This window comes from Salvelinus namaycush, chromosome 27, assembly GCF_016432855.1.
Source record: "Salvelinus namaycush isolate Seneca chromosome 27, SaNama_1.0, whole genome shotgun sequence".
Classification (NCBI taxonomy): domain Eukaryota; kingdom Metazoa; phylum Chordata; class Actinopteri; order Salmoniformes; family Salmonidae; genus Salvelinus; species Salvelinus namaycush.
The window spans coordinates 18,080,732-18,200,564 of record NC_052333.1 but is presented as its reverse complement, the minus strand read 5'-3'; the positions used below and the strand labels follow the sequence as shown (position 1 = coordinate 18,200,564).

The 119,833-nt window shown below is 44.8% G+C and overlaps 1 protein-coding gene across 1 annotated transcript; it reads right to left on the bottom strand.

Moving 5' to 3' along the window:
* Positions 1-11,098: 11,098 nt before the first annotated feature.
* LOC120022280 (thrombospondin type-1 domain-containing protein 7A-like) lies at positions 11,099-106,485 on the bottom strand. Its single transcript, XM_038966184.1, has 29 exons — positions 106,431-106,485; positions 103,251-103,877; positions 102,821-103,157; positions 99,495-99,743; positions 94,047-94,225; positions 76,804-76,959; positions 73,673-73,876; positions 60,009-60,203; positions 55,174-55,432; positions 53,801-53,916; positions 52,179-52,311; positions 51,949-52,052; positions 50,430-50,624; positions 43,142-43,408; positions 40,639-40,817; positions 39,871-39,876; positions 39,309-39,442; positions 38,929-39,082; positions 36,052-36,193; positions 35,696-35,811; positions 35,377-35,494; positions 30,040-30,185; positions 27,972-28,146; positions 26,108-26,281; positions 25,656-25,751; positions 17,485-17,567; positions 15,366-15,579; positions 14,713-14,800; positions 11,099-11,189 (listed from the first exon to the last, which is right to left on the bottom strand). Exons 1-29 carry the CDS (start codon positions 106,483-106,485, stop codon positions 11,099-11,101), a joined length of 4,992 nt encoding a protein of 1,663 aa, XP_038822112.1.
* Positions 106,486-119,833: the final 13,348 nt, after the last annotated feature.

Here is a 119,833-nt window from a genome sequence, read left to right as displayed (position 1 = left end):
CCACAGGCGTCCTTCAGTCCAGAGGTGTCCCTCAGTCCCGTGGGCCCATTTATTAGGGTTCCCAGGCCAAGGTTGGTGGCGAGGGTCGCCGCTCAAAGGACGCTACTGAAGCGGACTAAGACAATGGTGGAGTGGGGTCCACGTCCAGCGCCGCCACCGCGGACAGATGCCCACCCAGACCCTCCCCTATAGGTTCAGGTTTTGCGGCCGGAGTCCGCACCTTGGGGGGGGGGGGGGGGGGGGGGGGGGGGTACTGTCACGTTCTGTCCATAGTACTTTTGTATTTTCTTTGTTTTAGTATGGTCAGGGCGTGAGTTGGGTGGGTTATCTATGTTTTGTGTTTCTATGTTGGGTTTGTCGTTTGGCCTGATATGGTTCTCAATCAGTGGCAGGTGTTTGTCATTGTCTCTGATTGGGAACCATATTTAGGTAGCCTGTTTTTGTATTGTGGGTGATTGTTCCTGTGTTCTGTGTTCACTATTTCGGGACTGTAGCGTCTTCAGTTATTTTTGTTCAGTTTATTGTTTTGTTCGTTCTTGAAAGTATTCGTAATAAATATGAATACTCACCACGCTGCATCTTGGTCCGACATTTCTTACTCCTCAGACGAGGAGAACGAAGACTACCGTTACAGATACTGAATATTTTCAATCTTCAACCAAGTGTTACATACTTATTTCATAATCAAAGACAGCTAATGGCCCTGTGTGAAAAAGTAACTACCCCCTTACAGTCATTAGCTGGTTGTGCCACCTTTAGCTGCAATGACTCCAACTTAACAATTCCTGGAGTTGTTGATCAGTCTCTCAAGTTGCTGTGGAGGAATTTTGGCCCACTCTTCCATGCAGAATTGCTGTAACCCAGCGACATTTGTGGGTTTTCAAGCATGAACTGCTCGTTTCAAGTCCTGCCACAACATCTCAATTGGGATTAGGTCTGGACTTTGGCTAGGCTATTTCAAATTTTCAAATGTGTTGCTTTTTAGCTATTTTCATGTAGCTATTTAGCTATTTTGTGTGTTTTAGATCATTGTGTTGTTGCATGACCCAGCTGTGCTTCAGCTCACAGGCAGATGGCCTGACATTCTTTTTAAATCTATACATTTTTATTTATTTAACCTTTCTTTAACTAGGCAAGTCAGTTAAGAACAAATTCTTATTTACAATGACAGCCTACACCAGCCAAACCCAGACAATGCTGGACCAATTGAGCGCTGCCCTATGGGGCACCCTATGGGGCTCCCACAGCCTGGATTTGAACCAGGGTCTGTAGTGACCCTTCTAGCACTGAGATGCAGTGCTTTAGACCACTGCGCCATTTGGGAGCACTCGGGATTCTCCTGTAGAATTCTCTGATACAGAGCAGAATTCATGGTTCCTTCTATTAAGCCAAGTCGTCCAGGTCCAGAGGCGGCAAAACATCCCCAAACCATCACACTACCACTACCATGCTGACCCCAAACCATCACACTACCACCACCATGCTTGACCTTTGATATGAGGTTCTTACTGTGGAATGCAAAGTTTGGTTTTCACCAGCCATAATGGGATGTAATGGGGCATCATTTCTTGGGGTTATTTGTAAACTCAGGTTCCCTTTATCTAATATTAGGTGTTGGTTGAAGATCTGATAACATTCAATATCAAAATATGCAAAAATTTAGAAAATCAGAAAGGGGAAAATACTTTTGCTGTTATTGTGCAGTATCAAACTATACATAAACACACTGTCAGAGCACAAGGTTAAAGGAGTATGCAGCACATGCTGAGTGTGTGTTTGTTGCAGGCAGTATAGACAGATAGCCCTCATCTTCTTCCTTTCAAACGCTGTCCTAGAGGAGGAAGAAAAAACAGGAGAAGAGAGAGGAAAAGAAAAGACAGGGAGGGTAGTTCTGGTTGAATAAATCTGCGGTTGTCTCAGTGCTACAACATTGCAGCAGTCTACTACTGTCACTATAACTCAGCCCTGGCCCTGATGGATTCCTGTTCTGAATGGCTCAGGTAGCATTCACATGAGAGAAACACAGAGAGAGAGAGAGCCTTCTCAACAACAGCACCAGACCCAGGGGGATAAATCACTAGAGGCCTGCCATGATGCTGAATCCCAGGCTGGGGCCTTCTGCTACCCTGATACCCCTCAATGTGGAAGTGCAGGACAGGTACCCACAAACCAGAGCCCCTATCACGCGTCCAAAGTGCTGATTTAGGATCAGTTTTGACCTTTTAGATCACAATGAATAAGACTATACATGTGACAGAGGGGACCTGATCCTAGATCAGCACTGTACTCTAAAATGCTTGATATATACAGCCCCAGGTTTGGGGTTTCAATACCAGCGATTCATCAGGAAGTGAAGTGGAATTCAAAAATGGGAAATTGGCCAATGTTTTCTTGGAGGATAATATGCAGCATATGCTCCCACTGTGATTTATTGAGACGCACAAATAGGCAACGCATAGGACCTTCGCCAGGTCCTTGGCAATGGTCGCTTTGTCATGTTTCAGAGGCTAAAACATTTTTTAAAGAGAATGTTCTCCGGGCTCAAGGATTCTCAAGGTCACAACAGCATTGCAGCATCCCTGGAGCATATTGAGGAGTTAAAACTGAACTAGTATTTGTTGCAGCATCAGAGAGAGAGAGAGCGAGCGAGAATCCATTGAAATGACTTATGTTAACTAAACACTGAGCAGCAACCTTATATTCCTCCTCATCAAGCAACCCCCCCTTTCTCTCTCGCTCCAACAAACACTCTAAATGTTAAAGGAATTATCTGGAGGTCGAGTGGTGCTAATTTTCCCCGGCACACCTTTGGTGCCCATTCACTAAAGGGGGAAGCAAAGAAGAGCAACGGGCAGAAAATGACAGAGTAGTCACTTCCCTAATAGTCCTACCCAGAATGGAGGGAGGGGACGGGGAGAGAAAGAGATCTAATGAAGGGGAGATAAATTACAAAAAGGAAGGGGAAATGGGTAAAGAAAAGAGAGAAATTAAGGGGGGTGGAGAGAGTAGAGAAAAGGGGCGAGAGTGACGTTGGCAGTACGTATAGGAGACAGAGCCTGGTCCGTCCAGTATCATGAATATGCCCAGCTGGCATGGCTCGTTGCCCGACTGTCAGGGCAGATGTTGGGAGCAGAGGAGAGGGGAGCAGGCCCCTTAGCTTCAGGCCTACCCATGATGCACCAGCTGGCATCTGAAGAGCCCACTCCACTCTCCTCTGACTACACACCCAGAGGGGGACAGAGGAGTCAAACAGGAGTTTTACCCCTGACCAGAAGGGGTAGGGGGTGGGTAGATGGAAGGTGCCTGGTGGGTGGTTATGGTGAGAGAGTGGGCACGTCGGTCTGCCATGTGTGGGTACAAAGAGTGGACTTCCTGGTGTCTGTGGATGTACGGTCAGGCGGGCGGAAGCATGCAGGCGGCAGTTGGGCGACGGGAGGAATCTTGGAGATGACAGAGACAAATGCGGGATCAGAATGACAGTCACAGGATGCAGCTGGCAGCCATCACCATGAAGTACTTCCTCCCCATCACAATTAGGCCCACTGTGTGTGTGTGTGTGTGTGTGTGTGTGTGTGTGTGTGTGTGTGTGTGTGTGTGTGTGTGTGTGTGTGTGTGTGTGTGTGTGTGTGTGTGTGTGTGTGTGTGTGTGTGTGTGTGTGTGTGTGTGTGTGTGACTGACTGCAGCCTGCAGGCTTTTGGAGCAAGAGGAGAAAGACAGGAGGAGGAAAGGATGAGAGGAAACAATGTTTGAATGCTTGTCATTGTGTGGATAAAAGGTTGCAGATGCACTCCAAGTTCTCGAAATGAATGGGCCAGTGTGACAATTAGGGAAATGTTTCTAGTTTAATTAAGCGGTCACAAAAAAAAGAACGTTTTCAGCTGCAGCTATGACAAACATCATGTTGAGGAGCTAAGTTGTGCTCCCCAAAGTTTGTAAGTCCAGGCTATCTTCCAGACATCGTCAACAGGAGCAGTAGTGGGCAGTGTCCTCGACTTGTTACATCACTGATGTCTTAAAAAACAGACACAGCCAATTCACTAATGGAGCCAGCTAGTACTTAGTTTTATCAGTTGGAGATGTAAGATGTCCAGGCCTCGGGAGACAGACAGAAAATTATTGTCCTCTATGAAGCAGAGAGCGAGAGAGAGAAAGAAAGAGAGAGAGAGAAAGAAAGAGAGAGAGAAAGAAAGAAAGAAAGAGAGAGAAAGATACCCAAATGCTCTTAGGTGCTTCCCATTTCCTCTCTTTCTCAATCAAATTTTCCATGGATCTTGATAACTCAGAGGTCGAGATAAAGTCAACATTAGAAGTGGAATCACAGCGGGAGTTAATTGATAGGAATGAGCACGCACTCACACACACACGTAATTGCTTTGGTCAGCTTGTAGGACTTCCCTGTTTCTTGGCAGGGGGAATTTATATGGATGACGGAGACGGAGACATGCTTATGAGAGGAGCTGATTGTCCGATAGTACCACGGCCACACAGACCGTTTGTGGTTCGTCTACCTGATCAATGATTACAATTATGCCAGTGTGATGACAATGGTTGATTAAGATTAATTCAGACCAAAACATGATTTTAATAAGCAGAGAGGGCAATCAACTGATTCAGTGGAGGAATGACAGCATATTCCCTATTTAGTGCAGGCCCTGATCAAAGGTACAGATCTGCCATCTTAATTCGATCACTCTGTTGTTGCAGAGAAATTTGCTGCATAGCAGGAAATGCTAATTGTGGTGTATTTAAGGTTTATACAGTGGGGCAAAAAAGTATTTAGTCAGCCACCAATTGTGCAAGTTCTCCCACTTAAAAAGATGAGAGAGGCCTGTAATTTTCATCATAGGTACACTTCAACCATGACAGACAAAATGAGAAAAAAAAATCCAGAAAATCACATTGTAGGATTTTTAATAAATGTATTTGCAAATTATGGTGGAAAATAAGTATTTGGTCACCTACAAACAAGCAAGATTTCTGGCTCTCACAGACCTGTAACTTCTTCTTTAAGAGGCTCCTCTGTCCTCCACGTGTTACCTGTATTAATGGCACCTGTTTGAACGTGTTATCAGTATAAAAGACACCTGTCCACAACCTCAAACAGTCACACTCCAAACTCCACTATGGCCAAGACCAAAGAGCTGTCAAAGGACACCAGAAACACAATTGTAGACCTGCACCAGGCTGGGAAGACTGAATCTGCAATAGGTAAGCAGCTTGGTTTGAAGAAATCAACTGTGGGAGCAATTATTAGGAAATGGAAGACATACAAGACCACTGATAATCTCCCTCGATCTGGGGCTCCACGCAAGATCTCACCCCGTGGGGTCAAAATGATCACAAGAACGGTGAGCAAAAATCCCAGAACCACACGGGGGGACCTAGTGAATGACCTGCAGAGAGCTGGGACCAAAGTAACAAAGCCTACCATCAGTAACACACTACGCCGCCAGGGACTCAAATCCTGCAGTGCCAGACGTGTCCCCCTGCTTAAGCCAGTACATGTCCAGGCCCGTCTGAAGTTTGCTAGAGAGCATTTGGATGATCCAGAAGAAGATTGGGAGAATGTCATATGGTCAGATGAAACCAAAATATAACTTTTTGGTAAAAACTAAACTCGTCGTGTTTGGAGGACAAAGAATGCTGAGTTGCATCCAAAGAACACCATACCTACTGTGAAGCATGGGGGTGGAAACATCATGCTTTGGGGCTGTTTTTCTGCAAAGGGACCAGGACGACTGATCCGTGTAAAGGACAGAATGAATGGGGCCATGTATCGTGAGATTTTGAGTGAAAACCTCCTTCCATCAGCAAGGGCATTGAAGATGAAACGTGGCTGGGTCTTTCAGCATGACAATGATCCCAAACACACCGCCCGGGCAACGAAGGAGTGGCTTCGTAAGAAGCATTTCAAGGTCCTGGAGTGGCCTAGCCAGTCTCCAGATCTCAACCCCATAGAAAATCTTTGGAGGGAGTTGAAAGCCCGTGTTGCCCAGCAACAGCCCCAAAACATCACTGCTCTAGAGGAGATCTGCATGGAGGAATGGGCCAAAATACCAGCAACAGTGTGTGAAAACCTTGTGAAGACTTACAGAAAATGTTTGACCTCTGTCATTGCCAACAAAGGGTATATAACAAAGTATTGAGATAAACTTTTGTTATTGACCAAATATTTATTTTCCACCATAATTTGCAAATAAATTCTTTAAAAATCCTACAATGTGATTTTCTGGATTTTTTTTTCTCATTTTGTCTGTCATAGTTGAAGTGTACCTATGATGAAAATTACAGGCCTCTCTCATCTTTTTAAGTGGGAGAACTTGCACAATTGGTGGCTGACTAAATACTTTTTTGCCCCACTGTATATTTAAATATACACTAAGTATATCAAACAACCTTAATTCGTCGGAGCATGGATTCTACAAGGTGTCGAAAGCATTTCATAGAGAGGCTGGTCCATGTTGACTCCAATGCTTCCCACAGTTGTGTCAAGTTGGCTGGATGTTCTTTGGGTGGTGGACCATTCTTGATACGCACAGGAAACCTTTAAGCGTGAAAAACCTAGCAGTGTTACAGTTCTTGAAACAAACCAGTGCGCCTGGCACCCCATTCAAAGTCACTTTAATCTTTTGTCTTGCCCATTCACCCTCTGAATGGCACACACATATAATCCATGTCTCAATAGTCTCACTGCTTAAAAGTCTGTCTTTAACCGGTCTCCTCCCCTTCATCTACACTGATTGAAGTGGATTTAACAAGTGACGTCAATAAGGGATCATAGCTTTCACCTGAATTCACCTGGTCAGTCTGTGTCCTGGAAGCAGCAGTTGTTCTTAATGTTTGGTTCTGTGTATAAGTATATATTGTTTTCAGACTTGATTTGTATCAAGCCCTACAAAGTATATCCATTAATTATAATCCACAGAATGATTCACATTTCCTGTTGCTGCAGGATTATTTCGCTGCTGTGAGAAGCAGGGTCCAGTTGTACAGTACATTAAATAAGGACTAGGGTACCATTTAGGACAGAACCAGTGTCTCCCATCTTAGTAACATTTTATTCTACACTTCCTAAATGATCTGGAATGTACTTAGAAACAACCTGGTAACAGCATACGTACAAAACTATTACCTAGGAAGTACCTGTCATGAAAAAGCCTGGAAAACCATACCCAAAAACACATCAAATCGGCTGCAATAGCATTCTCTCGTGGAAGCTTTATGTTCCAGCTAGGAACAAAGATGGTCAAGTGAGTAAATAAAGCACAATATTACGAAACACATTCACACCATTGCCCAGGCCCTACAGAGTGCGATTTAAGTACAGTTGGATAGCTCCAGTTCCTCAGACTTCAGCAAAGCCCCTTCTGTCCTCTGACCTGTGTGTGTCTGTACAGTATGTGTGCGCAAAGTTCCTTGTGACCTCTGTGTGTGTCATGGGTCTGAGTTTCTCACAGATTCTGCTTCTTCACCGGAATGTTTCTATTTCTTCTTCTGTCAAGGGTTCCGTTGCAGAGTCGGGGAGAAATAGATTTGTCAAAGAGCTAGCTGGAGGGAATGGGAAGAATATCTTAAATAGTGTTCTAGGGCCATCTAGTGGCGTAGACTGATGCAACAACACATGTGTTTTTTAATAAAGTGGATATAATGAGAGCATTTTCATTGAAGGTATTGACACAATTATTTAGTTTTTCTTATTTATTATAAGCAACTGGTCAGATACATATAAACAACCTGTAGGAAAAGGACAGAGCCCTGCGACTTTGTTTTAACAAGGTAATTATCCGTATCACTTTAGCAAAGATAATTTACATTATACATTACACACACATAGGCAGTAACACACATGTGCGTGCACACCACACACACACACACACACACACACACACACACACACACACACACACACACACACACACGCACACACGCACACACGCACACACGCACACACGCACACACGCACACACGCACACACGCACACACGCACACACGCACACACACACACAGTCTTGTACAGCTAACCTTGTGGGGACACACAATTCCGTCCCATTCAAAATCCTTTTTCCCTAACCCCTAACCCTAACCCTAACCCATACTCTAACCTTAACCCTAAACCCAACCCTAACCCTAACTTTAACCCAAAAACCTAACCTTAACCCTAACCCTAGCTCCTAACTGTAAAACAAACAATAGCTCCTAACCCTTAACGTAGTTCTAACCCTAACACTAATTCTAACCTTAACCCTAAACCCCCTAAAAATAGCATTTGACCTCGCTGGGACTAACAAAATGTCCCTTGTTGGTCAAATGTTTGTTTGTTTACGATTCTTGTGGGGATTTCTGGTCCCCACAAGAATAATTAAACACGTGCACACAGATGCACGCGCACGCACACACACAGACGCACACACGTGCACGCACGCACACACGCGCGCGCACACACACGCACACACACACACACACTTCAGTTTTTTTTTTTACTTTACTTTGCGCAGTAAAAAAGGAACATATTTATATATAATGCATAAATAATTATGAAATAAAAACATAATGCACCCATTTATTACAACTCATAATTTAAGAAAGTTAATTGAAAAAAAGTAAACATTCCTTTGACCATCTGTCAACAAACACATGTCCGTCTGTCTCTACCACCACAATTCAATCCCCTTGGAGAATAGTATGGCTGTGACTGATTCATTTACTTTACATGAGGTTTGTCCATCTACAACATTGAATAAACAGTCTGCACTATCAACTGCCAGTCTGCCATAGCCAATATTATGCATATAACCTGTTTTCAGGCAGAGGACTGACTCTTCGGATATGTCATTGCATCATTAGCATGAAAAGCTTGAACTACATCTAAGGCCTTGCTGCATCTGTTCCTTTGAATTACTTGGAGTGTTATTGTGGCTACCTAGGTTGCGTTCTATCTAGCTTCTGCAATACAGAACACATTATAGAATAGCACCAAGGCAGGGAGAAAGACTGAAGCATAAATGTGTGTGAGTGATTATTGTAGAGATTGTAGTCACACTCATCCCTCAACCGATGCAACAGCCACACTGAATAGGAGCAGTATTGAGAGATCACGTATGATATGTATATAGCAATACGCCTAAGCAGTTTGGATACAAGTAGGCTGTTCTGGTTAGGATTGAGGATGTTACACAGCAGTAGATATGAGACCAAGATATAAAGAGAACCCACTCTCTTCTGGTGGATCAGAAGGTAAAGAAGAATTTGTGAACCCAGTCACACCTTTCTGTCTTAACAACAAAGACCAGATTCTATTAAACTCGCAAAGGGGATATAAATCACATCGTCTTTGCTCTGTGACAATAAACCTTTTCAATAACATCATCAAATAGAATTGTTGCCGTATTTCTCTCAACAAACCTGAAACAGTTCTTTGAATTAGCTATTTTTTTTTTCGGTACGAGAGCCATGTGATTTTTCTGCCATGTGGAATCGGGATTCCCTGCTGTGCACGTTTGATGGAATTCAGGTCTTTGAGATGTTGAATAAAGTTACTAAAGGAAATGGAAAAACAATGACTAAACATAATAAGCCATCAAAGCAAGTCAGAGAAACCAACAGGAGACAAACATAAGATCAGGCAGTCAGAGAAACCAACAGGAGACAAACATAAGATCAGGCAGTCAGAGAAACCAACAGGAGACAAACATAAGATCAGGCAGCCAGAGAAACCAACAGGAGACAAACATAAGGTCAGGCAGTCAGAGAAACCAACAGGAGACAAACATAAGGTCAGGCAGTCAGAGAAACCAACAGGAGACAAACATAAGATCAGGCAGTCAGAGAAACCAACAGGAGACAAACATAAGATCAGGCAGTCAGAGAAACCAACAGGAGACAAACATAAGATCAGGCAGGCAGAGAAACCAACAGGAGACAAACATAAGGTCAGGCAGTCAGAGAAACCAACAGGAGACAAACATAAGGTCAGGCAGTCAGAGAAACCAACAGGGGACAAACATAAAGTCAGGCAGGTAGAGAATGAGACATGTTCAGACCTGGGTTCAAATAGTATTTGTATTCTTTATAATACTTTCTGCATTTAATTGAGCCTGGCCTGGAGTGGCAGATGGGCAGGGTTTGCACTTCTGGGACAATTCCAATGGTTCCATTGTGCCAGGCAAGCGCAATCAAGCGCAGTTGAAAACAGATCCAATTTGAACCAGTGTCGGTAAAATGCAGCTGTACATACTACGAAGGTAAATCAATTATATTTACATGGCATCGTCAGCCCTATTATCATATCACACACAAGGTAAGGTAAAAGAAGCAACATTTGTTTTTGAAAAAAGGTCTACTTTTTTTTTTTTACATTTCTAGCACAAGACTGTACATCATCTTGCATTGAGAGAGGCAGCTTCCTAGACATAATAACATATCATGCTGCACTAATATAGTGCAATATTGAGCCTGAAATGGAAGAGAAAGGGAGAGGCAGGCAGAGATTTCCTACAAAGGTTGACAGTGTTTCTGTAAGATTAGGACATTTTCACTTTGTTTTGTTTTCTAGGGAAAAGGATCCAGTCCAGAAGAAAAATAGAGGCAGCAATTTTCTCCAGGAATAATAAAAAAAGCATTGCGTATTTCTCATCTAATTTCAAACAGAGCAGCTGTAGCCAAGAAGGAAGAACTCTTTGTTTTTTCAGGGCCCTCTCCAACCTTCATCTTGAAAGATGTTTTTATTTGACAGAAAAAGTAGTAAATGGCAGATAAGCAAAGGCAGACTTCCTGAAGAAGAAGATAGAGTTTGTGAAGGCTCTTGTGAAACAAAAATGTAATAAATAAAAAATATTGAGGAAGGAAAATTCTAGGCTACTAATGAACGAACATGACTCGATTTCTGTTTGACTTCTTTGCTTTTTTTGTTGTTGTTGATAAATCCGTGACATAACCCAAGTCTTCCTAGAGCTCCAGATGTTTTAAGCCACGCCCACTGGTAGCCTGAGGAGAAAGGTCAAAGATGGGTCTCCTTGACAACCTGCCTGTCTGTTCCCACGATGACAGTCTCCATAACGTCAGTGTAAAATGATTCTGTCACCAAGTAGATTAGGAGGTTCACATGTCAGCGTCTCCGTCATAAGCCAGGGTCAGGGGCTTGAGCCGGTTGTTATACATCTGTCTTCTCTGGGGTTTCTTTGGCTTTTTACTAGGAAAGAAAAATGACAGAAAACATTGCTATTACATGTTTTATATTTCAATTATTGAAGAGGAAATGTAGATACCCATAGCCTTAATATGTAGGCCTATATACCATAATAACAATAAGGATTTATCCATATCATGTTACCCCCACCTGTCACCCCCACTTGATACATAGAGCTTGCTCTGCTATCTTTTGAAAACACCACAACTTTCAGTTGGGAAATTTGACTCATGTCAGAGTTACGTGCATCACTCTGCTGAAGGCCATGCTTTTAGTAGATGGTCAGTTCTTCCATCATGCAAAGGCAGTACTGAAAAAGCTAATAATTCTGTTCCTATACTGCCATTGTCCTTGAAGGAAAAAGGATAGATCTGTTGGTTAAAGCACTAGTTAGCGAGCCACATTTCAGAAGCACATTTGAGTGGCCCTTGTCCTAGCATTGAAGTGATGCTGTAGTGGATGATGCAACACTTCATGGACAATTTCAACAGCTGCTGTTATTTGTTTTTATATTGAGGCATGTGAGAGAGATTTTGGACTCTGAAGGAAGATGACGAGCGGACAAGCACAGTACAGAAAGCAGCTTTTTCTTCAGCCCAGAACAGTTCCCAGTTTCTTCAGTTCCCACTCACCTTAATGCAAACTAGGCTATGGCAAACAGAGACAGTGTAGACAGTTAGCTATAGGTACATAATGAGGACAACACTATAGCATGTCTGGGCAGGCTCTAATATATCACACATCACAACTTCACATACAAAACACAGGGACGGGAGACAATGATACATATATATCAAATGTAAATAAGATATCTTATGAAATGTGTCTTATGTCCATCATGAATGGATAGGGAATAATGGGTGGAATGAATAAGAGATTGAATGGCAAGGGATGAGAGATCATTGAATAGTGGTCATGAGTGGTTCTTCCATCTGGCCACAAGAGGGCAGTATGCTATTGAAAGTGAAAGCTCATCATCATTTTACTGTGATGTCAATGTTGTGTCCCTGAAATCTCTAAAATATGGCATCCATATTAGGAAGTCCTTCAACAAACAACCAATGACTTCCTAAAATGGATGCCGTACAAAAGTATGTTTAAGTATGGAGGTGCTCTAGACTACTAAACAAACTCCAAGATCAGAGGTCAAACAGAGGGACATGGGGGATGACTTCCTGCTCACCTCCATCAATAACTCCATGTGATTGGTCGGACAGGCACATGTGACAGCAGATGTGGAGAGGAGAGAAAGACGAAGGGGTATGGGAGTTTGTGTGAACACTGCAGCGAGGGCCGCCATTAGGTCAGGACCCCTAAGTTATGAGTGTTTCAATGCATTGTGGTTGTTGTTGGTGATTTTGTTCATTGTTATGTTTTTTTGTTGATGCTGTTGTGGTTGTAGTTGATATTGATGTTGTTCATTATATGGTTGTTGCTGATAGTGTTGATTTTGTTGTGGTAGTTGATATTGATTTTGTGGTAGTGGTTGTTGATGATTTTGCTGATGATTTTGATGCGGTTGTTGATGATATTGATGTAGTTGTTCTAGTTCGTGTGCTTCATGCTGGCAGTCAGGACACGTATAAGCCATGGTATGATTGTTTTGTTCCATCCAGACCACTGTATCAGTACACTGGTCAGGGTTCGAGTCAGGGTTCGAGTACCACCGACTGATGGTGCACGGAGGGGAGGGGAGGGGGGGTGGGGGGGGGGGGGGGGGGGTGAAAAGAGAGAGATGAACAGATAAGATGGGGAGAGGAATGAATGGATGAGGTGGGGAGAGAGATGGAAAGAAAAGCAAAATGGAGAGTACAGGTAATGTCATGACTTGAAATGAAAATGAATGGGTAAAAATGAAACTGATGTGATCATGAAGACATATACATACAGGTGATAACATACATACATACATACATACATACATACATACATACATACATACATACATACATACATACATTACATAATATCCTGAAAAAAATATAATCACAACATGTAAAGTGTTGGTCCCATGTTTCATGAGCTAAAATAAAAGATCCCTGAAATGGTCCATATGAACAAAAAGCATATTTCTCTAAAATGTTGTGCACACATTTGTTTACATCCCTGTTAGTGGGCATTTCTCATTTGCCAAGATAACCCATCCACCTGACAGGTGTGGCATATCAAGAAGCTAATTAAACAGCATGATCAATACAAAGGTGCACCTTTTGCTGGGGACAATAAACGGCCACTCTAAAATTACTAGTTTTGTCACACAACATAATGCCACAGATGTCTCAACTTTTGAGGGAGCGTGCAATTGACATGCTGGTTGCAGGTATTTCCACCCGAACTGTTGACAGAGAATTGAATGTACATTTTTCTACCATAAGCCGCCTCCAGCGTCGTTTTAGATCATTTGGCAGCACTTCCAACCGGCCTCACAACCTCAGACCACGTGTAACCACGCCAGCACTGGACCTCCACATCCGGCTTCTTCACCTGCGGGATCGTCTGAGACCAGCCACCCAGACAGCTGATGAAACTGTGGGTTTGCACAACCAAAGAATTTCTGCACAGACTGTTAGAAACCATCTCAGGGAAGCTCATCTGCATGCTCGTTGTCCTCACCAGGCTCTTGACCTGACTGTGGTTCAGCGTCGTAACCGACTTCAGTGGATAAATGCTCACCTTCGATGGCAACTGGCACGCTGGAGAAGTGTGCTCTTCATTGATGAACCCCAGTTTCAACTGTACGAAGCAGACGTCGTGTGGGCGAGCGGTTTGCTGATGTCAACATTATGAACAGAGTGCCCCATGGTGGCGGTGTGTTTGTGGTATGGGCACATAAGCTACGGACAACGAACACAATTGCATTTTATCAATGGCAATTTGAATGCACAGCGATACCTTGACGAGATCCTGAGGCCAATTGTTGTGCCAGTCATCTGCCGCTATCACCTCATGTTTCAGCGTGATAATTCACGGCCCCATGTTGCAAGCCTTCTGTACACAATTCCTGGAAGCTGAAAATGTCCCAGTTCTTCCATGACCTGCATACTCACCAAACACGTCAACCATTGAGCATGTTTGAGATGCTCTGGATTGACGTGTACAACAGCGTGTTCCAGTTCCCACCAATATCCATCAACTTCGCACAGCCATTGAAGAGGAGTGGGGCAACATTCCACAGGCCACAATCCACAGCCTGATCTACTCTACGTGAAGGAGATGTGTTGCGCTCCATGAGGCAAATGGTGGTCACACCAGATACTGACTGGTTTTCTGATCCACGCCCCTACCTTTTTTTAAGGTATCTGTGACCAACAGATGCATATCTGTTTTCCAAGTCAAGAGAAATCCATAGATTAGGTCCTAATTAATGTATTTCAATTGACTGATTTCCTTAAATGAACTGTAACTCAGTAAAACCTTTGAAATTGTTGCATGTTGCGTTTATATTTTTGTTCAGTGTAAATACATACATACAGGTGACATACAGATGAATGACATACTTAAAGAAGTATCAAACAGGTTAACCTACCAGGCTAGGAAGGTCATGGAGACTATAAATACGAGGAGAACAAAAGCTCCGGCTGCAACACCGTAGACCCATGTCTTCAGTTTACCATCTGTAGAGAACACATCACACACACTTAGTACACTAGCAAGTGACTAAGCAACTCCAGTGATAGCTCACACTATAATGTAAATGGCTTTGGTGCAGATCCAATCCTGTGCAGAAGAGGGCAGCAGTACACCAAATATTTTCCAGGTCATCTATTGTGTGTAAATAATTATTGGTGGATTGTACTTTAATTTTGCTGTAAATATTTAGATCCAGATCCACATCATACAGAGTAGAATTGCTATTTTGAGGATGAGAAATGCTGGGCCTAATCCTAAATGTGTGCGTAAATGGTGGTGTGAGACTTCTGTTCATAACATTTCTTGACGTCATTAGGGGATTTGTGCAAAAACTATTCGTGGCTACCGGGAATGACAATGCAGAATGGTTGGCTTTCTGTAGCAAATTGTGTTATAATTCCTGAATATATTCACATTTACTTCCTACAAAGTATAGGCCGATATTCTAACAAGATTCAAAATACAACATAATAACAACCAAGAACAAATGTCTTGGATGGTTCCTACTGTCCCGTAAATTGCTGGAGTAAATCTGTCTGGTTAGTGTACCTGGTCCAAAGGGCTGTAGGAACCAGGTGCGTCCAGCTCGGCCAGGCAGGCTGTTGGAGGGCTGTGTGGGGCTGACCGCCCTGATGGTCTTCACATCAGCCCTGTTGTCCCCTGCCGTGGGGATCTCTAACACAGGGATCACCGTACACTGGTCCAGCAGGCCGTCTGAAGTCATCACCTCCGTGTAGCGCTCCTCGCAGCCACACACACCTGCCTGGGAGAGGAAGGGACGTACACATCTATTAGTGAAATGCAGTGGCACATCAAGGGGTTGCTTTGCAGGTGTGTTGGAGATGTTTAGCAATTGGTGCACTTCATGAGTATCACACAATTCACACACACACACATACATACACTCACACACAGAAACACATTATAACATCAAAACATAGACACAAGGCATTTTTGTCAGTTTCGTCTCTTTTAGTACAGCAAATAATGCAGCCGCAGGTTGGTGACCTGGCTAAGCACCAAGTTGGATTAAAGTGAGGTTATTTCTTATCAAATATTCCCGGGTGTAATCGAATGAATCATCACTCAGATTTAGCTCAGGCTCATATCTTGGCATTATTAACATTAACCATCACACGTTTCAATCCCCTTTGTGATGCTAGTGCTGCATTGAGAGAGAGGTGGGGGGGGGGGGGATCAGACAGAAATTCATGCTCTGAGATTTATAGGGTGGTGTCTGTTGGGGTATACAGCCCGCCAGCCCAAAGGCTTCCCCTATTCTTTCTCTCTTTCCGCTCTCTCTGTTCGCTCATCACTCGAGCTCTCTCAGATCACTCCTCTGCCAGCCCAGGGGTTTTTCATTATCTTTCCTCCCCCTCTTTCCTTTTTTCTCTCATCACCCCGAGATTAAATACCAACAATGCAAACAGTGGCTGTACGGCTGCACACACACACACACACACACACACACACACACACACACACACACACACACACACACACACACACACACACACACACACACACACACACACACACACACACACACACACACACACACACACACACACACACACACGCACACACACACACACGCACACACACACACACACACACACACGAACACACACACATAAATTCATGAACACACAGACAGACATAAAATTAGGGAATGATGGACAGAACTAATTAGATTCACTCACGACCACACCTACAAGCACGGAAAAACACTGGCACAAGAGACACATTTACACACAGTCATAAATACAGAAATACAGCCAGGCCCTGGGAGATGACTAACAACACAAACATGAAAGAGAACAGTGACCTGATACACACCACACAAACAGAGACATTTGAGCCATATCCAGCTAGACATGTTGCTGTAGCTCTCTCACAGCCCCCTCAGCACTGACTAGAGGCCTGAGTCCTGGTTCAGGGTGTTAGTAATAGTGACTGGCTCTGATGTGTTCTGACATGGGTGTGTGTATAGATGGTGCCGATCCCCCATAGACGCACGCACGCACACACACCTCCACACAAACACTCCCAGTGTACCCATGTAACCGGTCCCCCGGTGTGTCCAGGAAATTGACTCCGTTTTTAGTGAACACAAATGCTGGGAGCACTCAGCCCGAGGAGGGACAAACTCCACTTCAAAGACCGGGCTGAATATTATGGGATATTTCTCTCTTACATACGACTGAGAATCAAATACACCCTTTGAATACCACTGGGTTGAAGAATACCGTACTGTATTGTATTGAACTAAATATATATATATAATGTTGTTTGTACTGGTTCTGGGATTTCCTGTGAGATGCTTGATAATGTGAGATGGAATTTAATTGAGAAAATAAGTATAACTGAAAAAGAAAATAGTCTTGTTGATCATGCCTTGCTTTTTCATGTATGTAGTATTCTCCTGCTACGGCAGATGCAGTAAGTACAGGGGAATTCATCTGCACATAACAGCAGCATGAACACACCATCAGAGACTAACAATTCAGCTGCTTTCTTTTTCTGTCACTGTGTTTTCTCAACTAACCCCAATGTGTGTGTGTGTGTGTCTCTCTCTCTCTCTCTCTCTCTCTCTCTCTCTCTCTCTCTCTCTCTCTCTCTCTCTCTCTCTCTCTCTCTCTCTCTCTCTCTCTCTCTCTCTCATCACCTCTGTGCAGAAGGAGCGTGGTTTGTTGCAGGCTGGGTCACATGATCGGTCTGCCACGGGTTGGGCCGTCATAGGGCAGCCACCTGTATGGTAGAGGTCAGAGGGCAAGTGTCAGTGGGGAGGGGTTTGGGGCAGCGAGGGGATGAAAGTGAGGGTGCCATAGGGAGAGGACTCCCTTTATGACATAAAGATGCTGTACATTTAATTATCTCACTAATGCAAGTAGACAAGCACATACATGTATACACAAGATGTACACACGCAGACACACACACAGTCTTGTGCAACGAGCCTATGGAGACACACAATTCAATTCTAACCCTAACCTTAAAACTAACCCTAAACCAATTGTAACCTTTACCCTAAACCCCCTAGAAATAGCATTTGACATTGTGGAGACTAACTGTCCCCAGTTGGTCAAATGTTTGTTTACTATTCTTGTAGGGACTTATAGTTAAACACGTCCATATGCACACACAGCAGAGCAGAGGACGTGCGGTCCACATTGTTGGGCAGCTTTCACTGCTGTCTTTGTTACTGTACTTCTGTCAGTCTGTTGTGCTGCAGGCAACATGGATCAGAGAGCCAACATCTCCCTCTCTCCCTCTCTCCCTCTCTCTCTCCCTCCCTCCCTCCCTCCCTCCCTCCCTCCCTCCCTCCCTCCCTCCCCACAGCAGGAGGCAAGCAACAACAATGGGTCCTCCAACGCTTTCCAATTAATTTACCCTCACAGATAGCTAGCTGCTCAAGACGTCTCCCCAAACACCGAGACAAAAACACACAGTCCCATGAATTCATGGTTTAGCAGACATACACCACGCAGTATGCACCATCCCAGAGAGCAAGCGTACAGACACACTTAGATACACAGGAAAGCTGACTGAGCTCTCTGGGTCTCAGATGATTTGTGTGTACTGTGGTGAGATGATGCACTCACTGCAACGTGTACACTGATACACCTTCAGATATCAAGGACAGCATTCTTGTGTCCCAAATGACACCCTATTTCCTACATAGTGCACTACTTTTGAAGAGAACCCTATGGTCTCTGGTCAAAAGTAGTGCACTATTTAGGAAATAGGGGGCCATTTGGGATGTAGCCATGCCTGGGAAGGGAAGGTAGGCCAGCCCTGGCCCATCCCTATCTCTTTAAGTGATTGCCTCAGGGAGATTCGCTCCCATCGTCCCATCAATGCAGTGGACTGCCTCAAGGCAAAAAGAAAGGGGCTCGCTGTTTTCTCACTAGGCTTTCATTTGAACTACACTGGGGTAAATCAATATACACAAGACAAGGGTATCGGAGACAAGAGGAGGGATACTGTAGTGGTAGTGGGGGGGAACTAGACCAACTAGACCAACGGTATACAGAGTAGGAATACGGTAGTGGTGGTGAGGAAACTAGAACCGACTCACAGCTAAGTCAGTACTGCAGCCCGTCCTCTGATAAGTGTGGTTTCTATGACAACGCTGTAGGTGGCAGTAAGGACTAGGTTTGTCATTAGGAGTTAAACAGCACCACGGTAACCAGGCTGAAAGAAACAGAGGTTACCACAGCAGCCAGGGGGTGGGGTAAAGTCTGGAGCTTAATCATTATATATATAACGTAATATAATATCTGCAACTAAGCAGACACTTTTATCCAAAGTGACTTACACAATGCATCAGTGCTTGAAAGAATGAAAAAGGTTCCACTGCTCCCTTAAATTTGACAGTACTTCTAACCAGGCAGTCTACAATATGTACCCAAGCTTTAGAGAATGAGAGGTGCAAGGCCCAGTACTCTGCACCAGTCAGCATCGGTCCACTTCAACCACTTAGCTAAATTCCTTCACTTCAACATCCCACTTCACACCAGATATACGTGTAGCGACACTCAGAGAATAATCCTGGACGGGATGCCTCAAGTTATTCAAACCATACTGTCGGCAGAAAACTGCTAGTCTATCAGAAGACGTCTTGAATATTAATGATGGTGATGCACATGGACACACTCTCTCTCTCACACACACACACACACACACACACACACACACACACACACACACACACACACACACACACACACACACACACACACACACACACACACACACACACACACACACACACACACACACACACACACACACACACACACACAGTGTATGCAAATCATAAGCGGAAACCACATGGTGTGAAAGGAAGCGTTTACATCAAGGAAATACAGGGTACATGCCAATCAACCAGTCTGATATAATATGCGTAAAATATGCCAACCATCTGGGGCGTATGTCTATGGAATGCCTTGGCATAGGATCTATAGCATCATTACAGTTTTTTACAATCACTTTGGCACTCATTTCGGAACCTTGATGTCATTTTTCAAAACTCTAGACACAAAACTCACAACAAATGATCAAAATGCAAATCTTTCTAAACTCTAACACTTTTTCAAATTGCTTGGATACAATACACATAAAGTTAAGATAATTTGTTCATTGAACTAAAATCACCTGTTCAAAATGACACAACTTAACTGTAACGAAACTCTAGCTCTTCCTCCTCCTCGGACGAGGAGAGGCGAGACGGATCAGATGACCAATATGCAGCGTGGTAGTTAGACATAATGAAATTTATTAAACAAGACGAAAAAACGAACTACACTTGATAATTAACAAAATAACAAAACGACGTAGACAGACCTGGACATGAGAACTTACATACAACGAAGAACGCACGAACAGGTACAGACTACAAAACAAACGAACGAACGATACAGTCCCATGTGGTACCAACATACAAACACAGGAGACAACCACCCACAACAAACAATGTGAAACAACCTACCTTAATATGGCTCTCAGAGGAAACGTAAACCACCTGCCTCTAATTGAGAACCATATCAGGTAACCCATTAACCAACATAGATACACATAACATAGAATGCCCACCCCAACTCACGCCCTGACCGACTAAACACATACAAAAAAACAGAAAACAGGTCAGGAACGTGACATTAACATCAAAGTATTACCATTTCAAAATACAATTCACACATTACATCTGAGATGACTGTCTATTCAAATCAAATCAAATGTATTTATATAGCCCTTCTTACATCAGCTGATATCTCAAAGTGCTGTACAGAAACCCAGCCTAAAACCCCAAACAGCAAGCAATGCAGGCGTAGAAGCACCTTTCACCTTTCATTTCATTTCAATGATCTAACTATCAATTGATACAACTGATCAAAATGATAAGTAACTGTTGCATTACTCTTAATGCATAGTTTTATGAAAACTGACAAACAATATTCCATGTTTAGATCATGAAAGTTTCAGGATAACGAGATCCATTGACACCAATTACCGTGGAACATGAACCAATTGGACTACATTATCTATGGATGTAATATTTCATCATCATTCTTTATCAGACACTGTTTCTATGGTCCCATGTACCAGTTTTCCAGACCATGTTTTCAGATTTTACATTACTGTACACTCACCGGCCACTTTATTAGGTACACCTATCTAGTACTGGGTAGGACCCCCCTGCCTCCACAACAGCCTGAATTATTCACAGTGTTGTACGTTAAGAGATGCCCTTCTGCACACCACTGTTTTAAACAGCTGTTATTTGAGCATTTGTGGCCTTTCTGTTAGCTTGAATGAGTCTGGACATTCTCCTCTGACCTATCTCATTAACAAGGTGTTTTGTCCACAGAACTGCCGCTCACTGAATGTGTTTTGTTTATCGCACCATTCTCTGTAAACTCTAGAGACTGTAGTGCGTAAAAATCCCAGGAAGGCAGCTGTTTCTGAGATGCTGGAATCACCATATTGAGTTGCAGGCAGCCACATGATTCGCTGTTCGAATGTAACCTTCCTTGATGAGCTAAATCAGGTCTGTAGAGCTGATGGCATGACCTATGTCATTGTATGGGATAATGTCAGATTCCACCATGCTCAAGCATGGTTTCAGGCCCATCCACAATTTATCACCCTGTACTTGCCCCCATACTCTCCTTTCCTTAACCCGATTGAGTAATTTTTCTCCACATGGAGGTGGAAGGTATATATGATAGGCGCCCTCATGAACAAGCCACCCTTCTCCAGGCCATGGATGACGCATGCAATGACATCACGGCAGACCAGTGTCAGGCCTGGATTCTCCATGCCCGAAGATTCTTCCCAAGATGTTTGGCTAATGAAAACATCCATTGTGATGTGGATGAGAACCTGTGGCCAAATCCACAAGACAGAGTTGATGGAAATATAGAAGTACAGTAATCAATCTTTTGTCTTGCTTTTTACAGTAAGCCAGGTGAGGAACACTGCAGTTGACCTTTAACTGTTTTTTCTTTTTTTGTAGCTAATTATTTTTGTTTCGATTCAAAGAAACCCATGTTGTGATTTTATTGTATTTCATCAATAAATTTCATATTTTGTTCAATGATTCCACTGTGTCTGTAGTATTCTCTCTACTAGTCCTTTTACAGTGATGTATTTACGTGTAGTAGCATAATGAAACATGTATCACATATTTTGTACTACAATATTTAATGATTGTACGAACAACTACACAGTGAAACTATCGGTATCTTGTGTGTGGGTGATCTAAATGAATGTTCCTATGGTATTTCATGATAAATAAGTTATTTGAACCAATGATTCTGCAAGTGCAAGGTTTCTTTAAAGATATGAATGCACAATGCAATGTTTTGAACATTGGACAGCCTGTGTTACAAGTGATGACCGTTTGGAGTTTTGTGTCTAGAGTTTTGAAAAATAACCACAAGGTTCTGAAATTAGTGCCAAAGTGATTGTTAAAAACTGTAATACACGGTGAGTGAGAATTCAGGCTATATCATGATTCATGCACACCTAAGTGTATTGAGCTGTCTAGATAAATGCATGTTAAATAAAGTTGGATTTGATATGTAATACTCTATGCCTACACACCTAACATCATATGTATAGTTTACAGAAATGTTTCATGCACTTATTCACATTTTAGTCATTTAGCAGACACTCTTAACTTCATTGGGATAGGGGGTGCTGTTGTCACTTTTTCTGGAAATCGTGTAATTTTTAAACGGCTTCCTACTCAATTCTTGCTCGTACAATATGCATATTATTATTATTATTGGATAGAAAACACTCTCTAGTTTCTATAGCCGTTGAAATTTTGTCTCTGAGTGGAACAGAACTCATTCTACAGCACTTTCCCTGACATGGAGTCAGATTTCACACATCTTGGCCCCTGATCTGGAGTCAGTTTAAAGGTCCCTGTGAATGCTATGAGGATACAAACACTGCTTACGTCTTCCCCTGGATGTCTTTACGTGATGACGCTTTGAATGGAGTCGATTGCGCAATCACAGCCTCTATAAAACAGAACAACGTGTAGGTAGTTTCCCTTTTCCAGCTGCGCCGGACGCACGGTGGACACCGACCTGCTCTTTTTCCAAGCTTTAGTGTAGCCAGTAATATTTCTCCGGTCATGTTTTTACTTGTAATAGGTGTTAAAGACATCATAAGGTAGTTAATTTAAACCGTTTTATAGCAATTTATATCCGTTTAGTGCGATTTTGGGACATTTATTTCTGAGACACTTTGAACTTCTGGGCACGTTTCCAGTTCATGCCGAACGCAGTGGGCATTTCCACATAGCAAGAGGACAGCTTTCGACCAAAAGACGATTAGACCCAAGAAAGGATTCTTTGCCCAAGATTCTGATGGAAGAACAGCTCAAAGTAAGAACAATTTATTATGATAAATCGTGTTTCTGTCGAAAAATGTTAATCGCTTATGCCGCCATTTTGTTAGATGTAGCTTCGCTTGGCGCAAACTGTATTGAAAAGTAAGGATAATTTAAAAAATGTAAATCAGCGATTGTATTAAGAATTAAATTGTCTATCAATCGCTGTCCACCCTATATTTTTTAGTCACGTTTATGAGTATTTATGTATACGACTAGATCACTGTCTAATATGTCGCACGACATTTTCTGACCAGCTGGGCAACTTTTGTCATTGTCTAACCATGATTTTGGTGGCTAAATATGCACATTTTCGAACAAACTCTATATGTATGTTGTAATATGATGTTACAGGAGTGTCATCTGAAGAATTCTGAGAAGGTTAGTGAAAAAATTAATATATTTTGGCGATGTTGACGTTATCGCTCTCTTTGGCTAGAATCAATGCTCTGGTAATGTTTGCACATGTGCTATGCTAATATAACGATTTATTGTGTTTTCGCTGTAAGACACTTAGAAAATCTGAAATATTGTCTGTATTCACAGGATCTGTCTCTTTCGATTAGTGTATGCTGTGTATTTTTACGAAATGTTTTATGATTAGTAATTAGGTAATACACGTTGCTCTATGTATTTATTCTAGTCGAGTTGTGACGGTGGGTGCAATTGTAAACTATGATTTATACCTGAAATATGCACATTTTTCTAACAAAACCTATCCTATACCATAAATATGTTATCAGACTGTCATCTGATGAGGTTTTTTCTTGGTTAGTGGCTATCAATATCTTTATTTGGCCGAATTGGTGATAGCTAGTGGTGTTGGTGGACAAAGAAAAAATGGTGTCTTTTGCTAAGGTGTTTAGCTAATAGATTTACATATTGTGTCTTCCCTGTAAAACATTTAAAAAATCGGACATGTTGGCTGGATTCACACGATCTGTATCTTTCATTAGCTGTATTGGACTTGTTAATGTGTGAAAGTTAAATATTTCAAAGAATTTTTTTTTTGAATTTGCCGCTCTGCCTTTTCAATGGAATGTGGGAGGAGTGCCGCTAGCGGCACCCCTGGCCTAAACAGGTTAACCAGAGTGACTTACACTTGTGCATTCATTTTTAGATAGCTAGGTGAGAAAAATCACATATCACAGTCGTAGTAAGTACATTTTTCCACAAAATAATAAGTTAACAGGCAAAGTCAGTGTTGGTAGTCAGTGGTTATTCATTCCTGAGATGATTCACTGCTGAATAAGACACACATCCTTTATGATAAGTGACATATACACTATAACTCTTCACCTAGAACCTCCGAGCTCTGAGCACCACCGAGGCAGAGGCAGCAGTCACAGACCTAAAGCTGACGTGTGACGGCCAGCAGGACTAAAACGTGTAATCGTCAAGGATTAAATCCTCCTGCACACACAAACACACACACACGCTCGAAGGCACGCACGCATACACACAGGAGCACATGCACACACACAAGCGGCCTAGGCTCCACAGTGACAGGCAGTCAGGAAGTGCTTGGAAAGCAATCTCTCTCTTCCTCGAATGAACAAACGCCACTCGCTCCGACAGGCAGAGACAGGGTTTTAAACATCCCTATTCACCTCATCATCATCATCCACTGAGGCACCTGGAGAGAGCTGGGCTGGGTGGCTGACTGCAGCAGAACTGCATTGTACTACTCATTGGATCGTATGACCTAATTCACATCCCACACATTCATAGAGTTACAGTTGTGATTATGTAGCTACTCAATCGAGAGGCAGTGACTGAAATCTTTTTCTACAGTAGGCCACCACTCAATACGCATCCTTATTCTAGAAGGGTTTAGTGACTTCTATTCAGCAGCATATGAAGTAAGCACATATACAAAGAGACAGGTTTAAAAGAAAGAAGTGTTGGTGGATGCATTGTGACAGGGGATGGGATGTAAGCAGCACACACACTCACACGTTTGTTTTACTATCCTTGTGGGTTCCAAACAATTGATTGATTTAAAATCCTATTTTCCTTAACTCCAAACCCCTAACACTAACCCTTAAATACCAACCATAACTGGCGACCGTGTCAGCGTACATGCGCCCGGCCCACCACAGGAGTTGCTAGCGCAATGGGACAAGGATATCCCGGCCGGCCAAGCCCTCCCTTAACCCGGACGACGCTTGGCCAATTGTGCGCTGCATTATTGGTCTCCGGGTTGCAGCTGGCTGCAGCACACGGAATCGAACCCGGATCTATAGTGACCGCTGCGCCACTCGTGAGGCCCTCCCTAACCCTAATTCTAACTCTAACCCCAACCCTAAACCTAACTCCAAAGCCTAAAATATACTTTTTTCCTTGCTGGCTAAATGTTCCCACTTGTCTGAACATTTCTGGTCCCCACAAGGATAGTAAAACCAAACACACGCACACGCATACTGTACCTGTGACATTTAATCCATCAGATCTCTGACACCAGACCAGTCGAGAGGAGCTTCTCCACTCTCCTGTCATCCACTTGTACTCATAGCACTGGCCCTCTGTAGTGGGAGGAGAGATATGGGTCAGTACAGACATACTTCACATTTGTGTGTGCGTGCGTGCGTGCGTGCGTGCGTGCGTGCGTGCGTGCGTGCGTGCGTGCGTGCGTGCGTGCGTGCGTGCGTGTGTGTGTGTGTGTATAGACTGACCAGTGCAGGGCCGGGCTTCCCACTCCTGTTCTGCATGAAGGGACAAATGCACATTTGTGTGTGTGTGTGTGTGTGTGTGTGTGTGTGTGTGTGTGTGTGTGTGTGTGTGTGTGTGTGTGCGTGCGTGCGTGCGTGCGTGCGTGCGTGCGTGCGAGCGTGCGTGCGAGCGTGCGTGCGTGCGTGCGTGCGTGCGGGTATAGACTGACCAGTGCAGGGCCGGGCTTCCCACTCCTGTTCTGGACACTGCAGTAGGTTCTCTGGCTCCTGGTTCAGCACGGCTCTGGATCTGACCTGCACTGAGCCGAAACCCAGGTCATCTCCACTGACACAGCTCAGCTGGCACGGGCTCCACACTGTCCAGTCAGTCAGGTAGCAGTCACCTGTACAGAAACACACAGTACATAACTTACAACACATTTAGCTGTACACAGTTGAAAACTTACAGTACTATATGAGACGTTACTGTTAACCATGTAACCTAACCAAATATATGGCTTCAGAGTCTATCCTGGTCCTATCACAACATTCCTGGCACTGGCACGACACAATTATAATGGGAAACTTGAATTTGGTTTGGATGTCATCCTATTTCCACACTGATTGTCACCAGGCAGACTTTTCAGATTTCCTCAGAGAATTCTCTTTTTGTTAAAGAGGATTAATAAACCCTGCCCCTGATAACGTTTAGAAGATCAACGTTCTCAAATACTTCCCCAACAGAGCCAGATCACATTTTTCATCATCCACTTTTCTACCTTGAATCAGGGTGTTCTCAGAAAACAGGCCGTTTCCCATAAGAATAGGTCAGAGCAATTCATTCATTCATCCTGTTGTAGTGACAGAGAGGAAGTGAGCACACATCTAAATACTAATTAGTCATAAAGCCATCAGGTCCAAGGAGGCCTAATCCTCCTTACGATTATCACCTGTCTTATCACCTGTCTGCTGTCTGTGTCAGGTGTCAGGCATGGTGGGGCCATGGACTGGGATACAATCAGGCAGGGGGAGGCTTGGGTGTGATGAGGCAGAGGAGGGGGGAGAGGTAATGCCTGGTGGGGTTTCATGTGGAGAAGGAGTGGACACCTGGATGAAGTACCTGTCTGATAGCTGCCTGAGCTAAACCACTGGAGATTAGGGCTGGCTATGTAGATATGTAATTTAGTAGGCCACAGGCAGAGGGTTTGTGTGATATGAATGAGGGCAATGAACGGTAGAATAGTAGGGAATTAGGCTACAAAGATGACTTTGACTACACATGTCCACAACTACCAAAAGCATCACTCTGGACACACACACACACACACACACACAATTTTCTGCTGTATGAGCTGGTGTCATAACGCTCTACTTCTGCTACACTGGAGCTGTCAAAATGGGACGTTGGATATGTCATTGACAGGCTTTGGCAAAAAAGGAAATATGGAACTGTAAAAATTCTCACTAGTCATTTTCAGATCCGCTTTTTTCCCTTTCCCTCTGAAATGTATGACGTCGAAAGGTTTATATTCAGAGAAAGAAGAAATCATGTAATTATATAATCAGATTTGAGAATACTGACTTTACTAGCTTGTTGGATTCAGGCGTTGGTGGGCTCACTAGCACCAGCCTCTGAGCATCTAAACATCCAGTCCTCAGTGCCTACAGTCAGTGTCACAGGACACTGCTCCTAACAGATTCATGCTATGAAAGAGCTGGGCTAGAATATATCACAGCTAGGACCATATACATGTATCTTAGCACATCTGCTGATAAATGTGATTTAATGGCAGTAGTGAACTCAGGTCAGCCTAAAAGGAACAGCAAAATGTTTCTGCATAGTTAGTAAATAACGTTGAAGGACAAAGGGCTTTCTCGACCAGTTAAAGCTAGAAAAATCTACGAAACACCATTAATGTTACACATTGAACTATCTACATAGTAGATTAGAAGAATGCTCAAAGGTGAATCTTTACTGACCATAGGGTCAGGTGTTTTTCCAGGTCAGATCTTGGCTGCCTCTTATCTAGGGACCGGGTCCACTGTCCAGGACTCTGTTTCATCAGTCATTGCAGGCCAAGGTAAGTTAGTTACCTGGACAGGGCGAGGTGCAGGGTTCTTCCAGGGTGACCCGTTTGTCTCCGTCTACCGAGGGCTCCAGGTTTCCACACAGCTCATCATCCACCAGGCTGCCCTCTTCCTGGCCAGACCCGTCCGACACAAAGCAAGACACGTTACGGAACCGCAGCCCTTCTCCGCACCTCGCACCCTAGACGATAAACAGAGAGAAAATACAGGTTAAAATACACCTCCATAGATATTTAATTTTGTGTCACAGATTGCCATTTAGTTTAATGACTCGGGTTTGCGCCACGAGAATGTGTTAGCCCTCTGAGCTAAAGCATAGGCATTAGCTTGGGAAGCTAACACAGGTCTTCAGGTCTCAGGCAAGGTTACCTACCACGTGAGCTTGGTTCACTGAACCACGTCCCTTACATATATACATTCACACAGAGCTGGTATGCTGTGTAGATAACATCCAACTGTTACAGTTCAGAGTTTCAGTGTCTGTCAAGGCCATGGCATTGATCTTTGATTTGTCAGAAATAGCTTCTCTAGCATTGTGCTGTAGGCTGCTAATGAGCTACTGTCTGCTGTCAGAAACCCCAGCAGCAGGAGAAAACAGCCCAGAACAAAGGAGTGTCAACATTCCCTCAGTCTGCAATACAGAATACAGTGCCGTCTGTCAAAAATATAGATGCTTCTGGCAAATAAGAGGGAAAGAAGGAGAAAGAGGCACAGACAGAGAAAGAGGCGCAGATAGAGAAAGAGGCGCAGACAGAGAAAGAGGCGCAGATAGAGAAAGAGGCGCAGACAGAGAAAGAGGCGCAGATAGAGAAAGAGGCGCAGACAGAGAAAGAGGCGCAGATAGAGAAAGAGGCGCAGACAGAGAAAGAGGCGCAGATAGAGAAAGAGGCGCAGACAGAGAAGGCGCAGACGGAGAAATAGGTGCAGACGGAGAAAGAGGCGCAGATAGAGAAAGAGGCGTAGACAGAGAAAGAGGCGCAGACAGAGAAAGAGGCGCAGACAGAGAAAGAGGTGCAGATAGAGAAAGAGGCGCAGACAGAGAAAGAGGCGCAGACAGAGAAAGAGGTGCAGACAGAGAAAGAGGCGCAGACAGAGAAAGAGGCGCAGATAGAGAAAGAGGCGCAGACAGAGAAAGAGGCGCAGACAGAGAAAGAGGCGCAGACAGAGAAAGGCGCAGACAGAAAAATAGGCGCAGACAGAGAAATAGGCGCAGACAGAGAAATAGGTGCAGACAGAGAAATAGGCGCAGATAGAGAAAGAGGCGCAGACAGAGAAAGAGGCGCAGACAGAGAAAGAGGTGCAGACAGAGAAATAGGCGCAGATAGAGAAAGAGGCGCAGACAGAGAAAGAGGCGCAGACAGAGAAAGGCGCAGACAGAGAAATAGGCGCAGACAGAGAAAGAGGCGCAGATAGAGAAAGAGGCGCAGACAGAGAAAGAGGCGCAGATAGAGAAAGAGGCGCAGACTGAGAAAGAGGCGCAGACAGAGAAAGAAGCGCAGACAGAGAAAGAGGCGCAGACAGAGAAAGAGGCGCAGACAGAGAAAGAAGCGCAGACAGAGAAAGAGGCGCAGACAGAGAAAGAAGCGCAGACAGAGAAAGAGGCGCAGACAGAGAAAGAGGCGCAGACAGAGAAAGAGGCGCAGACAGAGAAAGAGGCGCAGACAGAGAAAGAGGCGCAGACAGAGAAAGAGGCGCAGACAAAGAAAGAGGCACAGACAGAGAAAGAGGCACAGACAGAGAAAGAGGCGCAGACAGCGAAAGAGGCACAGACAGAGAAAGAGGCACAGACAGAGAAAGAGGCACAGAGAGGCACAGAGACAAAACATAACGTGTGTGAGAGAAAGATGGAAAGGGAGGCAGAGAGAGAAACAGAAACCCATACAGAGACAGAGGAACAGACAAAACAGAAAGTATGTGAGAAAGCGGGGAAGAGCGAGAGAGAAAGAAAGCGAGAGAGAGAGAGAGAGGGAGAGAACACCATGGTGATTTGCACTCTGACCATAAAACAGAAAGTAAAAGAGAAGGAAAGAGGAGAGCGAGAGAGAAAGAAGTGAGAGATAGAACACTGTCTCACCTCAGACTTGCACTCTGACCAGGGGCTGTATCTCCATTGGTAGCAGGGTCTGACAGGGCAAGGCTTCCACTGTTCCCTCTGATGGGGGCAGGGTCGCCCATCACCCTGGGGCACCTGGAGCACCGTTCTCCTGCGCCACAGCTTCCCTGTAGAGGAAAGAGAAAGGTGTTATTTCACACTTCTGTCTCTCAAGTGGATGATTGAGTGTCCAAGGCCCTGAACAAATCAAATTCGGTTATGTGGTTTTCTGGATAGTCAACAAAATGATGTATAGTGGCGGAAACAAAAAGAAAGTCCACTGCATTTCAATGAAACATGCATTGTTGTTGTGCTGGAAAAATATATATTTTCTCGACATAAAATTAACAGATTCCAGATATGTGGTCCCCAACCAGTCTTGATTGAATAGAGCCTTGTTAAAGATTGGGAGTGCCTTTTAAGCTATTTAAGTAGAGAAAAGGGTCTTATGATAACAGAATCATAGACGCCCCCAGATATACTCAAGTATATGACTCAAATCCAGTTCCATCACAATGATCTGGGGCTCTTTCAGGGGCTTCACTATCACGTTACACCACTATCTCAGGTAACTTCATTTCTCATTTCTCTCTTCCTCTCTCTCTCTCACTCTCTCTCTCTCCTCCCCCCTATTTAAAGTGGAATTTCAAAAAATGAAATCGGAGAGATTGTGTAATATCAGGGGGGTGTCAGGAGAAGGGGTAAGGGGGACAGGAAGGAATGCTCCTTCTACCCAAAATGCATGTTAAGTGAGGTGCCCGGGGGATAGACATGACACAATTCTGTCAATTAGCTGGTGTCTAATGGGAAACTATCCCAAAATGATATAATACATTCATGTTCAGTAATGCATACCACTTGAAAAGCCACCACAGAAAATAAACTAGGTCCTGTAAACTATGAGCACTATGAAAATTGAATAACAAAAAAGCTCACTGTCAGATATTATACTATCAATTCAGATTCCATTGTTCATAGGGTTAGGGTTATAGTAGGGCCATAGTAGAGTAGTGTCTCCACCCAGTTTGGATCACACTCCCCTAACTACTATAGTAACTTGCTGCAACATCCTATCAGACATTATAGTCTCTGTCATCTGATCTAACAACACTAAAGGCCAACTCCATCCATCCAAAACACTAGCCTAGGACCATCCATCCACACTGCTTGCCTATAAGCCCATTCATTCTAACAAGGTATTTAACTCCTAAAGGTTAATTGTCCCATGTATTTCCTTCACAGGCACAATTACTCCCCTCCTAACTCAACTGAATTAATCAAATTGAAATTTTATAAAGCCCTTTTTACATCAGCATTTGTAACAAAGTGCTTTATAAATACCCAGCCGAAAACCCCAAAGAACAATCAATGCAGAAGAAGAAGCACAGTGGCTAGGAAAACTCCCTAGAAGATAGGTACCTTGTAAGAAGGCTAGAGAGGAACCAGGCTCAGAGGGTGGCCAGTCCTCTACTATAGCTCCACTAGAGAGGAACCAGGCTCAGAGGGGTGACCAGTCCTATACTATAGCTCCACTAGAGAGGAACCAGGCTCAGAGGGGTGACCAGTCCTCTACTATAGCTCCACTAGAGAGGAACCAGGCTCAGAGGGGTGACCAGTCCTCTACTATAGCTCCACTAGAGAGGAACCAGGCTCAGAGGGGTGAACAGTCCTCTACTATAGCTCCACTAGAGAGGAACCAGGCTCAGAGGGGTGACCAGTCCTCTACTATAGCTCCACTAGAGAGGAACCAGGCTCAGAGGGGTGACCAGTCCTATACTATAGCTCCACTAGAGAGGAACCAGGCTCACAGGGGTGACCAGTCCTCTACTATATCTCCACTAGAGAGGAACCAGGCTCAGAGGGTGACCAGTCCTCTACTATAGCTCCGCTAGAGAGGAACCAGGCTCAGAGGGGTGACCAGTCCTCTACTATAGCTCCACTAGAGAGGAACCAGGCTCAGAGGGGTGACCAGTCCTCTACTATAGCTCCACTAGAGAGGAACCAGGCTCAGAGGGGTGACCAGTCCTCTACTATAGCTCCACTAGAGAGGAACCAGGCTCAGAGGGGTGACCAGTCCTCTACTATAGCTCCACTAGAGAGGAACCAGGCTCAGAGGGGTGACCAGTCCTCTACTATAGCTCCACTAGAGAGGAACCAGGCTCAGAGGGGTGAACAGTCCTCTACTATAGCTCCACTAGAGAGGAACCAGGCTCAGAGGGGTGACCAGTCCTCTACTATAGCTCCACTAGAGAGGAACCAGGCTCAGAGGGGTGACCAGTCCTATACTATAGCTCCACTAGAGAGGAACCAGGCTCACAGGGGTGACCAGTCCTATACTATATCTCCACTAGAGAGGAACCAGGCTCAGAGGGTGACCAGTCCTCTACTATAGCTCCGCTAGAGAGGAACCAGGCTCAGAGGGGTGACCAGTCCTCTACTATAGCTCCACTAGAGAGGAACCAGGCTCAGAGGGGTGACCAGTCCTCTACTATAGCTCCACTAGAGAGGAACCAGGCTCAGAGGGGTGACCAGTCCTCTACTATAGCTCCACTAGAGAGGAACCAGGCTCAGAGGGTGACCAGTCCTCTACTATAGCTCCACTAGAGAGGAACCAGGCTCAGAGGGGTGACCAGTCCTCTACTATAGCTCCACTAGAGAGGAACCAGGCTCAGAGGGTGACCAGTCCTCTACTATAGCTCCACTAGAGAGGAACCAGACTCAGAGGGGTGACCAGTCCTCTACTATAGCTCCACTAGAGAGGAACCAGGCTCAGAGCATTGCCAGTCCTCTACTATACTCCTACATACTCCTATAACAATTGTAATAAATCTGTCACTTCCTGCCGTAGATGTAATTGATATTATCTACATGTGTCAGTGTTATTTTCTCTACGGCTGACTGCACACGCACAGGGCCTGGGAGGCCTATTCTGCTCCTTAATGTTGAACACAATTACAACAGAGTCTCCCGGGCATGGCGTAGCTTGCAGCTAGTCTCTATTCTCACACATCTGCCAATTCATCTTCTGGTGAACCCACCGTGATGAATGCCACGATGCATTCCCCGTAGAGAGAATTGTGCTGCCCCCATAGAGGGTCTCTCCTTCCTTCAGAGATTCTTATACCCGTGAAACCATGAGCGAAATAAACTCCCAGTTCTTTTTAATCAGCAGTTAGGGTTTTCTTGAGATTCTCTCATGTGTGCTTTGTTTTAAAGGTGGTTCAACTCAAACGGCGGTTCGCTATTGCATGCACCCCATGGTAATTATTATTCTCCAATAGGATTTTGATTCTGTGTCTCTCTACTCCCTCAACGGGTGGTCTACTGACAGCGGTGAGTTTGGGGGTGAGGAGCAGTGTGTGACTGGGTGGGCCGCTGGGTAAGGGGGAAGAGCTAGTGCCAGATGTCGCTATCAGTGTTTGGCCGAGGAACACACGTGGCTGTGATTATCTATGCACACAGGTCTGATATGCCCCGGGAAACTAGTGTGTGTGTATGCGTGTGTGTGTGTGTCTGTGTGTGTCAGACCTGGGTTCAAGTATGTGTAATTGAGTATTTGTTATGAAATAGTTATTTTCTGTGTATTTGAGTATTTTCAAATAATGTGGCTGGAATCAACTACTTCTATTGGAAGTATTTGAAAGTATTCTCAAATTATTTCCCTTAATAATACTATTTGAATGCATGAGTTAGTGTATTTGAATATTTACAAATCAGTGCGATGTGAAAACACACATATGCGTGCACGAGTGCCTGAGCGTGCCTTTATGTATGTTTTCACATCACAGTTATTGATACGACTCATTGGTGCTTCCAGGTGTCTCCATTTCCTTTAGAAAAAAACTATAACCTGCAATTCCTGGCTCAGGAACAGATATTAGCTACTCAACGTAACCGTGTCCTGCCATCCGACATGGAGATCAAACATCTACTCCAGGATGAAAAAGAGTGAGTGTGAGAACATGTTCTCTTCCTCTCCTCTTCCTATGGTTCACCTGCTGCAACTCTATCCCTCTATCCTGTGAAAATTCCTCACTTTGCCTGAGGACAGATTAAGGGCTACCACAGTAGCTAGAGCCTGTATTGGTTTCACATCTCAACCTGTATTTGCTTTCTGCCCAACTATGACACTGTCCAGTGCTCTGAAGGACTCCTGAATCCTGGAGTGGTCCCTCAGGCCCAGAGCACACAGGCTTAATGGACCGCCAATCAATCCTCTGATCCTATAGAATTACACATGAGGACATCATCATCCCTCCCCCTCCTTCTCTCCCCCCCCCCCCCCCCCCCCCCCATCCCTCTCTCCGTTGGTTTAAGGCTCACAATCGTTTCCCTCTCACATCATAAAACGTTTCCCATTTCAGCCATAACCCTGGAGAGGAGAGGTTCTGGCTGTTTCTGAGCTGTGTGTGGTGCCGGGAGCTGATCAGCAGCACTGTGAACCTGCAGCGCTATGAGCAATGAGCAATGACTCACAGACTACCCACCGTGCCTGCAAATCCACAACCTATATCCACACCCTATATCCACACCCTATATCCACACCCTATATCCCCACCCTATATCCCCACCCTATATCCCCACCCTATATCCACACCCTATATCCACACCCTATATCCACACCCTATATCCCCACCCTATATCCACAACCTATATCCACACCCTATATCCCCACCCTATATCCACACCCTATATCCCCACCCTATATCCACAACCTATACCCACCCTATATACCCACCCTATATCCCCACCCTATATCCCCACCCTATATCCACAAGCTATATCCCCACCCTATATCCACACCCTATATCCACACCCTATATCCACACCCTATATCCACACCCTATATCCCCACCCTATATCCACACCCTATATCCACACCCTATATCCCCACCCTATATCCACACCCTTTATCCACACCCTATATCCACACCCTATATCCCCACCCTATATCCCCACCCTATATCCACACCCTATATTACAATATAGATTTGATGTAATGTGGACTATAACGTACTTGAATGAATGGATACATAGTCAAATGACTTCTATTCACACACTATCCACTACGCCTACACATTCACTGTCTAGCTGTATACAGCACATGCAGGGGCTGTAATGTAGCCTGAATGGATCTATAGAAAAATAGATAGGTGACAAAGATAGGTGAATGTACCACTTAATCAGTTCTCTGTTGTTGTGGCTTGCCCTTCAGAATTGGGTTCACTTAGCCTTGAACGCATTCCCAGCATTCAAAGATGGAATCATCTTTTTGAACACAAAGTCAGGTGAGAGTGGGTCAAAAAGATGGTGACGTACCTGCTAGTCCACAGGTTTGTGTGCACTCGGACCAAGGTGACCAATCAGATAGCTGGCAGTTGACGGGACACTCCACCACACAGGAAGCGTTCATCTGCCACTTCCTATCCAGACCCAGCTGAAAGAGAAAACAAAAAGAAAATAAAAGTACTTTATTGGGCTATTTGTGGCCAACGAGAGACTCTTCTTCCGCCCTCTTCCCAAGTCCCCTAGGCAACACACAAACGTACACAAACAGCAACCAGTCTGGATTCTGAAGACAGAAGATTTGCTCTTATTAAAGACTAATGCTTTGGAATGGAAAGAGAAGAACACACACCTCTTCACAGAACTTGAGGTCCACAGACTTGCCGTCACTTCGTACACAGTCCAGCATGCGTGTCTTTATGCCACTACCACACACAGCTCTCTCACTCAGCTGACAGGTGCTCCAATCTGCATGAAGGAAAATGAAAACAGGGGAAAACCGTGAGGTGAAAAAGGAGACTGCCTTTCTCCCAACCGCTTTCCTCTCCATTGCACTTAGTTCAATCTCAAATGTCATGCGGTCTAAATATACTTGAGGTAAGATCAAATTCAATGATGTATTTACCATCCAGAGCCATATTTCCATATTGATATACGTCTCTGGTACCAACCATTGCATACAGTAATCCAGGCTGACATTTGCCTTACCGGTGATGTTATAGGAGTAGTGATAGCAGTTGCTGTTGAGGCTGCAGAGCTCGGTCTCCGTGGTGTTGGGGCACAGCTTTCCCTCTCCAGGTTGACGGATGAGGTATGCCGTCCTCTCCCGAGTGCTGATTTTGTTGCATGGCTTAAACCAGAGAATAAATCAATCAATCAATCAATCATTCAGATTATTTTATAAAGCCCTTTCTGCATCAGTCGTTGTCACAAAGTGCTTTTACAGTAACCTGTCAGGGAATCCACTTTTAGTTTGGCGTTTAATGCAAACCAAATATGAAACCCTGTTAAAGTGAAGTTACCACTTTCCGACCAGCAAATCGAAAAAGGTTTTCCATGAATATATTTTTCTTCCTACATTACTCTCTGTCTATTTCCACCTCTGCCCATTTTCCCAACCAACCCCTACTAGATAAACTGGTCTATTCAGGTGGTGGTGACAGGCATTTCTATTTGGAGTGCTGTCTTCCCCTGCTCATGCAGGGACATATTCCATATCCAAGGTAATTAACTTTCCCAAGGGATCTGTGGCAGAGTGCCTGGGAATGGGAATGGCAGGGACTGTGACACGATTGACCCCTCTTCCCACTAGAGGTTCACCACAGGCACACATACACATACACATACGTGCACACATACACACACACACGCATACGCATACACCCACACACACACACATACACATACACAAGGGGTGACAGGGTGGTCACAGCATGCTATGTAGAGCTGCATGAGATCATCTTCCCTGCTCAGTCATCCCATCCTCTCTCCCTTTGTTCATTTCTCAGGATAAATCACAGCTATTCTCCCACCGGAGATCAGCATCAACTGAATAGCCATCATTTAAATTGGTGAGAGCCCAGTAGGAGAAAAACACATACCAAATGGACATCACCTAAATGGCTACGAGCCTTGCTGGAGAATCACACTTACCGAATGGCATCCTTCGAAACTGGTGAGAGACCAACAGGAGAATCACACTTACCGAATTGCCATCGCTAAAATTGGTGCAAACCCAAAGTGAGAGTTGCTGGAAAGAGCTCTGCTGTGAATAGTTTTTTTCACCGTGGGAAAATGGCCCAAACAGGTTAATGGAGAGTAGACACTTGGCATGATTGGCCAGTTATTATATGTTAAGGTGTGAGACAGAGATCCATGGTGAGAAGCAGAACACCTCTGTGCTCTCCAGCTATGAGTTAACCCTTTAAGCAGTCTACTCTTGCTTTCAGTGTTCAGCACCAAATAAATAAACTCAGCAAAAAAAGAAACGTCCTCTCACTGTCAACTACATATATTTTCAGCAAACTTAACATGTGTAAATATGTGCATGAACATAACAAGATTCAACAACTGAGACATAAACTGAACAAGTTCCACAGACATGTGACTAACAGAAACGGAATAATGTGTCCCTGAACAAAGGGGGGGTCAAAATTAACAAAAGTAACAGTCAGTATCTGGGGTGGCCACCAGCAGCATTAAGTGCTGCAGTGCATCTTCTCCTCATGGACTGCACCAGATTTGCCAGTTCTTGCTGTGAGATGTTACCCCACTCTTCCACCAAGGCACCTGCAAGTTCCCGGTCATTTCTGGGTGGAATGGCCCTACCCCTCACCCTCCGATCCAACAGGTGCCAGATGTACTCAATGGGATTGAGATCCAGGGTCTTCGCTGGCCATGGCAGAACACTGACATTCCTGTCTTGCAGGAAATCACGCACAAAATGAGCAGTATGGCTGGTGGCATTGTCATTCTGGAGGGTCATGTCAGGATGAGCCTGCAGGAAGGGTACCACATAAGGGAGGAGGATGTCTTCCCTGTAACGCACAGCGTTGAGATTACCTGAAATGACAACAAGCTCAGTCCGATGATGCTGTGACACACCGCCCCAGACCATGACGGACCCTCCACCTCCAAATCGATCCCGCTCCAGAATACAGGCCTCGGTGTAACGCTCATTCCTTCGACAATAAACGCGAATGCGACCATCACTCCTGGTGAGACAAAACCACGACTCGTCAGTGAAGAGCACTTTTTGCCAGTCCTGTCTGGTCCAGCGACGGTGGGTTTGTGCCCATAGCGACGTTGTTGCCGGTGATGTCTGGTGAGGACTTGCCTTACAACAGGCCTACAAGCCCCCAGTCCAGCCTCTCTCAGCCTATTGCGGACAGTCTGAGCACTGATGGAGGGATTGTACGTTCCAGGTGTAACTCGAGCAGTTGTTGTTGCCATCCTGTACCTGTCCCGCAGGTGTGATGTTCGGATGTACCGATCCTGTGCAGGATGATCAGTTGTCCGTCCTGTCTCCCTGTAGCGCTGTCTTAGGCGTCTCACAGTACAGACATTGCAATTTATTGCCCTAGCCACATCTGCAGTCCTCATGCATCCATGCAGCATGCCTAAGGCACGTTCACGCAGATGAGCAGGGACAATGGTTATCTTTCTTTTGGTGTTTTTCAGAGTCAGTAGAAAGGCCTCTTTAGTGTCCTACGTTTTCATAACTGTGACCTTAATTGCCTGTAAGCTGTTAGTGTCTTAACGACCGTTCCACAGGTGATGTTCATTAATTGTTTATGGTTCATTGAACACGCATGGGGAACAGTGTTTAAACCCTTTACAATGAAGATCTGTGAAGTTACTTTGATTTTTAAGAATTATATTTGAAAGACAGGGTCCTGAAAAAAAGACGTTTCTTTTTTTTCTGAGTTTAGCATAGAATACATTACAATTGTACTGCATCAGTCCATCTACTGAGGTGGACATTTCTTTGCTCCCAAACAAACCCAGAAAACACAAAACACCTTAAATATTGCAAAGTGATAAAATAGGTGATAAAACAACAAGTTAGTCAGTATCTGTCCATACCAGTGAGCAGCGGCTCCAGGCCCCCCAGTCAGACAGGACACAGTCCTCAGGGCAGGGCAGCTGGCTGTCTCTGGCCCCTAGTGGCATCTCCTCTGGGTCACACAGGTAGTCCTCCACAGAGTCCGACGGCCCATCCATAGTGTTCTGCATACACCTGGACAGAGGGGGACAATAGGCTTGTAGTACTGACTGGCCCTGTCATGCCAAATAGTGTCGTTGTCGTTGTCGTTGTCGTCGTCGTCGTCCCCCCCCCCCATTCGATGAGTTCTAGCTTCCGTTGCTAGGGCTGTTGCTAGAACTTGCAAAATTCTGACCGGCCTACACTGAAATGAATAAGTCAAATAGGTTAAGTTGTATCTATATGAGCTGATTGTCCATACCTGACTTTTCTGGTCTGCACTCCTTCTCCACAGTTCTCCTTCAGGTCCACATTGCTGACCTTCCAGACACTCCAGGGTTCAGCCACCCACACGTATTGACCACAGTCACTGAGACACGGCACCACCTCATACACCTTGTGAGAGACCACTAGACTGTAAGCCATCTATAGTCACTATAGCCATCTATAGCCATCTATAGTAACTCCAGTGAACTTTTAGTCATTTTTGTGTAATTTCTTTATTTTAATTGTGATTAATTGCATTGTCTGAAATAGGAAACCACAATGAAAATATCCAAAATACATAAGCTAAAATCTACAATGCCATGTAAAAACAAGTTGACATTGAAGTTAAAGAAAGTGTGCTTTCTCAATTTACCTAATTTTGCTAACGTTACTTTGGACAAAATCAAGACGTCAATATTCTTGTCATAAAAAAAAAATCAAAAATCTTAAATTACAGCTCACTTTGAGTTAATTCAGAATCGCGATGAATCACAACTGGATCATCTGTTTTAATCATTTGACATCCCTATATAAAAGGCAAGTGACAAGTCACTCACCTGAGCCTGTGGAGGGGGTCAGTTCATACACCCAGGAAAAGAAGAAGAGACCACGGGGAAACAGACAGTGAGTGTTTAAATACAGGATTATTATTATAATGAAGTTCAACATGTTCTCTTGATTCTCATAGATTTCACAGTTCCTTTCCCTTCTTTAATCTTACGAGTACAAGGCCTAACTCGGCTAATGAATAAAACACTGAAAGATGTCCACTCTGGCTTCTTTCAAAATTAAACACTCTTTTGGTTCCTTTAATCGAATGCATTTAAATCACGAGTATTTTAATTAAAAATTAAAACAAGCCAGGGACCTCTACCATCTACCATGTTCTAGGTGAGAATAGAGAGTCAAGACTTGTCCAGAAACCCCTCTCGAGTGGCGCAGTGGTCTAAGGCACTGCATCTCAGTGCTAGAGGTGTCACAACAGAACATGGTTCGATTCCAGGCTGTATCACAACCGGCTGTGATTGGGAGTCCCATAGGGCAGAGCACAATTGGCCCAGCATCTTCCGGGTTAGGGTTTGGCCGTGGTAGGCCATCATTGTAAATAAGAACTTGTTCTTAACTGACTTGCCTAGTTAAATAAAATATATAAAATATCCCTTACTCTTTACCCCCTAGACACTAAGTTGTGTAGATCTGAGTAGATTTGATTGGTTTAAGCAATATGGTACAAATCTGTCCAATCTTCTCAGATCTCCGCAAGTGTCTAAGGGTTAGGGGTTGTTTCTAGACAGAGCCAAGAGTGATGAACATCCCCCAATCACCTGGTTGACGTGGTCGAGTTTGGGGCACGGTCTACCACCGTTGTAAGGTTTCTCCCTCAGCCACTTGGAACGCACTTTGACCCCGCTGCCGCAAGACTTGCTGCATCGTGACCAGTTGGACCACTCACTGAGTTTACAGTCAGACGGACAGGGGATGATGCAAGCCTCCTCAATATACCCTTAAACCAGAAAGAGAGACAACTAGGCTTCAGTATAGTTTCATCATCTGACAGCATCTGTATCAGTTTACACAGTTAGTGATGCATCAAGCTACTGTATTCAGTTATACAACATACTGTGAAATTGGGTTGCAAAATTTAAACTGTAAAATATCTAACTGAACAGCACCTGGAGTAAATCCAACATTCCTACTAATGAAAAGCTACAGAGAGGATTATAAAGAACTGAGATGGCAGCGCAGGGCAACACACAACACTGTTTACTGGAGCTTGGCAAATACAATGAAACAAGAGAGCAGCAGCCTGTTGTGTGATTTAGGAGGCTGTTGTTTTCTGTGTTTCACAGAGAGAGAGAGAGGGAGAGAGAGAGAGAGTGACACACACAGACACACAGAGACACACAGATACAAAGAGAATGGCGAGAGCGAGAGACAGACAGAGACACACAGAGAACAACAGAGACACACAGACAGAGAGAATGGCGAGAGCAAGAGAGAGCAAGTGAAAGAGAGGGAGAGAGAGAGAGAGAGAGAGAGAGAGAGAGGTCATGATTTTTTGTTTTTTGGCAGGAGTGCCTCTCTCTCGGCTTGTTATTTCTGTTTATCTGCGCGAGGGTGGATTACTGAGCCTCATTTGTCCACTGAAAGAGTAGGGAGGTCATTGCTCTTAGCTGAAGCTAGTTCACAACACAGGAACCTGCGAGGATCCACAGTAATGGAAAATACATTAACATATTATGAATGAGGAATTTTAATGTTCAAGTTTGAGTTATTATTTCTTAGATTCTTTTACATCTGGTAAATGTATGATTCTGAACTTTCTGACATAAGATGAGATCAGGACAAACACAGTCTATTTTTCCCTCTAGGCCATTTTAATGTAATTTATTCATTTTATTTTTATATATTTTTATTTAATATATTTAAATGATAATAATAATTAGAGTAATATTCCAATAAAAAAATCCAATAAAATAATGTAATCCATAGCACGTGTGGGAGCCAATCAGGTAGCTTGATTGTGTTACAATACCAGTAACTCCTGTATAGCCATTGCATCATCACTGATCTCCTATGGTTCCTTAAGCTTGAAAAAATGCCACCCTAATCCTTCATAGTGTGACGTGTAGGGCACTTGGGCAGTGGTGTTGGAGAGGTAGACATACAGTACAATAGCAGCAGCTAGTGTCTAACAATTGCTTGTGACATCTCATCACGTCGCTGCTCTACACTATCAACCACACCACAGGCCCCATACTGCAAGTGAAGCTATGATTCATAAATGCATGGGTTTTTACAGAGAACAAACACTGAAGCCCACTCACTGCTCTAAGCACTTGGTGTAGTGCTACGTCTAACATGGGTTAACATGGAAGAGACAATAGCACTGTGATTCCTAACTTTCTTCTCAGCGTTGGTTCGAAGGCGATACTACTGTGTATTCCTGAACGCTAATACAGCTTGTTGGGACGAAAGCAGCTCTGATGCTCTACATCTGCATTGCTTGCTGTTTGGGGTTTTAGGCTGGGTTTCTGTATAAGCACTTTGTTACATCTGCTGATTTAAAAAGGGCTTTATAAATACATTTGATTGATTTAAATGTGATTAATGTTCCTTTGACAGATTTGGGCTAAGGGCAGAGCGACTGCATCCAGCTGAGCAGGCCCTTCCTCTTCGTTATCACATCGATTTGTTCTCTATTGAATTTACAATCAGTGGATGCTGAAACGGACACAGTGAGATGAGTGTTTGCTCTGCACTCTCAACCTGACATCCGATTGGGTGGAATGGAGCCACATCGGGAGAACACATATGTAAATGGTGGAATGGAGCACATCAGGAAAACACATATGTAAATGGTGGAATAAATACTTTCTTAATGGAGAGAACAAGGGAACAACATTATCGAAATGTATTCAATAATGGGCTGAAACAAATTGATGAGAAATCCAAAGACCAAAGCCAAAGCATTTTCAATTGCCTTATCTTGCATTTCTCCTCACTCGTTTTCTGTTTTCTGTAACAGGAACTGGCCTGTTCTGTGTATGATGATGTCATATCACTGAGCTTGCCTTTAAATGGAGATACAGACACCCTGTATGAATCACAGTGGCTATGTTTAATGCACACAGCTTCAAGGGAGTGATTGAGAGATGGAAGAGAGACTGGATTTTTCAGACACTTTTTGTGACTCCCCGTGGCTGTTGCACCGTGACAAAGGTACTGTAGACGTACCATCATAACATCATCATACATAACAAGGTGACGTCCTCCTTATAGACATGAACAATAATTGGATGTTGGTGAGAGGCCTGTAAGACTCACCGTGGCTGTTGCACCGTGACGTCTCCACCAGTCTATTGTCCTGGTCGTAACACACCATGGCCTGGTAGCGGTAGCCCTGGCCACACTCCTTGATGTCCCCCTGGATCTTCATGCCCGGCTGGCCCTCCATGCGCCCACCCTCAGGCAGGATGCAGTCCGACCAGTTCCCCACGGGCTGGGCGTTGTACTTATTACAGGGGCAGTACTGGATCTCACTGAGGGGGTACACCTGGTTGTTCTTACACTGGTCTCGCTTTTTGCTCTTCCCTGAGAAGAGAGAAGGGAGAAATGTAGGACAGGCAGCCTGGCTGTGTCTAACTCATACAACCCGAACGGCAATCACTTCGATTGGTAATAGCCAAACCGGTAAATACCCATACCCAATGGCAAGTATTGAAAGAAACGTTGTAACAAGCCGGTATCCTGGATCCAGATAAAGGATATAAATTATCATATATATATTTACTCAACATCCGCTAACTTGGACCAGGTGAAAATGGGGGGGGGTTCGATAAAAGTCACTTTTAGCAACGTGAGCTTTTCCTGAAGAATCTCAGGGTCCTATAGGCGTATCCTATATAATCCTTTATGCTATACATTCAACTGACCTCCAGGCATACTATGGAGGGCACTTAGACTGTTGACTGACCAAATAAGATTTGTGACACTCTGGCATCTGACTATGCAGTGATACTGTCTCACTCGCACTGGAACCTTAACGTCAAAGTCATGTCAAGTACTTCAGTCTCTTTAGGTAGGAAGCTGCACTTAACAGATCTATAGGACCAGAGGAAATAAGATCTAATCCTCATACTAACCTGAACCATTAGGGGGATGAAATAAATAAACATGTGAGCCTGTATCAGTATTTAGGGAAGACTTCTTCTGAACTTGCAAACTGTGGCCAGGCTCTAGTCACATTGTGTCCCTACACAGACAAAAAGGACTAAGTTAGTTAGTTTACTGTACTTGTAGACCTAATACAGTCCACTAAGAGACAATGAGAACTAACCGCAGGGGTTCCAGGATTTCCTACATCAACATAGCGAACTGCTTCAAAGACTGACAGTTTGGGGATCTAATCAAATAAAGCTGTATTTATTCAGACATGGAATGCAATGCATTCTAATAAAAACAATACAAATAAAAGCTGAAATATTTACTACACAACAAACATAAGATTAAAAAAAACGAAAGAATGACAAAAATGAAACAACTAAAAAGCACCCTAAGGAAAGCTTAAAAGATGCGTTTTAAGAACTATTCCACAGTCCTCCTGTCATAATAACCAACAGAGGACATGGAAATCAGATTATATCCCAGAGAAATAGAAGTGCAGTGAATGTAAGTAACCAAATTATGTTCCTTTAACTGTTAGCTCCGAGGGTATTGTCTTTAATAACCATATGCCCCAGTGGCGGTTGGTGACGTTTAAGAGGAGGGAGGATGCATATTTTTTTTAGTATGGACTTATTTCTATTACAGCATATTGGATGACTGTCATTCATATTCCAGTCACCCAGTTCAATGTAACATTGGTAGGTTTAGGCTACTACATGATACTCTAATTTTCCCTATACCCATCATGAGGTTGCTACAACCTAGCCTATGAATGAAAGTTTACAACGTAGGTGTATAGGTCATGATCAAGGTGACAGACAGTGACACATTCAATACGTCTTGCACACTCTTGCCTGCATCTAGCTGATATAGGGTGTAATCATTAGTCCAACAGTTGCAAATGAGAGTTTCTATTGGACAAATTAATGTATGTTTATCCCTGTTTCGTTCCGTTTGCCTCTGTTTAAGAAAGTATAAGTTTAATATGCAGGCTGTCGGTCTAGCCACCCGACAACCTGTCCGCTCAGCCCTATCCCCTCCTCCCTTCTCCGGACCATCTCTGGAGACCTTCTCCCATTTCTCACTTCCCTCCAACTCATTCCAGACCACTGGCTGCATCCCCTCTGACTTCAAAATGTCCCAAGTCGCTCCCCTCCTCAAGATACCAACACTCGACTCATCTGCCGTCAAAAACTATAGACCTGTATCCCTTTTCTTTTCTTTTCTTTCCAAAACACTTGATCAACTCTCTCATCTCTCTCAGAACGATCTTCTTGAGCCTAATCAGTCAAGACGGATCACTCAACTGAGATTGTGTCACGGAGGTCCTCCACATTGCCAGAGCTCTATTCTCTACCTTCTAGATCTATTCACTGCCTTCTACCCTGTGAACCATCATATACTCCTCTCCACCCTCTCAGGGCTGGGTGTGTCAGGCTCTGCACCCTCTTTGATTGCATCCTACTTGGGAGGCCGCTCCAAACAGGTGACATGGAGAGGATCTATTATCTGCACCACGTACTCACTACTGGTGTCCCACAGGGCTCGGTTCTAGACCCTCTCCTTTTCGCTCTATACACCAAGTCTCTCAGCTCCGTCATATCCTCTCATGGTCTCTCCTATCATTGCTGTGCAGATGACACTCAATTGACACTCAATTACTTTTCTCCTTCTGATACCCATTTTGTGACATGCATCTCTGTGTGCCTGACAGATATCTCAGCTTCCGGGGGAAGGCCTGCTCGCTGAAAGACCTCTCCATCACGATTGACAACTCCACAGTGTCGCCCTCCGAGAGTACAAAGAGCCGTGACCCTGTCGTTCTCTTCAAACAAAGCAGTGACTCACTCCTTCAGGTTCATTATGTACAACATCCGTAGAGTACGACCCTACCTCACACAGGAAGCGGCACAGGACCTAATTCAGGCGCTTGTCATCTCCCGTCTGGACTATTGCAACTCTCTGTTGGCTAGACTTCCTGCTTGTGCAATAAAACCCCTGTAACTTATCCAGAACGCTGCAGCCCACCTGGTTTTCAACCTTCCCAAGTTATCCCATCTCACTCCACTTCTTGCACACTCCACTGGCTTCCAGACGAAGCTCGCATCCACTACAAGACCATGGTGCTTGCCTACGGAGCAGCAAGAGGAACTCCCCCTCCTACCTTCAGGCTATGTTCAAACCCTACACCCCAACCCGAGCACTCCATTCTGCCACCTCTGGTCTCTTTGCCATCCCATAGAGTGAAGGGCCCAGTCCAAGCTCTCTATCCTGGCACCTCAATGCTAGAACTAGCTTCGCTCTGAAGCTAGGACAGCAGAGTCCCTGCCCATCGTGCAAAAGCACCAGAAACCCTACCTCTTCAAAGAGTATCTTAAATAAACGGGCCCCGGTGGCTCGGGCCCCGGTGGCAATAAATTAATAAAATCAAACACTTACCTTGACTTGGAAGAGTTCCAGTGTTGGACAGCCATAGTGAGCTAGGTAACATAGCATCCCTCTATGTTTAAGCCGGGTGTTTGAATAGGCTAAACTATCTAGCAGGATTCGCTAGCTAAGTGAAAGTGAAAGTGAAAAAATAAATACTATGAAATATAGCTAGCTCTCTCTCTCGCTTCTCCTTCGTTTTTAAAGAAAGGAATTTGTTCAAAACAATTGTCTTTCTCTCTGAGTCAACTAATCACCACATTTTATTCACTGTAGTGCTAGCTATCTGTAGCTTATGCTTTCAGTACTAGATTCCTTCTCCGTTACTTTGATTGGGTGGACAACATTTCAGTTCATACTGCAAGAGCTCTTATAGGTTAGAGGACATCCTCCGGGTTGTCATAATTACTGTGTAAGTCTATGGAAGGGTGAGAACCATGAGCCTCCTAGGTTTTTTATTGAAGTCAATGTACCCAGAGGAGGACGGAAACCAGCTGTCCTCCGGCTACACCATGGTGCTAACCTACAGAGTGCTGTTGGGGCTGTTGAGGCTATGACCTTCATTGCAAAACAGTGTGCTTAATTCAGTTATTTGGTGACGTGAATAGATTTAGTATATATTTTTTTATGTTTCACTATTTTTATTTTCATGAAATTCACTGAGGAGGATTGTTTATCCCTTCATCCTCTGGGGACATCCACATATAATTGAATTCCACAGTTTGCACTGAAACTGTCTGCTTTAGGAAGAAGCCCACTGTGGGCAGCCCACTCAGTACCATTGATTTAAATGTAAATGTCACTGACATGTCTACCTCAGATCAGCCTCTCGGAATAGCACAAAAAAACAAACAAGCAACCCAGAAGAGGACAAAAATAGCCTATAGTAACATATGTAGCATAATAAACAAGGTTCATGAAATTGACAACTTATTAACATCAGAAAATATTAATATTCTGTGCATCTCTTAAACACACATAGATAATTCCTATGATGATGCAGTAGTACCTAGCGTATACAATGTTATAGAATACAGTATATAGTAAAGATAGAAATGCAAATGGAGGAGGTGTTGCTATGTAGGTCCAGAGTCATATTCCTGTTAGGCTGAGAGAGGATCTCATGTCAGACGATGTAGAAGTAATATAGGCTACAGGTTCATCTGCCTCACCTAAAGCCTATTCTCATAGGAAGTTCATATAGACCAACAAGTGCTAAAACTCAGTATTTGGACTATGAATGCTGGATAATGTATGTGATATCAACAGAGAAGTATATTTTCTGGGTGACCTAAATATTGACTGGTTGTAATCAAGCTGACCACTCAAAAATACGCTCCAAGCTGTAACCGATGCCTGCAATCTCGTTCAGGTTATCAGTCAACCTACCAGGGTATTTACAAACAGAACAGGAACTAAATCATCCACGTGTATTGATCACATCTTTACTAATTCTGCAGAAATCTGCTCTAAAGCAGTATCCACACCCATCGGATGTAGTGATCATAATAGACAAAAAAATTAAAACAAAGTTACAAAGACTGGACCTAAAATTGTGTATAAGCAATCATACAAGAGTTTTTGCAGTGATTCCTATTTCTAAGATATGAAAAATATTTGTTGGTCTGATGTATGTTATGAGGAACAATCTCACGCCGCACTTGAAGCACTTATGAAACTGCTTCTTCCGGTTACTGATGCCCATCAAGAAACTGACTGTTAAAACTGCTAAATCCCCATGGATAGATGATGAATTTAAAAACGGTATGGCTGAGAGGGATGAGGCAAAGGGAAGAGCAAATTAGTCTGAACATAGACTGGCAAACATACAGTAAATTGAGAAATCACATAACTAACAAAAAGAAGAAGAAACTATACTATGGAATGAAGATAAATTATACAAAGAATTAAAGTAAAAAGCTTTGGAGTACTTTATATGACATTCTAGGCCAAAAAGCTCCATCCTTCATTGAAGCAGATGGCTGTTTCATAACAAAACCCGTTGATATTGCCAACCACTTTTTTGTTGACAAGATTAGCAAACTTAGGCATGACATGCAAACAACAAATGCTGAGCCTTCATATTCATGCATAATAAACCAAGTAATGAAAGACAAGCACTGTAGTGTAGAGTTCCACAAAGTGGGTGTGGAAGAGGTGAAATATGAATAATTAAGAACAAACCACCTGGTACCGACAACCTGGATTGTAAATTGCTAAAGTTGGTAGCGGAATACATTGCCACTCCTGTTTGCCACATCTTCAATTTAAGGCTAGAAGACTATGTTCCCTCAGACATGGAGGGAGGGAAAGGTCATTCCACTAGCCAGGAACAGCAGAGCACCCTTAATGGTTCAAACAGCTGACCAATCAGCCTGTTACAAGTGCTTAGCAAACTTTAGGAAAAAATGGTGCTTGATCAAATATAAAGTTATTTTACAGAAACTAACAACAGACTTTCAGCATGCTTATAGGGAAGGACACTTTTGATGTCATTGATCATAACCTATTGCTGAAAAAATGTAGGTGTTATGAATTTGCATCCTCTGTCTTATTATGGATTGAGAGTTACCTGTCATATAGAACAGATGGTTTTCGTTTATGGAAGTCTCTCTAATACAAATTCCGTTGAGTGTGGTGTACCGCAGGGCAGCCGGCTAGGGCCATTATATTTTTCTGTTTTTACTCATGACCTTCCAATGATCTTGAATAAAGCCTGTGTGTCTATGTACACTGACAACTCAACAGTACACGTCGGCTGCAACAACAAAATAAATAACTGACACCCTTAACATAGAGCTCCAGTTAGTTTTAGAGTGGGTAACTAGCAATAGGCTGGTGCTAAATATTTCAAAAACTAAAAGCATCGTTTTTGGGACAAATCACTCACTCAACACTAAATGTCATTTAGATCTATTAGTGAATAATGTGGCGATTGAGCAAGCTGAGGAGACTAAACTGATGGGTGTAACCAAAGCTGTCATGGTCAAAACATATAGACTCAATGGTTGCTAAAATGGGATGAGGTCTGTCCATGATAGGGCGTTGCTCTGCCTTCTTGACATCTCAGTTGACCAGACAGGACCTACAGGCCCTAGTTTTGTTGCACCTGGACTACTGCCCAGCTGTGTGGTCAGGTGCGGCAAAGAGGAACATACGTAAATTGCAGTTGGTCCAGAACAAAGCCGCACATACTGTATTGCACTTAGATATACACGGAGGGAGATGTCAGTAACATACATGTCAGTCTCTCCTGGCTCAACACTGAGGAGTGATTGACTGCATCACTCCTGGTCTTTGTGCGAGGTGTTGATGTGTTGAAGGTACCCAACTGACAGTTCAAGCAGTTGGCACACAGTTCGGACACTCATTGGTACCACAAAATATGATTATGTATTATGTATTTGACCTATGTGTGTATGTACTGACATGTAAGCAATGTGTGACAATTTACATTTACTGTATGTATTTCTGTCCTTGAGCTGTTCTTGTTTATTAATGTTCTGTGTCATGTCATGTTTCATGTTCTGTGTGGACGCCAGGAAGAGTAGTTGCTGCTTTCGCAGCGGCTAATGGGGATCCTAGTAAAATACCAAATACAAAGTTAGTTAGTTTACTGTACTTGTACGGCCTACTCCAGTCCACTCAGAGACAAAGAGGACTACGTTAGTTAGTTTACTGTACTTGTACGGCCTACTCCAGTCCACTCAGAGACAAAGAGGACTACGTTAGTTAGTTTACTGTACTTGTACAGCCTACTCCAGTCCACTCAGAGACAAAGAGGACTACGTTAGTTAGTTTACTGTACTTGTACGGCCTACTCCAGTCCACACAGAGACAAAGAGGACTACGCTAGTTAGTTTACTGTACTTGTACGGCCTACTCCAGTCCACACAGAGACAAAGAGGACTACGCTAGTTAGTTTACTGTACTTGTACAGCCTACTCCAGTCCACTCAGAGACAAAGAGGACTACGTTAGTTAGTTTACTGTACTTGTACAGCCTACTCCAGTCCACTCACCCACTAGCATCCTCTTGCGGGTCTTGACGCCCACACAGTCCTGTGTACAGGAAGAGAACTTGGACCAGGCGGTTAGCTGGCAGTCATCCTGGCATGGGAGCTGGCAGAGCTGGGTTAGAGAGGGCATGGAGCTGGCAAACTTCAGACATGCTCCCATGTCCGCTTGACCCCCATCCTGCTTCCAGCATGAGACAGCTATAGAAAGAAAGAAACAAAGAAGCAAAGAAAGAAAAAGAAAGAAAGAAAAAGGAAGGAAGTGGTGGTTGCTATGGTGTGAGGCAATAAGCTTTGGTACACACGTTGGACACTTTTCATTAGGGGAGACTCACAATCTCATTTGGTTAATGCCCTTTGGCTGCATTTGGAGCTAAACACGAGAGTCCCATCACAGGCGATCAAGACCTGACTGTGTTTAAAGTGATGATTAACCTACAGTACTGTCACTCTGGGATCTGGAATGACTCATTGCTAGTTGGTATGACTCACTACATTGCATTCCAAATTGCACCCTATTCCCTGTCGTGATCTAGTCAAAATTAGTGCACTACATAGGGAATAGACTTAGATTTCATATGCACTCTCTGTCTCCTGTTCGCTCAGTTAATAACACACACAGAGGCGAGAACAGCATTAAGTGATGAAACTGAACGTAGTCTAATGTCTATTGACTTTCCCACCCAAACAGACCCGACTAGATATCATTGAATGAGGAGGAGCCAGAGCTCTGTATTGAATTGTCTCTCCCCCCGTGTCAATGTCTACACAGATACCATTACAGGTAATGTGGCCTAATGTGGAGTGTGAAGAAGGAGGTTGAAAAGGTGCTCGTCATCTGATCAGATAATGGTCTTCTACTCCAAGATGCTACTAGAGGTCTGGTGCAAGGAGTGGAAGAAGAACTCTATGCTCTCAATTCACTGACTGACACCATTTTGTAAATCGAAGACAGATAGATGCATTGTTGCCACTCTCTGTCATGCTTCGTCAAGTTCAACACAAAGCAATCCACCAGAATTAACATTTTGTGTTTAAACCTTACTGTAACTAATTCATGCCTGGTACAGCTATAGGGAAGAGTTTTGGAGGAACGATTTGGTTATTTATTTAACCACCAGTCCCAGTGTAACATTTAGAATGAGATGAAAGATACATGAAGCCCAAGGTGTTACTTTGATGCCTAATTCCCTTTCTCACATCAACACTACTACACACTTCCACAGTCACATGCATAGTACCAAGCAAGTTAAATCAAGCGCAGATCAAATATTTAAATGTACTTCACATACTATATGAATGTGACTGGTCTCTCATGACTGTCAAGTTCAAAAGCATGAAAAGGAAAAACCCAAGTAGGCCGAGATGCATGGTCAAAAATCAATGGTCAATCCATGGTCAAAATAATATTTTTTAAGTTTCTCATGACAAAGGTATTTTCTTATATACCCGTCAGTTCAGATATGAACTCTTTGCTTCCAGAATCAAATTGAGTAGCTAGTGCATGCAGGATTTTGTTGCTCACCTCTAGCCTGCAGTCCAGGCCCACAGGTCTCCACAGCTCCAGGACTGTCCTGACGAACGGACCAGGGAACCAACTGGCATCGCCTCCACTTGTGTGTCTTCCACCTGCAGTAGAAGAAACAGGACACAGCTGAGTCATCTTGAGAGTCATAGTCAAAGTCTTGATTTATTTAACTTGATACCTCTTTAGTCAAAAGAGTAGAGTGGTCTTGGTGGATGATGGAGCCTTACCTGTATCCCAAACAGACAGACGGCGCCTCACAGTCTCTCTCCTGAGTCAACACCTCCGGGCAGTCCTGTCCCCCGTTGGCCGGCAGCTGGATGATGATGCGTTTCCTGTTCTGTTTCCTTTTCGTGTTGCCACCTTATAATAACCCATAGAAAAACACTTTATTCACACACTGGACCAATCACTAGACAGAGACAATAACAGCAGCACTCAAGCTACTTCCATCGAGTCTTGTAGTGGAAAATTATCATGATGAATGCCTGTTACCTACTTGAGTAATTGCAAATCACAGGTCCTTGAAATGTCCTTGTAAAACAAGTGTTTTGTTTGCTGTTGACTTTTAGCAGCTGTGTGTCATTAACCTTGACCATGAAGAACACTAAAACGTAATGAAGGAACACAGCTGGTTCCCAGCTCTCTAGTCTGGTGTTCTCCAGAAGATATGTACTTTCCTGACCAGTTCGGAGAGAAGGTAATGAAATAATCAAGTATGGCATATTGATTGATGTGGGCTTCACTTTTCTGCTGGTGTCCACCCAGCTCAGTGATTGGGTGGTGGAGGTTATATTGCCCTTACAAGAAGTCCATCAGAATCATATTACAGTGGCCATTTCCATGTTGCAATGTCTGATCAATAGAGGTAGCTAGCTACAGGAGATACATACTATATTCATATTGTAGGATATTCTGTTATATTGACAGCTCCGATGGTTCTCGTAGGAGACGGACAAATCCATGACCATATACTCCTAGTAAAGCCAGATGATCTGGGTGCCACATTTGAAATAATACAAGCAAGATTACTAGCAGAGGCAGATTAAAGGATAAAAAACTAGGAAAACAAGCCCAATGACTGTTCTTATAGACTCTATAAAGTATTGCTTAGCAGATGTTTCTGGTCATATCAAGTATTTCATGAATACAACACTCACTCCCGGGAAATGGAAACATCACTCTCACTCTCACTCACAGAAACATGTATGCTAACAAGCGTTTTCTAGCTCACAAAGAGGTTGTTGCAGTGCGGGCAAATTGCTTTAAATTGGCCCGGCATTTTCTGTTTATTAGCGACATTTGTTCTACTTCTTTATATAGAAAAACGTTGCCAGGCAACAATGCGTGTTCGTTGGTTGCTGTTCTAGGATGTCACAACTCCTAAGTGAATCACAGTTTGACTTGATGATTCTCTCAGCTCGAAATGAAATATTTGAAGAGGAGAAGAGAAATAATTTTATAATTGTGCAAGTGTTTTGTTTATCAGATTTGTCCATTTGTCAGGGCTGTCGAAACCAGGAAGCAAACACTTAACAACAGACCCACTATTATTTAGAATTCTCTGTTCTAATGAACTTCTTCACATGCTTTGAAGCACATGCTCATTTCAAAACCATATGGCTTAGGCTCCATCTCTTGAGCATTTTTGTCATGGACAAACTGCTCTGTATCTGTTGTACTGTAATGCATACTTGACAATAATAGGATGTACCTGCTTGGCATATTGAATGCCACTCTCTCTTGACATAGTGGCATTTTTCCCAATAATGTGTACTTGAGTGTGTTGAGGGGCCTTTACATTGTTCTGTATCTGTGTATTCTTGAGAATGTTGAGAAGGCTACTGGGTACCTGCTTTACATGTGGCAGGGCAGGCGCACCAGTCGCTGTAGGGGGTGACGCTGCAGTCTCTTTTACATGGCAGGAGGCAGGGCCTGACCGTCTCAGGACGAATACTCTCCGGACACCTGAAATCACATCATCTAGACGTGTCAAACTCATTCCACGGAGGGCAGTGTCTGCGGGGTTTTGCTCCCCCCTTGCACTTGATTGATGAGTTGATGAATGTGTAGAGATGTGTGCGAACATCGTTTATGTTTATGAATGCATATTTGTCTTGTCAAAATAATCCAACTGTTTACAGTATATCAATACTGAGTCATTGTTGTAATGAATGTCAGGGATTCTCCAAGTATACTATGAATCACTGGTTTTAGGGCTTCAGATTAAGCCCCTTCACTGCTTTGAATATCATATCACCTCTGTAACAGTGCTACATTGTTAGCTCATTCATGTCCTGTAATGGTAATGAACTCATAAGCATATCATACCTGTTTCATTCGTGACATTATACGATTTAATTATTTGATATTATGATATATTAATATATCGTCCCAAACCTAGTGGGATCAAGTGTGTTAAGTGATAGTAGTTCAGCAGCTGTAACAATTTGACACCACAAATAAACCCTAATAATGTTCATGTGTGTGAGTCCCAGAGCAGCATGGTGTGATAGTGTGAAATGGTAGCTGGGTAAAATTAAACCCTGGACGGGAGAATCATAAACCGCAGGAATAAAACTGCCCAGGGTTCATTACCATACCCAGCGTGGGACCTAGCTCATCCCCAGTCTGCCTAGTAGCTCCAGCTCATCCTGCCAGGATAATGCTACTATTAAAGCGGAATAAATAAATAGCTAATTCATTATTATGATTCACGTCCCCTGGCAGATACCCTTAGGGTGGTAGGGAGGGAGAACCCAGATACTTTAGAACAACTGTCTGGAACCCAGGCAGAAACCCATCAGGGAACCCGTCAGCTCACAGCTATGCAGCCAGACAGACAGTGGTAACAATAGGATATTGTTCCTTCCATAGATAGATACTGGGACAAAGGCTCTGTGCTTTCGTGCTTTGCATTATGCTTAGCAAAGGCTTATGGAACCCTGAATACATATTACACCACATCAGCATAAGCATAACTGTTCTACTGACATTTCATTTAATTAATTTCCTCTCTCACTTTCCACAAATATTATAGTCATATACACTTATATTGGTATTCAGTCCTCTCGTTGAAGGAAGAACTCATACTCTTACGACCTTGGGTCTTTGAAAAGCTATAAATGCCATGTATTATTATTACTTTGAAGGAGGAAGTCTTACTTTGAAGGTGGAACTCTTACTTTGAAAAAGGAACTCTTATTTTGAAGGAGGGACTCTTACTTTTTGGGAGGCACCTGTCCTACATTGACCCGGACACAGATGACCTTCCGTGTCTGCATCCCCACAGAGCAGGAGGAGTCCCCTCCCCTGACCCCGAACCCGGTCCTGGCCCCGGCCGCTGTGGAGTTGGCAGGGGGGACCGACGTGTCCTCGATACACTGTCCCCAGGGCCCTGTCTGCCAGTGGTACACAGTACAAGGGTGGTCATTGCAGCTCCGCACCTCCTGGAGAGCAATGCTGTTGGGGCACTGGACCCCGCCTGTCAAACACACAACAACCAAATGGTCAATCAATGAAATATACTGTATTTATAAAACCCTATAGCAGCTTTTCAAAAAGACCCCAAAGAGAAAGCAGAAGCACAAACATCACATTCAAATACAGGAGATACTACTCAGTTACATGATTGTGGTTTGCCTTGATTGGCTGCTCAGCCAATAGTTTTGTCCGTTGAGCTGGCTATTGAGCTGGAGCTGACAACTCTGTCATCTTATCATAACTAGAAAGATAGTAAGTTAAGCTGTATATCTCATAAACCAAACCTTCTCCACTTCCATTCAAATGATCCAGCTGTGTCTTTGTGCTCTTAAGGTTAACTTGTCTTTTTGGTTCCACTCATTGTGTTAATAACAACAGTACAGCCGTTTCAGAGCTAAATAAACCAGTATAGTCCCTTGGGGGAAAGCAGTCATAGAGATGGAGACAACGGAGATGAGTTGATCCTGGGTCTGACAGTATCTTAGACACCAGGTGGACAGCATGTGACCCCTTCCCACCCCTCACCACAGATGGTTGTGATGTGTGTGTGTTATATTTGTGTGTGTATGACCCTTAACCATCTCTCACCATGATTGGATGTCATTAGAGGCTCTGTCACGCTGGGATACCAGACCCCGAGCGGAAGGTCAGCCATTACAAACCGCAACGGGCATTGACCAATCAATGAGAACCACCAATAAATTAAGGAGAAGAATGGAGATTGTCCAATCAAGGATGGCGGACCACCACGATCCACCAATCAATGCTGGAGAAGGACCAAGATCAGCCAATCAATAGTGGAGCAGGGGAAAACAGATGGAGCGTACTTTAGGATGTGCTTCTGTCTTCAAAGGCCACACAGAGAGAAGATATAGATTTGAATTCCGTGTAGCCCCTTGGGAGCCTGTCCTTCAACAAGTCATTTATAAAAGATGCTATTTCCTTTTTCTTTTGCAAGTCTTGTAAAAGGTCTTTGACCATAAAAATTATACAGAGGTAATATTGTGTGGAAGTTATCTTTTCTTACATCCTTTACAATTGTGATGACCCTCCCACTCTGTCTGCCGTATTAATTCTCTTTGCCCTTGTTTTCCTTATTAGGATGTCGGTGGGCGGAGCTGGGAGGGTCATCAGCAACATGGGTCACACCTGGGTCCGGGTGTGTCCCGGGATAAATACACCTCTTCCCCATTCGTAGAGGAGACTGTCTCCATGCAGACACACTGATAGATTTTGGTTGTGGCATTTTTGTGGTCGTTTTGTTTGTTTGCTTTGGCACCTTTCAACACCCCTCATTATCACATCTATACACCCAACCACTCACTTACACTACTGATTACTGACTACACACCATTGTTAATTGTATTTAGGTTATTTCAGTTAATAAATATATCTTTGTTATTCCTTATCTCCACGTTGTCTCCCTTTTTGTTACGGACTTTGAGCCGGTTCGTGACACAACGAAGAACCTTCTTTCCCTCCATGTTATGTTACAGAGCTCTGTAAGACACAGTTCCTGAAACCTTCACGTCATGTAAAACCAGGCGAACTCTCCCTACCACTGTTATTTACTGAACTGTACCTTGTGGGTTTGGCTACCACAGCTAATCCTTCGTCTCGTTACGAGAGTGTCCTAACATAGCCTTTTGTAATTGTTACGTAGGCCTACTCTATGGGCTCAACCCTGTTGGAATTACCCAGTCATTTCTATTCTGCTATGTTTTCCAATTGACTGTAAACTGCTCTCTCTACTCCCTGAGAGCCTAACTTGAGATCTCCACACCACTTGTATTTTGGCTCAAATTGACACCGCTCCATAATTTACGCAGATCTCAAGTTATGACTCGGGCCTGAATTGGGAGGTCCTCAATCTGCATGTGTGATAGCAGATTGCTAGTAGAGCTGAGTCTGTAGGACTTCATGCTACACTCAGCCCACACCTGGCATCTGACACACACACACACGCATCTGACACACACACACACACACACACACACACACACACACACACACACACACACACACACACACACACACACACACACACACACACACACACACACACACACACACACACACACACACACCTCTTGCCATTTATCCTGGACAGTGTGTCTGTCTGCTGAGGCGTAGGAAGGCTAATAAATGATGCGAGGCATTCAGTTGATTCTGTTTCTGCCGTGATGACAGTGTGGCTGTCCTCCCCATGCCAGAGCATACCAGTATCCTTTTAGAGAAAACGATCATGTATAAAGTCTCTCTCCTGCGTGGGTGTTCTGAATATGCCACAGACAGACACTGTCTTGCTATGGTCCAATGGAGGATATCTACAAGAGCTGTAGCAGTGTTATACAATGGGCTACAACATGCTGATATACTGCAAGGCGATGGCACAGCTCAGTGTAGGTTGTATAGCGATGGGTTTTCAGGGCGTGACTGGCAGCTTGGACTGCAAGACTGTAACCCAAAGGCACTAGTTCCAATACTGACCAGACTTACACTTCTCCTCTCCTTAGGGTTTCAGTCTCCTCTCTTTAGGGTTTCAATCGTCTCTCCCTAGGGTTTCAGTCGACTCTCTTTAGGGTTTCAGTTGACTCTCCTTAGGGTTTCAATCGCCTCTCCTTGGGGTTTCAGTTGCCCCTCCTTGGGGTTTCAGTTGCTTCACTTTGGGAGTTCAGTCACTTCTCCTCAGGGTTTCAGTCTCCTCTCCTTAGGGTTTCAGTCACTTCTCCTTAGGGTTTCAGTCGCCTCTCCTTTGGATGTCAGTCACCTCTCCTTTGGGTTTCAGTCACCTCTCCTTCGGGTTTCAGTCACCTCTCCTTCGGGTTTCAGTCACCACTCCTTGGGGTTTCAGTCTCCTTTCCTTAGGGTTTCAGGCTCCTCTCCGTAGGGTTTCAGTCTCCTTTCCTTGGGGTTTCAGTCGACTCTCCTTAGGGTTTCAGTCGCCTCTCCTTAGGATTTCAGTCGCTTCTCCTTGGGGTTTCAGTTGTCCCTCCTTAGGGTTTCAGTTGCTTCTCTTTGGGATTTCAGTCGCTTCTCCTCAGGGTTTCAGTTTCCTCTCCTTAGGGTTTCAGTCACTTCTCCTTAGGGTTTCAGTCACCTCTCCTTTGGGATTCAGTCACCTCTCCTTAGGGTTTCCGTCACCACTCCTTGGGGTTTCAGTCTCCTTTCCTTAGGGTTTCAGGCTCCTCACCTTAGGGTTTCAGTCTCCTTTCCTTAGGGTTTCAGTCGACTCTCCTTAGGTTTTCAGTCGCCTCTCCTTGGGGTTTCAGTTGTCCCTCCTTAGGGTTTCAGTTGCTTCTCTTTGGGATTTCAGTCGCTTCTCCTCAGGGTTTCAGGCTCCTCTCCTTAGGGTTTCATTCGACTCTCCTTAGGGTTTCAGTCGACTCTCCTTAGGGTTTCAGTCGACTCTCCTTAGGGTTTCAGTTGTCCCTCCTTAGGGTTTCAGTTGCCTCTCTTTGGAATTTCAGTCGCTTCTCCTCATGGTTTCAGTCTCCTCTCCTTAGGGTTTCAGTCTCCTCTCCTTAGCGTTTCCATCTCCTCTCCTTAGGTTGTCAGGCAGCACTTTACACTAATGAATGCTTATTACTAGCACTGTGCTGTTGAGAGTCTGTAAAAGTTTTTCATAGTACAAGCATAAAGTTATGCTGACCAGGCAGTGAGGGGAAATAGATTGGTTCCCAGGTAGCCATACAGTATATCAACTACATACATCTACTTATAACATCTACAGAGCTGAATAACTACATCTATGGGAACACTGCATTCTAAGAGCATAAGAAATTATAGTACCGAATAGTGCAGGAACCTTGAGCACCCGCGTTAGACCTTAAAGGAAGGTAAATGTAAAGTTATGAATGTTCTATTACCAATCCCTACATTTGTGAAAGGTGCTATAAAGAATACTAAGCACAAGGGCTCTAAGCACTTCACACAGATGCTTTAAACCTAAACATTGAAAATGTAGCTCCAGAGCGTAGTTCAGGCATCTATCCTAAAGTTTCCAAACTTGTTATTCCTTGTGACTATGCCACATCACAGAACCTTACCCTGCATCACAGTAACCCAGGCTACAACCTGAGCAGTCGCTGAGGAGGAGGAACATACAAAATCATTTATTAGATATGGACAATTTGGCTCCTGTAACATAGAACAGAAATAGTGGGCATGGTGAATGGTTGCTTCAGCAGCCTCACATGAGATATCAGATACTCTCCTGCATGCTGTGCAGACCTGGGATCAAATTGAGATTTTTTTTCTTCCTTCATGTACTTTAGCTGCACATGATCGATCTCATCTGGTGCAACAGAACCAATAGAAAGTGCAAACCCTGTCCATATGGTATGCACTATTGACAGGCTCCATCAAACGCTCAACATACTTGAAAGAAAACAGGTACTATCTGAACCCCGGTCTGATGATGTGTGGCCTGGTCCCAAATCCGCTGGTGTGGTCGTGCCAACTCCCATAGATCAACTCCTATGTTTGGCATGACAACAACCATAGGAGTTGACTCTACTACACAAACAGATCTGGAACCAGGTCTGACGCTGTGGGTTGTGTGATCGTAGTCTCACCTTCCCCTGCGCTGTAGGCCAGTACTGAGCGGGCTCTCATCTGCCTTCCCTCTGTGTTCTTCCCGGAGCAGGTGTGTGAGCACAGGGACCAGAAGGCCCAGGGACTGAGGACACAGTCCTTGGGGCAAGGCACCTCACAGATGACAGGCATGGGCAGGATGGCATCACGGCACAGTTGGCGGTCCACATACTCACCTGGAGGCACAGGGTGACAGGAGACACAGTATATGAGTCTTGCAGTAGTACCATCTTTGTTACATACAGTACAATACACAGTCAGCATCATGTGCTGATATCACACACAAAATCGCATCGCAAAATCAGATCTGTCGCATCTGTTCACATAGACACCTAGAACCCAGGTATCGGTTATGAAAGGAGAGAGGGAGTTTAACAAACAGACGTATAATTAGGCAATAAGGCACGGGGGGTGTGGTGTATGGCCAATATACCACGGCTAAGGGCTGTTCTTATGCACAACGCAAAACGGAGTGCCTGGATACAGTCCTTAGCCGTGGTACATTGGCCATATACCACAAACTCCCAAAGTGCCTTATTGCTATTATAAACTGGTTACCAACGTAATTAGAGCAGTCAAAAGTTATTTTTTGTCATACCCGTGGTATACGGTCTGATATACCACGGCGTTCAGCCAATCAGCACTCAGAGCTCGAACCACCCGGTTTATAAGAGTACACAAAGCACACATGACATTTGTCAGCATGTTCACCAAGTCTGAAGGGAAAATAGGCACTGGGTATTACAATGCGTGTTTGCACCAGTATAAAAGATTGGTGGCTTTTTCAGACAAACAAGCAGGCAGACTAGAGAACCATTGGACATGAGGGAACAAGTCTGGGGAATTACAACTTCTTTCAAAGCAAGAACCTATGAATAAAAGTGGATATTTATAACCATTGAAATTCTAATTCAGGCATTGAGGCATTAGTTTAATATTTTACTCATGACTTTGACAGTGTACATGGAAGAAAAATGTGCTCATATCCAAATGATTGCATCTCTAATGCATAAGCAAGCTGGATAAACTTCATTGAAAGTGCACTTTATTCCAGAACTTGGTTTAATCTGGGGTGGGGAAACTGGCTCCACAGTATATATTATAATTCAGAAATGTTCACAAGTTGTTCACTGTTTTCACAAGAGACAGACTGACACACATTTTCTGTTTTGACTGAGTTTGAGTATCTCCAAACGTGTCAAGTCACATAGACATTAAGACAACAGATACTGAATCATTGTCATCTTCACGTAGGTGGAATATTCTGTCCTTAACAAATGTCCCCTACATGCTCGCACACACACACACACACACACGCACGCACGCACACACGCACGCAAACTCACATACCCACGTTACTGGACCATGATGTTCTGTCCAAATGTCTTGAAAAATTCACGAATGAACAAAACATGTGACATACAAGCAATTTTGATTAACTGGCTGTTAACACAAACATACTACTTCCTCTATTAATGTATACTTTAAGATTCCTCCAATCTACAGTGCAAATGTATCACGGTGTAGACTGCTCATACATATTGCATATGCTTAATACATAACACCATTGGAGCTGGCAGAACGATTAGTAGTATATTCACTTCTTCTTAATAGGGGGCGCTATTTTCACTTTGGGAAAAAATCGTGCCCAAATTAAACGGCCTCGTACTCTGTTCTAGATCATACAATATGCATATTATTATTACTATTGGATAGAAAACACTCTGAAGTTTAAAAAAAAAACTGTTTGAATTATATCTGTGAGTAAAACAGAACTCATTTGGCAGCAAACTTCCAAACAGGAAGTGAAAATTCTGAAAATGGGGCTCTGTGTCAGGGCCTCCCTATTGAATTGCCTTATATTTATGGATCTGTATGCACTTCATACGCCTTCCACTAGATGTCAACAGGCAGTAGAATGTTGAATGGGGTGTCTAGCTTGATGTGAGACCGAATGAGAGCTTTTGGAGTGACAGGTCTGCCCTTTTGGCAGTATTCAACTGCGCACCAGGGAACCCCACATTGTCTTCTGAAATGCGTTAGGTATACACGACGAAATGCTCCGGCTCTGACTTTATTGAATACATATGAGAAAAACATCATAAAGATGGATTTTCAACCGAGTTTGACCAGTTTATTCAACGTTTATTGTGAATTTTGGAATTTTTCGTTCCATGCGCCAAGAGTTCTTGGACATGTGCGCTCCACATGGCTAGCCAAAGTTGCTAATTCGACAGAAGAAATGGACATTCTAAAACAAAAGAACGATTTATTCTGGAACTAGGACTCCTTGCACTACATTCTGATGGAAGGTCATCAAAGGTAAGAGAATATTTATGATGTTATTTCGTATTTTTGTGGTTTATGTTGGCTCCAACAAGGCGGAGAATTGGACTTGTGATTTCATGAAATTATATTATATGATATCCCTGTGGCGCTAGGCTAGGCTATGCTAGTCAGCTTTTTTGATGAGGAGGATCCCGGATCCGGGAGGGTGAATCGGTAGATTAACAAGTATAGCGAGTCTATTTTTTGATTCAATTAGTAGCTGTTCTTATTGTCTTGAACTTAAAACCTCTACTTCATCACCCTCCCGGATCCGGGATCCTCCTCATCAAAAAAGCTGACTAGCATAGCCTAGCCTAACGGGACAGGGATATCATATAATATAATTTTCATGAAATCACAAGTCCAATACAGCAAATGAAAGATAAACATCTTGTGAATCCAGCCATCATTTCAGATTTTTAAAATGTTTTACAGCGAAAACACAATATGTATTTCTATTAGCTAACCACAATAGCCAAACACACAACCGCATATTTTCACCATGTTTCCAACGCATAGGTAGATTTCACAAAACCGACAAAATAGAGATAAAATTAATCACTAACCTTGAACAACTTCATCAGATGACAGTCTTATAACATGTTATACAATACATTTATGTTTTGTTCGAAAATGTGCATATTTGAGGTATAAATCATAGTTTTACATTGCAGCCACCATCAAAAATAGCACCAAAGCAGCCAGAATAATTACAGAGAGCAACGTGAAATACATAAATACTCATCATAAAACATTTATGAAAAATACATGGTGTACAGCAAATGAAAGATAAACATCTTGTGAATCCAGCCAATATTTCAGATTTTTTAAGTGTTTTACAGCGAAAACACAATATAGAATTATATTAGCTTACCACAATAGCCAAACACACAAAAGCATTTATTCACCGCAAAGGTAGCTTTCGCAAAAACCAGCAATAGATATAAAATTAATCACTAACCTTTGGACAACTTCATCAGATGACAGTCTTATAACATCATGTTATACAATACATTTATGTTTTGTTCGAAAATGTGCATATTTAGAGCTGCAAATTGTGGTTATACATTGTGAATACGTAGCAACATTTCCCCAGAATGTCCGGAGATATTTTGGACACTCACCTAATCTGACCAAAGAACTCATCATAAGCTTTACATAAAAATACTTGTTGTATGGCAAATGAAAGATACACTGGTTCTTAATGCAACCGCTGTGTTAGATTTTTTTAAATAACTTTACCACAACATACAGCTTGGGTTATTGTGAGACAGCGCTCACCAACACGGCGGAGAATAGGCATCAACATATTACACAGAAATACGAAATAACGTCATAAATGTTTTCTTACTTTTGCTGAGCTTCCATCAGAATGTTGTACAAGGAGTCCTATTTCCAGAATAAATCGTTGTTTGGTTTTAGAATGTCCATTTCTTCTGTCGAATTAGCAACCTTGGCTAGCATTGTGGCGCGAACATTCCCATCCTCTCTTGGCACAAAGAACGTAAAATTCCAAAAGTCCCATTAAACGTTGAATAAACTGATAAAACTTGGTTGAAAAAACCTACTTTATGATGTTTTTCTCATATGTATCAAATAAAATCAGAGCCGGAGATATTCGCCGTGTATACCGAACGCTTTTCAGAAGACAATGTCGAGCTCCCCCGCGTGCCGTCGAAGACAAAGAAAATACCGGACCTGTCACTCCAAAAGCTCTTATTCGGCCTCAGATCAAGCTAGACACCCCATTCAACCTTCCACTGCCTGTTGACATCTAGTGGAAGGCGTATGAAGTGCATACATATCGATAAATAAAAGCCAATTGAATAGGCAAGCCCTGACACAGAGCCTCGTTTTCAGATTTTTCACTTCCTGTCTGGAAGTTTGCTGCCAAATGAGTTCTGTTTTACTCACAGATATAATTCAAACCGTTTTAGAAACTTCAGAGTGTTTTCTATCCAATAGTAATAATAATATGCATATTGTATGATCTAGAACAGAGTACGAGGCAGTTTAAATTGGGCACGATTTTTTCCAAAGTGAAAACAGCGCCCCCTATTGACAAGAAGTTAAGTGCCACCTTTCCCCTAGTATCTCTTCACTAGTAGCCTACCTAATAATTGCTGTTTGAACTGTCTGATTGGCCAGTACTTTTGACTGTCGGTGGTTCAGGCCTAAGTGACTTGTTTCAGGAAACTAGTCGTATGTCGCGGGTCACTACTTCACCGTAGAGCCATTCGAACATAACTTGTATTTTATATCAAAATGTGTTTTTTGGGGGGCAGAAATGCCTTCTGGAATATGTGAACTTTCATGTGCCTTAATAACAAACGTGTATGCCATCTGTAAATACTAATAAAATTGCTAAATGAATTTATGAGTCACAGAAAAAGCGAGCAACCTTCCTGCTAGCCATGATTGGCTGAGATAAGGAGTGGGCTGGACATGCCGAAAGATGAGTTCAGATTGGTCTGCCATATAGCACGTTTCTATCTATTTGGTCAGTATGTGTAGGTAATCCTGTCTAACGCTGCTTTTTTAATATATATATCACGTTGTAGAACTGCACAAGTGTTGCTCTTCACTTTCTGGATGACCGAGTTTTGAAATCAGTGGAATTAGAGTATGATAGCTAAGGAGATGGAGAAAACACCTGTCTCCAGATTACATCTTCAATCTAAAGGCAACCAATGCATCCGTGACAGGGAGAAGCATCCATCCATGATGTATATGGGTAAGATAGTCTAGCTAGCTACATGTTCAGATATTACACATTTCTAATTTTTACAGAAAGTATTGGAAATGTGCCAGTACATTGTGCCCATTATACATTTCGTAGTAGTCAGCAGGATAAGTGCACTCTATATGTGTGTCTAGGTCATTAGACACCATTAGACATGCACCTATCTTGAGAGTGGGCATGTCTGTTTATTTGTGTACCATTGCTATGGCATAATGTTTCTATGCCCTAATGTGAAACCAAACAAAAATGTGTGCAAGGCAAAAACAGTGGCTAAATGCCAGAGGGGATGAATCATTAACATAAAGAGGAGTTACTATGTGTGTGACGTAAGGATGAACCTTCATAAAAAGTGTGTGTCAAGGCTGGAAAGGGAGTTACTTCATAAACCAGCTCGGCTTATATCACTTTGTAGTAAAGTCTAATTGAACTCACAGGCTCCGGTATTTGAGAAATATTATTGACTAAATATTTCCACGACAAAAGTCATTTTTGTTTCAAGTTAAAATGTACTGTTAGCTAGCTAGCTAACCTTAGCTGGCTGGCTCAGTAGCTAACGTTACGTGTATGATCTTATTATTTGTATCTCAGAGCCATTTGCTTTGCTCGTTATAGCCTAATGTTAGCTAGCTAACATTGAACCTGGCTGTTTAGCTACCTGCATATTCATGCAGGGTAGTAACATCATGAGTTGGAATTATGGTTAATTGTTTAGCTAACTAGCTAGCTACATGTCTTAACAAAAGACTCCACTATGCGACAACTGTTGATAGACGTAGCTGGTAAATTCGCTCTGGCTATCTACTCTGATTTCAGAGCACGGTTAGGATAGTCTAGCTAGTTACATTTTCAGATATTGCATGTTTCAAATTTTGACAGAAAGTCATTTTCATTTCAAGTCAAAGTCTACTGTTAGCTAGCTAGCTAACGTTAGCTGGCTGGCTCGCTAGCTGACGTTACGTGTATGATCTTATTATTCGTATCTTAGAGCCATTTGCTTTGCTAGTTATAGCCTAATGTTAGCTAGCTAACATTGAACCTGGTTGGTTAGCTACTTACAGATTCATGCAGGGTAGTAGTGTCATGAGTTGGGATTATGATTAATTGCTTATGCTGCTAGCTAGCTACATGTCTTAAGAGGTTAACAAAATACTCCACTATGCAATTAACCATTTCAATAGAATGTCACTGCGACAACTGTTGATAGACGTAAGCTGGTAAATTCGCTATGGCTTTCTACTCAGATTTCAGAACACTCTCGTCTGAGTGTGCCAGAGCGCAGAATAACTGACAAACACCTGTTGAATATTGCCGGTGTCAGTAAACGTTTGCAAAATGCATAAATTGTTGCAAGCAGCACAGTGGCAGTCACCAATGCTCTGGATAGCATAAGAACAGGATAACCAGCTCTGCTAGGGCAAGTAAAATGGTCAGCGAGCTGTTCTCTCATTTGTCTCTGGAAATAGCTATTAAGCTAGCCAACGTTAGCCAGTTAGCTTGGGTGCTTGACTGCTGATGTTAGGACAGAACGCTCGGATCAACCCTTAAAGAGATGGGTGGGGCTAAAGCTTAAGAGGGTGTGAACGATGCTGAATGTGTGTCGACAAAGAAGAGCTCTCCAGTAGTACCAAAACATTCAAAGGCCATTTTCTCAAAAGTGAGGATACAAGTTTATCAACTTTCAAAGCAGAATTACAGTTCAAGTCGGAAGTTTACATACACCTTAGCCAAATACATTTAAACTCATTTTTCACAATTCCTGACATTTAACCCTGGTAAAAATTCCCTGTCTTAGGTCAGTTAGGATCACCACTTTATTTTAAGAATGTGAAATGTCAGAATAATAGTAGAGAATGATTTATTTCAGCTTTTATTTCTTTCATCACATTCCCAGTGGGTCAGAAGTTTACATACACTCAATTAGTATTTGGTAGCATTGCCTTTAAATTGTCCCACTTATTGTGGGAAGCCTTCCACAAGCTTCCCACAATAAGTTGGGTGAATTTTGGCCCATTCCTCTTGACAGAGCTGGTGTAACTGAGTCAGGTTTATAGGCCTCCTTGCTCGCACACGCTTTTTCAGTTTTGCCCACAAATGTTCTATGGGATTGAGGTCAGGGCTTTGTGATGGCCACTCCAATACCTTGACTTTGTTGTCCTTGAGCCATTTTGCCACAACTTTGGAAGTATGCTTGGGTTCATTGTTCATTTGGAAGACCCATTTGCGACCAAGCTTTAACTTCCTGACTGATGTCTTGAGATGTTGCTTCAATATATTCACATCATTTTCCTCCCTCATGATGCCATCTATTTTGTGAAGCGCACCATTCCCTCCTGCAGCAAAGCACCCACACAACATGATGCTGACACCCCCGTGCTTCACGGTTGAGATGGTGTTCTTCGGCTTGCAAGCCTCCCCCTTTTTCTTCCCAACATAACGATGGTCATTATGGCCAAACAGTTCTATTTTTGTTTCATCAGACCAGATGACATTTCTCCAAAAAGTACAATCTTTGTCCACATGTGCAGTTGCAAACCGTAGTCTGGCTTTTTTATGGCAGTTTTGGAGCAGTGGCTTCTTCAATTTTTTTTCTGAGGTCTTGGCTGATTTCTTTCTATTTTCCCATGATGTCAAGCAAAGATGCACTGAGTATGAAGGTAGGCCTTGAAATACATCCACAGGTACACCTCCAATTGACTCAAATGACGTCAATTAGCCTATCAGAAGCTTCTAAGGCCATGACATAATTTTCTGGAATTTTCCAAGCTGTTTAAAGGCACAGTCAAGGCACAGTTTAAAGGCACAGTATGTAAACTTCTGACCCACTGGAATTGTGATACAGTGAATTATAAGTGAAATAATCTGTCTGTAAACAATTGTTGGAAAAATGACTTGTGTCATGCACAAATAATGCACATTTGTGTAACAGTCTTGCGAATTTATGGGTGTGTTGTATTGTAGGGGGTGTTTTTCTTCACCTCTGCCAAGCCATCAGCAGTCAGTGCTGGGAGGTGTGTCTTTCACCTCTGCCAAGCCATCAGCAGTCAGTGCTGAGAGGTATGTCTTTTACCTGTGCTAGGCATTTAGTGCTAGTACTTCAGTCTCCCCTGTGTTTTTCAGCGGCAGCTGTACTCGGCGGTGTTATCACCAAAACTGAGAGGTTCTGCCGAGTTGTTCTGCGGATATATTGTTATTTTCTGATGATCTCATTTTGTTCTTTTGTAGCTTTGGCAGCTATTTGTGTGTTTTCTATACCCGTTCACTCTTGTGTTTTCTATACCTGTTTCTATACCTGTTCACAATTTAGTGTACCCTGCACGCACAACCCATGTGGAATTCCTTTTCCCACTAGCACTGAGTTTGCTGATAAATACTTTGTTGAGGGAAAATGTTCATGATACGATTGTGATGTGTTGTTGTTTCACTTAGCTACTGAATCTTTAGATGAATGCACTAATCAGGATAGTAGCGTCTGCTAAATGACGAACATGTAAATGCATAAAGTTCAGTAGCTTGCCATATGCATAACAAATCTGATGAGACAGCTGTGCACACGGGAAGTAGTATGGTCCCCTGGATGTTTGCAAACATGAATGGAAGAGTTTCCTGCAGAGCATAACAGAACTAAGCACAGCTAAGAGATAGAGGAAGGGGGAGAGGGAGAGAGGGAGAGAAGGAGAGAGGGAGAGAGGGAGAGGGAGAGAAGGAGAGAGGGAGAGGGAGAGACTTATTTAGCTTTCATCAGGCATCAATTCCAGAGTCATAGCCTTGTGGAATTAGTTCATTTGATTTGACAGACTGTTAACAGATATTTTCAAATAATTTATGAGTGACGGGCAAAATGTTCAATGCTTTTTTTTAAGATTAAGCTTAAATATGCATATAATTTTTGCATAAAAAAAATGTATTGACCAATTCTTTTTAGCTGAGGGTTGTCTTAGAGGTGAGGTGTATTGTTGAGATCTTGAAGGTCAGAATAAGGATGCCTGACCCCGGAAAAGCTCTAAATGGATTTAGGACCGTGTTAAATAGCTTAAAAGGGAAACGCACAACAATGGAGGGATTTGGGATTTAGAGACACATGAAGTCTTTTCAAGGTTTCATTGAGACATTAGATATTGTTGGGGTCCTGCACCGATCTAAATCTGTGGGACGCCACCCCTACCCTTCTACCCCTACATCCCACCCTTCTCCTCACCCCACCCTATTGCACCCCATCCCTCTATCAAGGATCTCTTCCACCCCCACCTCAACTTATCCCATCACTCTTGTGAGGGGAGGGCCAGGATGTCACCACAAACCTCACTTCAAACCCTGCCCCCCCCACGTCCCATCTCTATACCCCATCCCATCGCTATACCCCATCCCATTTCTATACCCCATCTCATCATCATATCACGTCCCATCTCTAAACCACATCCCATCTCTATACCCCATCCCTTCTCTATACCACATCCCATTTCCATTCCCCTTCCCATCTCTATACCTCATCCCATCTCTATACCACATCCCATCTCTATACCCCATCCCATCCCCTTTTCCACAGCTTCCAACCCTAGCCTTATCTTCACTCTATCCTATCCCTTCCTATCACATATCTTAGTGGGTCATTGCATATCAATGAAACCCTTATTCACACTCCATTGTATTCCAGGCCATCCCATCCCCCTTTCATGGTTCACTCCTATCTGTACCACTGATAAAAATTCCATAGTGACGGGAGGAACCAGAGGAGCAGTCAGTCTGATGACATGTCTGGAGCCCTTTGGGGGAAACAAATCCATTTTCATCAGTAGCAGACAACAGAGGATCAATAGGGTCCAGTCAAGAGGGACTGTGTGTGTGTGTGTGTGTGTGTGTGTGTGTGTGTGTGTGTGTGTGTGTGTGTGTGTGTGTGTGTGTGTGTGTGTGTGTGTGTGTGTGTGTGTGTGTGTGTGTGTGTGTGTGTGTGTTTGTGTTTGTGTGTCTTCATGCAATAGATTGGGAAAGGAAATCATTAAAGTGTTTGTATGAGACTGATTATTCTCATGGCTTCTGACTGACTGTCTTTTTGTGACATCTTTGTGTGAAAACATTGACTGCAGTCTGGCTTCTTTCATTAGTACTCCAAGGGAGGAAACATGTCTATAGACACTCAAGATGGTAAAACAAACATGAATGTTAAAAAGAAAACATTTCTACTCGGAAGGCTTAAATAATGAAGAGATTCATGCCTTGCAAGAAGTAATTTGCAATGAAAAATAACAACAAATGTATTGAATCATGGACCCTTATAGCTAGAATCCTTAGTTAAAACAATAGGAAAGCAGCCACCCCGCCTCTGTTTTGGGAAAAAGCTGAGGGATGGGCCTGGAGAAATGTAAGCACACTCAGAGACACAGTTATGGATGCAAGAACTGACCGTTCATGATATCAAAATTATAGTTTGAACAATGTTTTGAGGATATGCAGAGTTTGCTTTTCATTTACGTTGTTTTTTCACAATGGGGTAAATCAAGCTTATATTTTGGGTTCTGATGGGGCACGACACTTGAACTAAATTCATGAGGAATTAATAAGTTATGTTCTTCAAGAATCAATGGGTATTCATAATTAATGAATACACAGTCCAAAAATGGATGTAGCAACTAAGGATTCTAGCATTAAAATCCTAACTACCCTTCACCTCTCAGAAATTCCCCTCCTCCCCCCATCCTCCAATTCCCTGTCCAGCATGTGTCTAGAAATCAATTCTGCAAAATCACAGAGGAGAAACAACCAGCTACGGCTGTCTGTCCTCAGCTCTGCAAGCAACCCAACCGATCAAAGAAGCAATTCTCCTTTAAACTAGGTACACACCTCACATCATAAACCCCTCCCCCTCCTCCTCTAGCTGGGTCTGAACTGTGTCTTAATGGAAAAGCACCAGACATCGTTTGACATATCCTCTATTCAACCCTGTCTCATTCCATCCGGGCGGGGAACACACACACACGCAGGCACACACAGACACACACGCAGGCAGGCACACACACACACATGCACACACACAAACACCCTAATGTGAAATGCAGACTGTGTGGAGTAGCGCCAGGTAATCTAATTTACCCGTAACTAAGTCTAATTCAACAGGGTGCTGCTGTTAGAACAAGCTCACTGCAGCCAGCAGCCATATTGTTTCTATAACTGGGGAGAAGGGATGGGGAGGTGACCTTGAATGAAGCAATCAGGGTGTAGACGGAAAGTGTACCTGGGCTGGGCTTGCTCACCACCTAGCTAAATGGGTCAATATACACAATACACCGTGTCTGTAGGGAGGGATGAAAGCGGGGATGGAGGGAAATAGAAAGCGGTTAGAATAAGGAAGTAGGAAGGGATGAAAAGTAAGGAATAGGGAGTGGTGAGTAGAAGAGGGAGATAGGGAGGGATGAAATGATGAGGAGGTGAAGAGAGAAAGAGGGAGTTGTGAGCGGAGACGATGGTTGAGATAGACTAGTTTTAGTGTTTCATCTCATCAATTTTACTTTATGCAAAAGGTTATCTCCCTTTCTCACTCATAATAGTTTTCATCTTGTACCTAAATCTTTGAATATACAATATAGATATTCTCCTCCTCTGAAAAGAAGAGACAATTAGACTTGTAGTTAATATGGCTTTCACCATTGTCATCGTCACGGCAACAGCACAGTGCAGGCAGCATGAGGCTCTGGCTGATGTGAATGGGACCTTGATTATTGTTATATTATGAGAACTGGTTGAGAAGTATCAACACACACACACACACACACACACACACACACACACACACACACACACACACACACACACACACACACACACACACACACACACACACACACACACACACACACACACACACACACACACACACACCCTCCCTAGGGTGCTCATTAGCTGGCAGTGTGCTATGGTTCACATATCTTCTGATAATTGCTATATCCATACGGTGAATCTTAGTCGAACGAAAGAGAACAGAAAATTCCCAGGATGTAAAATACAATTACAACGCACATTTCCTAATTGAATCATTAATAAAAAGTGAGTTCTTCACATTTCCCTGACAACACAATGGAGTGTGAAGGCAAGCCATTGACATCTCTCATTTTTGTCTCCTACTTATTGTTGGGTTATTTAATCATCTTAAACGAAGATTAACTATGTCAGATATATTGAATTAGAAGTAATAAAACTCACACTCCTAATCATTTTTATTGTTAAATTCTCAAGTCAGCTATGGTTATTTTCTCCATTATTCTGAACTTAATTAAATTAGGGTGAATTCAATTATTGAGATTAAACTCTGTCTCTAAAACACAGGGACCCTTCGATCTACCCTGACTAAAACTCTCACCTCCCAAACCACATTAAAAACGCATCAGTTACACTCCTCCCAGGTGCGCTGCTTCCTATTACACATGCCATAACAAATGTTTTCTCTGTGCCAGACACGCTCGGAGAATAATGCAATCTGTGTGACGAGGGGATTGTGGAGTTTTGCATCTCTTTGACTTTAGTGTCTTGGATTGGCACAATGATTTGAGACAATGATTTCAACGTGTGCCCTATTAGACTGTTAGACTGTCCAATAGATCAAGCTGTTCTCTTCAGTCTTAAAATGGTGGACCACTGCAGTACTATAAGCCAATATCACCATGCTTGCCAAAAGCAACAAGCACTATGGTTATTGTTTCATTTACTCTCACATGCTAACTGAATTCTGACACTGTATTCAAGTTTATTTTGGAGAGAACATGAACTAGCAAGTGCTGTATATCTAGCTCTGTCCGTGTGTGTCCGTGTGTGTCCGTGTGTGTGTGTGTGTCCCTCCTCAGGCAGTGCCAGCACAGCTCTCCGTGTGTCTCAGCCAGCACAATTACGACCAGCAGTGGCTCGTGCCTGGCCCCTCGGCCCCATGGTATATCAGGCACACACACACACACACACAAAAGTATACGCACACATGCACATACACACAAGCCTCCATAGCTCTGTGCTATCTTAGGACTAGACAAACAATGGAGAGAGAAATAAATATACACAGAACAAGATCGTTACAGAAACAGCAATTACCCTGTTGGGCTGCGGTCCAAGGCCAACACACACACACACACACACACACACACACACACACACACACACACACACACACACACACACACACACACACACACACACACACACACACACACACACACACACACACACACACACACACACACACACACACACACACACACACACACACACACACACAGCTGCAGGCACAGTTCAAGGCAATAAAGCTAATAAAACAATATGGGTCTCTGAGCTCCGATTCACCCAAAACATATTGTAACACAACTGAACACACCATGAAAATCAACATGGTAATTAACATACAGTATAATAAAGACTTAGAATATTCTCTCCCTCTCTCTCTACCACTCTCTCTCTCTCTCTCTCTCTCTCTCTCTCTCTCTCTCTCTCTCTCTCTCTCTCTCTCTCTCTCTCTCTCTCTCTCTCTCTCTCTCTCTCTCTCTCTCTCTCCCTCCCTCCCTCCCTCCCTCCCTCCCTCCCTCCCTCCCTCCCTCCCCTTACCATCACTGTTGACACACTGCACTTGTGGTATATGGGTGCCCGGTCCGCACTCTCTCTCGTTGTCTGGGATACACTCCTCCAGCTTCACAAGCAACCAATCATAGCAACTGGGTTCGTCACATGGTATGGCCTCCACCAGGTGAGGGCAGCTTCCTGTTCCTCCTGTCGGCTCATTGATGACTATCCTCTTCCTCAGTTTGAACCCTGGTAGGAAAAGACAGGAAAATAGGTACACTGGTGCTGCCATGGAACCATACATAGCTGTAGAATTCTACCATTTGCTTCTACCATCCCAAATAACATTTCAGTAAAGTAAAGTTTTGCAACTTACAGTTCACCTTTTCATTATTTTTTTAACTGACATTCACACACCACCCCCTTGCTCATGGCCAACCTCACCCTCTGTGGTAGCACTTTTCAGGGCTTCCTTCATCACCAACTTTCCCCTCTGTGGTAGCACTTTTCAGGGCCTCCCTCATCACCAACCTCCCCCTCTGTGAGAGCGCTTTTCAGGGTAGCTAAACTTGTTTTTCATGGAGTCACAACTTAATGTCTAACTTCAGTACATGAACTTCCCTCTGCTCTGCTATAGTCAAATTGTGTCTTGGCTTTGATGATAACCGTAATATAGCGTTTATTTATTTAACACGACAAGACCATTAAACCCCAGAAAATGACAGACATTAGAGAAACAGCTTCCCATAATGACTATTATTATTCTCTCCTCATTAAGTCAGGCTTTTACCCAAAGTGACTCATGTACTAATGTATGCAGCAATCCATTACTACATTCATAGTTTTTGCTGTTCCAAATCCGAGGGCTTTCCCTTGTCAAGGACATGGAAGTGGTGATGGCTGGGGCCCGGGAGGTGTGTGTGTGTGTGTGGTGTGTGTGCGTGCCTGCACCTACATGTGTGTGTGTTTGTATTATGTTAACCCCTGCCTGCCCAGCCTGAGGTCAGCCTGTCCCCAGCCTCAGGGCCTAATCTCCACTGCTGCTCCAACCTGATAAGAAAAGAGCATGGGGGAGCCAGCAGGACTGGAGGACTCAGGTGGATGATGGCTAACTCTCTCTTTCCTCTGATTCTTTCTGATTCCTTCCTGAACCCTCTACTTAATTAGGAGGGTCGGCTGGAGGATGGAGGTGTGTTGTCAAGTGTCAGGGCTGAGGTGGAGAGTTTAACAGGGACAGGTGGGGGAAAGTGGGAAAAGAAGGGGAAAGGTGGAGGGTTTAGGAAAGGTGAAGGGTGGGGGGGTGGGGGGTGGGGGTGTTAGAGAGGAGGGAATGGCTAGGATAGAGATCCAGCCAGGTTTTTTATCTAATATCACTACCGTCTGTCGAACCACAGTAAAGGACAGCAAGGTGAACAGATTGACTGAGGCCTTTCCACCCTGTCAGAGCCTGAGGGCTCTTTGCACAGACAAACATACTGATGGAAAACGTGTAGGCTATAATTACTTCTCCAATACAGTATTGTGTCGCAACATCTCAAAGGCCATGGCTGAGACAAACGTATCTAAGACACCAGCCACTTTTTTGAAACATATCTCCCATTAACGGCGCAGTATGTTACTAAAATCCGTCAAATACTGGTAGATAGATACAATCACAGTGTGTGTGCAGACAGTCCATTTGGACAGCCAACACAAAGAGTGACACACGTTGATTGAATGAATACTGGGATATCAGGGCATATTGATGCTGCATGGAGCTCGTTGTCACAGGGATAAAAAAGTGCCCAAAAATCGCCTGAGTCTGCTTCTCTCAACTAATGAGTGCCAGGGTGTACAAACACACGCAAGTGTGCACGGACACAGACACACACCCCAGTCAAGTTTGTGCGTGTACTGTATGACATGCAGTAGTGTGAGACACGAGACGAGCGTGTAGTGAAACGAGAGAAAGAGAGAGATGTGCGGTAAGAGTGAATCCATCATTAAGACACATGGGAGACAATTTCTAGGCGTCCCTTCCATTTGAGATGCTTCATTAGGATAGAGTCAATATGCATTAGTCACCATAGTGGAGGTGATGGAGGGGCTGTGGCTCAGAGACTGCTGCTGCTGTTCTGTTCCTGTACCAGAGATAATTAAGGTCTGAGCCAGCCAGCGTCTGTGTGTGTGTGTGTGTGTGTGTGTGTGTGTGTGTGTGTGTGTGTGTGTGTGTGTGTGTGTGTGTGTGTGTGTGTGTGTGTTTGTGAGTCAGCCAGCATTTCAGCCCTTACTGATGGAATAGCACCAACTGTCACCCCCTTCCCGCTGTCTAACAAAAAGGGAGTAGAGACACCTGCACCCTCCCTATAGCATCCTCTCTCCATATCTCTGTCTTTCTCTGTCTTTCTTCTCTTTATCTCCTGTCAATATCAACATATTGCTTATAGTGTATACAGTACATCTGTGCTCTATATAGAAGCTGTGAGGTTTCAAACTTTTTTTAAACATATTTTTCTAATACAACTGCAACAGACCTTTTTGAAAAATGCAACAATGATTGCTTTCTCGCCTACAGTGTTTTTTATATCTATATTCCACCGTTTTGAACAACACTATATCTACAATTTATGTCTTGTTCCAGGGGCTTGCCAAGAGGATTGCCAAGAGGATAAAGAAAATCAATATTGAGACTCAATACATTTTATAACTCATAATTTATCTGAATGCAACACAAATAAATATGGATTCTAGAGTAGTGTTGCATACACGTACCAGACTGAACATAGCTTAAGCTCTCCAATCATGTTATCCGTTTATTGTTACTGGTGAAGTGACTGATGGATGGATACAGACTGAGGACAAAATTACAAGTAAGACCTGCTATTGACAGTGTAACCAATGCCTGTTTCATTTTTAAGATGGCTACCTATGTGATCGACCGGGTTCGAATCTGAGTCTCTAGATGAAAAAGATGCTCAACCACAAGGATATATCATCTTGGGTGCTGTATCCCAGTCAGGAGTAATCAAAATAAAAATGTGTTCATATTCATCATTATTAAAGGTATAGCTATTGGTATTACTATGTTACACCCAGTGTGTGGTGTTCCAATGCAATCATTTCAAGATGGCCGTCTATGTGACCGAATGGGTATCAAAGCCTAGGCATAACTGTCATTAGAGCTGTGCTCCACCCACCTCTCTTGGCAGCTGTGTCCAGGCAGTTCTCGAAGGTGCAGGGTCCCCAGGCACTCCAGGAGGACAGGTCACACTCCACAGGACAGGGGATGTGGCACAGCTGGGTGGTGTTGGGGGGCGGGCTGAGGCACAGGTCACCATCAACGGGCCTGGAGGCTTAAAACACAGATAGATACACAGAGACATGATGTCAGAACAGGGCAGGAGCTGTGGCATTACTGGGTCATGTTGGGCGCAAGCCCAGGCATAGGTCACTGCTTATGAAAGTATGAAACCCCCCCCTGATGTTAGAAAATCTAGGTAGTGCAGTGATATGCCTTTAAAGACTATCCACATACATTTAATATACTTTACAGACTGAGTTCTATATTTTATTACTGTCACTGTGGATCAAACTATTTTACTTTTATCCTGGCTCTCTCCATCTGGTTAGTGGGATAAAACTTCAGGCTAATGGATGAAAATGAATCCTGAATCGTTCCACCAGTCATGAATAAAACTCATACCAACTAAAACCCCACAGGGCAGTTTATAGTAATGAATATTCCAAGCCTCACGCTATCTCAAATGCATGAAAACATTTGGCAAACAGTATGGCCTTTCATTTGTTCATCATCCTGCTAAATCCAGTCTAGTTTGAAACAACAAAGGCCTTTTTTTCTCTCTCTATCCCCAAAAGCCAGATCAGGTTCAGGGCCGGCCCAGTGCTGCTCAATGACAGACACACACACACACACACGTGGTGGATAAAGCAATGAGCCGTAGGTGACCCTCTACAAGGTCACTGCTCTGATGAATCATTCCCAAAGCTCCATCACCATGCTGTGACTGAAGCCTGAGTCTGACTCATTCACATGCAAATTGCGTCCACTTGGCCAAAGGTGTGTCTATTTAATATTGTCTGTTAAAATGTGTGTGTGTGTGCGTACGTGTGTGCCTGGTGGGTGCCTGTCAAAGTGATTATAATTTTTTTTCAATCTGCACAGCGTACTAATCTATTTTAGTAATGATAAAATGCCTCTGGCAATGCTAGCTGAATAGGTACAATTAAGGGGAGTAGGCAACATACGCCACTGTAGAAGGCTTACCTATGCCACTGTAGAAGGCTTACCTACGCCACATTAGGCTTACCTACGCCACTGAAGAAGGCTTACCTACACCACTTTAGAAGGCTTACCTACGCCACTGAAGAAGGCTTACCTACACCACTTTAGAAGGCTTACCTACGCCACTGTAGAAGGCTTACCTACGCCACTGTAGAAGGCTTACCTACGCCACTGTAGAAGGCTTACCTACGTCGCTTTAGAAGGCTTACCTACGCCACTGTAGAAGGCTTACCTACGCCACTGTAGAAGGCTTACCTACGCCGCTGTAGAAGGCTTACCTACGTCGCTTTAGAAGGCTTACCTACGCCACTGTAGAAGGCTTACCTACGCCACTGTAGAAGGCTTACCTACGCCACTGTAGAAGGCTTACCTACGTCGCTTTAGAAGGCTTACCTACGCCACTGTAGAAGGCTTACCTACGCCACTGTAGAAGGCTTACCTACGTCGCTTTAGAAGGCTTACCTACGCCACTGTAGAAGGCTTACCTACGCCACTGTAGAAGGCTTACCTACGCCACTGTAGAAGGCTTACTTACGCCACTGTACAAGGCTTACTTACGCCACTTTAGAAGGCTTACTTACCTACGCCACTTTAGAAGACTTACCTACGCCACTTTAGAAGACTTACCTATGCCACTTTAGGCTTACCTACTCCACTGTAGAAGGCTTACCTACGCCACTGTAGAAGGCTTACCTAAGTCACTTTAGAAGGCTTACCTACGCCACATTAGGCTTACCTACGCCACTGTAGAAGACTTACCTACGCCACTGTAGAAGGCTTTCCTACGCCACTTTAGAAGGCTTACCTACGCCGCTGTAGAAGGCTTACCTACGCCACTGTAGAAGGCTTACCTACGCCACTGTAGAAGGCTTACCTACGCCACTGTAGAAGGCTTACCTACGCCACTGTAGAAGGCTTCCCTACGCCACTGTAGAAGGCTTACCTACGCCACTTTAGAAGGCTTACCTACGCCACTGTAGAAGGCTTACCTACGCCACTGTAGAAGGCTTACCTACGCCACTGTAGAAGGCTTACTTACGCCACTTTAGAAGGCTTACTTACCTACGCCACTTTAGAAGACTTACCTACGCCACTTTAGAAGACTTACCTACGCCACTTTAGCCTTACCTACACCACTGTAGAAGGCTTACCTACGCCACTGTAGAAGGCTTACCTACGCCACTTTAGAAGGCTTACCTACACAACTTTAGGCTTACCTACGCCACTGTAGAAGGCTTACCTACGCCACTGTAGAAGGCTTACCTACGCCACTTTAGAAGGCTTACCTACGCCACTGTAGAAGGCTTACCTACGCCACTGTAGAAGGCTTACCTACGCCACTGTAGAAGGCTTACCTACGCCACTGTAGAAGGGTTACCTACGCTACTTTAGGCTTACCTACGTCACTTTAGAAGGCTTACCTACGCCACTGTAGAAGGCTTACCTACGCCACTGAAGAAGGCTTACCCACGCCACTGTAGAAGGCTTACCTACGCCACTGTAGAAGGCTTACCTACGCCACTGCAGAAGGCTTACCTACGCCACTTTAGAAGGCTTACTTACCTACGCCACTATAGAAGGCTTATCTCCCTACGCCACTTTAGAAGACTTACCTACGCCACTTTAGAAGGCTTACCTATGCCACATTAGGCTTACCTACGCCACTGTAGAAGACTTACCTACGCCACTGTAGAAGGCTTTCCTACGCCACTTTAGAAGGCTTACCTACGCCACTGTAGAAGGCTTACCTACGCCGCTGTAGAAGGCTTACCTACGCCACTGTAGAAGGCTTACCTACGCCACTGTAGAAGGCTTACCTACGCCACTGTAGAAGGCTTCCCTACGCCACTGTAGAAGGCTTACCTACGCCACTTTAGAAGGCTTACCTACGCCACTGTAGAAGGCTTACCTACGTCGCTTTAGAAGGCTTACCTACGCCACTTTAGAAGGCTTACCTACGCCACTTTAGAAGGCTTATCTACGCCACTTTAGAAGGCTTACCTACGCCACTGTAGAAGGCTTACTTACGCCACTTTAGAAGGCTTACTTACCTACGCCACTTTAGAAGACTTACCTACGCCACTTTAGAAGACTTACCTACGCCACTTTAGCCTTACCTACGCCACTGTAGAAGGCTTACCTACGCCACTGTAGAAGGCTTACCTACGCCACTTTAGAAGGCTTACCTACACAACTTTAGGCTTACCTACGCCACTGTAGAAGGCTTACCTACGCCACTGTAGAAGGCTTACCTACGCCACTTTAGAAGGCTTACCTACGCCACTGTAGAAGGCTTACCTACGCCACTGCAGAAGGCTTACCTACGCCACTTTAGAAGGCTTATCTCCCTACGCCACTTTAGAAGACTTACCTACGCCACTTTAGAAGACTTACCTACGCCACTTTAGAAGGCTTACCTATGCCACTTTAGGCTTACCTACGACACTTTAGAAGGCTTACCTACGCCACTGTAGAAGGCTTACCTACGCCACTGTAGAAGGCTTACCTACGCCACTTTAGGCTTACCTACGCCACTTTAGAAGGCTTACCTACGCCACTTTAGGCTTACCTACGCCACTGTAGAAGGCTTACCTACGCCACTGTAGAAGGCTTACCTACGCCACTGTAGAAGGCTTACCTACGCCACTGTAGAAGGCCTACCTACTCCACTGTAGAAGGCTTACCTACGCCACTGTAGAAGGCTTACCTACGCCACTGTAGAAGGCTTACCTACGCCACTGCAGAAGGCTTACCTACGCCACTGTAGAAGGCTTACCTACGTCGCTTTAGAAGGCTTACCTACGCCACTGTAGAAGGCTTACCTACGCCACTGAAGAAGGCTTACCCACGCCACTGTAGAAGGCTTACCTACGCCACTGTAGAAGGCTTACCTACGCCACTGCAGAAGGCTTACCTACGCCACTTTAGAAGGCTTACTTACCTACGCCACTATAGAAGGCTTATCTCCCTACGCCACTTTAGAAGACTTACCTACGCCACTTTAGAAGGCTTACCTATGCCACATTAGGCTTACCTACGCCACTGTAGAAGACTTACCTACGCCACTGTAGAAGGCTTTCCTACGCCACTTTAGAAGGCTTACCTACGCCACTGTAGAAGGCTTACCTACGCCGCTGTAGAAGGCTTACCTACGCCACTGTAGAAGGCTTACCTACGCCACTGTAGAAGGCTTACCTACGCCACTGTAGAAGGCTTCCCTACGCCACTGTAGAAGGCTTACCTACGCCACTTTAGAAGGCTTACCTACGCCACTGTAGAAGGCTTACCTACGTCGCTTTAGAAGGCTTACCTACGCCACTTTAGAAGGCTTACCTACGCCACTTTAGAAGGCTTATCTACGCCACTTTAGAAGGCTTACCTACGCCACTGTAGAAGGCTTACTTACGCCACTTTAGAAGGCTTACTTACCTACGCCACTTTAGAAGACTTACCTACGCCACTTTAGAAGACTTACCTACGCCACTTTAGCCTTACCTACACCACTGTAGAAGGCTTACCTACGCCACTGTAGAAGGCTTACCTACGCCACTTTAGAAGGCTTACCTACACAACTTTAGGCTTACCTACGCCACTGTAGAAGGCTTACCTACGCCACTGTAGAAGGCTTACCTACGCCACTTTAGAAGGCTTACCTACGCCACTGTAGAAGGCTTACCTACGCCACTGCAGAAGGCTTATCTCCCTACGCCACTTTAGAAGGCTTATCTCCCTACGCCACTTTAGAAGACTTACCTACGCCACTTTAGAAGACTTACCTACGCCACTTTAGAAGGCTTACCTATGCCACTTTAGGCTTACCTACGACACTTTAGAAGGCTTACCTACGCCACTGTAGAAGGCTTACCTACGCCACTGTAGAAGGCTTACCTACGCCACTTTAGGCTTACCTACGCCACTTTAGAAGGCTTACCTACGCCACTTTAGGCTTACCTACGCCACTGTAGAAGGCTTACCTACGCCACTGTAGAAGGCTTACCTACGCCACTGTAGAAGGCTTACCTACGCCACTGTAGAAGGCCTACCTACTCCACTGTAGAAGGCTTACCTACGCCACTGTAGAAGGCTTACCTACGCCACTGTAGAAGGCTTACCTACGCCACTGTAGAAGGCTTACCTACGCCACTGTAGAAGGCTTACCTACGTCGCTTTAGAAGGCTTACCTACGCCGCTGTAGAAGGCTTACCTACGCCACTGTAGAAGGCTTACCTACGCCGCTGTAGAAGGCTTACCTACGCCACTGTAGAAGGCTTACCTACGCCACTGTAGAAGGCTTACCTACGTCGCTTTAGAAGGCTTACCTACGCCACTGTAGAAGGCTTACCTACGTCGCTTTAGAAGGCTTACCTACGCCGCTGTAGAAGGCTTACCTACGTCGCTTTAGAAGGCTTACCTACGCCACTGTAGAAGGCTTACCTACGCCGCTGTAGAAGGCTTACCTACGTCGCTTTAGAAGGCTTACCTACGCCACTGTAGAAGGCTTACCTACGCCACTGTAGAAGGCTTACCTACGCCACTAGAAGGCTTACCTACGCCACTTTAGAAGGCTTACCCACGCCACTGTAGAAGGCTTACCTACGCCACTGTAGAAGGCTTACCTACGCCACTGCAGAAGGCTTACCTACGCCACTTTAGAAGGCTTACTTACCTACGCCACTACAGAAGGCTTATCTCCCTAAGCCACTTTAGAAGACTTACCTACGCCACTTTAGAAGGCTTACCTATGCCACTTTAGGCTTACCTACGCCACTGTAGAAGGCTTACCTACGCCACTGTAGAAGGCTTACCTACGCCACTGTAGAAGGCTTACCTACGCCACTTTAGGCTTACCTACGCCACTTTAGAAGGCTTACCTACGCCACTGTAGAAGGCTTACCTACGCCACTGTAGAAGGCTTACCTACGCCACTGTAGAAGGCTTACCTACGCCACTGTAGAAGGCTTACCTACGCCGCTGTAGAAGGCTTACCTACGCCACTTTAGAAGGCTTACCTACGCCACTGTAGAAGGCTTACCTACGTCGCTTTAGAAGGCTTACCTACGCCACTGTAGAAGGCTTACCTACGTCGCTTTAGAAGGCTTACCTACGCCACTGTAGAAGGCTTACCTACGCCACTGTAGAAGGCTTACCTACGCCACTGTAGAAGGCTTACCTACGCCGCTGTAGAAGGCTTACCCACGCCACTGTAGAAGGCTTACCTACGCCACTGTAGAAGGCTTACCTACGCCACTGTAGAAGGGTTACCTACGCTACTTTAGGCTTACCTACGTCACTTTAGAAGGCTTACCTACGCCACTGTAGAAGGCTTACCTACGCCACTGAAGAAGGCTTACCTACGCCACTGTAGAAGGCTTACCTACGCCACTGTAGAAGGCTTACCTACGCCACTGCAGAAGGCTTACCTACGCCACTTTAGAAGGCTTACTTACCTACGCCACTATAGAAGGCTTATCTCCCTACGCCACTTTAGAAGACTTACCTACGCCACTTTAGAAGGCTTACCTATGCCACTTTAGGCTTACCTACGCCACTGTAGAAGGCTTACCTACGCCACTGTAGAAGGCTTACCTACGCCACTGTAGAAGGCTTACCTACGCCACTTTAGGCTTACCTACGCCACTTTAGAAGGCTTACCTACGCCACTTTAGGCTTACCTACGCCACTGTAGAAGGCTTACCTACGCCACTGTAGAAGGCTTACCTACGCCACTGTAGAAGGCTTACCTACGCCACTGTAGAAGGCCTACCTACGCCACTGTAGAAGGCTTACCTACGCCACTGTAGAAGGCTTACCTACGCCACTGTAGAAGGCTTACCTACGTCGCTTTAGAAGGCTTACCTACGCCGCTGTAGAAGGCTTACCTACGCCACTTTAGGCTTACCTACGCCACTTTAGAAGGCTTACCTACGCCACTTTAGGCTTACCTACGCCACTGTAGAAGGCTTACCTACGCCACTGTAGAAGGCTTACCTACGCCACTGTAGAAGGCTTACCTACGCCACTGTAGAAGGCCTACCTACGCCACTGTAGAAGGCTTACCTACGTCGCTTTAGAAGGCTTACCTACGCCGCTGTAGAAGGCTTACCTACGCCACTGTAGAAGGCTTACCTACGCCGCTGTAGAAGGCTTACCTACGCCGCTGTAGAAGGCTTACCTACGTCGCTTTAGAAGGCTTACCTACGCCACTGTAGAAGGCTTACCTACGTCGCTTTAGAAGGCTTACCTACGCCGCTGTAGAAGGCTTACCTACGTCGCTTTAGAAGGCTTACCTACGCCACTGTAGAAGGCTTACCTACGCCGCTGTAGAAGGCTTACCTACGTCGCTTTAGAAGGCTTACCTACGCCGCTGTAGAAGGCTTACCTACGCCACTGTAGAAGGCTTACCTACGCCACTAGAAGGCTTACCTACGCCACTTTAGAAGGCTTACCCACGCCACTGTAGAAGGCTTACCTACGCCGCTGTAGAAGGCTTACCTACGCCACTGCAGAAGGCTTACCTACGCCACTTTAGAAGGCTTACTTACCTACGCCACTACAGAAGGCTTATCTCCCTACGCCACTTTAGAAGACTTACCTACGCCACTTTAGAAGGCTTACCTATGCCACTTTAGGCTTACCTACGCCACTGTAGAAGGCTTACCTACGCCACTGTAGAAGGCTTACCTACGCCACTTTAGGCTTACCTACGCCACTTTAGAAGGCTTACCTACGCCACTGTAGAAGGCTTACCTACGCCACTGTAGAAGGCTTACCTACGCCACTGTAGAAGGCTTACCTACGCCACTGTAGAAGGCTTACCTACACCGCTGTAGAAGGCTTACCTACGCCACTTTAGAAGGCTTACCTACGCCACTGTAGAAGGCTTACCTACGTCGCTTTAGAAGGCTTACCTACGCCACTGTAGAAGGCTTACCTACGTCGCTTTAGAAGGCTTACCTACGCCACTGTAGAAGGCTTACCTACGCCACTGTAGAAGGCTTACCTACGCCACTGTAGAAGGCTTACCTACGCCGCTGTAGAAGGCTTACCCACGCCACTGTAGAAGGCTTACCTACGCCACTGTAGAAGGCTTACCTACGCCACTGTAGAAGGGTTACCTACGCTACTTTAGGCTTACCTACGTCACTTTAGAAGGCTTACCTACGCCACTGTAGAAGGCTTACCCACGCCACTGAAGAAGGCTTACCCACGCCACTGTAGAAGGCTTACCTACGCCACTGTAGAAGGCTTACCTACGCCACTGCAGAAGGCTTACCTACGCCACTTTAGAAGGCTTACTTACCTACGCCACTATAGAAGGCTTATCTCCCTACGCCACTTTAGAAGACTTACCTACGCCACTTTAGAAGGCTTACCTATGCCACTTTAGGCTTACCTAAGCCACTGTAGAAGGCTTACCTACGCCACTGTAGAAGGCTTACCTACGCCACTGTAGAAGGCTTACCTACGCCACTTTAGGCTTACCTACGCCACTTTAGAAGGCTTACCTACGCCACTTTAGGCTTACCTACGCCACTGTAGAAGGCTTACCTACGCCACTGTAGAAGGCTTACCTACGCCACTGTAGAAGGCTTACCTACGCCACTGTAGAAGGCCTACCTACGCCACTGTAGAAGGCCTACCTACGCCACTGTAGAAGGCTTACCTACGCCACTGTAGAAGGCTTACCTACGCCACTGTAGAAGGCTTACCTACGTCGCTTTAGAAGGCTTACCTACGCCGCTGTAGAAGGCTTACCTACGCCACTTTAGGCTTACCTACGCCACTTTAGAAGGCTTACCTACGCCACTGTAGAAGGCTTACCTACGCCACTGTAGAAGGCTTACCTACGCCACTGTAGAAGGCTTACCTACGCCACTGTAGAAGGCTTACCTACGCCACTGTAGAAGGCCTACCTACGCCACTGTAGAAGGCTTACCTACGCCACTGTAGAAGGCTTACCTACGCCACTGTAGAAGGCTTACCTACGCCACTGTAGAAGGCTTACCTACGTCGCTTTAGAAGGCTTACCTACGCCGCTGTAGAAGGCTTACCTACGTCGCTTTAGAAGGCTTACCTACGTCGCTTTAGAAGGCTTACCTACGCCACTGTAGAAGGCTTACCTACGCCACTGTAGAAGGCTTACCTACGCCACTAGAAGGCTTACCTACGCCACTTTAGAAGGCTTACCCACGCCACTGTAGAAGGCTTACCTACGCCACTGTAGAAGGCTTACCTACGCCACTGCAGAAGGCTTACCTACTCCACTTTAGAAGGCTTACTTACCTACGCCACTATAGAAGGCTTATCTCCCTACGCCACTTTAGAAGACTTACCTACGCCACTTTAGAAGGCTTACCTACGCCACTTTAGGCTTACCTACGCCACTGTAGAAGGCTTACCTACGCCACTGTAGAAGGCTTACCTACGCCACTGTAGAAGGCTTACCTACGCCACTTTAGGCTTACCTACGCCACTTTAGAAGGCTTACCTACGCCACTTTAGGCTTACCTACGCCACTGTAGAAGGCTTACCTACGCCACTGTAGAAGGCTTACCTACGCCACTGTAGAAGGCTTACCTACGCCACTGTAGAAGGCTTACCTACGCCACTGTAGAAGGCTTACCTACGCCACTAGAAGGCTTACCTACGCCACTTTAGAAGGCTTACCTACGCCGCTGTAGAAGGCTTACCTACGCCACTGTAGAAGGCTTACCTACGCCACTGTAGAAGGCTTACCTACGCCGCTGTAGAAGGCTTACCTACGCCACTAGAAGGCTTACCTACGCCACTTTAGAAGGCTTACCTACGTCGCTGTAGAAGGCTTACCTACGTCGCTTTAGAAGGCTTACCTACGCCGCTGTAGAAGGCTTACCTACGCCACTTTAGGCTTACCTACGCCACTTTAGAAGGCTTACCTACGCCACTGTAGAAGGCTTACCTACGCCACTGTAGAAGGCTTACCTACGCCACTGTAGAAGGCTTACCTACGCCACTGTAGAAGGCTTACCTACGCCACTGTAGAAGGCCTACCTACGCCACTGTAGAAGGCTTACCTACGCCACTGTAGAAGGCTTACCTACGCCACTGTAGAAGGCTTACCTACGCCACTGTAGAAGGCTTACCTACGTCGCTTTAGAAGGCTTACCTACGCCGCTGTAGAAGGCTTACCTACGTCGCTTTAGAAGGCTTACCTACGTCGCTTTAGAAGGCTTACCTACGCCACTGTAGAAGGCTTACCTACGCCACTGTAGAAGGCTTACCTACGCCACTAGAAGGCTTACCTACGCCACTTTAGAAGGCTTACCCACGCCACTGTAGAAGGCTTACCTACGCCACTGTAGAAGGCTTACCTACGCCACTGCAGAAGGCTTACCTACTCCACTTTAGAAGGCTTACTTACCTACGCCACTATAGAAGGCTTATCTCCCTACGCCACTTTAGAAGACTTACCTACGCCACTTTAGAAGGCTTACCTACGCCACTTTAGGCTTACCTACGCCACTGTAGAAGGCTTACCTACGCCACTGTAGAAGGCTTACCTACGCCACTGTAGAAGGCTTACCTACGCCACTTTAGGCTTACCTACGCCACTTTAGAAGGCTTACCTACGCCACTTTAGGCTTACCTACGCCACTGTAGAAGGCTTACCTACGCCACTGTAGAAGGCTTACCTACGCCACTGTAGAAGGCTTACCTACGCCACTGTAGAAGGCTTACCTACGCCACTGTAGAAGGCTTACCTACGCCACTAGAAGGCTTACCTACGCCACTTTAGAAGGCTTACCTACGCCGCTGTAGAAGGCTTACCTACGCCACTGTAGAAGGCTTACCTACGCCACTGTAGAAGGCTTACCTACGCCGCTGTAGAAGGCTTACCTACGCCACTAGAAGGCTTACCTACGCCACTTTAGAAGGCTTACCTACGTCGCTTTAGAAGGCTTACCTACCCCAATGGCGTAATAATAATAATTTGGTGAGTGCTTATATTTGTCCTATTTCACACATGTACAAATGATGTTGCGTGACAAGTAAACATGTGGCATCATTATTGTTTCCAGTCAGTATTGTTAACACCAGACACACATACGCACATGTAACCATAATAGCAAAGGCTGATTAATGAACTTCTCCGTGCTGGTTGACCTTGGTTGAGGTGCCACATGGGTCTCTCGCTCTCTCTCCTGCCAGATGGTCTCGTCTAGACTCTACCCTCCCTCCCTCCCTCCCTTCCTCCCAAACGTGCACGCACACGCACACACACACACACACACACACACACACACACACACACACACACACACACACACACACACACACACACACACATACACACACACACACACACACACACACACATACACACACACCCACACACAGTGGTTCCTGGGGCCAAACTAGGACCTCCAAGCCCAGACAGACACCTGCGGACCACCCCTCTCCTCCTTTCTCTGTCACCCCTTGCCATCAGCATCAATAACTGTACTTCCGGATGGCATCACACAGCCAGCCGTTCTACTGCTAGCTACAGAATGTCTCTAAGGGCCCTCTAATAAAGATCCATATTGATTTGAGCCAAACAGAACAGAGCTGGTTAGAACTGATGACCATCAAAGCCAATAACTACAGTAACATCAGATTCAGTGCCTCCCTGCACCCTCCCTTCCTCTTGCTCTCCATTCCTCCCCCTCTCTACCAGTAACTGGTAGTAGACAGATATTGAGACAGCTGCTTTTCCCTGTTGTCCATATCTGACCCCCCATGGAATAGTTTAATAAACCCGAGTCCTGATTAGTCAAACATAAGCTGTGATATTATTGCATTGGCAGAAATATTAGTGTGTGTGTGTGTGTGTGTGTGTGTGTGTGTGTGTGTGTGTGTGTGTGTGTGTGTGTGTGTGTGTGTGTGTGTGTGTGTGTGTGTGTGTGTGTGTGTGTGTGTGTGTGTGTGTGTGTGTGTGTGTGTGTGTGTGTGTGTGTGTGTGTGTGTATTCGTGTGCATGTGTGTGTGTGAGTGTGCATGCGTGGGTTTTGATAAAAAAAATGCTTCTTTTGCACACTTCATTTCAGCAACATTTTGGCAATCATCACATAGGTTTGTTGACGCCAGCTGTAATCCCCAGAATGATTGAAACAGTGAGTTTGGTGTCCAAATAAATCTTATTTCCTATGTAAATGGGACTGAGAATGCATACACATACAGGAAAGTGACAAGCCTAAATTAATAATCACACACGCACACGCGTACAAAACTATCCAGCCTCAGTCACTTCGCATAGGGAATAAGACAATCGTTGAAAGCAAAAAACAAGATTTCATCAGACTGAAGTTTTAGCTCTCCATCCAGACTTCAGTGTCTGCAAGGAAACCCGCAATTACTGCCAGTGAGATGGAGATTTGTGAATAATGCTTTATAGATTCAGCAGTAAATTGCCCGAGATGAGAGAAAATCTGTGTAGATCCCTAAAATAACCCAGAACTGTGTATTTTATTTAAGGGTGAATGTTTGGTTTTGAAGACAGGGGAGATGATTGAGAAGGCAACCAGGAGAGGAGACTGGATAATGAGGAAGTGAATACCAGAAGTGAACGTGGGAGTTGTAATTGTGCCATAGAGCAGACAGGAAAGGTTGAAAGAAAGTATTTGTAACGACAGGTGGGATTTCTGTGCTTTCCTACCTCCAACTCTCCCTCTCTTTCTGTCCTTCTCCCACTCCCTCTCTGCAACTGTCACCATCACTTGTGTCACCTAGCAAACCCTGTCACTTCCAAATACAGAACGCTCACATGATTTGAAAAATTGCTAAAGTTGCGGTTAAAAATGTTTCTTTAGATGTCTGAATACACGACAGCAAAGTGCCTCCTCTGTCTGGCAGTCTGAGACCAGCTGAAATAATTTGAATAATTTCTTTGAGCGGTGGCCAGTTGAGCCCCCTGACCAGGTGGACTGTCTGGGAGTCAGTGTGGCAGCGCTGGATAAACATGAACTCGCTACCAGCTACCTTCACTTCCATAAACGCTGACTAAGTAGTGCTAACTACTATACCCACACTCATATTCCATCTCTCTTCTCTCTCCTCGCTCCTTGCATTGTTCTCCTCCCTGCCTCGTTTTCTTCCTCTCCCTCCCTCCCTTAATCTTTCCCATCCCACCCACTCATATTTACATATTCAGCCCGGCTCCAGAAGATATATGGAGTAAAGACACCCTCATATCTCGTTCCACTTCACACATGGGTGCTAGAGCGTGTGTGTGTGTGTGCAGAGCCGGAAAAGATTAGATGATTTTGGGTGTGAGCACAAGTCGAGTCAGAACTTAATGCTCAAACCTCCCCAGCTAAATTTCGCTGACAACCTGTCCGGTCTACAGAGATCTACAGCGAGTTGACAAACTGTGACAAAACATGGGCCGAATCAAACCATGTATTTCACCTCGTGTAAAATTTGTACAAAGTTTATTGGTGGCATTCAATGTTTAGCAGATTTTATAGTGGGTGCAGCGAAATGCTTGTGTTACTAGATCCTAACAGTGCAGTAAATGTCAAGAAAGTACACAAATAAGCAAAAAAGTAAAATGTAAAAAAGTAAAAATGTCATAATGAATCCAAGTAAGAACCCAAATAACATTATCAGTAATCCAGATGCAATCTATGTGTATGTACACCGAAAGGATATAATAGGAATGATATGTACAGTGTGTGTAGATATATTACAGTAAACTATGTCAAGAATCCAGTATATAAATACGTGGTGTGTATAAACAGTGTAAAAGAAAAATGCAAAGTACAGTAGTAGACATATTAGAATGAGCTACGTGAAGAATACACGATATGAATACACATAGGAAAAAGTATAAAAGAAACGGGAAGTGACCCGTGTTTAATGACTATATATACTGAGTGTACAAAACATTCCTAATATTGAGTTGCACCCCCTTTTGCCCTCATGAGCAGCCTCAATCCATCAGTGCATGGACTCTACAAGGTGTCGAAGCATTCGACAGGGATGCTGGTCTATGTTGACTCCAATGCTTCCCACAGATGTGTCAAGTTGGCTGGATGTCCTTTGAGTGGTGGACCATTCTTGATACACATAGGAAACTGTTGAGTGTGAAAAACCCAGCAGCGTTGCAGTTCTTGACATACTCAAACCAGTGCGCCTGGCACCTACTACAATACCCCGTTCAAAGACAATTAAGTCTTATCCATGTCTTAATTGTCTCAAAGCTTAAAAATCCTTCTTTAACCTGTCTCCTTCCCTTCATCCACACTGATTGAAGTGGATTTAACAAGTGACATCAATAAGGGATAATAGCTTTCACCTGGATTTACCTGGTCAGTCTATGTCATGGAAAAATGTTTTGTACAGTTGATGGAGGATGGTGCAGTTGCCGTACCAGGCATTGATGCTCAATGGTGCATCTGTAGAAATTTGTGAAGATCTTAGGGGCCAAGACAAATTTCTTCAGCCGCCTGAGGCGCTGTTGCGACTTCTTCACCACGGTGTCGGTGTGATGCATCTGTAGAAATTTGTGAAGATCTTAGGGGCCAAGACAAATTTCTTCAGCCGCCTGAGGCGCTGTTGTGACTTCTTCACCACGGTGTCGGTGTGATGGGACCATTTCAGATCATCAGTGATGTGCACGTCGAGGAACTTTAAGCTTTTTTCCCCACTGCGGGGGAGCGCACTCGATGTGGATGGGGGCGTTCTCTCCCTGCTGTCTCCTGTAGTCCACGATCAGCTCTTTGGTTTTGTTGACGTTGAGGGAGAGGGAGAGGTTATTTTCCTGGCACCACTCCGTCAGGGCTCTCACCTCCTCCCTGTAGGCTGTCTCATCGTTATTGGTAATCAGGCCTACCACTGTTGTGTCATCAGCAAATTGATGATTCAGTTGGAGTCGTGCGTGGCCACTGTCATGACGTTGGCAGTGGGGGTAGGTTTATGACAGTCATAAATACCTCTTTCCCCCTTTTTCTCTTCCCTACTGATGTGACATAAGAAAACCCCTTGGTTAACATAGAGATTTTGGGGACATCAGAAAGTGGGGGGGAATGAACTATATTCTGGTAATCCGACCAACTGAACATATGCGGTGGTACTTAAGGTATATTATGTCAGTTCGGTTGCCCTCTGACACATTCTCATCAATGATAGAATGACATAAACTCTACTGTGGAAAGTCTAAACGTCAGAGGTATCGGATTCACATGGACTTGTTGTTTAATTCAAATGTTTGAATATGAAATTATTTGTGAAGAGATTAAATGTAATTTTAGCTTCCAAATGAGAGATTTGGATTTTCATAAATTTGGGCTTCTGCTCAACTAGGGGCCCGCCCCTGTGAAGAGACATGGATGATAAACTTTTCAGACACACCCCTCTCCCTCCACTATAAAAGCCATTGACAAAAATATAACTTCCTGTTCCGGGACACTAGGATGACGATCCGACGTCAGAATGGTTCAGACAATAACTACAGAACTAAGCCAACATCAGCATGGACTTTGGTTGCAAATGGTATGAACTTTGAACTCGTATTCACTGCAGAAGTGATACCGCCTAGCCGTTGAGTTAGCAACAGCCGCTACAAACGCAGGTTAGGAAGGACAGTCAGAGTATCCCGTCTACTACACACGACGCTACTCCAACGAATCCAGTGACCACCAGAGACATTCTTCAAAGGACAGAGGACTCGGGTTGGCGATACGGTCTTCCATCTACCACCAACCTACTGAAGCGCAGCTCAGAGTAAATATTTATTGCATTTTCCTTTTTCAAATGGCCGGTAATTTAGAATGCATAAGATACTGTATTTACGATGGTACAGCTTCGCCTATGTTCCAGTCTCCCGCTCTTTCACTAAAATCCCGCCCCTTTTCTTTGTGTAACAAGCTGTCATATCTATTCCGCCCGCTAGGGACGTTTTTCTGTATGACGTAATTTGTGATCAAGTTATGATTTCTTTGTGTATGTGTGATTCTGTGTGATTAGTTAGGTATTTAGTAAATAAATAATTAAACCCAATTTTGTATTGCTGATTCAACTTGTTAGCCAGGATTCTTGCAGATAACAAGGATTTACCACTTTCAGATGAGACTGAATAAAATGACGATTAAGGTGACTGCTATGGATGTAAAATATTACTAAATCTTTAAGAGTTTATTCGGAAGATAACAGCTCTATAAATATTATTTCGTGGTGTCCCTCTCTAGTTAATTAATATTTACATGATTAGTTCAATCAGGTAATATTAATTACGGAGAAATTATTTTATAGAATAGCATGTCATAGCAATTCATCTGGCATAGTCAAAGACACGACACCACGCAGTCATGGGAAAAAGGTTTATAAATGACCGCCTGGTGTGTGTGTGTGTGTGGGCGCGTGTGTGTGTGTAACTTTACCAAGGGAGTGGCGACAATTTTAATACATTATCTGGGAACACAGACACGACATTATCAGGGGATGGAGAGAGTTAATACTGCTGCTGCTGACTTTGTGGATGTGCTGTCCTGTCATGTTGACATTTGTTAGGGGAATTCTTGCTGTGTACCAAATGGCACCATATTCCCTATATAGTGCACTACTTTTGACTATAACACTATAGGTCTTGGTCAAAAGTAGTGCACTAAATAGGGAATAGGGTGCCATTTGGGATTGCTACCACTTGTGTAAGGAACTGTTCTCACACAGGGTACAATTTTTTTATTTTTTTTATTTCACAGGGTATGCACTCTTTTTGTAACGTGCAAGGCTTCTACCGTCTCCAAAGACCTCCCGAATGTGGGAACACATTCCTCAACCCTATTCCTATTCTCTGCACCGTTAGTGCATGCATTTTGGCTGCCCAGGGTATCCCGTTTAATTTCTTGCTATTGTGTAACGGCACGTTAGCACAGTTCATATTCTCATTTCACATTCTTAGCACAAGTGCTCAGTCTCCAGTGCACAAAGTGGAAGAGATGTGTACAATGAGACAAGGCAGCAGTATGGGAGGGAACTAAAGATACACAGTGGGTATGGGCTTTCTATAGACACACGACTGGTGAGAGAGATGACCTAGGATGGAGGAGTGACATGAGTTATCAAAATGATAAGATTACACATTGGGGATAAAGGACAGTTGCATGCTGGTCAGGTTACCTTCTTTGCTCTTGAGAGCGCTGGAAGCGGGGTCAACGCTGGTTGCCTGGACACAGTACACCTCACGGTTCTGGATTCCGCCTCCACACAGCCCCGTTAGGTTACCACGACGACGGTCCTGTTGGCTTAGCAACATGTCCACCCTGCACTCAGTCCACTCTGTTGTCTTCCAGTTGTACCTGCAGAGGAGAACGAAGGGAGATTGATTTGATTCGATTTTTTACATAACATAGATTGAAAAAATATTGTACATGAATTAAATCATCAATGATGACAAAATGAAGTCATAGTTTGCCACCCAAAATGCCACCCTATTCCCTAGTGCACTACTTTCCTATGTGGCTCTGGCCAAAAGCAGTGCAACTACAGGAATTGGGGTGCCATTTCTGATGCAGCCATTCCCATTCTGTTCCTTATAAAGGAAGATGATGGACAGAGGTCAGTGAGTATGAGTGGCTAGCAGAGCAAGAAAATGTACACTGCATCAATATTAACCGTATTTTATACCTGTTGTGAATGAAGCAGATTGATTGAGAAGATGCACAACCAAAGCTTGAAAGTCCTACATGGTCACAGCTTGTTCAAATCAAATCAAATGTATGATTTGATTTGATTTGAGCTGATATCTCAAAGTGCTGTACAGAAACCCAGCCTAAAACCCCAAACAGCAAGCAATGCAGGTGTAGAAGCACGGTGGCTAGGAAAAACTCCCTAGAAGCATTATTTAGATTGATAGCATTTTTAACTGACTGTTTCAAATGTATTATGTATGACACAATAGGATAGGCAATCAAAATATGCTCCAGACAACAGAGCAGCTAATGCAAAATGGTACAAATAATAATAATGGCACAAATAAATTATTGAAATGGTTTGAATGCTGTTGAAGAAGGGTGTTGTTTGTAAATGTAGCCTAAGTTTATCAAAGTACAGTGGTAGATATATTAGAATGAGCTATGTGAAGAATACAGTTTATGAATACACATAAGGGGAAAAAGCATAAAATAAACGGGAAGTGTCCAGTGTTTAATGACTCTATATACACCGAGTGTACAAAACATTAAGAACACCTTCCTAATATTGAGTTGCACCCCCTTTTGTCTTCAGAACAGCCTCAATCAGTCGGTGCATGGACTCCACAACCCAGCAGCACTGCACAATTGAGGAGCAGGAAAAAATGGCCTGGAACATGACAGTCAGTTCAGTTTACTTGAATGGCCTGCGCAGTCCCGAGACCTCAACCCACTACACAGAACGGGCTGTTAGCAGCATGAATGTACCACTGTACAATCTGTAACAACTGTGTGATGCCTTCACGTCAGCATGGACCAACATCACTGTAGACTGTTTTGACACCTTGTAGAATTCCCCGAATAATTCAGGCTGTTCTGGGGGGGGGGGGGGGGGGTCCGACACGGCACTACAGTAGATGGGTGAACCTATTAAATTGGCCGGTGAGAGTATATTCACAGTGTACCTCACAATCCACAATTAATCTTGAATGTCCACAAAGAGAACATCATGATCTAAATGTCCCTCAATGGACCTCAGTGGAAGGACTCAACTGCATTAAACTGGAACAGATCATATACAAAATCAAATCAAATCAAACCAAATAAAATGTTATTAGTCACATGCGCCGATTACAACAGGTCCTTACAGTGAAATGCTTACTTACGAGCCCGTAACCAACAGTGCAGTTAAAAAAAAAAGATGGATAAGAATAAGAAATAAAAGTAACAAGTAATTAAAGAGCAGCAGTAAAATAGCAATAGCGAGACTATATACAGGGGTGTACCGGTACAGAGTCAATGTGCGGAGGCACCGGTTAGTTGAGGTAATATGTACATGTAGGTAGAGTTATTAAAGTGACTATGCATAGATGATAACAACAGAGAGTAGCAGCGGTGTAAAAGAGGGAGGGGGGCATTGCAAATAGTCTTGGTAGCCATTTGATTAGATGTTCAGGAGTATTATGGCTTGGGGGTAGAAGCTGTTTAGAAGCCTCTTGGACCTAGACTTGGCGCACCGGTACCACTTGCCGTGCGGTAGCAGAGAGAACAGTCTTTGACTAGGGTGGCTGGAGTCTTTGACAATTTTTAGGGCCTTCCTCTGACACCGCCTGGTATAGAGGTCCTGGATGGCAGGAAGCTTGACCCCAGTGATGTACTGGGCCGTTTGCACTCACCCTCTGTAGAGCCTTGAGGTCGGAGGCTGAGCAGTTGTCATACCAGGCAGTGATGCAACCTGTCAGGATGCTCTCGATGGTGCAGCTATAGAACCTTTTGAGGATCTGTTGACCCATGCCAAATCTTTTCAGTCTCCTGAGGGGGAATAGGTTTTGTTGTGCCCTCTTCACTACTGACTTGGTGTGTTTGGACCATGATAGTTTGTTGGTGTTGTGGACATCAAGGAACTTGAAGCTCTCAACCTGCTCCACTACAGCCCCGTTGATAAGAATGGGGGCGTGCTCGGTCCTCTTTTTCCTGTAGTCCATAATCATCTCCTTTGTCTTGATCACATTGAAGGAGAGGAGGGAGAGGTTGTTGTCCTGGCACCATACGGCCAGGTCTCTGACCTTCCTATAGGCTGTCTCATCGTTGTCGGTGATCAGGCCTACCACTGTTGTGTCATCAGCAAACTTAATGATGGTGTTGGAGTCGTGCCTGGCCATGCAGTCATGAGTGAACAGGGAGTACAGGAGGGGACTGTGTTGAGGATCAGCGTGGCAGATGTGTTGTTACCTACCCTTACCACCTGGGGCTGCCCGTCAGGAAGTCCAGGATCCAGTTGCAGAGGGAGGTGTTTAGTCCCAGGGTCCTTAGCTTAGTGATGAGCTATGAAAGCACTGTGGTGTTAAAAGGTGAGCTGTGGTCAATGAACAGCATTGTCACATAGGTGTTCCATTTGTCCAGGTGGGAAAGGGCAGTGTGGAGTGCGATAGAGATTGCATCATCTGTGGATCTGTTAGGGCGGTATGCAAATTGGAGTGGGTCTAGGGTTTCTGGGTTTCTGGGATAATGGTATAATGTGAGCCATGACCAGCCTTTCAAAGCTCTTCATGGCTACAGACGTGAGTGCTACGGGTCGGGTTGTCATTTAGGCAGGTTTCCTTAGTATTCTTGGGCACAGGGACTATGTTGGTATGCTTAAAACATGCCAGTGATACAGACTCAGCCAGGGAGAGGTTGAAAATGTCAGTGAAGACACTTGCCAGTTGGTCAGCGCATGCTCGCCGTACACGTCCTGGTAATCCGTCTGGCCCTGCAGCCTTGTGAATGTTGACCTGTTTAAAGGTCTTACTCACATTGGCTGCAGAGAGCGTGATCACACAGTCTTCCGGAACAGCTGGTGCTCTCATGCATGTATAAAGCAATCCATTAAGACAGATTTGCACTCAGCACTGAATTCAAAGCTCTAGGATCTGCTTCAGAAGAACTTGAAAGGTTCCTTAAAATTCTTTAGTGAGAATGTTACGTATTGTTTTTCAGTTCAAATCATCCCCAGGGTCACAAAATGTCCGCCATGCCTCGGTCTCCATGGCAATAATGGAATTGATTTGAGGTCACCACCAATGAAAGTACTCCATATTCATGAGTGGAGTGTCTCTTACTAGTCCCTGGCCATTGCCATGGTGAGGTTGTGGGACAACGAGGCACCTAGGAGTTGTGGTCCATAGCTAGGTCTGGGGGTCTAGGACTGACACAGATGGGGACACTCTAAAGGAGGAATCTATCAATAAGACTGAATGAACTGGGCCTCCTGCCAGAAGGTTCACACCTCTTCATCTCTCTCTCATCCTGGTCTTCTTCAAATGGTAGAAACGGAGCATTGGTCCGTCGACATTGATTTATTCCTTTCATCGTTATCAGGGGCAAAAAAAGGCAAAACATTTTCACATAACCTATACAAAATACCCCATGGAAGAAGCCCAGGGATCAAGCTCACAAGATGTAAATACATTGGTTATGTCCTGATCCGCATATTAACCTTAATGTACACACTTTTACAAAAAATATGGACTGACTGATGTCCTCATGTAAACTCACTGTAGCAATTTAGTTTTCAACCCAATGTAATAATTATTGTCATGAAGAACGAGCTTACTAGCAACTGCAGGCCAAAACACTCAAGCAGACTAGAGGTGTAAAAAAGCCGATTGGGAAATTCCTTTCTCCCCACACCAGGGGAGTATAGTTCCACATGGCGCTGTACAGGTTCGGGTGGAGGAAGTAATTTAAGGGGACACACATGCATGCCATCACAGCACATGACTGCATAACAGGTGTGAAAGTGATGGTGTTTCAACATGCCCATCTCTGTGTGTGTGTGCGTGCGTGCGTGCGTGCGTGCGTGCGTGCGTGGCATGGGGATCAGATTAGGCGTAACGCCGACCGACTGACTCTTTCCTAGACACACTCCATTCATCATTTCTTCCATCACTGGCAAAGAGCCAAATGCTTGGTCTGTTTGTTTCCTCTCCATCTCTCCTCATATGCCCCTCTCTTGTATGGCACAGTCGCCCCACACACTGAGCCAAACCCATCTCTTACCTCCTCCCCCCCATCTCTCCCACCTCTGTGTCACTCCTATTTCTCCCTACATGCCCACCTCACCATCACCTAACACACCACTCAATCGTCTCCCCATCTCTCCATCTCTTTCCACATGCCCCTCACACCGTCACCCCCACCCTCTCCCCTCTCATCAGCACTAACATCATCACCCCACACAATGAGCCTACCCCCCTCCCTTCTCCCCCTTCTGGCTGTAGCTTGTACCCACTCAGGTCTGTGGTTTGTTCCCACTCAGGCTGTGAATAATAAGCCAGCAGATACCAAACAAGCCACAGCCCAATAGTAGTGGGGTTGTTATTGTGGCTCCTCCCCCTAGTGTTAAATCCCCAGTGCTCTTAGTACCACTACTGCTGTTATGTTGGATGGTTTAGCTACAGTCGTCACAGCAACCAGCCAACGTTCCCAGCCACATGGCCTTAATCACTTAACACAGATTCAAACCATTTAGTGTATGCACATACACATTTAGAGTTAGAGACACACCAGCCCTTTCTGGATAAGTATCCCATGCATTATCTGCAAGTGTTTATTGTTTTTAGACAGCAAAGCTATTTAGGGGCGCAGACAGGCAGCTTACCCATAGTGCACTTTAGAGAGAGAGTAACTGTAGCTGTCAGCCAGCCTGCAGAGTAGAAGTGCAGTTCAATTGATCATCTGCAATCCTTGATTGGCTGACATTTTCAGGTGTTCCAATGGTTTTCGGGACCATTGTTGGCATCATTTTTGGATTGGACAGTTTAGTTATCATCTCATGAGGAAATTAATTGTACAGCATACAAATAACACAATTCCTATACTGTTCATTTACATAGACATCCATATAAGAGATTGAAATCACACATTTTTCCACATTGGGTGATAGAGTACTTACACGATGCAGGGGGGTACCCCTTCTCCCTGAGGGGTACATGGTTCCTTCTCCTCCAGTTCGGGGCACTCTGCCCCTCCTCCCACGGGGAGCAGGTGTACCCGGCGTGTGCGTGTGTGTTCGCCCGTGGGCCCATTGAGCTCGTAGCAGTCCTTGGAGCAGGGCGACCAATCGGTCCAGTCGCTCACCTCACAGTCCTTGGTCAGGACGCAGGCCTGGTAGGTCACTGGTAGGGACTCCTGAGAACACAGGCTGGAGGGAAGAAACAAGAGGTTCATTAATTACAAAGGAATCAGTGAAGGTGTTTGGTCAAAGGAATGAGGCAAGGTGTTCATATAAGGCCAAACATGTTTGCAAAATCCAATACTGGAGCACGACAGTTAGCTTCAATCCACTTGAAATCCCTCTGAATTTGCAATGTGCCTTTTCTACAAACCTACATCTGCATTTATATTTTAGTCATTCAGCAGATACTCTCATCCAAAGCAACAGAAATCTGAGATAGGACCCAAATATACGATTATACTGTGGATGAACGCAGTTTTACAGACAGATACAAATCTTAATGCTGATTACTTTTTGTTCTAATTTATTCTCCACCAGGAATTTTTCCAGAAGCCGTTTTTTCATTTGCTTTTCACTAAATGTTCATTTCCACACATACACAGATATGTGTTAAAAAATATTCCTTTCATAAGTTTTAATTAAAAGAGTAACCAATCGTTCATGATCTGCTTTTTATGTGAAATTAGCTAGGGATAATTGACTTTAAAACAACTCAAAACATTTTGGTTAACTCCCCGGAAGTTTCTCAAACGAAATTCGACTTAATGCAAATACTGTCCTCTATATCATATTAACGGCATACCAGGCGTCATGATGCAGTACTTTATAACTCACTCATTGACATTTCAGATACAGTATGTGCATGACATTAATAAATAATGACCAATGTTAAAGGAAGTGAGATGGAATATATTTCAAGATATATACATATTTCAAGATATATACATATGTACATATCTCAAATGCACATTAAGGGTGTGTGGTTATGTGTGAGTACATGTGTATATTTGTGCATGTGTGCATGTACAGTTGAAGTCGGAAGTTTACATACACCTTAGCCAAATACATTTAAACTCAGTTTTTCACAATTCCTGACATTTAATCCTAGTAGAAATTCCTTGTCTTAGGTCAGTTAGGATCACCACATTATTTTAAGAATGTGAAATGTCAGAATAATAGTAGAGATAATGGTTTTTTTCAGCTTTTATTTCTTTCATCACATTCCCAGTGGGTCAGAAGTTTACATACACTCAATTAGTATTTGGTAGCATTGCCTTTAAACTGTTTAACACTCCAATACCTTGACTTTGTTGTCCTTAAGCCCTTTTGCCACAACTTTGGAAGTATGCTTGTGGTCATTGTCCATTTGGAAGACCCATTTGCGACCAAGCTTTAACTTCCTGACTGATGTTTTGAGATGTTGCTTCAATATATCCACATCATTTTTTGTGAAGTGCACCAGTCCCTCCTGCAGCAAAGCACCCCCACAACATGATGCTGCTAACCCCGTGCTTCACAGTTGGGATGGTGTTCTTCGGCTTGCAAGCGTTCCCCTTTTTCCTCCAAACATAATGATGGTCATTATGGCCAAACAGTTCTATTTTTGTTTCATCAGACCAGAGGACATTTCTCCAACAGTATGATCTTTGTCCCCATGTGCAGTTGCAAACCGTAGTCTGGCTTTTTTTATGGCGGTTTTGGAGCAGGGGCTTCTTCCTTGATGAGCGGCCTTTCAGGTTATGTTGATATAGGACTTGTTTTACTGTGGCAGGTACTCATTCAAGGGTTTTTCTATATTTTTACTATTTTCTACATTGTAGAATAATAGTGAAGACATGAAAACTATGAAATAACACATGGAATCATGTAGTAACCAAAAAATTATTAAACAAATCAACATATATTTTATATTTGCGATTCCAGAAAGTAGACACCCTTTGAATTTATGACACCTTTAATAAACACTCTTGGCATTCTCTAAACCAGCTTCTTGAGGTAGTCACCTGGAATGAATTTCATTTAACAGGTGTGCCTTGTTGAAAGTTAATTTGTGGAATTTCTTTCCTTCTTAATGCGTTTGTGCCAATCAGTTGTGTTGTGACAAGGTAGGGGTGGTATACAGAAGGTAGCTCTATTTGGTAAAATACCAAGACCATATTATGGCAAGAACATAATAAGAATAAGTTAATTAGAAATTGCAGCCCAAATAAATGCTTTACAGAGTTCAAGTAGCAGACATATCTCAACATCAACTGTTCAGAGGAAACTGCGTGAATCAGGCCTTCATGGACAAATTGCTGCAAAGAAACCACTACTAAAGGACACCAATAATAAGAAGGGACTTGCTTGGGCCAAGATACATGAGGAATGGAGATTAGACGGTTTGAAATCTGTCCTTTGGTCTGATGAGTCCAAATTTGAGATTTTTTGTTCCAACTGCCATGCCATGTCAGAGTAGGTGAACAGATGATCTCCACATGTGTTGTTCCCACGTGAAGCATGGAGGAGGAGGTGTGATGGTGTAGGGGTGTTTTGCTGGTGACACTGTCAGTGATTTATTTAGATTTCAAGGCACACTTACCACAGCATTTTGCAGCGATACGCCATTCAATCTGGTTTGCACTTATTGGGACTATCACATACCTCCAGGCTGTATAAGTGCTATTTGACCAAGAAGGAGAGTGATGGATTGCTGCATCAGATGACCTGGCCTCCACAATCACCCGACCTCAACACAATTGAGATGGTTTGGGATGAGTTGGACCGCAGAGTGAAGGAAAAATTGCCAACAAGTGCTCAGCATATGTGGGAACTCCTTCAAGACTGTTGGAAAAGCATTCTGGGTGATGCTGGTTGATAGAATGCCAAAAGTGTGCAAAGCTGTCATCAAGGCAAAGGATGGCTACTTTGAAGAATCTCAAATATAAAATATGTTTTGGTTTGTTTAACACTTTTTTGTTTACTGCATGATTCTATGTGTTATTTCATAGTTTTGATGTCTTCACTATTATTCTACAATGTAGAAAACAGTAAAAAAATAAAATAAAGAAAAACCCTTGAATGAGTAGGTATGTCCAAAATTTTGACTGGTACTATATATATATCTTCCACATTGACATTTTGTAGATCGTTGACAAAAAAAAGGACAATTAAATCCCTTTTAATCCCACTTTGTAACACAATAAAATGTGAAGAAATCCAATGGGGGTGTAGACTTTCTATAGGCACTGTAACTGAGACTATAAATTATAAGTGCGGCTTACCTGAGTGCATCAGCGTTGCCGCTCCTGTGAACACAGGTCACCTCCCGGGTCTGGTATCCAACCTGCAGGTCCCAGAACTTCCCTCCCTGTCGGTTCTGTCTGTTCCTGTTCCTCTTATTTTTGATCAGCTCCTTGGTCTCTGGGTCTTTCACCCTCCCCCTCACCCTCGCCAGCTCTCTCACCCGCTCCTTGACTGTTTCCTTGTTTTTCCTGCGCCCTTCTTTGGCTGCCTGTCTGCCTTTTCTTCCCTCCTTTCTTTCTTCCTTTCTTTTCATCCTTTCTTCTTTACTCAGACGAGGCTGGCGTGGGGTGGGCACCACGCTGCCCTCTTTGGCCTCTTTACCTTCTTTACCCTCTCTGTCTTTGCGTAGCCGGCGAGGGACAGCCACATCTTTACCTTGACTAAGAGTTGGAGCCTGCCTGGCCATGCGAGGGAGGGGTATAGAGCAGGGACCCCAGGATCCCACCCTTAGACTATAGAGGCTCTCTGGTCCCACGCAGGGACCTGGCTGACAAGTCTGGAACTCTGTCAGGTTAGGGCAGGCCGAACCCCCGAACATGGGCGGCGCCAGGACAAAACGGACACGATTCTGAAGACCTGTGCCACACGTTTTTGAACAGGAAGTCCATGGGGTGAACTGGGAGACCACGCAGTCCCGTGGGCATGGGATCAGACAGGCCTGCTCCAGCCTGGGCTTGGGCTCAAAGTATTCACAAATTGCCACATCCTCCGCTGGCACGCCATCCGCTTTCTGGACGCAGCCCACCTCGCGTGTCTGGATGCCCTCCTCGCCGTGGAGACACACGGCTGGCCGCTGGATCACCCCGGTGCTACGCATAGACACAGGCACGCACTGATTCCAGGCACCCAGCTGCCAGTCATACAGGTCCTTGTGCCAGTCACAAACGTGGAAGCAGCTCTGCTGGTTCTCTGGGCGCTCGGCCTGTTCACAGTTGGTGTGAAGGGTAGTCCAGCCTTCAGAGTGGGCGCACCACACTGCCCGGCTCTGGCTGCCCCCTGGGCCACACTCGCTGCCCATACACCGGCCCCATGGACCTGGAGAAACAGAGACAGTGAGGTCACAGGGAGTTCAACTGAAGGATGTACTATCAGAGCAGTTAGTCAGAATATTATCCAAATGGAAAGCATACTGAGGAGGTAACTCAGCTCCTAACTGTCAGATTTTATTGTACAGCAGTGAATCACTATGAATACTGTGTAAAAGTCCTAACATTCCGTCTAAATGTTGCCATTCAAGACTTGGTCGAAATTCGGAGGGCAGTTTATAAGGAATTTGCATTATCTCTCCATATGACTTTCCTGTTAATCAAATCCCCTTTAAAGCCCAGAAGACAAAGCTCTCTAGTGCTGCTATACCAGAGGACTATTAGTCAACGTTTCTAAAGTGCTTCTAAGGACAACAGAACTGTAATCCAACAGAAACAACCAAAGTGCCTCGTAGAGGAAGAATAAGTACTTCCTGATAAATAACGCACACACACACACTCCGCCAAATCACTCCTCCAAATCACTCTGCCAACTGCAATTAAATCACTCCGCCAAGTGCAATTTTCTGATACACTTCCTTCCTCTAGGATTTATGAGAATGCAATTAAAGGTCTAGGCAAACATCCCCTTCGAGCATAAAATGGCAAGTAGGTACACGACAGGCAGACAGAGAGCCCAGAGTGAGGGCAGCGTTACCACTCTGACTGGATCAATATTCCCAGGAAATGTAGAAGATGGAAGGTATAGTGGGGAGTGAGGTCACTGAGGAATAACCTAACCTGGCTTACCCTAGCATAAACAGTCAGTCAATCAATCTATCAATTCTGCATGAAGGATAAGCAGGGCTTCTAATAATGGTACAATCAGCCCATGACATCACCAGCGCTGATGTGCTTGTGTTTGAGGTGCTGAAAGAAAAGCTCCGCCAATCTCCGGCTGGATAGGATTCACTGCAATGTGGGCCCATCTTGTGGTGCTGAAGGACAGCCCTACTATTCTATCAGTGAGGATTAGCGGTGGGGAGGGCCCTTCGCTAGTTTATTTGAGCTCTGTTTTACGTTGTTGGATTGAGCAGCTTGCAGTGCTGCTGCTGGATTGGGCTGCCTGTCTTTCTGAAAGCTGAGGCTGGGGAGGGAGAGCCTTCGTAGCTTACTGTGTGAGAGGGCAAGCTGCTCAGATGAATCTGTATTACAGAAGTGGGTCAGAGTCAGAGGTATCCTCCTCCTAGCTCAACGAACTACCACGGGCTCCCCCATCCACCCCCTTCTTTTCCCCCGCATCTCCCCGCCTCTCTGGTGTCCCAGTGATCTATCTAAGCAGAGCCAGGGAGGAGTGCCGGCTGTTGTAACAAGGACACAGCCTGGGGTTTACTGAATCCTGGTCCCAGATCAGTTATTGCTGTGTAACAAGGCATAATAACAACCAGAGGAGTAGGCATAACAGATCTGGGACCAGGCAAGGGTAGCGTAGCCTACAGGGGACGAATCACAAAGGAAGCAAGGCTAAGAGCTGAAAGCTGAAAGAGTAAACCTGGCTTTGTCATTTGGGAGTTGTCTTGATAACTTCAAGAAGACATAAGTAATAATTTCCCCCAAGAGATTCATACATTTTCCATATTTGTGTATGTCTGCATGTCTTGCTGTACGCCCGATTACACGCATATGGTAAACTACTACTGATTGACCGCCGGAGGTTCAGCACAGGGGAACTCTCTATGAATGAAAAGCTTAAATTGCTGCACAATCCCCTTTGGCTACCTGAAAACCAGACACAAGCAAGAATCTGTTCCCCCTATTATGCTACAAGACTGTTTCTTACCAGGAAAGACTAGATAACATAGTTCCAATGTCGGCCACTATATCTGCCTGACATAGAATAGACTAGCATGGGATGTGTGATTCATGACAAGCAGGGCCAGAAGGATAGAAGAGAGGAGAGGAGAGGAGAAGAGAGGAGTCTGAGGACTGAGGAAGGAGGACAGGGGCTGTTTTAAGCAGTGCTTTATGTCTTGACTCAGTAAAGCACAGCCATGGTGATGAAAATGTCAGCGGAAGGAGCAGCGCCTGAATTAGCAGCAGAGAGAGAGGCCGGTCGATACGCATCAATAACACCTAGCAAGAAACTGCCCTCGACACAAGAGACAGCCCTGCCGCTGCCGCTGCCACTGAGACACACACACAAACAATCGCACACATAAACAGACTCATGGACTCATGGACTCATGGACTCATTGACACATGGACTCATGGACACATGGACCCATGGATTCATTGACTCATGGACACATGGACACATGGACTCATGGACTCATGGACTCATGGACACATGGACTCATGGACAGATGGACTCATGGACTCATGGACTCATGGACACATGGACTATTGGACACATGGAATCATGGACACATCGACTCATGGACACATGGAATCATGGACTCATGTACACATGGACTCATGGACTCATGGACACATGGACTCATGGACACATGGACACATGGACTCATGGACACATGGACACATGGACTCATAGATACATAGATACGTAGATATGTAGATGCGTAGATATGTAGACACGTAGACACAGAGATACGTAGATACGTACACGTAGACACGTAGACACAGAGATACATAGACACATAGACATTTGTGGCTGCCATTGTAACATACTCCTTGCTAGAAAGTGAGGGAAAAGCGCGATTGACCGCCCTTTTCACAAAGAAATCAACACTAAATTGATTTTCATAATTAAGAGAAAGGACAAAAGAGGCATCTGATTAGCTAAGGGGTTTAAGCATTCCCAGCACTCTATTCTCTAAAGAAGAACATGTTACAGCTGTGACACATTAGCCTCCGCAGGGGAAGGGTGTGCGCTGTGTGTGTGTTTGTGTGTGTGTGTTTGGAGGGGGGGGATTTTGGATTCAGAGGCTCCCCACTCTGCAGGTGTTCACAGTAATTTATGAACATGTCAGTGGGTGATATGGTTATCCACAGTATGACAGAGAGGGGGAGTGAGTGGGGGAAAACAGCTCAAATTGGCCTGCTTCCCTCCATCACACAACCACACATGCACACACACACACCCACACACACCTGCGTCCCCTGTCAACCACAGAGCAGCCAGGAAGAAATAAAGGCCCTCTAACAGCGTAGAGGAGGGGTACAAACCCTCTCTCCTCAAGCCCTCCTCAGAACACCCACCCCAGGGGGACCAACCAGGAACACCCACCCCAGGGGGACCAACACAGAACACCCACCCCAGGGGGACCAACACAGAACACCCACCCCAGGGGGACCAACACAGAACACCCACCCCAGGGGTACCAACCAGGGACACCCACCCCAGGGGGACCAACACAGAACACCCACCCCAGGGGGACCAACACAGAACACCCACCCCAGGGGGACCAACACAGAACACCCACCCCAGGGGGACCAACACAGAACACCCACCCCAGGGGGATCAACCAGGAACACCCACCCCAGGGGGACCAACACAGAACACCCACCCCAGGGGGACCAACACAGAACACCCACCCCAGGGGGACCAACACAGAACATCCACCCCAGGGGGACCAACACAGAACACCCACCCCAGGGGGACCAACACAGAACACCCACCCCAGGGGGACCAACCAGGAACACCCACCCCAGGGGGACCAACACAGAACACCCACCCCAGGGGGACCAACACAGAACACCCACCCAGGGGGACCAACACAGAACACCCACCCCAGGGGGACCAACACAGAACACCCACCCCAGGGGGACCAACCAGGAACACCCACCCCAGGGGGACCAACACAGAACACCCACCCCAGGGGGACCAACACAGAACACCCACCCCAGGGGGACCAAACAGGAACACCCACCCCAGGGGGATCAACCAGGAACAACCACCCCAGGGGGACCAACACAGAACACCCACCCCAGGGGGACCAACCAGGAACACCCATCCCAGGGGGACCAACACAGAACACCCACCCCAGGGGGACCAACACAGAACACCCATCCAGGGGGACCAACACAGAACACCCACCCCAGGGGGACCAACCAGGAACATCCACCCCAGGGTGATCAACCAGGAACACCCACCCCAGGGGGACCAACACAGAACACCCACCCCATGGGGACCAACCAGGAACACCCACTCCAGGGGGACCAACCAGGAACACCCACCCCAGGGGGACCAACACAGAACACCCACCCCAGGGGGACCAACACAGAACACCCACCCCAGGGGGACCAACCAGGAACATCCACCCCAGGGGGATCAACCAGGAACACCCACCCCAGGGGGACCAACACAGAACACCCACCCCAGGGGGACCAACCAGGAACACCCACTCCAGGGGGACCAACACAGAACACCCACCCCAGGGGGACCAACACAGAACACCCACCCCAGGGGGACCAACCAGGAACACCCACTCCAGGGGGACCAACACAGAACACCCACCCCAGGGGGAAAAACACAGAACACCCACCCCAGGGGGACCAACACAGAACACCCACCCCAGGGGGACCAACACAGAACACCCACCCCAGGGGGACCAACACAGAACACCCACCCCAGGGGGACCAACCAGGAACACCCACTCCAGGGGGACCAACACAGAACACCCACCCCAGGGGGACCAACCATGAACAGCCACCCCAGGGGGACCAACACAGAACACCCACCCCAGGGGCATCAACACAGAACACCCACCCCAGGGGGACCAACACAGAACACCCACCCCAGGGGTACCAACACAGAACACCCACCCCAGGGGGACCGACCATGAACAGCCACCCCAGGGGGACCAACACAGAACACCCACCCCAGGGGGACCAACACAGAACACCCACCCCAGGGGGACCAACCAGGAACACCCACCCCAGGGGGATCAACACAGAACACCCAACCCAGGGGGACCAACACAGAACACCCACCCCAGGGGGACCAACACAGAACACCCACCCCAGGGGGACCAACACAGAACACCCACCCCAGGGGTACCAACACAGAACACCCACCCCAGGGGGACCAACACAGAACACCCAACCCAGGGGGACCAACACAGAACACCCACCCCAGGGGGACCAACACAGAACACCCACCCCAGGGGGACCAACACAGAACACCCACCCCAGGGGGACCAACACAGAACACCCACCCCAGGGGGACCAACACAGAACACCCACCCCAGGGGGATCAACACAGAACACGTTAGCGAAAGAGAAAGAAAGAAGAGAAGTGGGGGATGTGAGAGATTGACGGTTAGTTTGAAAGGCAAATACCGAAATAGAGAGAGAGGGAGAGATGAGGGCGGAGAGGAGGGGAGAGAGGATTGGGGAGAGGAGGAGAGAGATGAGGGGGGAGAGGAGGGGAGCCTATTGTGAAGAGAGATGGATGATGATGTAGAGAGTGAGTGAGTGAGTGAGTGAGTGAGTGAGTGAGTGAGTGAGTGAGTGAGTGAGTGAGTGAGTGAGTGAGTGAGTGAGTGAGTGAGTGAGTGAGTGAGTGAGTGAGTGAGTGAGTGAGTGAGTGAGTGAGTGAGTGAGTGAGTGAGTGAGTGAGTGAGTGAGTGAGTGAGTGAGTGAGTGAGTGAGTAAAGCAAAGTCTGACTCTCCCTGGCCAATTATTGGGCCATGTACCAGTCCTTAGATCCACAGCTCTAGGGCCCTAATGTTTGCGTGGCTATAAGTACACTCATCTTCCCCACCATCACCACACACACACACGCACACGATCCTGACTTAGCTCTGTTTCTCTGCCTTTCCAGTAACACACCACGCACAGCTTTAATCTTTGCAAATTACATTCCCCTCTGCTGCTCACACACCCCAGTCGTTACCCTCAGCAGTTATTTTCCTGCCACGTTATCGCATTTTGTATCACCAGACAAATCAATTACTCACGATCCTTTTATTTGTTTATTCGTTTTAATCCCCCTCTCTCTGCAGACAGCTTTGAATCGATAGGAGGGAGAAGGTCATCTTTTGAGGGAAATAAGTGATGTTTTTATGCCTTTGGAGACAGGCTGTAACAGGCTGTAATGCTGGTGTCTCAACACCCTGTTATTCACTGATAAGATGATGAACCGAGGCCCTCGTTGTGCTACCACAGGAGGGGAGAGACTGGGGGGAAGGAGAAGAGGAGGGGAGAGACTAGGGGGAAGGAGAGGAGTAGGGGAGAGACTGGGGGGAATGAGAGGAGGAGGGGAGAGACTACGGGGAAGGAGACGGAGGGAGAGAAGGGCAAGAGAGAGAAAGGGAGGGAAGAGAGGAGAGAAAGACAGACAGAAAGAGCGCGAGAGAGAGAGAGAGAGAGAGAGAGAGAGAGAGAGAGAGAGAGAGAGAGAAAGAGAGAGGGACTTGTCCCCATGCTTATTTCCTCAGTTGCTTTCTTGACAGCTAAAAAAAATTGGATCAGTGTGAAAATTCAGCCCCAGTAATGGGATGACTTTTATATGTCCCTCTCCCCTCTCTCCATCCCTCACTCCTCCGCCTATCCCTCTCTCCCATGGTGTTTGGTAGAGGACAGGCGGTGGCATTTACCAGGGAAATGGAAAGCAGTGTGAGGTGTTGCACCCCACCAGAGGGTTTGTGTGTGTGTGTGTGTGTGTGTGTGTGTGTGTGTGTGTGCGTGTGCGTGTGCGTGTGCGTGTGCGTGTGCGCGTGCGCGTGCGCGCGTGCGTGCGTGCGTGCGTTCATTTGTGCGTCTCACCATAGGGTATGGATGGAGAAGATGGGAAAACGGGGGGAAATGGGGACCCCATCAGGCTAGTCAATCTGTATTCATACTGTATGCTGAACACACGCCTATGATAAAGAAACTGTGAAAAGGTCAGGGATTTCAGATTAACCATCTACTTCATGTCCCCATGTGGAGATGATGTTATGTCCATTATTTCCATTAAAATGGAAACAAGGAATATCTTCCCGACCCTAAAGCACAAACTGAGAACTTAGTCACAACGAGCCCCCAGGTATTAGTCTGTCTACGCCAGAAACACATCCTCATAGGACAGAAACATCTGCCCAAATGGTATAAACTATAGACAAGCTCAGATCTTCCTCCAATAGAGGAGCAACTACATTTATCTTCCTCTCCCTGTCCCTCCCTTTCCCCCTCTCTCTATCTCTCCCATTCCCCCTCCCTCTCTTTCAATTAGTTCTCTCTGAGATGACCTTCTGTGGTTGAGTGACCTACTTCCAGGTCACCTGGTGTCTGAGCGGTGGTTGACCCGCACACAGTGATTCAACGCTTTGATCTCCAACAGGATTGATCAAATGAAAAGGGGGAGTGTGTAAATGCAGGAAAATGAAATAGTCAATGTGTAAATGGACAGGGCATTGTATCGTTCTCTTCGTGGTTCTCTTCCTGGTTCTCTTAGTGGTGGTTTTGATGGCATGCTAAGACAATACGAGCTCTGTTTATGAAGGAAAGCTTTACGCAGTTTCTCAGACAACATTTGAACCAAATGACAGCATGTTGTAAAGCTTTTGTGTTTAGGCATCAGTAAAGCATCATGACCAGACGTTGTTTCTATATCTGTAAAGAGGGTTTCCTGAACACAGGTTAAGTATAGCTCTGTCAGAAATAGACTTCATCTGTTTCTGGAAATCAGTCCCTAAAAGAATTGTACAATAACATCTAACTGGCCACCCAATAAAGCACCCCAGACAGGCACGTAGACAGGACAATCAGTCTGAAACTATGTAGTCATTAAATTAAATAATTAAATAAAATACAATTTTAATTGTCACATGCGCCGAATACAACAGATGTAGATAATACTTAAAGATGTCCAAGATGGCGTAGCAGGCAGACGTCTTTGTCTTTGTATTGTCTCATCCCATGTATATATCTTTTTATACCTTTTTCTTCGCATTCTTTTTAATATTTCAAAATACTCTCCTGCAACCCCCCCCACCCAATGTGGTGTGGATCTGTTTTTTTTCTAAAGTATTTCTATTTACCTCCGAACTGGAATACCTCAACTGAAGCTAGCTACCTAACTAGCTACCAGCTATCAGTTATCAGTCAGCTAACCACTGCTAGCGGTCATCAGCTAACCTTTAGCTCGGAAAGCAACCGCCAGTTCGTACAACGCGTATCCCCGGATTCCTCCCGCAAACTCTGAACCTTTTCATCTGGATCATGGCAGCTAGCTAACCGCAACCCGGGTTGACTACTCCTGGCTAACGTTTCCGTCCCGGAGCAAGCACCAACTAGCCTGGAGCTAGCCCATGCTAGACCCGTCTCCCGGCTAGGGCTCCTGGGCTACTCCTGAAGCCCACTCCTCGGCTACGATATCCGGACCCCTTCTACTGCCGGTACGGGGCACGGAACCCCGCCGATCCTTCACAACTGGAATACCGACATAATCTGCCTGAGGATCCCAACAGGCCCCTCAGGTTCGACGTCCCCTGAAGGCCCATTCTGCTAACCGCAGCCTGCTAGCTATCTATAGCATATTGGACTGTTAGCTGATCCATCGGCCAGTTTCTTGAACCACTATACCCATTTTGCCAATTGGACTTGGACCCCTCTGCTACTTGGAACCATACTAATTCCACGACTGGTCTATCGACGTCACAGCACGAGGAGGCAAAAACAGACTTTCCCCCATTGCGACGTCCCTTAAAAGCCCTTATGCTAGCTTGCTATCCCCGGCCTGCTAACTGTCTGAATCGCCGTGTCCCCAGCCAGTCCAACCACTCACTGGACCCATACGATCACTTGGCTATGCATGCCTCTCCCTAATATCAATATGCCTTGTCCATTACTGTCCTGGTTAGTGATTACTGTCTCATTTCACTGTAGAGCCTCTAGCCCTGCTCAACATGCCTTAACCAACCATGTTGTTCCACCTCCCACATATGCGATGACATCACCTGGTTTAAACGTCTCTAGAGACTATATCTCTCTCATCATTACTCAATGCCTAGGTTTACCTCCAATGTACTCTCTTCCTACCATACCTTTGTCTGTACATTATGCCTTGAATCTATGCTATCGTGCCAAGAAACCTGCTCCCTTTACTCTCTGTTCTGAACCTGCTAGACGGCCAGTTCTTATAGCCTTTAGCCGTACCCTTATCCTACTTCTCCTCTGTTCCTCTGGTGATGTAGAGGTTAATCCAGGACCTGCAGTGCCTAGCTCCACTCCTACTCCCCAGGTGCTCTCATTTGTTGACTTCTGTAACCAAGGCTGTTTCTCAATGAGTCGAAAGCCTTAGCCAGGTCGATGAATACGGCTGCACAGTAATGTCTCTTATCGATGGCGGTTATGTTATCGTTTAGGACCTTGAGCGTGGCTGAGGTGCATAGATAATACATAATAAACAACTAGTAGCAGCAGTGTAAAAACAAAGGGGGTAGGGGGTCAATGTAAATACTCCTGGTGGCCATTTGATTAATTGTTCAGTAGTCTTATGGCTGGGGGTAGAAACTGTTAACTGAGAAACTGAGCCTTTTGGTCCTAGACTTGGCGCTAGGACCAAAATAAAAAGTTACAGACTCCAGCAGGTATATCTCACTGGTCACCCCCAAAGCCAATTCTTCCTTTGGCCGCCTCTCCTTCCAGTTCTCTGCTGCCAATGACTGGAACGAACTGCAAAAATCTCTGAAGCTGGAGACTCATATCTCCCTCACTAACTTTAAGCACCAGCTGTCAGAGCAGCTCACAGATCACTGCACCTGTACATAGCTCATCTGTAAAAAGCCCATCCAATCTACCTCATCCCCATACTGTATTTATTTATCTTGCTCCTTTGCACCCCAGTACTTGCACATTCATCTTCTGCACATCCTACCATTCCAGTGTTTAATTGCTATATTGTAATTAATTTGCCACCATAGTCTATTTATTGCCTTACCTCTCTTATCCTACCTCATTTGCACGTGCTGTACATAGATTTTTCTACTGTATTATTGATTGTATGTTTGTTTATTCCATGTGTAACTCTGTGTTGTTGTATGTGTCGAACTGCTTTGCTTTATCTTGGCCAGGTCGCAGTTGCAAATGAGAACTTGTTCTTAACTAGCCTACCTGGTTAAATAAAGGTGAAATTATATTTTTTTAATTAAATACAGTGAAATGCTTACTTACAAGCCCTTAACCAACAATGCAGTTCAAGAAATAGAGTTTATATAAATTTTTAAAAATTAAATAAAATCAAAAAGTAATACAAGAAAATTACATAACAATAATGAGGCTATTTACAAGGGTTACCGGTACCAAGTCAATGTGCGTGGGTACAGGTTAGTTGAGGTAATTTGTAAAGTTAATATGTATAGATAATAAACAACTAGTAGCAGCAGTGTAAAAACAAAGGGGGTGGGGGGTCAATGTAAATACTCCTGGTGGCCATTTGATTAATTGTTCAGTAGTCTTATGGCTGGGGATAGAAACTGTTAAGGAGCCTTTTGGTCCTAGACTTGGCGCTCCGGTACCGCTCACCATGCCGTAGCAGAAATAACTGTCTATGACTTGGGTGACTGGTATCTTTGACAATTTCTTGGGCCTTCCTATGACACCACCTAATATATAGGTCCTGGATGTCAGGAAGCTTGGCCCCAGTGATGTAATGGGCCATATGCACTACCCTCTGTAGCGCCTTACGGTCAGATGCCGAGCAGTTGCCATACCAGGCGGTGATGCAACCGGTCAGGATGCTCTCGATTGTGAAGTTGTAGAACTTTTTGACGAGAGCGTGATCACACAGTTGTGCAGACCAGCTGGTGCTCTCATGCATGCTTAGGCGTTGCTTGCCTTGAAGCGAGCATAAAAGGCATTTAGCTCGTCAGGTATGCTCGCGTCACTGGGCAGCTCACAACTGGGTTTCCCTTTGTAGTTCATAATAGTTGTCAAGCCCTGCCATATCTGACGAGCGTCAGAGCCGATGGAGGATTCAATCTTGGTCCTGTATTGACACTTTGCCTGTTTGATGGTTCGTCTGAGGGCATAGCGGGATTTCTTGTAAGTGTCCAGATTTGTGTCCCGCTCCTTGAAAGCGGTAGCTCTAGCCTTTAGCACGGTCAGGATGTTGCCTGTAATCCATGGCCTCTGGTTTGGATATGTATGTACAGTCACTGTAGGGACCACGTCGTCGATGCACTTATTGATTAAGCCGGTGACTGAGGTGGTATACTCCTCATTGCCATTGGATGAAAACCGGAACATATTCCAGTCTGTGCTAGCAAAATAGTCCCGTAGCGTAGCATCCGGGTCATCTGACCACTTCTGTATTGAGCGAGCAGGAATCAGGATAGAATTATGGTCATATTTGTCAAATAGAGGGTGAGGGAGAGCTTTGTATGCGTCTCTGTGTGTGGTTGCACATGTGACATGATGATAGTAAAACAGATTTAAATTTTGCCTGCATTGAAGTCCCCGGCCGCTAAGAGCACCGCTTCTGGATGAGCATTTTCTTGTTTGCTTATGGCCTTATACAGCTCGTTGAGTGTGGTCTTAGTGCCAACATCGGTTTGTGGTGGTAAATAGATGGCTATGAATAATATATGTGAGAACTCTCTTGGTAGATAGAGTGATCTACAGCTTATCATGAGGTATTATACCTTGGGCGAACAATAATGCGAGACTTCTTTATTTTTAGACATTACGCACCAGGAGTTATTGACAAATAGACACACACCCCCACCCCTCGTCTTACCAGATGTAGCTGTTCTGTCCTGCTGAAGCCAGCCAGCTCTATATTATCTGTGTCGTCATTTAGCCACGCTTCTGTGAAACATAAGATATTACTGTTTTTAATGTCCCGTTGGTAGGATAGTCTTAATCGTAGATCGTCCAGTTTGTTTTCCAATGATTGCATGTTGGCCAATAATACGGAAGGTAGTGGTGGTTTACCTACTCGTCTGAAAATTCTTACAAGGCACCCCGCCCTCCTCCCCCTTTTTCTTCACGCAGATGACGGGGATTTGGGCCTTGTCTCGACAAAGCAGTATTTCCTTTGCGTCGGACTCATTAAAGAAAAAATCTTTGTCCAGTTCGAGGTGAGTAATTGCTGTTCTGATGTCCAGAAGCTCTTTTCAGTCATAAGAGATGGTAGCAACAACATTATGTACAAAATGAACTACAAACCATGCGAAAAAACAAACAAAAATAGCGCCATTATATTAAACATGACACCAAGGGCTCAGATTACTGGTCATGTATCTTTCATAAGGCCAGTCAGAGTAATGGGTCTCTTCCCTTTAAGGGGGAGGCACATTACATGCCTCATTTACAATGTTGTGCTGCATGGTAGAGTGGCTCTTGAACCAGACACACAGAGCTGGCTCGATCTTAACACAGACTTGCGTAAAGCCTCTCACAGACCTGAGGGGGGAAAACGCTTGATAACCCATATTCCTATCTGCTTTTGTGGGCAGTTTTTGGTGCAGTTTGGTGGAAAAAAGATCATTAAGAAAAATAAAATATCTGCAAGGGGCACTGGAGGACAACTATGCCATTTTTGGGAGGATTTCGGGATGAACTCTTGACTCTTTTGACATGTGTAGGATGGGAAATCATCCGTGGGCAATGGAGCAACAATGATGATACATTACTTCAGGATGGTCGACATGGCGTTGAAATTACATAAATATACAAAATGCTATTTTGGGCAAACATAATTCGTCATTTATTCTGAACAAAAACCTAAACGCAATTTAAATAAATTCGATAGGCCTTAATCTACGGATTTCGCATGACTGGAAAGAGGCGCAGCCATGGGTGGACCTGGGAGGGCACCTGGGAACCAGGCCAACCCACTGGGGAGCCAGGCCTAGCCAACAGAATGTGGCTTTATGGCTTTATTCATGTAATGATGTACGCTGAGAGTCAGGGAGCCAGTTCAGGGAGTGAACACATTTAATAAATAAAGGAACACATCAAGAAACATGAACAGCACACCAACATGATACAGAAACAGGAACAATGACGAGTGGGGAAGAAACCAAAGGGAGTGACATATAAAGGGCAGGTAATCAAGGAGGTGATGGAGTCCAGGTGAGTGTCATTATGCGCGTAACACTGGTGACAGCTGCCCAATTGAGCAGCCTGGTGACCTAGAGGCCAGAGAGGGTGCTCACGTGACAGTACCCCCTCCCCGACCAAGATGACGATCCCGGGGATCAGGAGCGGACCGGTCAACTCTGATAAGGTGCGGGAACCTGTCAATCCGGCTGAGGCGTGGGAGCATGACGACCTAGAGCGCCGGAGAGAGACCATACGTGACAGTACCCCCTCCCCGGCGCGTTTGGCTCCAGCCGCAGGGCGCCAACCACAGGGACGATCGCGAGGATCCGGAGGACCGGTCGCCTCCGCTGAGGTGCAGAAACCTGACGAACCGGCTGAGGAGTGAGAGCCTGATGAGTCGGCTGAGACCTCCTCGGTTGCCTCGTTTGAGGCACGGGAACCTGTTCACCCAGCTTGAGCATGGGAGCCTATCTAACCCGCTGAGGCATGGGAGCCTACAAACTGGCTGAGGCCTCACAGGTAGCTCCGGCTCCAACACCCAGACCAGACATCACCCCCAACACACAAAAAAAAAAAAACACTCAGACTGACAGACAGAAATGCTCCTTAGTTTCATCAGCTGTCTGGGTGGCTGGTCTCAGACATTTTACATTTTACATTTACATTTTACTCATTTAGCAGACGCTCTTATCCAGAGCGACTTACAGTATAGTGCATACATTTTATTACATTTACATACTGAGACAAGGATATCCCTACCGGCCAAACCCTCCCTAACCCGGACGACGCTATGCCAATTGTGCGTCGCCCCACGGACCTCCCGGTTGCGGCCGGCTGCGACAGAGCCTGGGCGTGAACCCAGAGACTCTGGTGGCGCAGCTAGCACTGCGATGCAGTGCCCTAGACCACTGCGCCACCCGGGAGACCTTCAGACGAAGGTGAAGAAGCCGGATGTGGAGGTCCTGGGCTGGCGTGGTTACACGTGGTCTGCGGTTGTGAGGCCGGTTGGGCGTACTGCCAAGTTCTCTAAAACGACGTTGGAGGTGGCTTGTGGTAGAGAAATTAACAAAATGATTTGGCAACAGCTCTGGTGGACATTCCTGCAGTCAGCATGCCAATTCCACGCTCCCTAAAAACTTGAAACATCTGTGGCATCGTGAGGTGTAACAAAACTGTACATTTTAGTGGCCTTTTATTGTCCCCAGCACAAGTTGTACCTGTCTAATAATCATGCTGTTTCTTGACATGCCACACCTGTCAGGTGGATGGATAATCTGGGCAGAAGAGAAATGCTCACTAACAGGGATGTAAACAAATTTGTCACACAACATTTCAGAGAAATAAACGTATTGTGTGGATGGAAATTTTTTATTTCATAAAACACGGAACCAATACTTTAGATATTACGTTTATATTTTTATTCAGTATACATGTGCATGTAGTTTATGACTAAGTCATTACATGGATTTACTAAGATATGGTACTAATAATGATAAGCATCCTCTATAGCCTCGTACCTCAAATCAGAGATAGCTAAGGCCTCATCTATTAGAGACGCTGGTACAGCGCTGTCAGACGTCCAAGCAGACATTCCAGCTGCGGTGTGCTCGTGAGGTAAAGTGGAGGCACTCTCAGCAATATCAGCAAACCGCCCTGGACCGTATTGTCTGCATGTATAAATCATAGACTGGTTGAGTTGCCATCTTCCTAAAGCCCAGATAACGGGAAACATCTGTGGGGAAACGTGTCACTGGTCGCTGATAGGCACAGAGAGAAATGGGAACATGATGGAGAACTAGCTCCTCTCCTCACTCTCTGGCTGCACACACTGCATTCATTATTCACCTGTCTGTGTTTGTGTGCTTGCACATCCGTGTGTGTGTACAGTGTGTGAAACAGCCAGTGGGTACAGGTGCTGGATAAGAGGATGAGGCACACGTTGTTAGCTATTGTTTACAGACAGATTATTTAACTTATAATTCACTGTATCACAGAAGTTTAAATACACTAAGTTGGCAGTGCTTTAAACAGCTTCGAAAATTCCAGAATGTCATGGCATTAGAAGCTTCTGATGGGCTAATTAACATAATTTGAGTCAATTGGAGGTGTACCTGTGGATGTATTTCAATGCCTACCTTCAAACTCAGTGCCTCTTTGCTCAACATCATGGACAAATCAAAAGAAATCAGCCAAGACCTCAGGAAAGAAATTGTAGACCTCCACAAGTCTGGTTCATCCTTGGGAGCAATTTCCAAACGCCTGAAGGTACCACGTTCATCTGTACAAACAATAGTACGCAAGTATAAACACCATGGGACAACGCAGCCGTCATACCGCTCAGGAAGGAGATGCATTCTGTCTCCTAGAGATGAACGGACTTTGGTGTGAAAAGTGCAAATCAATCCCAAAACAACCTTGTGAAGATGCTGGAGGAAACAGGTACAAAAGTATCTATATCCACGGTAAAACAAGTCCTATATCGACATAACCTGAAAGGCCGCTCAGCAAGGAAGAAACCACTGCTCCAAAACCGCCATAAAAAAGCACATGGGGACAAAGATCGTACTTTTTGGAGAAATGTCCTCTGGTCTGATGAAACAAAAATAAAACTGTTTGGCCATAATGACCATTGTTATGTTTGGAGGAAAAAGGGGGAGGCTTGCAAGCCGAGGAACACCATCCCAACCATGAAGCACGGGGGTGGCAGCATCATGTTGTGGGGGTGTTTTGCTGCAGGAGGGACTGGTGCACTTCACAAAATAGATGGCATCATGAGGGGTGAAAATGATGTGAATATATTGAAGCAACACCTCAAGACATCAATCAGGAAGTTAAAGCTTGGTCACAAATGGGTCTTCCAAATGGACAATGACCCCAAGCATACTTCCAAAGTTGTGTCAAAATGGCTTAAGGACAACAAAGCCAAGGTATTGGAGTGGCCATTTTAAAGCCCTGACCTCAGTCCTATAGAAAATGTGTGGGCAGAACTGAAAAAGCATGTGCGAGCAGGGAGGCCTACAAACCAAAATTCA

Bases quoted from the DNA above. Each gene is read 5' to 3' on its own strand.
- LOC120022280 (XM_038966184.1), bottom strand. From the start codon at position 106,485: ATGGCAGCCACAAATGTCTATGTGTCTATGTATCTCTGTGTCTACGTG. The intron at 52,053-52,178 runs GTAAGGCTCCAT...CTTCTACTGCAG, and splicing joins TCTGTCTGTTTGGGATACAG to GTGGAAGACACACAAGTGGA. The intron at 25,752-26,107 runs GTCAGTCTATAC...CTCCCACTACAG, and splicing joins GGAAGCCCGGCCCTGCACTG to AGGGCCAGTGCTATGAGTAC.